Below are 122,643 nucleotides of genomic sequence, written 5' to 3'. Positions count from 1 at the left end.
TGCCCCAAGAAAGGAGGTATACCGATCTTGCAGGAAAAGGGGGTTTTGTGGAAAAAGAAAATGTCCACACTGCTTGTTTTTGCTCAAAAACTCCAGCACAAAAATGGATTGGCAGAAAATATGCAAATGAGATCTTGACTCATGCAAATGAGACCCTCGTTAGCACATATTTTGCTGAGAAAACTCATAGTGTAGAGGTAACCCTAGTCTTTCATCTTTCAATGCGTCTTAACTTTTAATAGGTAAGTCTCTACTTTCAGGGAGGCATATACTATATGTGGATTTTGATTTTGATAATAGCAGCTTTCATGCTTGGCTTGTTCAGATGAGACTCCCACTTTGAAAGGATACTCTACTTGTTCAAGAGATGCATAAGAAATTGAACATTCATGGTTCCCCCATGAGCTAATAGTGCATATGGTATTGCTTACGGATTTTCATCCTCCTCATTTCTGCATTTCTGTTCTAGAGGCTTAAAAGTCCATCCTTCAAAATTTGGGTTGCACGCTCTTCCCTCGTTGCTTTCCCTGAGAATAGATATTTAACAGAGATATGTGTCATTTTTGTGACATCCCCACAATGTACTCCCAGTGCTGGAATGCCCAAACAAGTGCTAGGACTTCTTTCTTACATTGAGAAAAACTATTTTACTAAGCACTTTAGATGCAATGCTATTGGTCTAAGCCCATTTCATGTGTTTTGCAGCAACACTGCTCTCAATCCTTTGTGTTGGCCGGCTACAGGTAGAAAAGTTTACGTGGTTGCAGAAAGGTCAAGGCAAATGCTTTTATTGAAGCTTGTTTCAACTTGCAAAATGCTGTCTCTTGGTCCTTGTCCTATGCCCACCCTTGATTTTTATTCAGGAAATCATACAAAGGCCAGGCCATTCCCAAATATCTTTTAATAAATTCTCTGGAAGAACCTGACAGTGCTGAAAATGATCAAAGTGAAAAGATATCTTGGGGAGTAGATAATTTACAAATTAACTCAATTCTGTTGACATCGGGGCATCGACCAGATTTACCTACCTTCACTCTTAAATAAGTGACTCAGTGCAAGGACCATCTGTGTTTTGGGCTGATAATAAAACCAGTTTCTTGACTCTTCTTTAGTACCATGTCCAGAGTCTTTAGGTTTTCTTCCTCAGTCTTGGTGGCTATCAGGATATCATCAATTTAGCTGATCATGGGGGTTTTTTTTCTTCAGATCATCCCACATTCTGGTAACATATTTATTGCATATTGATGGAGTGCTCGAGTAAACATCATTTGGCAATTGTCAAAATTAAAAGCAAACTTATAGCAGGAATGAGATGGACAAAAAAGAATTTGCCCCAATATGAAGGAGAAAGCTTGCTATATATGAAGGAGAAGCTTTCTCAGTAGCTCATTAATTGGTAGTTGGTCTATTTTGGTCTCTTATTTCCTACCATGCTAGACAACTTCGCACAGACAACTTCACAACATGGATCTAAATCCCTTTGGTTTATTAACATTTTTACCAGAGATTCACAACAATTGTTGTTACAGCCAGGCTTTCTTCCTTTTTGGCTTTTATACCCAACGTCCATTAACTTTATTGCAGAAATCGTCTTTCCTTTACAAAGTGGGAGGGGACCTTCCCTTTGCAGTTCAATGGCTTCTTTCAGTCTCTCTTTATTTTAATTACAGCAAACTGGCATTAATTGATACCCAGGCTATCTTTAAGGTAGGAGTAAGTCCTTGAAGTCCATAGTATCACAGGTGGCAATTCCTTTTATCACTGGTGACAAACTGGACAGTCAATACCAAAACTTTTTGGTACTTGAGAATCTCTCAGGTCCTTCTCCAGCTCTGCTTGTCAGAGTATTACCTTCTGATGAGGTTGTCACTGGACTGATAGAATCTGAAGACAGCTTTTGTAGATCTCTGTGATGTCTCCAGTATTAGACAGCTCTACTTCTCCAGGCAGGGCATAGTATTCCTCATCACTCATGTGTTCTCCCAACAGGGCAGTGGTGTTCTCTTTGCTGACATTAAACATACTGTTCAACCTAGAAAGCCAACCTAATATACTTTTTCTGTTCAAAGGAACTAAGGGTATGTCTACACTACCACCCTAGTTCCAACTAGGGTGGTAATGTAGTCATTCGAAGTTGCAAATGAAGCCCGGGATTTAAATATCCCGGGCATCATTTGCAACTTCAAATGACTACATTAACCACCCTAGTTCGAACTACGGTGGTAGTGTAGAGATACCCTGAGATCTTAACTATAGTATTATCTTGTTCAGAATCACAAGACTGTTTCATACTGGCCTACCAGGACCATAATTCACCACTCTAATAGTGATTGGAGTCATGAGAGAGTGCCTCTTCCTCTGCTCCCTGAGACACATGCTCTGGAGACCTGAGAGGTCTCCAGAGCAAAATGCTGCTTTCTTTCCTGTGCATTCTGCTTTCTTTCCTGTGCATTCTGCTCACTATATGCTTCATCTGAATCACAGGTGGAACCAGATCCTTCTGATTCAGAGTCCTTTAATGGATCTAATTCTATAGCCGAAATATTTCATTTACTCCTCTTTTAGCATCTGGATTTTACTATTACATTTAGCATGGCTTAAAGTAAACTTAGCATCTTTCCTAACTTCCTTAAGCAGCTCTCTAGTGGCCACCTGGGACTCCTCTAATCTCTTAGTTAACATACAAGTCTCTTTCTGTTTTTTTATTAAACTCTGTGCTTACTACTTGAAGCTGCTACTCCAGTTGACTAACCTGCATAGAGTGAGTTAACAACTGTGCTGACAAAACCCGTTTTTTCAGCCGTCAGTTTCTCATGATCATTTCTCTGCTGCCCTACTTGGCAGTTACTGTCCCAGATGCTAACCCAAAGGAGGGCAAAAAGGGAAAATGAAAAAAGAATAGAGACAGATCCTTCAAGGGTTGTGTCAAAGCTCCTAATCACTGGTGGATAGAAATTTGGAGACAGCTCCTAAGGTACAAGGCAAAAGAGAAAATAGATCGGCTTTCCACTTCTTAATTATTAAAGATGGCTGAGTGCAAAGGGAAACCCCCAAGTACAGCATTACTGCTGCCACCACTTCCTACTCTATAGGAAGGCTGGGTGCCCTCATCTCCTCGCCAATAAGAGTTTACTCACCTGTGCAGTAACTGACATTCTTTGAGACAAGAGTCTCTGTGGACACTCCGCTCTGGTCAAGGTGCACTCCAGAGCCTTTGATGGGAGATTTTGCAGGTAGGACCCCTACCACCTCCCAGCCACTCATGCACTTTGCTGGCCTCACAAGCTATCACTGTATAAATAGTGCCTGTACGGCCTGGGGTCTTCAGTTCCTTTTCTACAATGGTGAGTCTAAGACCTGAAGTACACTTATTTATTAGGGGGTTTGGTCCTCTTTGGGGCATTGTTTCTGGGTGCTGGCAATGATCTTATTCAGCTGGTTCAGTGTCTGTGTTGCTCTATTGTGTTACCCCAGATCTGTGCCTTGGCTGGGGGAGACCAGAGCTTTTGGTCCAGCAGGACAGGGTTGTGCGGTGTGCCAAAGGGCAGGTAGGTGGGCTCAGTGGCATGACCAGCACACTGAGTGACAATCCGAAAAGGGCCTTTGTGCTCAAACTCATCACACTCCCCATCCTCTGATACCTCTGTGACAAATAAGGCAATCTTGTGTATAAAGCTACTGAAATAAGTCTAATATCTGTGCTGTCTATTGTGTTAAAGATGCAATTGTGTTTGTGTTGCTCTATGTACATTCTCTAGGAAACATGGCTAATGTTAACTCTGGGAAGTGATAAGATTTATAAAGGACTTTTTGAAACCCTTAAAATTAAGAGTGTTTCCTAGGAAATCTCTAGCACAGTGGTCCCCAAACTGTGGGGTATGCCCCAACAAGGGAGTGCAAAGGAACATTCGGGTGGCATGGCAGGGCTCTGGACCAGCCCCCATGGGGGGGCTGAAAGGGAGCACCACCCAACCCCACTCCCGCCCTGCCCTGGTTCCCAGCCACAGCTGCAGCCCTGCTCCCAACTACAGCTCCCCTCTTCCAGCTCAGCCATGGCCCCTGACCCCAGCTGCAGCTCTGGCCCCAGCCCTGGACCACAGCCAGGCCCCTGGCTCTGCTCTCATCCCCAGACACAGTTCCAGCCCCAACTGCAGCTCCCAGGGGACACAGGCAAGTTATATTAAAGGTAAGTGGGGGCATGACTTAAAAAGTTTGGAGGGTCATTGCTCTAAGATGAGGTAGTCTGCTAATACAGCCCCTCTTGTCAGTCAAGAATTCAACTGTTTGGGTACAGGAAGAGGACCCTTTGTGTGGCTGATTACTTAATCATGATTTCATCAAAGACCTCAAACTGGATGAAGGATTCACAGATTCATGGGGATTCTTGTTCTTATCAAATGCTGTTATGAACTTGAAACCGCAGGAAAACCTCTGGGTAGCTTATTGAAGGACTTTTCACCTGCCAGGCCTCATGTCAGAGTGGGTAAACTTGTAAATATGCTTGTAAGTTCTTTTATTGTTTTTAATATATTTTGCCTATTTTGCTTTTAATCTTAAAACAGAGCATACATGCTTAGAAAGAACTGTGTGGTAGATTAACTGTGATAATTACACTATCAACCATCTCTGAAGAAGCCTGCGTAGGCAGCCTGTCTGCTGCTGCAGATGTCAGTGTAGCTAGGGATTGTATGGCCTGGAAATACCCCAGCTGAAAGGGAGAGAGATGCATGCCTCCCCCCACGGGAAGAAATAGCTGGGGAGCTGGAAGCCTAGAGGGGGTGCCCTGGATGGACCACAGAGGGGATAATACAGGTTCAGTTACCCTGAACTCTTTAAATTGTGAGCTTTGAAGAAAAGACTTTTCTTACTTGATGTCTGGAAAGTGTATGGGTCTATCTGTCACAAATGCAGAGGAGGAAAGATATGATGACAGTGAGATGCAGAAAGGAAAGAGGGTGAGAGAGGAGAAAGAAGCAGAGTGGGAGAATGATGAGTTACCAAGAGAGGATCAATTTATTTGCAAGATGAGGTGCTACAATAAAATGTGGTAATACAAAAGGCCTTTGTAGCATGAAAATATCTTGCAGTATTTCCCAGGCATTTGCCTGTCTCAGAGGAAGAAGATTGGTTCCAAAGTTCTTTCCTCTATAAGGATTCACCATCTGGCACTATGTAAACCGTAATTAATATTTGCTCTGAGTCACATGTGTATTGACCCGCAAACTGCTGTAAATCTCATGTATCACTGTCACAAAGTCCATCCTACAAAGAGGCGAAACGCATCCACTCACTAGGTAGCGTGGCCCTACAGACTGAGCACTGAACTGGGATTCGGGGGATATTGGTTTTATTCCCAGCCATGCCACTGTTTTACAGGATGATATTGGGCAAGTCACTTCACTTCTCTGTGTCTCAGTATCCCTATCTGTAAAATGGGTTTAATGATCCAGATCTCCCTTTGTAAAGTACTTTGAAAAGCACTACATGCGTTATTAATATTATTTTACAAAACACTAGTGCTGAAACATCAGATAGAGCCACAATCCAGACAGAAAGTCCGGCTCATCGTCCAACCCCAGACTCATTTTTTTTCAAAGCTTTACACACTCTTCTTATTGACACTCAGTAAATCAGAGCTAGATGTCAAAAAGGAAGTGCCTTCACTATACAATACACATTGACCTTTCCAGGGCTTTGAAGGAATTAGGTGTGGCACAGTTCAGAACAGGGCCGGCCCATAACATTTTGGCACTTGAGGTGGGGTGCTCAGATGACGCCCTCATGCCCCCTCGCTTGGGCCAAAACTTTTCAATTCAATTCTTCCTTCTTCCTGTTCTACTCCTCTCCTGGTAGTGCTTTGCTACCTACATATGCCTCAGCAGCAGACACAATTTTCTACACTCTGGGTCCTAGTGGCACCCCCTCCCCGCCACAGTCTGGCACCTGAGGCGACCGCCTCAGTTCGCCTCATGGTAGGGCCAGCCCTGGTTCAGAAGGAGTTTTGTAGCTTCATATTTTCATGGACGAGTATGATTTTCCTTCATCAGCTGTAAGTCTGACAAATGGACTTTGGAGAAGTCTCCAGACCTTCTCATTTTACCATAGCCTGGACTGTTTGTCTTCTTCTCTTTCCCACCTCCACTGCCTTTTCAAACTCTCATTTCAGGGGCAATATGTTTTTGTCTCTTGAACTGCCAATTAAATTTGTCTCTATACATGAAGAGATTATCCCCATAGGGAGGGAGGGGCAGTTATTTTCACTGATCTTTAAAGGTGTATTTTTTTTCAAATTGCATTCACTAAAAGAACCTCTGGGAACTTGTTCATTTTTTTAAAGCACAGCACAAATCATATGGCATTACATGAATGAACAAACCCACCCCCTTTATCATAAATAAAACAAATACCAGCCTTAGACAGACCTATCCTCCCTGTCAAGCAAAATTCTGAGAGAAGGAATGGGTCTGTCTGTTCGCCTATCTATGGTACTTACATGGCCCCCATCACTGTGGTGTTCATATGCCTTAATATGTGGCATATTTACCCTTACATCACCCCTGTTTCTTAGATGCTAAAAAAATTGTATTATCCTCATTTTAGAGATGGGGAAGCGGGGGCACAAAGACATCAAGGCCCAGATCCACAAAGGAATTTAGCCATTTCATTCCCATTAAAGTATCTGGGCCTAAGTGACTTGTCTAAGGTAACACAGGAAGTCTGTGGAAGAGCCAGTAATTGAAGCTGGGTCTCCCCAGAGGGAACCTTAACCTATGGGCCTAACTTGCTGCCCATCGTGTGCCAACAATCATCAGACTTGGAGGAAGTGAATATCAGAATGAGCCTTCCACTGAAATAGCTGCACTCTCAAGACTGAGCTGAACTGAAACTTTTGTGTTCATCTGCAAATGACAGTGGTGAAGGGGGAGAAAGGCAGTCTCAGATAGCCAGGCATAAGCTTGTCAGAGTTCAGTGCTTTGAATTGTATCTGGAAGTGAAGAGGGAGCTGATGCTATCAACAGAGGACTGATCTAATACATTCCCAAAAGCTAATCCTGCCATGTAAACAGGCAGGGAATAGCAACCCAAGTGACACATCAGTCTCTAGGTAGACTGATGAAGAAGAACCTTGCAGTGATCCTTTCTAAAGCAAATTTCTTGAAGATCTGCTCTACACAGCCAAATGTTATGGGGCTTGATGCTGAGATCACAAGGCTATTGCCCTTGCTATTTGGGGGTGGGGGAGGTCAGACTAGACCAGCATAGTCAATTACTTTTTATCAAGGTTCAAATGTTTTGCTTAAGGCCAAATTTCTTGATCAAGGGATAGTCAAGGTCCAGTCTTCAGAATAACATTGTTTCAAACTGCAATAACAATATGTAAATAAAAAGATGTCATGGTCTCTTCAGCTAAGTCTACACTGCACAGTTATTTCAGAATAAGCTATTCTGGAATAGTTATTCTGAAATAGCTTATTTCGAAACTGCATGTCTACACTGCAGGGAAGCCTCAAAATTAGTCCGAGGCAGGCTTCCCTAATGTAGACGTGCTCTCTTGATATAGATCCCCAGGACAAATAACTTAGAATGGGCCTGGTGAGGGGCTATTTCGAAATAGCAGAACTGGAGCATCTACACACGCCTTATTTCAAAATAGCTATTTTGGAGTAAGCGTTATTCTTCGTGGAATGACGTTTATGGATTTCAGAATAAGCCATCCATTATTTTGAAATTATTTCGAAATAATGGAATTGCTGTGTAGACACTTGCATAGTTATTTCAGAATAATGGCCATTAATTTGAAATAACTTTTCTGTGTAGACACATCCTTCAAAATCATCCAGTGACAGACTCGGCTTGCGGTCCACCTATTGAATGCTCTGGATTAGATTCCCTTCTGGCCTTAAAACCTATGAATGTAAAAGTCACAGAAGCATGGGTAAAGGTGCCAAGGTGCAGATCCAAGGGAAATGGTCATCACTGCTTTACCAGATGAAGATGATTAAAGATGCTTTTGATCAACAAATCCAGCAGAAAACCAGTAGCAGATGGGGAATCCTAGAGCACCCCAAATAGCAACTCTCTAGGACAAAGAAGGGGAAAATATCTTACCGGAGGGTGACACACTATCCTCACACAATGTCCTCACTATGCCAACATCATTTCCTGGGAACTCCATCTCAGTGCAGCTCTGATAATATGAACCACTACTCCAAGCATACACAGAATCACGAGGCCTTATCTAGACCAAGGATTTGCCCTAATTACAGCAATTGATATAGTAATGGCTGTGCCACTGCAAATAGCCATGTTATGCTCCACTGCAGTAAAAAGCTGTTTTGCCTACTTACCCCCTAGGGCTTGTACCAGTGTAACTACCACAATGCCTTTCTTTATTCAGGGAACCTCTCAGACTAGTCTATGCCTTAGTAAGCTTCTATTCAGTAGGTTCATCCCCTCAGACTCAATAGCAGTGGAAATGCACACATGGAAAGATTCAAGTATTTGCCGTAGAACCTACTATACAGGCCATGGGATATCTGTTAGTCAACACGTACAGTATGGTTGCGTTATGATGCAAGTATCCAGAAAGTCTAAGATCAAAGCAGCAAGATAATGCTGGAACATTGCCTCTACTTTGCAGCAAGATCTCTGTCCTGAACGGAAATGACTTTCTGAAGAGAAAAATCTGTTTTGCACTCAGTACTTTTCAAATCCCACCAATATCATACATTTTATTCCTTATGCCCAATAGTTCTTTGAAGGCTGTGGGGAGAAGACAAATAGAAGTTTTGTTGTAAACGGACCTCAGTTAACACTCCAGCCTCCCAGGGAAGTGATCTGTTATTAAGCAATTCTGATGTAACTAATTATTTCAGTTGCTGTTGCCTTATAAGGTGTCCAGAACATGATGTACCATCTGAGCAACATCTCCAGGCATCCCCGCTTTGGCAATAAGCCACCTCTGATCTTGATGCCAGTCCTGCCCTCACTTGGCCAGTTTTAGCCCTATTGTGAATTGAGACCAAGAAATGAATTTGATTAGCACTTGAGAATGATCAGGCTGGCAAGTGATGATTGATAGGGCTGATAGTAATAGTAAGATAATGACAATAAATTGTCCTTCTTTAGTGTTCATTTGAGGATGACAAATATTAATTTGTTAAGGCACACAACAATCCAGCGAGGTTCATGAGGAATATATAAGGATCACTTCATGCACCATTGAAATGTACTCACTGTTGGGGAAATGGAGCAGCTGTTTAACAGCATAATGCAGAACAAATTTAGGTTAAGAACTGCAGAGCACATTAATTAATTCAACCTTTGGGGGAATTTAGGGAGACAGAAAGTAATTACCTGAGTTAAAATTTGTCTAGCACACTGAGAAATAATCCTATTCTTGCAGAAAGTACAATGGCGTCTTTCATCACCATAAATGATTAATTATGAAAATTTTAATTAGTGACAAAAGCACCTCATGTGTTCGGTTGGTGCTTTTTGTATGATTATTATATAGCAACATAAGTAAATGGCCAGGAACTCACTTTTCTTTTCCATTGGAACCATAATGTTGCGTATTTCACACTTATGAGGTAGATCCGTGGATGGTTCAAATCCAGATAGCTCAATTGGCTTCCCAGGGTGAATTCCACCAGCTGAGGCTCTGTCCCATGTATGTTTCCAATTTGCTTATAAAGTCTTAGTGTTATTTTAAAGGACGGACTACTAGTCTCTTGGGTATTTCTACATTGCATTGCTTATTTCAAAATAAGCTATTCTGGAAGAAATACTCCGAAATAGCTTATTTTGAAACAGCACGTCTATGCTACAGGGAAGCCTCAAAATTAGTCCGAGGCAGGCTTCCCTAACGTGGACGTGCTATCTCAATTTAAAGCTCCAGGAGGCACTGGGGAGGAATAACTTAGAATGGCCCTGGTGAGGGACTATTTCAAAATAGCAGCAGTGGAGCATCTACACTTGCCTTATTTCAAAATAGCTATTTCGGAATAGACGTTATTCCTCATAGGTCAATGGATCTGTGAGAGTTTATATGCACTAAGGCACCAGCCCCTGGTTTTGAAAGCACATTTTTTGCATAAGCTATTATTGAAGCATCTGCTAAGAATTGCACAGTATGCATTTCAGGAGCAATTGTGTTAAACCTTGCTGCCTGTGGCTACTAGCACTCAAAAAAAAATACTAGGCTGTGTAGCTATACGATGCTCCATTTACATCTTTAAATTGAGGAAATGAGTCACCAGTGTCTTAAAGTCCAGCCATAAAGAAACACATAAGTAGCTTTAGGAAATATAAAAGAGGGAAAAAAGACAGCTGTGTCCACAGACAAAAGCAGCATTGGATGTCTATGGAGAATGCTGAGATTTGAAATGATCCAGGCTACGTTACTAAGTAAAAGCACCAAGGTAGCCAATATACAGCAGGTGGCAAAGATCACAATGTATCCTACTCCAAGAAGCCCCTACAACACAGCACAGTTACCATGGAAAAAGGAAACTATTTTAGCTTCTAGTGAGGTAGAAAAGCAAATGCTAGGGAAGGGCAGATACAGTAATTCTATTGTGGCTTTTGCAGCTCTAGAAAGTGAGTTCAGGTTTAGACCAGCAAATTTTGCCTCTTAGCTCATAGGCAACATTTCAAGAAGAAAAGTGAGGACATGCTCCTCTTTCATAACAAATGTAAACTAGCTGGATACTGACCTTTAAGGATTCTCATTGGGACAGCTTTCATTCCAATATGTTTTCAGTTAAATGGTGCTGAGCAGCTAGCAGAAACCTATACAACTGATATATATATTTTACTATTGCTGTGGATCCTTCCAATTTATGCTGTTGGTTATTTTCTCTTATGCTTCTTCAGATCCCTATGTTTCTCCCTCCTCTCTGTTCTATTATTTCAAATATCTCTCAGCTATAGTGTTCTCCCACTACATTTCCTGCTCTCATTTTGTCTATAAGACTCCAATACCAATTCCGTCCTCACTGTATAACCAAATTAATGGAAGGGGTTTCCCAAAGGAGGACAGAATTTACTCCAAAGTGTTTCCTAACTTGTGGTTTGCCCACTAGTGCCAGACCCTGGAGCAGACTCAATCAATGAGTGGAATCCCACATTCAAGTGACTAAACTCCCTGGTGTGCATATCATATTTTACCATGGCGAAGTCTCAGTCTAGGACTCCTGTGGTTTATGCCACATAATCCTAAAGGGAAATGTCACATGCTCTTTCTCACACATGCACAGTATTCCTCCAGCTTCATACTTGACATTTCAAAGTTAGCCTGTGGCAGAAGCATGTTCAAATGTTGAGAACACTAGACTCGGATTAAAGAGAGAAGGGATCCTTTCCTGTTTTGTTTGTTTTTTGTTTTTTTACAGACTGCATGGATGACCTTGGACAAGTCACTTAAGCATGTCAGTTCCCTCATTTTGCAAAACAATATAACACTTCACTCACGAATGGGGTTTCTATGAAACGTTATTCTTTAATATTTGTAAAAGTGCTCTGAGATTCCCGACTGGCGGACATTATAGAAAGATGACTTGTAGGTCAGATTATGCCAGGTGTACTCAAGTTGAGAAGCACCTTACCCTGAGAATAGCTCAATTGATCTGAATGATACCATTCAAAGGCATTACTCAAAGGGAAGAAAGGTATCAGAATGTAGCCCTGTATTCCTTTGCTAAAAAGCATAACTTTCATTGTCACCTTCATCAGTTTTCAAAGTCCTTCGACCATGTCATCCTTTGACCTAAGTGACTGTATGTGTGTCAATAACATGGCACCAGGCTGAGAAGGAAGCAAGTGTTTTCCCCTGATACAGTTCTAGCACTCTAAAGCAATATTGCTTTGGCACTAAGTAGCTGAAAGTTTGAAATGTCTGTTCAACCTTCTGTGATTTTTCTCATAGATTACAGTAATTGGTCCCCTGTGAAACAAACGATTTAAAAAGCCATTGTTAATTTGTTCCAAAGTAAATGATTATCTAAAATATACACAGTAGAGGTTCTTAATTAGCCTGTCATCAGCTGGGACTGTAAGTGCCCATGGCAGCAAAAGCCTAATTAATTACTCATATCACCACATTGCAGCTTTTTGTCTAGCCATAGATGCTCTTCATTCCACACGTTCTGTAGTTCTCTATGGAGCAGCTTTGAGACTAGCATATAGTAGGTTGACCCGGTCCTGCCCTGGGCAGGGTTGGCTCACTATAGCTACATGCACTGGAACGAGAGCGCTGTCAGGTTACTGGGCTCTGTTACCAGATTTGCCCAATACTCTGGGGTATGCTCATTTATCAGGGTTACTCTTATGGGACTGGGGGAAGGCTGACAATTCAGTGTGCTGTTTGTGCTTACTTGTGCTCTCATATGGAGCTGAATTCTCCCTGCTGCCAATTCCCCCTCCCACTGGAGCTCTCCTGCAGGAACTAGGTTCCTCAGGATGGGGTTCTTACCACCTTGGCAACACTCACAGACACTCACACCCACTAATCAGAGCACGTCTGAGAGGACTGGGTACTCAGAACTCACAAATTGACCCCCTCATATGTCCCTGGACTCAGCTCGCTGGGTTTCACAGCAATGCCACACTGCACCCTCATGTGCCTTTGGACTCCGTGGGCTGGATTAAACAGCACTTTAAAGTGCCATCCTCATAAGCCCCTAGGTTCAGCACCTCCTATCTCCACTTTCACACCCCAGTCATTCACTGGTAAACCACATGATGAGCAAACCTCACAGGATTTTGGGCACTACAGGGATCTTTTGCTTGGGTACAAGAAGCGTTGTTGCAGAGTGAATGGGGAAGCCAAAACAACACCCCTTAAGGAAGAGTGAGCAAGAGAGAAAGAAAGAGAGAGAAGCAACCAGCTTAACAATGAAAGTTATTTATTTCTGAGTAGTGAATAGATATCAAAAAGTTACAATATTAAATCTAACAATTGCAATATTAAATCTAAACTGAAACTGATTACAAATGTAACCATATAACAGTTTACATAGGGCAGGGTCAGGAGGCTATGCTTATAGAGATAGTTGATGGGAGAGAGAGAGAGAGGGTATGTCTACACTACGTTAATTCGAACTAACTTAGTTTGAATTAGTTAATTCGAACTAAGCTAATTCGAACTAACGGATCCAGACTAAAAAACTAGTTCGAATTAGCGTTTTGCTAATTCGAACTAGCATGTCCACATTAAGTGGACCCTGAACCGGGGTTAAGGATGGCCAGAAGCAGTGCCGGCAGGGCATCAGAGGAGGACTTAGAGCGTGGAGATGCTGTCTCAGGCTAGCCGAGGGCTGTGCTTAAAGGGTCCAGACCCCCACCCTGGACAGACAGTTCTCAGGGGTGCCCCGCTTGCAAAGCAGTCCTGGCTTGGATTGCCCGGAGTACCCACACTGGGCACATCACAGCACTCGGCCATCAGCCCGGCTGCACTTGCCGCAGACTGCCATCTGGGGAGAGGGGGCAATTGGGGGGCTTCAGGAGAGCTTTCACCCCCAGAATCCCACAGAGCCAGCCCAGTCCTCCCCATCGGGGGCTCGTACCCCATTCCTCCCTCACCTCCTTCCACTTAACCTTCCCTAGCCCCTCTTCTTGATGTACAAAATGAAGATAACGTGTCTTCCAAAATGGAATTTGTATTTATTGAACAAAACTGGGGGAGACTGGGAAAAGGAGGTGGGAGAGGGGAGGGCAACTACAATGATCAGAGGTTTGGAAGAGGTCCCATATGAAGAGAGGCTAAAGAGACAGGGACTTTTCAGCTTAGAAAAGAGGAGACGGAGGAGGGACAGGATAGAGGTCTCTAAAAGCAGGAGTTGGGTGGAGAGGGTGCAAACAGAAAAGTTCTTCATTAGTTCCCATAAAGAAGGACTAGAGGACACCAAAGGAAAGGAATGGGTAGTAGGCTTCAAACTAGTAAGAGAAAGTTGTTCTTCTTGACAAAGCAAAGAGTCAACCTGTGGAACTCCTTGCTGCAGGAGGCTGTGAAGGCTACAACTAGAACAGAGTTTAAAGGGAAGTGAGATCAAGTCATGGAGGTTGGGTCCATGGAGTGGTATTAGCCAGGGGGTAGGAGTGGTGTCCCCGCCCAAGGTTTGTGGAAGGCTGGAGAGGGATGGCACGAGACAAATGGCTTGGTCACTGTCTTCAGTCCACCCCTCCAGGGTCCCTAGGGTTGGCCGCTGTCAGCAGACAGGCTACTGGGCTAGATGGACCTTTGGTCTGACCCAGGACGGCCATTGTAAGCTCAGGGCTCAGGGTCGGGGGTCTCAGTGGACCCCCTTGATTCTCTTGCACACCTGCTCCTGGGTGGCCAGGCTGGCAGCTCTCCTGCCCTAGCCGGCCACTTTCCTGTGCCTAGTGCGGAGATCATGGACGAGGTCCACGATGTCTGCACTAGCCTAGGCGGGTGCCCACCTCTTGCGGTCCCGGGCAAGCTCCCAGGAGCCGCCAGCCTGGTCCCGGGAAGAGGAGGAGGGCTGGGGGGCATCAGGTGGGTGGCTCGATCCGTGCCAGGTGCAGGGTCTGCTGGCTGGGTGCTGGCAGGCTTGCACCTGGCACGGGCACCGTAGTCAGCCCGTGCCCCTTTAAGAGGGCCGGGAGGGGGGCAGACGAGTTTCCCTGGTGTTGGCCAGAGTGGCCACCAGGGAAACCTGGGGAGGGCTAGCCTCCCACTAGTTTGAATTAAGGGGCTACACACCCCTTAATTCGAACTAGCTAGTTTGAACTAGGCTTAATCCTCGTAAAATGAGGTTTTCCTAGTTCGAACTAAGCGCTCTGCTAGTTCGAATTAAGTTCGAACTAGCGGAGCGCTAGTGTAGCGCCTATGAAAGTTAGTTCGAACTAACATCTGTTAGTTCGAACTAACTCTGTAGTGTAGACATACCCAGAGAGAGAGAGAGACCTCACCATTCCACGGAGCTTGCACTGATCGGGGTTCCCCGATGATGATGGTAGCCGGGGGTCCAGAGGGCAGGAGAAAAGCAGAACAGAGCCCCCAGCACAATCAGACAGGAGATGAAGAAGTCTCAATGGAACTGATCCAGTTTAAATCTAGGCATCAGAACAGTTTTTCTTGGGGCAAAGATAGGCATTTTTATAGGGGTAGTTCAAAGAGAAAGAGGAGAGACAATGGAGACTGATCACCCCTGGTTATGGGTGATGTTCTTTGAACGAGCTCACAATGCAACTAGGCAGTTTCAATATTTTAGATGTCAATGGGATCGTTACTAGAATTGGTCTGATGACTAATTTGGTTGTGAGCAGGCCTGGATTCATTAGCATCTGGAGCAAGGATTTCCCATCAGGCAGTGCTTCTCTGCTTTGGGTGACCCATAGTTCACTGCGGTTCTTGCTTTGGAAGAGCTGCTCTCCATTCTGTATGCTAATGAGATGTCCCTCTGTTCCATCTTTAATGCAAATGAGGCTGGGGTGTTTCCTTAATTGCATCACCCTTGTCTGAAGCAGTTTAGGTGTGTCTTCCCCAGCCTTTTCATTGCTTTGTCTTTGATTCTAGCAGAGGCCTGAGGGAGGGGGATGGTTTTCCATGAATGTCACTCCCTGGCTCCCCAAAAGCACAAGACTGACAGGTGACCATGTTCTGGTTCCCCAAGAATCACAGAGCTGGTGGGAACAGCTCACAGCAAGGATGAATCCTTCAGTACAAGATGTCCTGATTGTGCCTGTGGAAGGCAACCCTTTGAGCTGGTCTGCTGAGCTTTGTATTTGACAGCTGTTCACTTAGCTGGATGGAAAATAAGAAGGCCTGGGAGGTGGATACTCAGGGTCAGCTTTAAGCACAAACCAACAGACTTCCACTTGCAGTGAATTTCCGCTTGCATATCTAATTGTCTCCTTGTTATTCCCAGGTTTGTTTCCATGCGGTTCTCCAAAGAACCATGCCCAACCCCTACATTCCACGTATATTATCCACATGGAAGGAGGGGGGAAGGAAAGGAAGGACACACATCCTTATACCTTACCAAGAACCACCTCCTAAGGCAAGAGCTGGAAAATATAATGCTTGAGACATTTAAAGCTAGACTAGAACACACATGATTAAATCTCAGCTGGGACAGATCTCTCCAATGATGTAAGTTTAGTTCATTTACTCCAGTGAAGTCATGCCAATACACCAGCTGAGGATCTGGCCTATGGGAAAGAACAATTCTGAGTTGTTTCTCTAGCTCCAGTTTCTATAGGTCAGATCCTGGGTCTTCCTGAATCCATGAAGGCATAGTCAGATTCTAAGAAGGGAACCCATTCTGAATGAGTCAAGGAGTAGTGCACATTCCCCACGTTAGTTTAGGAAGTCTATGCTTAGATTTAATAAACTACGTATCAAATGTAATTTCCTTGGACATAAGAACAGCCTTACCAGAGAATCCCAGACAGTCCCCTTGGGTACTCTGATCCATCTTGCCACCTGGGTAAGCTTGCTTTTGTGATAGATGATTTCCTTCCCCAAAAATCACAGTAATATTCAGATTACTTCCAGTCACAAAAGACCAGCCATTTACTCCAGGTCAAATGCACCCTAGATTTGCCACCATAGAAAATGCTTGTGGCCAATCATCTGATAAACTAAAGTTTTATTAACTAGGAAAAATGAGTTGTTATAAGGTTAAAAGAGGTAAACATACATGCACAAATGAAGTACAGTCTTAAGTTTCAAAAGGTAATAGAAGCTTCTATAATAAGCATGCTCTATATTGTCTTTTAGGCTTAACCCTGGGCAATCACTGGGGAACTCTTGCTTATGCTTAGAAATCTTCACTTTTTAGCATTCAAGCAGCATAGAAAAAAAAACAATTTCTTTACTGGGATTTTTATTCTCTTTCCCCAGAGTTAAAGCTTATAGGACAAGTACTTGTGCATGTCTCCTCTTTATGAATAGGGATTGCAGGAAAGCAATCAACAAGGGTCTTTTGCCCTCTGATATTTCACAAGAGTTCATCAGGTCTCTAAGGACTTCTTCTATGAGCAGGAGATAACACCTCCTGTGGTAAAGTCGTATCATATATATAGTAGCCCAATGTCTGTGCCTCTGTAATGCTGAAATGCTGGCTGTTCCCTCTGGGCGGCGCTGTTGCCTCCCTGGCTGTTCCCTCTGGGCAGCGCTGTTGCCTCCCTGGTTGTTCCCTCTGGGCGGTGCTGTTGCCTGAGTCACGTCCTTTGACTCCCTCCGTGGCGCTCGGCTGATTTCTGCGCTGCTCAGCTGGGCCGCTGCATGGAAGCAAGTGGTGCAAGTGACCGTTTGGGCTCCACGGACCCCCGAGTGAGAGGCAGAAGCGGGAGGAGAAGAGAAAGAGAGAGAGGCAGGAGGCGAAGGAGAGCTGAGAGAGAGAGAGGAGAAGGCAGTAGGAGGAGGAGAGAGAGAGAGAGATGGAGTGAGAGACCGGAGGCTCAGGAGAGAAGACCGACGTAGAGGAGAGACCTGAAAATCCCATCTTATGACGGGCTAATTGGCTAGTTACATAAGAATGGCCATACTGGGTCATACCAATGGTTCATCTAGGCCAGTATCTGACAGTGGCCAATCTCAGAGAAAATGAACAGAACAGGCAATTATCTACTGATCTATCCCCTGTTGTGCACTCCAAGTTTCTGGGAAACATAGTCTAAGGACATTCAGAGCTTGTTGCATCCCTGATGATCGTGGCTATTGACTATTGATGGACCTATCCTCTGTGAGTTTATCTAGTTCTTTTTAAACCCTGTTATGATTTTGGACTTCACAGCATCCTCTGAAAAAGAGTTCCACAGGTTGTGTACCGTGTGAAAAAAATACTTCCTTTTGTTTGTCTTAAACCTGCTGCCTATAAATGTCATTGGATAACTTGCAATTCATGTGCTATGTAAAATAGTAAATAATACTTCCTTATTCATTTTGCCACACGAGTCAAGGTTTTATAGGTCCCCATCATATCCTCCCTTAGTTGTTTCTCTTTTTCCACGCTGAAAAGTCTCAACCTTATTACTTTTTAAATGGAAGTTGTTCTGTACTACTAATCATTGTGTTGCCCTTCTGAGTACCTTTTCCCATTCCAAAATATCTTTCTGAGATGGGGTGACCTGATCTGCACACAGTATTCAAGATATAGTAATATTATAAATGTATACAGAGACATAATATTTTCTGTCTTCTTAACTATCATTTTCCTAATGGTTTCTTACATTGTTAGCTTTTTTGACAGCCACTGCATATTGAGCAGATATTTTCAGAGACCTATCCACAATGACATCAAGATCTCTTTCTTGAGTAGTAATAACTAATTTAGATCCCATCATTTTGTATGTATAGTTGGTCTTGTGTTTCCCAATGTGCATTACTTTGCATTGATCAACATTGAATGTTAGCTGCCATTTTGTTGCCTGGTCATCCAATGTTATGAGATCTCTTTGTCACTTTCACAGTCTGCTTTGAGCTTTAAAAATTCGCATTTGTTAATGTTTCTCTCCTGATTATAAGGGTTTGTAGTTTCACAGCAAGCACTTAAATATTGTTTATTACATGGGGTAGAGATATGGTAAGTGATATTAATGCATGCAGCAATTTACAAGCCTTTCATAAAGTGTAAACACTGAGCACATTCTTAGAACACTAATGTATTTTTAAACTATATTAACCCACAGACAAGTCAGACTGATTCATCTATTCATTTGTCACCGAGGCCTAGGGGTCTTGGCATGAGCTGGCAGCTGGTCTACCAGAATCGAATATATGTGCACAGCATCTGTCCAACCCCACTGGCTACCCCAGGTAGAAGACTATGCACCCCCCATCTGAGGATTCCACAACATCTGTGGGCCTTTGTCATTGGCAATCAATCAGTAGGGGACAATGAGCATGCACGGCTACTGAAGAGCACCAACCAGCTAGTAAGTCTGACTTGAAGCTATCACAAAGGCCCTGTTTCAGGGCAAGGTACTACTCAGAATGAGTAAAGGTGTCAGAATCTGTCCCAATATGACAATCCCTGCAAACGTGTGATTATTTGATATATGAGCAAATATACTTTGCAAATTGCTAGGGCCCTACCATTTGGGTCAATATCATGGTTATGGGATTTTTAAAATATTAATTTCATTATGTCATCTATTTAAACTTGACATTTCATGACATTGGAATTGTAGGAATCCTGACCCAAAAAGGAGTTATGAGGGCGGGGGGGGGGGGGCACAAAATTATGGGGAGGAGGCTGCAATACTGCTACCCTTACTTCTGCACTGCTGCTGGTGACTGCACTGCATTCAGAGCTGGGTAGCCAGAGCACGGCTGCCTAGCTCAGAAGGCCGAGTCACTGCCAGCAGAAGTAAGGATGGCATGATAGTGTATTGTCACCCTTACTTTTACATTGCTGCCTGCATAGGGGGCCTTCAGTTAGGAGCTGCCACTCTCTGGCCACCCAGCCCAAAAGGGAGCACGCAGAAATAATACAGAGACACACCCCCAAAATAATCTTGCAACCTCCCATGCAACTCCCTTTTAATTCAGGAACCCCAATTTGAGAAATGCTGATCTCCCCCATGAAACATGAAGGCTACGTCTAGACTGGCATGATTTTCCGCAAAATGCTTTTAACGGAAAAGTTTTTCCATTAAAAGCATTTGCGGAAAAGAGCGTCTAGATTGGCACGGACGCTTTTGCGCAAAAGCACTTTTTGTGGAAAAGCGTCTGTGCCAATCTAGATGCGGTTTTGTGCAAGAAAACCCCGATCACCATTTTCGCCATGTAGGCTTTTTTGCGCAAAACAGTTTTTAGCTGTCTACACTGGCCCTCTTGTGCAAATACATTTCCACAAGAGGACTTTTTCCCGAACGGGAGCAGCACAGTATTTGCGGAAGAACACTGACAACCTTACATTAGATCGTCAGTGTTCTTGCGCAAATTCAGGCAGCCAGTATAGACAGCTGGTAAGGAGCTTTTGCGGAAAAACTTTCCAGTCTAGATGCAGCCATATAGTATAAGGTAAAAGCACCCAAAAGATCATGTGATGGGTTTTTCATGCCATGAATTTGGTAGGGCCCTACGTATGGTACACTGAGGACATATGCAACCCCATTCTTGGTACTTGGTTCTGCCATGAGGGTAGGGGACTGGACTTGAGGTCCCTTCCAGTTCTAGTACTCCATGATTCTGTGATTCAGTGCTGGCTAGGGAGTAAGGGGGAGGGAAGGTTGCTAGGAAGGAGAAGAAATAATTTGCAAAATAAACAAAGAGGGACTGAGACCCAATGAGTGCTGAAATGAAGAATGGAAGGAAAGAGGGTCAGAAGAAAAGAAGATGGTGAGAAAGAAAGCCAGTGGAGCAGAGAGATGCCCATGTCAGAGACTGAGGAAACAGTCTTTTTGGAGGAGCTAGGGAAAGCCGACAAGATTGAGATCTATTGTTGGAGGAGCAGAGAGGTGCAGTCAGATATAATGGCGGATACTCTCAGAGGTCAGGAGAAAGTGGTATACCTAAAGCCAGAGGAGTTACATGAGATGTGACTGGAAAGTATGGGAACAACAGCTAGAAGGGGTCTGAGAGATGCATTGATAGAACAGACAGCAGCGGAGCTCATGACAGACACACCTAACACAAACCAGATATCCAGACTGGAACAGTAGTGAAGCAGTGCTATGTGGGCAGAGTCAGGCAAGGTATCTCTTTGAAAACAACTTTCAAAATAATTAGAAATATGACCGTTAGTTATGATTATGTCTCAATTGCATCCAATTATCATTCAGAACAAAGTGAGCACTTTTCTCTTTTCAATATGTTCTGTGTTTGCTTTCTTTCCCCCAAACAGACATATATTCATGCCCGGCTGTTGCTCGTCCAGCCACTAATACACACATTATGAGGCTAACCCCCTGCTCCATTCACACCAGTAAGATCTCTGCTCAAATGAACACACACTCTGCTAGTGCCCTTCCCACACACAAAGTACAAAGACGCTCCAGGATCTGCTCTGTCCAACCCCTACTCCACAATTCTCTCACTGACAGCCAGTAATGCAGAAAAGAAAGTTGGCATTTTACTGTTGGCTGTTGCAGACGCCTGAGAGGTGCAAAAACCATGCCTGCAGCTATTCAGACCTTGAGGGTTTGCTTTCAGATCAGTGCAAGTAGTGACATCATTGTTTAAAAAAATGTGATGAATATGAATGACATAAAAAAGAAGAAATCTTTGTAGTTTTAAATGAACAGAATTGTTTACATTAATACAGAATATTAGTCGAAAGTCACTGCTTTTTGTTTTCTGTGTTTAGTGTGCTCTATCAGTTACGTTCAATAATTCTTACCAGCATCTTTGTTTGCTTTATGTTCAATTGGTTTTGGAAGCTTGGATTTCCCAAAGCTTCTAAGTAACATGAGTTATTTAAAAGCTTTAATTCATAATCTTGCATGTTAGCGCTGAATTTCCCTATCAGGCAAGAAGAGAACAAACAATGATCCCACAGTTGCCAGGCTCTGAAGTGATTAGTGATTTGAGATGCCTCCATATCTGGAGACACCATCTTAATATCAGGTCCCTTGAAAGGTGTCTCAAACGTGGGTCTGCAAAATCACTAACCTTTTCTGAAAACTTAGGCCAAAGCATCTTGAGCTCGGCACTCAAACAATGATACACTAAAATTAGTGACCATTTTTGAAAATGGCCTTAGTTTGTAAAACTCTTTGGGGGTGAAATATACTGTGCAAATGTAAGATACCTCTTAATGATTCATTATTATTTTATCATAGATCTTGCATGCTATTTCCATGTAACTACTACATTTTTGTATGAATAATGCTATACAAAAAAAATGCCTTTTCTGTTAAATGCAGTGTATGAAGAGCTGGGTGCAGGCCCACTGGGGGTATGTCTACACTACCCTCCTAGTTCGAACTAGGAGGGTAATGTATGCATACCGCACTTGCTAATGAAGCCCGGGATTTGAATTTCCCGGGCTTCATTAGCATAAGCGGGGAGCCGCCATTTTTAAATCCCCGCTGCTTCGAACCCCGTGTAGCGCGGCTACACGGGGCTCGAACTAGGTAGTTCGGACTAGGGTGCCTATTCCGAACTACCGGTACACCTCGTTTCACGAGGAGTAACGGTAGTTCGGAATAGGACCCTAGTCCGAACTACCTAGTTCGAGCCCCGTGTAGCCGCGCTACACGGGGTTCGAAGCAGCGGGGATTTAAAAATGGCGGCTCCCCGCTTATGCTAATGAAGCCCGGGAAATTCAAATCCCGGGCTTCATTAGCAAGTGCGGTATGCATACATTACCCCGCTAGTTCGAACTAGCGGGGTAGTGTAGACATACCCTGACAGTGGTAGGGAGAGCAAAGGTGCAGTTGCCATGAGGCCCAGCAATTCAAAGGAGCCCTGGGCTCCCAGCTGTTGCTACTGGAGCAGCTGCAGTGGCCAGAGCTCTGAGCATTTTAAATTGCCACTGGAGCACCACACAATGCACTCTGGGTGCCTGTGAAGGCTGGCTGGGGGGCTCCTGATGTTCTCCTGGCGGCACAGAGGACTGGCTGCCAGCCCCACCTCATCTGTATGAGGTCCTGCCCCTTCCAGGCATGAGCCGCTGCCCCCTCCATACCTTGTTCAGCAGGTTTTTGGCTCCCTATGCCCAGGTGCAGCATTTCTGGGGAGAAATCCTGCTCTTATTGAAGTCAATGACAAATGCTCCTTTTAAGTTCAATGCAGGCAGGATTGAGACTGAAAAACCAGTTTAAACTCAGATTCTGACACAATTCATGTGGGTAGTATCTTCTCCACAAATAGTTCCACTAAAATCAACACGTTCACTTGAAGAGTAAAGTATCACTCAGCATTTGAGTGTCAGATTCTGGCTCCAGGAGTGGACAACTGATTATTAAACTTGTTCTGCAGAACCTTAAGCTAAGTAGGATTCAGATGTGTATATTTTATCAGTGGCTTGTTCAAGGATTTTCATCATAGAATCATAGAACACTAGAACTGGAAGGTACCTTGAGAAATCATCAAGTCCAGTCCTCTGCGCTCCATCTAGATCAGGGTTGGCAAAAGGGCCTCCAGGGGCTGGATCCGGCCTGCCATGCAGGTGGATCTGGCCTGTGGAGGCCCTGCTGCTCGCCCGCCCCCCAGGCCAATTAGAGTCTGGGGGCACGGGGAGCGCGCAAAGTTTCCTCCGCCCTACCAGGAGCATGAGGTGCTTAAAAGCGCCAGGCACTCTGGGCATGGTGGGAGGAGGCTTCACATGCTCCCCAGGCCAATCAGGGCCTGGAGGCTGGGAGAGTGAGTGAAGTTTGCTCCACTTTCCCCCCACCCTGCGAACAGCGCGTGGCACTTAGAAGCGTCTCATACTATTGGCAGGGCAGGAGGAGACTTTGCACAGTCTAGAGGTGGGCAACCTGAAGCAGCTCAGCCCCACCCCTTCCGCTCAAGGCCTCGCCCCTGCACTAATTTTTGAAGTGGCCCCCAGCAAAAAATTATTGCCCATCCCTGATCTAGATCATCCCTGATAGATGTCTATCCAAAGTGCTCTTAAATATCTCCAGTGATAGAGATTCCATAACCTCCCTGGGCAATCAGTGTTTAACCACCCCGAAAGTTAGGAAGTTTTTCCTCATGTCAAATCTAAACCTCTCTTGCTGCAATTTAAGCCCATTGCTTCTTGTCCAATCCTCAGAGGCCAAGGAGAACAATTTTTCTCCCTCCTCTTCCTCCGCAACACTTTGTCATGTCCTACCTCAAGGCCACTGTGTCAGCAAACAGAAATCAAGACCAGATGATTTGTGGGGAAGATTGAGAGTGAAGCAAACTATTAAACTATAAAGCCCTTCTCCCAGGTTGAACTTATGAAGTGTCAGAGTCAGATGAAGACTTCGGAGGAATGCCCAGATCTGCTGAAAGAACATAGGTGAAATTGCAGAGCCTCAGAATCAGGCTAGAAGTCATAAACAATGGAGGTATAGGAAATTTCTGTGAGCTGGAATATCAGCTTAATGGGTCACTGCTCTTTCAAATGGAGGAAAAGGCTAACAGACTGAAGAACATAAGGATGGAACATATGTCCTTGTAGTACATTAAGGGACACCAGTGAGCACTTTCCTTTTTTAGCCATGGTTAAGAAACCATGAAATAAGAGTGAATTGGAAGAGGGATACTGCAATCTGCGTTCACCTCCAGGAATGAGATAGAGGCTACGAAGAAAAACTTCTGGGGACAGATCTTCTGCTAGTGTAAATTGTCATAATTCCACTAGCTTCCACTGCTCTGATCCGTGTTTGACAAAATCAACAGCCCACACATCAAAATCCAGGAATAGCTTGCAAACTAAACTTCACAACCCACAGAGAGTGCTGCAAGATCAGCCAACATGTTAAACCTTCTGATTGGATAAAAGCAATAGAATTTTTCCAACACAAGGCCTGTGCACCACTTAAGGGCTTGAAAGAGGAGTTTGCTGGGATAAATTTCAGTCAAACCAAACAGACTGACAAGGCATATCAAACTGCATAGATTTTGCTGACCTCAGCTGGGTACCTTTCGAAGTTGGAAAGGCATATTCAGTGCTGCCCGTGCTAGCTTTGATGAGTGCTGTGGATTTGGCTTCTGGAATCTTGGCACTTGGGTGGGAGCAGTGTAAGATGCTGCAGTTGGACAACTGCCAATTGCAGCAAGTATAGCCTGAAACTTCATCTACTATAACTGTCTCTCATAAGGGACTTGTGGAAACACATTAAGCTGAGTACAGTTGGTTATGGTTTTGCCAAGTCAGCAGTACATGCAGGTTATTAATTTTGTGTTCATAATATCCTAATGAGAGTTGGTAGTAGCTAAAATTGAAATCAGATCTGTGAAATAGAGGTTAGGCTGAGGAAAAGCATGCAGGAGACAGGAAAATGTAAATTAAATCCTTTGCTCAACTGAATACCCCTTTTAACTACATCGGCATTTATAAGGAGAATATTGGTGTCTTCTGTAGATGGCTTTAACCAAATAATTAAGAAGCAATTTGCCATTGGGTGCATCCAGTGCACAAGTTAAAATTGAAATGGTAATGATTTGGGATTGATTTCTCTGTTCAGATCCTCAGTGGTTCAGTAGAGTCATACAGGTTGGACCTCCCGGGTTTGACACCCTTGAGACCTGACCGGTACCAAAGCAGGAAATTTGCTGAACCAGCAGATATTGATGCTGGGCCCTCTGCTGCTTCTGGTCACAGGTCTCCGCTCTGGTGGCAGTGGAGGGACCAGAATTGACAGAGCAGGGACTTAGGGGGTTGGCGCACAGAGGAAGAGTCAGGGTGGCTGCAGAGCCCCGTGGCCAGGAGCGCACCCCTGCAGGTCACCAGCCATGGAGGTCTGCAGCCATACTGCCTCTTTCCCCAAGCATCCCCCCTGTCCCCGCCCCTTTCTTTCCCTCCCTGAGCTGGAGTGCCTCCAATGAGTTATTTGCAGCACTCTGGAAGCTCTGAGAGGTTTGGGGAGAAGCTGCTGAGCAGGGCCTGGCTTCTTCCCAGGAGTGATCCAGCCCAGGAGCACCCATGGGGATGCCAGACCACAGATGTTGCCAGAAGTCTAGATTATATAGGTTGAACTGGTAATTGACCAGAAAATGTACTTCTGATAGCATTTATTTGTTCATTCAACTGGGAACTGCCAGCATTGCACTGTGTATTATAAACAGAGAGCATAGTTCCTGCCTCAAAGACCTTATAATCTATGTTAAAACAAAAAAGAGGCAAATCAAATGCAAATTACTCGGGTCCAGGTTCTTAGTACCTCACAGGACTGGCTTCTAGTAAGATTGAAAAGTCTTTCACATCCTCAGACAGGAGTCCAAAGGCATTTTATTTAAAGTTGGTCAATTTTGGTAGACCTCACAGAAAATATGAATCTTACAGATGGATTCAAATAACTAGAAGACAACCACAGAAGTTATGCATATTCCGGACAAGAATATCCATGAACGAACTATAATAGCCAATGGCCTTTGAATTAGCTACTTGAATTTTTAAATTTAATTTCAGTTTGCCAGCTTCTATGCCATTGCTATAAGAAGTTGTGACTTTTGGCATTTCGAGTGTTGTTCCTCCTGAATGATCCCCAGCAGTTTTACAAAGAAAAACTACTTTGTTCAGCAATAAAGTGTAGTCAACAATGGGGTAAAAGGTAGCAACTGACTATTAGCAACACTATTACAGTATCTTAGAACAGAAAGCAAAGGATTCTGTAAGCAATGCAATCTACCCAGTGAATTTACAGAGGGCAGACCAAAAGTAGTATCCCAGGTTGGAATTTACTCAGAACACAAGAGCTAATATCCCTACCTGAGCAAAACATGTGTGGGGTCTTTAATCTAGAAGCTTTTAATCTAGAACAACTTTCTCCCAATGGCATACTGGGACATTGCTTCACTGAACCACAATACCACTTTTTGCAAACTTTGAGTTTTATTTGGACATCTGACTCCCAAGCTCTTCCAATCCTACTTAGCCTTGAAGGATACTTCTGCACTGCACATTTCTTTCATAATAAGCTTTTCCAGAAAATACCTTCCAGAAAAGCGTATTCGTTTCTACACGCAAAAAGTACAACAAAATAGCCATGTACTATTTTGAAAGACAGCGTCCGTACTCATTGGTCACTATTTCACATTTAAGGCAACCTGGAACCAGTTCAGACAGGGCATTAGGTCAGCAGTTGCTTCCGCTAGCTGCTGCCTAAGGCTATTTGAGATGCTTAAAGGGATCCCCCTGGACAGCCGTTTCTCAAGTTCTTCTGCTTACTTACCTCTGAGGGACAGCAAAGCATTTCCCGTGTGTCCTCTGGTTGCCCTGCATTTGGACACCGCAGCACTCCTTGCCATAGAGCTGGAGACGCCTCTGGGCATGCGATGGCCCCACACTGCTGTGCTGCAATTTCTTCAGGCTGCCTTCGTGGCCCTGCATGAGCTCAACCCCGAACCCATCCTTGAGAATCCCTGCCTGTGTGCGCGAGCAAGGCCCTTGTAACTGCACCCCATGGTGGAGCGATGCTTTTGGAGCTTGGACACTAGTTCTGACTGGTGGGACTGGCTGGTGATGGAGCGGTGGGATGACCAGCAATGGCTCCAAAACTTCCACGTGAGGAAGGAGACATTCTTGTAGCTGTGTGCCTGGCTCACCCCAGCCCTCCAATGACATGACAGCCAGATGCAACCCATCTCCACCCTGGAGAAGCGGGTCTCCATCACCGTCTAGAAGCTCTCCACGCCTGACAGTTACCAGTTTGTGGGCAACCAGTTTGGCGTGGGAAAGTTGACCGTCGAGGCCCTCCTCATGCAAGTATGGTACTTTCGGGCTTCAGTCCCTGGAGTGTAAGGGGGAGTAGTGGAAGGGGGAAGGTGGGGGGCATGAGAGAGGAGAGGTGAGGGTGAGCCCCATTCCAGGGGGTGTTCTGCAGTCCCACTCTCACATAGGAGGTCCCCTCGCCCTTCCCCCCTCCTAAGGGCTCAGGGTTTGATTCTCTGTTTTGTTTCTTTGTTTGTCTCCTTCTGCAGGTGGTGAGGGTCATTAACACCATCCTGCTGCACAGGGTCATCCACCTGGGTGACCTGGACTACATCGCCACCAGATTTGCCACCCTGGGGTTCCCCAACTGTGGGGGGCTATTGATGGAACCCGCATCCCCATCTGTGCCCCCGATCACTGTGCAGCACAGAACATTAATCGCAGGAATACTTTTCTATGTTCTGCAGGCCCTGGTTGACCACCACGGCCAGTTCACGGACATCTTCGTCAGCTGGTCAGAGAAGGTGCACGAGGCCCGCATCTTCCACAACTCCAGCATGTACCACAAGACGGGGGCTGGCACTTTCTTCCCCAAGCACAGCATCAGGGTCGGGGATGTTGAGATGCCATTGTGCATAGTAAGGGCTGTAGCCTACTCCCTAATGCCATGGCTTATGAAGCCCTACACCAGACACCTGGCCGCGAGCAAAGTCCACTTCAATGTGCCTTTGGGTGCTTGAAGGCACAGTTCAGATGCCTCCTGGGCCTGCCTGGCTGTGGGGGAGCATAATGTCCCCCAGGAGATATCAGCATGTTGTGTGCTCCACAACATCATGGAGAGGATGGGGCAGGCCTTCCTTCTGGGGTGGGAGGCAGACAAGAGCACACACATCCATTGGCTGGAAAAGGGGCCTGGAGCAGGCTGGGCTTCCAACAGGGCTGCTCACACACCTGCGCCTTTCAGTGCTGTCCCCAGGAACGGGTGCTGCCTCGAGCATGCAGGCATGCCTGTGTGCCATGTGCGGCACTCCAGAGTCTGTGTGCATGTGTACTCTTGTCCCTAACATCCTTCCAGCAGTGGCTTGTGGTGGGAGGGCATCTCCCCGGGGATCACAGGCCTCCCCAGAGCCTGTGAACAGAAGCCCAGGGGTGCTCTGATGCTGTCTCCTGAGCTGTGCGGTGCAGACCGGCGCTGCATGGGCATCCATGTGGATGGACTTCAGCGCGATGGCCAGGCCAAGCAATGATCACAGCCCCTCAGCACCCGCCACCTCTGCCCTGTGTGTGTGAAAAACTAAAATCACTCACCTGATGATCCCTCCTTGGTCTCAAAGGATGCCTGGGACACGTCCAGGCCATGGGGCATCGGCTCCAAAGTGAGCGTGGTAACAGTGCTGGCTGCGTCCTCCTCCTGGGTTGGGACCTCTGGGCTGGCAACGATGGGCGTTTCCAGTCTGAGTCCACCACCAGGGGTGGGGAAAGAGCTGCACCACCCCCCAGGATGTGGTGCAGGTCATCATAATAGGGGCAAGAGCGGGGTCCTGCTCCAGAGCGTGAGCTATGCTCCCTCGCCCTGGCGTAGGCCTGCTGCAGCTCTTTCACTTTGCTGCAGACCTGCTCCAGGGTCCTGGTACGGCCCTTCATGGCCAGGCTGTCGGCCATCTGGCCATATAGAATCATAAAATACTAGGACTGGAAGGGACCTTGAGAGGTCATCGAGTCCAGTCCCCCGCCCTCATGGCAGGACCAAATACTGTCTAGACCATCCCTGATAGACATTTATCTAACGTACTCGTAAATATCTCCACAGATGGGGATTCCACAACCTCCCTGGGTAATTTATTCCAGTGTTTGACTAACCTGACAGTTAGGAACTTTTTCCTAATGTTCAACCTAAACCTCCCTTGCTGCAGTATAAGCCCATTGCTTCTCGTTCTATCCTCAGAGGCCAAGATGAACAAGTTTTCTCCCTCCTCCTTATGACTCCCTTTTAGATACCTGAAAACTGCTCTCATGTCCCCCCTTAATCTTCTCTTTTCTAAACTAAACAAACCCAATTCCTTCAGTCTTCCTTCATTGGTCATATTCTCTAGATCTTTAATCATTCTTGTTGCTCTTCTCTGGACCCTCTCCAATTTCTCCACATCCTTCTTGAAATGCGGTGCCCAGAACTGGACACAATACGCCAACTGAGGCCTAACCAGAGCAGAGTAGAGCGGAAGAATGGCTTCTCGCGTCTTGCTCACAACTCACCTGTTAATGTCAGTGTTGCACTGTCTGGAGTGGAGATCCTGGATGTTCTCCTCATCACCCCACACCTCCAGGAGGGTCAGGATCTCTGCCCCAGACCAGGACAGTGCGCACCTCTTGCAGCCCTTGGCAGGCTCCTGGGAGCCCTGTGCATGCTCCCTGGGATGGGCAGGGGGCTCTTGTGGGGCTTGTGGCTCGGACATAGTGCCCAGATGTGTGGCACTGGCAGTTGCGCTGGTGCTGGAAGCTGTGAGGGCCTGCTTACTGCCACAAGCCCTGTCCCCTGGGTCTGCTGCTTTTAGAGCTGCTGGGGGACAGGAACTATAGAGTTTAGATGAGTGTGGATGGAGTGGCCAGGAGGGTACCTGTGTTATTTCCCGGAGGCCTCTTTTTTCAACAAAACTCCCTATTTCACATCCACACACACCCTTTTCCAAAAAAGCTTTTGCAGAAAAAGGTTTATTCCTCGTGAAATGAGGTTTCCCGCCATTGAAAAAGCCGTTATTTCAACTTTCTTTCGAAAGAACGCAATTGCAGTGTGGACGTTAGTGTTATTTTTCTGGAATAATGGCCATTATTCAGGAAAAACGGTGCAGTGTAGATGAACCCAAACAGCTGACAAGATCACAGCCTGAAGTATGATCTTTTATTTTGGTAATGTTCCATTTCCTCCTGTGGAGTCTCCTAATAATAAGCAAAATCTGTACTGCAGGATGACAAGTCTCTGGGGGTATGTCTACACTAGAAAGTTAGTTCGAACTAACGGACGTTAGTTCGAACTAACTTTCCTAGGCGCTACACTAGCGCTCCGTTAGTTCGAACTTAATTCGAACTAACGGAGCGCTTAGTTCGAACTAGGTAAACCTCATTTTACGAGGACTAACGCCTAGTTCGAACTAGCTAGTTCGAACTAAGGGCTGTGTAGCCCTTTAGTTCGAACTAGTGGGAGGCTAAGGCTTCCCAGGTTTCCCTGGTGGCCACTCTGGCCAACACCAGGGAAACTCTATTGCCCCCCTCCCGGCCCCGGAGCCCTTAAAGGGCCACGGGCTGGCTACTCACTTTGTGCCAGTTGCAAGGCTGCAAGCACCCGTGCCTGCACAGCCTGCACCTGCCACACCATGAGCCAGCCATCCGAGGGTTCCCAGCCCTCCACTGCTCCCCACGACCAGCCTGGCGGCTCCCGGGAGCCTGCCCGGGGGCGCAAAAGGCGGGCGCCCGCCTGGTCAAGTGCGGAGATCGTGGACCTCATCGAGGTTTGGGGGGAAGCCTCCAATGTCCACGATCTCCGCACTAGCCACCGGAACGCGGCCGTCTATGGATGCATGGCTGCCAGTCTGGCCGCCAGGGGCCACCAGCGCAGCCGGGAGCAGGTGCGCTGCAAAATTAAGGACTTGCGGCAGTCCTACTCCCGGGCCTGCCTGCCAGGGGCTGACCCGGAGGCCTGCCCCCACTTCCATGCCCTGGACCGCATCCTGGGGCCTCATGCCGTCCCTGCCCCCCGGGACGTGATTGACCCCGGGGCAGAGGGACCGCTCCTGGAGACGGAGGAGGAGGAGGAGGGCTCTGAGAGCCAGGAGCCTGCCGCCAGCCTTCCCAGGACCCGGGACCCCCGAGGCACCCCACAGAGCCGCTCGCCTGCATCATCAGAGGCCGGGGAGGCGTCCACCTGTGAGTACCCTCGTGTTCCCCTTATGTGTACGGGGGGCTGGGGCGAGAGGGAGCCCCGGGACCGTGCGCCTGGGCCTTGCCCACCACGGAGCAGCAGCTGGGGATCCTGCAGGGGCCCTGGCCTTGCAGAGGGGAGCTGGGTTTCACACACCTGGGCCCCTGGGGTCATTGACCGCTGGTCTTCTTGCACCACAGCTGCAGCACCGGGGCCTGCAGGGCGCACCACACCGCCTGCAGCAGCCGCCCGCGCCCGGGCAAGCAGGACAGCCAGGAACCAGGAGGACTACCAGAGGCGGCATCTCCGGTTCCTGGACCGACAGCTCCGTCTCCAGGACCACTGGGTCCAGGAGGACCTCAGGCTGCGCCAGAGGAGTCTGGAGGCCCTGGAGGAGCAGGGCCGTGCCCTGCGAGGCCACCTCCAGAGCCTGCTGGACCGCTTTCCATTTCCTCCTCCCCCTGCTCCCCCTCTTTCTCCCCCTCTTGCTCCCCCTGCTCCCCCTCTTTCTCCCCCTCTTGCTCCCCCTGCTCCCCCTGCTTCCGCTCCTGCTTCCGCTCCTGCTTCCTCCACACCCCCTGTCCTCTCTGCCCCCCCCTCCACAACCATTCCCCACCGACGCCCCCGGACCCGCAGTGTGGCGAGACGGGAGAGGCAGCCGGACTCCCACCCCTGAGCTTTCCTTTCCCTTCCTCCCTTCCCTCCCCTCCCCTTCCAGCTCCCTCGTCCCAGGTTTCCCCCTCCCTTCTCCCACCTTCATTCCTCCCTCCCCCCACCCCAGTTCTGTGAAATAAACAGACGTTTTTGTTTGAAAAACAGGTGTCTTTATTTGACAGTAGGTAGGGAGGGAAAAGGGGAAGGGGAGGGTAGGGTGGAAGAAGGCCCCGGTGGGGCATGCAGGGAGAGGTCAGTCCTCCTCCTCCTCCACCTGGAAGCTCTCCCGCAGGGCTTCCCGGATCCGGATGGCCCCCCGCTGGGCTTCCCGGACAGCGGCGGTGCGGGGCTGACCGTAGTGTCCAGCCATGCGGTCAGCCTCAGCCATCCAGGCTGGCAAGAAAGCCTCCCCCTTCCGCTCACACAAATTGTGGAGCACACAACATGCCGCCACCACGGGAGGGATGTTGTGCTCGGCCAGGTCCAGACGGGTGAGGAGGCATCGAAAGCGGGCTTTCAGTCGCCCGAAGGCCCCCTCCACCACGATGCGGGCCCTGCTCAGCCTGTTATTGAAGGCCTGGCGGGAGGGATTGAGGTGCCCCGTGTAGGGCTTCATGAGCCACGGCTGCAGTGGGTAGGCGGCATCCCCCACCAGGCACACGGGCATGTCCACGTCCCCGACCCTGATGTGGCGGTCGGGGAAGAAGGTCCCGTCCTGCAGCCGCTGGCACACGGAGGAGTTGCGGTACACCCGTGCGTCGTGTGCTTTGCCGGACCAGCCCACATTTATGTCCGTGAACTGTCCCCGGTGGTCACACACGGCCTGCAGGATGACGGAGAAGTACCCCTTGCGGTTCACGTACCGGGACGCCTGGTGTTCCGGGGCACGGATGGGGATGTGCGTTCCATCGATGGCCCCCCCGCAGTTGGGGAAGCCGAGGGCGCCGAATCCCCGGATGACGGCGTCCGGGTCGGCGAGGCGGACCACCCTGCGGAGCAGCACCCGGTTGATGGCCTTGACCACCTGCGGAGAGAGACACAGCAAAGCGTCAATCAGTGGGGCGCCCGGGTGGCTGGGAGCGTGCGTGCCCTGGCAGTGCCCCGCGCCCCACTCCCGGAAGCAACCCCCCTGGCGGCGTGTAGTACGGCCGGGACAGCCCGACCCCTCCGGTGCGGGGAGCCTTCGCCTCCTCCCGCCCCCCCCTTTGTCCCTGGGGCGGCCCATCCCCTCCTCGCAGCCCCCCTCCCCCCCGGCTCGGTGGCCGACGAGCGCCGTACCTGCATGAGCACTGCTCCGACAGTGGATCTCCCCACGCCGAACTGGTTCCCGACGGATCGGTAGCTGTCCGGCGTGGAGAGCTTCCAGAGGGCGATGGCCACCCGCTTCTGGAGGGGGATGGCGGGCCTCATGCGAGTGTCCCTTCTTTGCAGGGCAGGGGCGAGCCACTCGCAGAGCTCCAGGAAGGTGTCCCTCCTCATCCTAAAGTTCTGGGTCCACTGTCGGTCGTCCCAGTGCTCCAGGACGATGCGGTCCCACCAGTCGCTGCTGGTGTCCAGACGCCAGATGCGGCGGGGCACGCCGGTGCCGGGGCGCCGCCGCAGCTCCTCCACGGCCCCCAGGGCGGCCAGGCGGAGAGGCAGGGGGCTGACGTTCCCCAGGTGGTGCCAGGCAGCCTCGAGCCATTGGTGGCAGGCTTGCAGCAGCAAGTCCAGAACGTGCACCAGAAGGTGCAGGGCGAGCTGTGGCTCCATGTTGCCACCTGCGGCGGTCCCCCCCGAAGGGAAGCACCGACACAGACGGGCACAGAGACCGACGCTTTGCTGTCCCTCGGCGAGGTTGGCAAGCAAGCAGGAAAAGCTGAGAACCGGCTGTCCAGGGGGGTCCCTTTAAGCACGAGCCTCAGATAGCCTCAGACAGCAGCCACACAAAGCAACTGCTGACCTGATGCCCTGCCAGAACCGGTTTCAGCTGCCCTTAAATGCCCCCCTGCGTCCAATCAGTGTGGACGCGCTAGTTCGAACTAGCAAAACGCTAGTTCGAACTAGTTTTTAGTTCTAGATGCGCTAGTTCGAACTAGCTTAGTTCGAATTAACTAATTCGAACTAAGTTAGTTCGAACTAGCGCTGTAGTGTAGACGTACCCTATAATGGCATGGGAGCCCCATATGCCAGGAGCTGCACAAACACCAAACAAAAAGACAGTGCCCCATGCAAAGAGCTTACTTTTATTCTTTGGTGTGACCCAGAGACTCATTTAATGATCTCAGTTGCTGTCATTTGTGTGAGACTCAATGAGGTCCCACCCCCCAATTTTTAGGTTACAAATTCGTGGATACATTTTAGCAATTTGATCAGGGGTGGTTTCTGAACAATCTTTTGGGTCTCCCTCTCTACCCTGTCTGGGAAGTGTATGGTTTTTATGCTGTTGTCCCTTCTTTGAACTGTTTCCTGAATTAAATGTGTCCTGCTTAGTCCCACCTTTATTCTGACACTTTCTATCAGCATTTTTTCTGCTAAAAGCATCCCAGTCATCTAAAGTGGCTATTCTCTTTTCCATCTCAGTAAGCCTGTCCCTTACATTTGAAGGGTCAACTTTGTTTGTTTTATCTTCTGACATCCTCCGCAGTTCTTGAAGTATTCTGATAACATTTTTTTGCTGAGATCATTAATAGTGTAATGCCTTCTACTCCTTTGATGCAGTTATTCAGTTTCCCGTTTTTAAGAATCTCAGTGAAGTTCAGAATCTTAAGATAAGATTATGGTCAAGCTGTCATTCACAGAGATTTCTATTTTCGTTTGTTTTAGTATTTTCTATATTAGATTCTTTCAGCTGTGGTGACTAAGTAACTGTGAAATCTTAACAAGCTATTCAATAAATATATCGTACATAATACTGGGCCACATCCCCAGACTGTACAAGGGTATTGCATAAGGTATTGGTTTCATAGAATCATAGAGCTGAAAGAGATCTCAGGAGGTCATCAAGTCCAGCCCAAGGCAGAACCAATGCCAACTAAATCAACCCAGCCAGGGCTTCAAGTCAATGGAACTGCTTACATGCTAAAAAGTAAGCAGTGCTTGGGTTTTTTTATGTGTCTATTGGTTCTAATAATGCAGTAAAAGTTCTGCGTAAGAATACTATTGGATACAAACAAGTAACAAATATGTGCTTCACAAAAATGTATGTGACAGGGTTGGGATCCTATTTACAGTGCCAGAAGTTCAAATCCTGGTAGCAGAAGTGAAACTTACCTTGGTACATGGTGGATTCCTCGTCATTTGAAGTTGATGAATGAAGACTGATGTGTTCTTAAAAGATATGTTTTAGCTCAGCCAGAAGTTACTAGTCAGCTGGAAGAACTGCTTGAGTGAGGTTCCATACTCTGTGCTATGCAGGTCAGACTAGATGTTCATAATGTCCATTCTGGACTTACAACCTATGAAAAACAAAGTCCTGGATCACTGTATGAGTTTACCACTGCCATGCCTTCTTAGAGATCTCATGAACTTCTCACTTGCACATGTTTCCTTTAGATAAGAGAACATTTCTTCTTGTGTCACTTGAAATGCTGCTGCTGCATCAACTTTATGCAGAAAATATTCCCATGAAGCAATGGCTGTGATACCAATAAATTCGTCTTTTTAAAAGGGACACACACAAGCTTTCCCACCTCCTAAGGACTCTTTGCACAGGCCATGACAAATTGAAGTCTATTTTTAAAAAGATTTTGTAGTTCCATGTACTGAAGAAAAACCATATAGCAATATAGTCCTGGCTCAGCTGGTAGCTTATGAGTCAGTCCATGATCATTTTATAACATTTGACCCAGAACTTCCAACACTAAGACATTGCCAAACAATATGCACTGAATTCCTACCCTTATTCCCATTCTGTCAGCACACATCAGTCTCAAGTGAGCACAGAAAATTATTCTTAGAGTCCTGGAAATCCACGGATATCTGCTTTATATCCATGGGCATCTGCACCTGCAGATATGAATTCAGATATCCACAGCTCCTTTTTGCAGATACGGACGTGGGTGCACATACAGATTTTGTATCTAGAACCCTTCAAATGTGTGGATCTGCACATGTGGATATCTGCAGATCATTTTTGCAGATGTGGGTACAGATTACAATTATGTATCCATTCAAAATTATTATTATTATTTGAACTCATTAGAGAACCCCTTCTCTCCGCCTGCCCAGCCATGATTTCAAGATTCTTCCTCTGTTAATTTAGGTAGTCATCCTACTTTGGATCTTTTTTCACACACCAACAAAATCTAGGATCACATTTTTCGGTGCTGGATTTGTTGAGAGCTATGGTTGCTTGGCCTACTCGCATTGAAGTGTACAGGAATGATCCCAGTTAGTTGAATAAGACTTTGATTGGGCCCCGATGAAGTCAGGTATGATAATGGACTATTGTGATGAGTGCAAACCACTTGTGAGAATTTTGTAATTTATGTATATTTCACACAACATATTATTTCAGTTTTGTCTACACTATATCCAGATAGAGTTCAAATTTTGCCTCTTCATGCACAATATTTCCAAGATTTTTCCTTTCTGCTCTAGCCAAACTGCATAAGTTCTAAACATCTTACACTATGAATACCTAGTGATAGAAATGTAGCCGTGTTAGTCTGGGGTAGCTGAAGCAAAATGCAGGACAACGTAGCACTTTAAAGACTAACAAGATGGTTTATTAGATGATGAGCTTTCGTGGGCCAGACCCACTTCCTCAGATCAAATAGTGGAAGAAAATAGTCACAACCATATATACCAAAGGATACAATTAAAAAAATGAACACATATGAAAAGAACAAATCACATTTCAGAACAGGAGGAGGATGCGGGGGGGGGGGGGGGGGGAGGGAGAGGAAGGAAGGTAAGTGTCTGTGAATTGATGATATTAGAGGTGGGGAGAGTGGGATGTTTGTGAGTTAATTGTATTAGAGGTGAGAATTGGGGAAACTATCTTGGTAATGGGTAAGATAGCTTGAGTGTTTGTTCATTCCTTTTTGGAAAGTGTCAAATTTTAACATGAATGACAGTTCAGAGGATTCCCTTTCAAGTGCAGATGTAAAAGGTCTTTGTAGCAGAATGCAGGTGGTTAAGTCATTGAGAGAGTGTCCTTTCTGGTTAAAATGGCAAGAAACTGTTTTTTCTTTGTGATCTTGTCTGATATCTGTTTTGTGGGCATTAATCCTTTGGCGAAGTGTCTGAGATGTTTGTCCAATGTACATAGCAGACGGACACTTTCGGCACATGATAGCATAGATTATATTTCTGGATGCGCAGGAATATGTGTTCTTGATCTTATAACTCACTAGGTTAGGTCCAATAATGGTATCAGCAGAATGAATATGTGGACAAAGCTGGCAACGGGGTTTGTTGCAAGGGAAGGTACCAGGGTTGGTATTAGTGTGGTATGTCCTGGATATCCTCCTGCACAACCTCAATACCTGAAAAGATGTCCTCATCAATTCCATTCAACATGCTGCTGCTACTGTCATCTTCCACTCTTGCTATGTTAACCCCTCTTCAAGTCTTTTCACTGACTCCCCCTCTTTTAGTGCATCACACATGAACTTCTTGTCCTAGCCTTCAAAGACCAGTGAAGTCCCACAGTGTAGGCCTGTCCTATCCATCCTATTGCTTTAGCACTGCCAGTCTTTGTTCTGCCTGTGATACTGGCCCAATCTCACATTTCTCACAAGCACTTTCACATTTCCTCCCATGCTGTCCCTTCTGCACCAGACACACTCCTAGCCATTTCTCTCAAACCTGCTACTTCCATTATGGCCCTCCTTAAACCTTAGCCATGCCACAGTACATAGAGAAAACTGCTATAGGTTAATGGATGATTTGCTGGGCAGGTGGTGAGTTGCAATTTTTACTACAGCCTGGCTAAAAACACCAGTCACAAATGTATTTTTAGCTCAGGCCAAAACAGCCTTTTACCTGCTTTTATCCTGTCCTATCATCCCCCCGCCCCCCCTGACCTGCTTGTGTCTCATTCACCTATGATATCTTGCTTTTAAAGAGAAGAGTCTCCGAGGAACACTCTGTCATCTACAAGTTTGTGCAGCACCTAGCACAACAAGACCCAGAGGCTGTGTCTACACTGCACCCCTTTTCTGGAAAAGGGATGCAGATGAGACAAGTCGGAATTGCAAATGAAGCGGGGGATATAAATATCCCCCGCTTTATTTGTATAAACATGGCTGCCACTTTTTTCCGGCTCGGGGCTTTGCAGGAGAAAAGTGCCAGTCTAGACGGGGATCTTTCAGAAAATAAAGCCTTTTCCGAAAGGTCCCTTAGTCCTGATTTTAAGAGGAATAAGGGACCTTTCGGAAAAGGCTTTATTTTCCAAAAGATCCCCGTCTAGACTGGCGCTTTTCTCCGGAAAAGCCCCGAGCCGGAAAAAAGCGGCAGCCATGTTTATACAAATGAAGCGAGGGATATTGAAATCCCCCGCTTCATTTGCAATTCCGACTTGTCTCATCTGCATCCCTTTTCCGGAAAAGGGGTGCAGTGTAGACACGGCCAGATTCTGTTGAAGTCTCTAGGTGTCACTGTCACAAAAAAGTTAAATAATCCTAATTCTGTGTGGGCTTTTCAAAGGCCTTCAGCCTTGACCCAGTATCTGCTCCCATTGAAGTTCATGGCATGAATCCTATTGACTATAATAGGATCAGTGTTCAGCCAAAGCTGTGTGCTTTTGCACAATCACACACCATAGCTTGGTTGTGTTCCAATGTTACATTCAGTTGGGCACCACCGTGCCAATAGCATCTTTAGGGTGGTTCTGTTGTGTGAGAGAAGGAGAGGGTATATGCAGGGAAGGAGTATTGTCCAGCCAGCAAGGGAGGTTGTGACTTAGCAGACCATATGTCAAAGCCCCAGGCCTCCCCTGAATACCGACAAATGGGTAACAGAAAACTAGTCCAACTCCCCTATGTGTTAGTCTAGTTAAAATAGGTATTAGATTTATAAAATGTGTTTAGTGTTCAGACTTTATGTAAGACTTGTAATTGCTGATTGCATTACTCTCACATAATATATCTGTATCCCATGTTATAAGGTGATATTAATTAAATGTTCTCATTGTAAGCCTCTGTAACTCAGCAACTTTCAGGAAAGAAGCTATGACAGGATGCATGCTCTGCACTGGCTCTTTAAGAGCATAAACCCCAGCCTGGAGCCGGGCTGGAAGCAAAGACCCAGCTGAGGCAGGTTGGGCTAATGAGGGCCCAGCTGGGGGCTATATAAAGGAGAGTAGTTCCTCACTGGAGGGGGCCCGTGGCTGGCTCCCAGGAGCACTGAGGTGGCAAGGCAGGGCCTGGGGAAGCTCCCAGGTTGTAGGGCCTAGAGCGTGGACCAGGGCTAGGAGGGCTGTAGAGGGACAGCTGTGGTAAGCGGGAGTAGCAGGTCCACACCCCTTCGCCGGTGATGAGTGGCCCTTACAGACTGCAGTTTGCCCCGAGATGGGGGCTAGATGAAGACTGGCAGAGGGTCACTGAGGCAGGGTGGTGAGTCCACTCCCCCACAGAAGCATTGTCAAATGTGAAATACTAGTTTTACCATAAGAGGTGTTATCTCCTACCCAACAAAAGAAGGCCTATAGATGCTGGACTAAACATAGTACAACATCAGATAACAAAAGATTTTGATGACAGCTTACCCCATGCCCATGAATAGGAATAATCCATGAGGACTCACCTAAACAACTCAAATTCTGGGGGAGGGAATGAAAGTCTTTGACAAGATGAAACTATCTTTAAGATGCTTGGATGCTGACAGGCAAGGATTACTAAGTATAAGTGTAACCGTTCTGCCGGGTAGGCCTGGCAGTAACTAGGGCTGGGTTCAATATCTTGGGGTCCATCTCACACAGAACCGGCTCGAGCCCCCACCCAGTAATCTGGGAAATTCTCACACCCCTGGGTGCCTCTGAGAGGCAATGCTTCCCCACTCGCAAGCACTGAGTCTGAGTGTAGGAAAGAAACATTTAATGAGACAGAGAGAGAAGTCAAACAGTATTAACTTGGGGAAACCATCACAACCAGAGTGCATAACCTAAACATGAGCTAAGTCCCCCACCCCAGCCAAGAATCACCTGAAGTCCAAAGAGTCCGACACCCCAAAAGTCTCTGTCCCTGGTCTGTGCCACCCAGAGTCCCAAAGTTCACCTGCAGGGTTTCACCTCCCAACCTGGGTAGAAATGGGGGTGGGAGGATGGAAGGGGGCACCTTATGACACTCCGCCACACTCCACCAACTGTCTCGTCCCGTGTCACCGGATGCTCCGCTGGTCACCTGCCTCTGCTCCTCGCCTGCTGCCGCTCCACACCACGCTGCTGGTCACCGTGCCATGCCGCTGGTCGCTGCTCTTTGCCTGCCGCTGCTCCATGCCATGCCGCTGGTCACTGCTCCTCACCTGCCGCTGCTCCACGTCACGCCGCCGCTCCTACCAGCCATGTTACACCACCAGCCAGTGATTCCCACCAGCCACTCTGCTGGCCGCTGCCGCTTCACTGGCTGCCATGGGTCTGGCTCTCAGCTAAACCAGTGATTTCAGTTCTCAGTGATTTCAACTCTTTAGCCACCGTCTGGACTGGCAAAGGAATCCAGCTTCCACTAGACTAGCAAAAGAAAAGACTCCTCAGGGAGTCTGCTTTAGGTCTGTCCTTAAAACAAAGGGGGTGGGGGGAAGGGCAGGTTGGGCCAATCTTACAGCTCACACCTGGCAGGTGTGAAGCAGGCTGACTCAAGCCCTTTCACCTTTCCCCCCCAGCTCTGTTCACTCAACTCTGGAAGGGAGGAGGCTTGTTCCTCTGAGATCTCTTGCCATGTTGGTGGTGTCTCTCCTGCAAGCACTGGTGGCATGTTTTACGGTTCTCACATTTAGGGGTAGCATGATTAGTGACCCCCCACAACAGTCCCAAATTATTTACAAATCTCCACATTCCATTCCAACACTGACCCTTCATCAGCCCTGGCTGAATGGGATTTACATAGCCGCACCTCGGATTCTCTCCAGAGCTGTATTTACATATCAACAGTTAACAGTTAATTTCCTTGCAAAGCTAAACAATTGTAGCGGGTACACCCACCCCTCCTTTTAGCTGGCTGATAGCAAGCAGCAGTTCAGCCCCTGCTTACATAAGCAAAAGATCCTTGACCTTCTCCTCACAAACAGGGAGGAACTAATAGGGGACGTAGAGGTGGGTGACAACCTGGGAAGCAGTGATCATGAGTTGGTAGATTTCAGGATCCTGACCAAAGGAAGGAAAGAGAGTAGTAAAATAAACACCTTGGACTTCAAAAAAGCAGATTTTGACTCCCTCAGAGATCTGATGGAAAGAATCCCCTGGGATGTTAACATGAAGGGGAAAGGAGTCCAGGACAGCTGGCAGTATTTTAAAGAAGCCTTATTGAAGGCACAGAAAGAAACCATCCCGACACGTAGCAAGAGAGGCAAACATGGTAGGAGACCGGATTGGCTTACAGGGGAAATCCTTGGTGTACTTAAGCACAAAAAGGAAGCTTACAGAAAGTGGAAACTTGGACAAATGACTAGGGAGGAGCTTAAATGTATAGTTCGAGAATGCCGGGGGGTTATCAGGAAGGCGAAAGCGCAAATGGAGTTGCGACTGGCTAAGGATGTGAAGGATAACAAGAAAGGTTTCTACAGGCATGTCAACAAAAAGAAGGTGATCAGAGAGGGTGTGCAGTCCCTAATGGATGAAGGAGGTAACCTAGTGACAGAGGATGTAGGGAAAGCTGAAGTACTCAATGCTTTCTTTGCCTCTGTATTCACGGACAAGGTCAGCTCCTGGACTTCTGTGCTAAGCGACGCAAGATGGGAAGAAGATGGACAGCCCTTGGTGGGTAAAGAACAGGTTAGGAACTATTTAGAAAAACTAAACGTACACAAATCCATGGGTCCAGACTTAATGCACCCAAGGGTACTGAAGGAGTTGGCAAATGTCATTGAGGAGCCTTTGGCCATTATCTTTGAAAAGTCGTGGAGATCGGGCGAAATCCCGGATGATTGGAAAAGGGCAAATGTAGTGCCCATCTTTAAAAAAGGGAAGAAGGACGATCCAGGGAACTATAGGCCGGTCAGTCTTACCTCGGTTCCTGGAAAAATCATGGAAGGGATCCTAAAGGAATCCATTTTGAGACACTTGAATGAGAGGAAAGTGATCAGGAATAGTCAGCATGGATTCACAAAGGGCAAGTCGTGCTTGACCAATCTGATTGGCTTCTATGATGAGGTAACTGGCTCAGTGGACATGGGAAAGTCAGTGGATGTTGTGTACCTTGACTTTAGCAAGGCTTTTGATACGGTCTCCCACGATATTCTTGCCAGCAAGTTAAGGGAATGCGGATTGGATAAATGGACGGTAAGATGGATAGACAGATGGCTAGAAGGCCGGGCCCAGCGGGTAGTGATCAACGGTTCGATGTCAGGATGGCGGTCGGTTTCTAGTGGAGTGCCCCAAGGTTCTGTTCTAGGACCGGTTTTGTTCAATATCTTTATTAATGACCTGGATGAGGGGATAGATTGCACCCTCAGCAAGTTTGCAGATGACACTAAGCTAGGGGGAGAGGTAGATACGCTTAAGGGCAGAGATAGGGTCCAGAGTGACTTAGACAAATTGGAGGATTGGGCCACTAGAAATCTCATGAGATTCAACAAAGACAAGTGTAGAGTCCTGCACTTGGGACGGAAGAATCCCAAGCATAGTTACAGGCTGGGGACCAACCAGTTAAGTAGTAGTTCTGCAGAAAAGGACCTGGGGGTTACAGTGGATGAGAAGCTAGATATGAGTCAACAGTGTGCCCTTGTAGCCAAGAAGGCTAATGGCATATTAGGATGCATTAAGAGGAGCATTGCCAGCAGATCCAGAGATGTCATTATCCCCCTTTATTCGGCTTTGGTGAGGCCACATCTGGAGTACTGTGTCCAGTTCTGGGCCCCCCACTACAAAAAGGATGCGGACGCATTGGAGAGGGTCCAGCGGAGGGCAACCAAAATGATTAGGGGTCTGGAGCATATGACCTACGAGGAGAGGCTGAGGGACTTGGGTCTGTTTAGTCTGCAGAAGCGAAGAGTGAGGGGGGACTTGATAGCAGCCTTCAACTTCCTGAAGGGAGGTTCCAAAGAGGATGGAGAGAGGCTGTTCTCAGTAGTGACAGATGGCAGAACAAGGAGCAATGGTCTCAAGTTGTGGTGGGAGAGGTCCAGATTGGATATTAGGAAAAACTATTTTACTAGGAGGGTAGTGAAGCATTGGAATGGGTTACCTAGGGAAGTAGTGGAGTCTCCATCCCTAGAGGTGTTTAAGTCTCGGCTTGACAAAGCCCTGGCCGGGTTGATTTAGATGGGATTGGTCCTGCCTAGAGCGGAGGGCTGGACTTGACGACCTTCTGAGGTCTCTTCCAGTTCTGATTCTATAAGGGGATGGTTGGATGAAATAACATGATCTTGGTAACTAATTGACCATTCATTTCCAGTTGGAAATAGGTCAATGGAGGGATGATAGGAGTTGCTATAGGGAACTTTCTGGGTGTCTGGCTGGTGAGTCTTGCCCACATGCTCAGGGTTTAGCTGATCGCCATATTTGGGGTCAGGAAGGAATTTTCCTCCAGGGTAGATTGGCAGAGGCCCTGGAGGTTTTTCGCCTTCCTCTGTAGCATTGGGCACAGATCACAGCTGAAGGACTCTCTGCATGTTGGGGCCTTCAAAGTATTGGAAGGCTTCAATATCTGAGACATAGGTGAGAGGATTATTCTAAGAGGGGTGGGCGAGATTCTGTGGCCTGCACTGTGCAGGGGGTCAGACTAGATGATCATAATGGTCCCTTCTGACCTTAAAGTCTATGAGTCTATGAGTCTATGAGATCCCCAGTGTTTGGTCTGAGTTAGCCCTAAAGGACATGTTTACCTTGCTTATTACTGCATCTTTTATGACCTTTGGGAACTTCAGACTGTAACTTGTGTGTGCATGTTTACCTGCTTTAACCTTGTAAATCACTCATTTTTTTCCAAATTAATAAATCTTTATTATAGGATTGGCTACCAGCATTGTCTTTGTGCAAGGTGAAAGTAACCTGGGACAAGTAGCCAGTCCTTTGGAACTGATTGTCACCTCAATATTCTTGTGATTTTGGGTGTAAGGAACCATGTTGCACAAAGGCAGACTTACTTGGGTGACAAGGTATGTCGAAGTACTAAAGGGAACTGTCTGTGACTCATTGCTTTGCCTGTTGTCGACCTGACTCCATGGCTGTGTCTAGATTGGCCATTTTTTCCGGAAAATCAGCCACTTTTCTGCAAAAACTTGCCAGCTGTCTACACTGGCCACTTGAATTTCCACAAAAGCACTGACTTCTTACTGTAAGAAATCAGTGCTTTTTGCGGAAATACTGTTCTGCTCCCGTTCAGGCAAAAGTCCCTTTTGCGCAAAGCTTTTGCGCAAAAGGGCCAGTGTAGACAGCTCAGATTTGTTTTCCGCAAAAAAGCCCCGATTGCGAAAATGGCGATCGGGGCTTTTTTGCGGAAAAGCACGTCTAGATTGGCACGGATGCTTTTCTGCAAAAAGTGCTTTTGCGGAAAAGCATCAGTGCCAATCTAGATGTTCTGTTCCGAAAATGCTTTTAATGGAAAACTTTTCCGTTAAAAGTGTTTCCGGAAAATCATGCCAATCTAGACGCAGCCCTCGTGTGATATTTGGTTGGTGAAAGCTAAGCACAGAACTCACAGCCAATTTGGGAAGTGTGCCCTGCCCCTTAACAGGCCCTGCCCTGTGATTGATACTCATGCTTCCAAGCCATTCTAGACAACCTGACATATGTACACCCAGGTGGGGGAAGGGTAGCATGCCCACTAGCATTGTGGTACTAGCCTGGAAGCTGAGATGGTGTCCCTATCCAGCTAGGTTAGGCTGGCCTATGAGGGGGGTTACCAATCAAACAATATTAATGCCAATAGTCTAGCGGCGTAAGACGGCACAATGGTTGCCAAGGCCAGGGAGGTGCAACTAAAGACTCCATGACTGGACCCCACCAGCCCCATGAATTCCTCACAGGGCTCCCTTGACACCAGTGGGCCAGCCTGGGAGGGAGGGGGGACCCCCACAGCAGGCTGTTTTGGGAGCTAATTGGGGCCACTTGCTCAGCGTGTGGGCAGCTCCCCCTGACCCCACCTGGCAGTTCTGCAGAGCCCTGACACTGGGCCACCCAGCAACGCAGGTGGGACCCAGCCCCCCACAGGCAGGTGAACGCACCCAGGGGAAGTGACCAAGAGTAGGGATCAGTGAGACCCTTGCCTGTGCAGAGGGGAGAGCGGGCAGCCCTGAAGAGCTCTGTGGGGCTGAAACCCCACCCATGGCAAATGGTGCCCGGGGGGAAGGGTGTGGGGAGGGCCACCCCAGTTAGCCCTTAGAATTCCGGCAGAGGCACAGGGGGCGGTGCCCTCCCCACTATCAGTCACCTGCCCCCCCCCTTGTGTGTCTCACACCTTCCGCAGGTCAGGGAGGCACCAGCTGATCACGTGTGGGGCAGGCGCCCTTCCCCATTTTGCCGGTGGGGGTCACGCGGCAGAGGAGCCCGAGGGGAATGCAAGGAGGGGCGCAGCCTCCACCCCCCCTCCAGCGGCCGGGCCCGGGAGCCCCCCGAAGGCAGCCTGAGCGGCAGTGGCCCGGAGGGGGCGCCCTGGGCCGGGCTGGGGGGACAACCACGGGCCTGATCCTGACACGTGCTCTGGGGGTCCCGCGGCGGCTGCCCCCGGCCCTGGCCTGTGTCCCGCCTTGGGCTGCCCCGCTGGAGGGACTCCCCGGCTGCACCTCGGCTCCCGGGCCACTGAGCCCAGCCAGCCCCGCGGGGCGAGGCTGCGGGCGGCGCTGGCTGCTCCCGGGCCGGCACGTGCGGGATCCCAGCCGGGCGGGACAAACAGGCGGGGCGGGGGGCTGCGTCCGTCCCCAGGCGAGACTCGAAAGAGCCCAGCGGGGATTTGCAGGGGCAAGCCCCAGCCACGGTGCGCGGCTCCTGGCTGGCTGCACCGCCCCTCCCTTGCGCCCTCCTTCCGCACCCCACCGCGCCAGGGACCCCCCCGCTTCCCTTGCCGCCCAGCACCTGCCTCTGCCGGGGCAACTCCGCGCCCCGCCCACCCCTCCCTCCGCCCTGTGCTGGAAGCTCCCGAGACGCTCCCTGACCCACTTCCCGCAGCCCTGGGCTCCGCTCCCCTCGCCTGTAACACTAGACGCCTGCAGTCTGCCTCTTGCCCGGCTCCACGTCCACCCCTGCCTCGGCTATGCACGCCCATGCCCGGGCGGTAGCTCCCTGCCTCGGGGTGCCTGCTCTGCTGCTGCTGCTGCGTTCGCGGCTCCCCTCCGCCGGGCTGGCCTAGGAGCCCCCCGGGACTGGCCGTGTGAGGTCACAGCGACCGGCCCCCGCAGCCGGGGGCAGCATCCTCGCCCTTGGGGGCAGCTAACCCCGCCTGGCAGCAGCGCAGGGGCGCTCCCGGGGACCTGCAGGGGGTTGCTCCTTGACCCCTTCTCCCGGGAAGGCAGTGGCCAGAGAAGCAGGATCGGCGCTGGCTTTTTTTCCCCCTGGAAACTTTTTTGCGGGTGCGCTCACTACAGCTAGGGACGCGCTCCCAGGCAGGCTCCGAAAGCCCAGGGACGAGGAGCGGTCGGATGGTCTGCCCGGTGAGGAGCCATGAGACCCGACGACATTAACCCTCGGACGGGACTGGTGGTGGCTTTGGTCAGCGTCTTCCTGGTCTTTGGCTTCATGTTCACCGTTTCTGGGATGAAAGGGGAGACCCTGGGGGACATCCCCCTCCTGGCCATAGGGCCCGCGATTTGCTTGCCGGGCATCGCTGCCATTGCACTCACGAGGAAAACGGACGGCTGCACCAAATGGCCCGAGAACACGCGTCCCTGCTGCAAGAAGGGGAAAGACAAGGAAGTAATGGAGCTGCTGCGGACGCCCTCGGATCTGGAGTCGGGCAAGGGTAGCTGCGATGAGCTGGCCAGACAGGCACACCTGCCGGGCAGGAGAGTGCCGAAGGGAGAGGACTCTGTGTCCATCTGCACCACCACCACCACCACCACGGGAGAGTGCAAAAGCCTGATCAAAAGGGTGGACCAGGAGGAGATGCTGAGATACCTGGAGACCTGTTATCCGGAGATGCCGGGGAACGTGTTCGTGGGAGAGGGTCCCACTTTCAGTGCCTTGGAGAAGACGAGCTCTTCTCCTCCCTGGGACAGAGTTGCCTGCCCTGACACAGAGGACAACATTTTTGTGGCTCCAAAAGACAGTATCATTGTCTGTTCCTACAAGGAGAATAACCCTTACGACAGATACTGTTGTTATATAAACCCTACTGGAGTCAGCTCGGACCACGAGACTATAGTTTGAATGATGCACCTTTTTCTATTTCTCTATGTATTTCTACAGACTACATCGTTCAGCTCTTATATGAAAAAGTAGCTGATTGCACTGCATGGAAAAACTCATACTGTTACAAATTTAATCTGGTATGTGACTGATGCTCAAACCTTTTGTGCCTGAAATACTTTCTGTAAGTAAATAAGCATGTTTAAGGCTAAGAACTCCTTCTTCTTTGTGGAAATCAATTTTAATTATTTTTTAAAATGTCAGTGCTGAATATTTTGTCCAGACACCTCTCTTTTCTCACACTCTAGCGCCTAGACAAGCTGGCAAGAGGAAAGCATTGACTGTCAGCTAAAATCAAGGCAAGAGTCAAAAGTCTGGAGCTTGCGGTGTAAACCAACATGCAATATGGATGAGTGACTCTTACAAATAGTGTCACTTCCTTTATTTCTGAAGGAATTGATAGAGGTCAACTTGCAGTTAAATTAGTTGGCTGCCTGATGTCTAGCTATTAGAAAATCTTTTCAGTTTAACCACCCTTAGACTCAAGTGAGGAAAACCAGGGAGCCAAAGTCTGAATTCAGTGTTCTGTTCTTACTAGATTTTACATGACCATGTTTTAAGAAATCAAAAAGCAGCATTGTACACTATTGTATTGCAAGCCTCCTGAGTTCAGGAAGGGGAATAGGATAGAGAGAATTTTCAAAGGCAAATCTATCAACAGTCATATCAGAGGTGCAAATGTTAGGCACTTTGGTTCATTGTCATTTGTTAATGAATCCACCAAGGTCTTTCTAATATGTTTGACACTTACAGCTGTATTTAACAACATGATAGCAATTAAATAATTGAAGAGACTTAGCAACAGCAATCACTGACTGCATTTAGGATTGTAAAAATATATGCAAGAACCTCTAAAATCACTTGGAGATTTTGGGCCTGATCCAGCTTCCAGTAAAGTCAACAGACAGACTTCTATTGGCTGTAATAGAAGCTGGATTAGGTTCTTAGGGAAATGTCATCTTCACATACCTTTTCAACAACTCCAGATGTTTATCCATAATGACATTTTATTCAATATTATGAAAATCATTTTAAGGTGGGGAAAACCAGAGAAATGTGGTTGGCTAGAGTTTTTCACAACTATGCTGTATGTTTTGTTAACTAGTTCACTGATCACAGATGCATAGTACTGGAACCATGACCTGAAAGATGCAGTTAACATAGTGGTTAAGCCTTCAGAGCCTGCAGACTGCCCACCTATATATAACACAATTACATTCACATTCTACAGCGTACACATAACCTAACGTGACAGTATAGATGCAGTGTAATATAAATGTAATCTATACAGCCAGTCTGAGGGTTAAACTGTTAAAAATGTTTGCTCAAGCATAAAATAATTTGTTAGCATTTCACAGACGAAGCCTTGATTTCCGTAACTAAACGGTTATCATAGCTCTGAAAAGCCTTTCTGTGTTGGAAGTCTTAATAACAGTTCGAGCTTTAGTTATTTGTAATAAACCATAATTTGTACCAGACAGATTTATTGAACTACCAGTGGGAAAAGAATCCACCCCTGGCTAACAGAAGCCTGGGAATATTCTGCAGAAACTGCTGTGGAATTTTCCACTGACAGATTGTAAGCGGAGCAACTCCTCATTATGTCTGTGCAATTATTTGGAAAATAAAGGGAAACCTCAGGCATCCTCAGGGTCCATCCATTTGGAAACTGCTCTCAAATCGTTACAGACAAGCAGCTCAAAGGAGATTGCCAAAGGGAGGGTTGGGAAGATTTCCCAGCATGGGCATTCTCTGCTTCTCTTTGGTGCACTAAATGTAACATTGTTTATTTTATTTATGCATTTATGTACTGATTTTCCACACTCTGCTCACTTCTGTGGCATCAGGGTGCAGTTCAAACAAATAAAGAAAATGCAGGTTTGTCTCAGTCAGAGACAGCCAGTTATTAATATACCACAGCTCTTGCTGCTGTGGTGTGCAGTTCAGGGACTTGTATTTGCAAAACTCAAGCTTTTGTGGGCCATATGAGTAAATGAGTCCCACAGAGAGAGACCCTCACTGAAAAGGTTCAACTTCCAGCCCTGGAAAAAACACTCCAGGGATGGTCACCAGAAATAGATCAAGAGATCGTAATCATCATAAAAGAACATATGGCCTGATCCTGAAAGGTGTTGAGCACCTCCTGAATGCTGCTGAAAACCAAATCCTGCTCCTATTGAAGTCAACAGCTAAAATTCAACTGACTCCCATGGTGCAGAATAAGGCCTTTTGAGTGCCTTCAGCCCTTATACGTAGATGTCGAGGATGTTTAATATAGTGCAAGAGGAGCTTAACACCACTGGAATCAGGTGCATGGTCAGAAAAGCAACCTCTTAGGTATTGGAGTCCAGAATCAATCAGGGTTGTAGAGACTGCCATGAAAACAGCCCCTTGCATTGTGTTTGGTAGCAAGTAAGTTTCCCTTGCAGAGATCAGGGCAGTTCTGCACATATGTATGAAAATAGGATTGGATGTTTCTTTGCTTAGGCTGAACAGCTGCCAAACCACACATTTTAAAAGTAGTAGAAAGGTCTCTTATAAGTCAAGGCAATAAATTCTAGTGGTAAATGGCATGACAAAGATATAATACGCAATGCAATCAAGCAATTCTGAGTCATGCCCTATATTCCATTCTTACTGTTTGATTTTAGGATTTTGCTTTTTAAAAAAATGAAAGCAGATTTTATGGTAGTGAAAATGGCACACAGTTTCTAAAAATGAATGTTAAAAATAGTGAAGATTATGGATAAAATCCTGTCTCCATTGAAGGCAATGGGTCCACAATTTTACATTTTAAGATGTCATATACTTAGGAGTCATTATAGGTAAATTAACATAAGCACAAATAGAAATCTGAAGCCAGAGGAATATGGATACATTTTCTCTGAAATATCTTTACCTGAGAATCTTTGCTTTTCCCATGTTCAGTATTACTCTTAATTAACAGGACAGAGTGAAACCAGGGATGAATTGGGCCATTAAAAATAAAAGTGGCTCTAGGGTCTGCTCCAAAGCCCTTTGGATAGACAAGGTCTTGTCTAGACTGCAGCGCTTTTCCGGGATACCAGAGGTTTTGCTTTTCCAGACGTATCCCGGAAAATCAATGCCGCATTCAAGGAATGCGTCCACTTCTCCAAAAAAAATTTCGGAATAGCAGATGTGCTCCTTTGCCACCCCGTAAACCTCGTTCTACGAGGCATAAGGGATGTGTTGAAAGAGCAGGTTTTTCCAAAATTTAGCACCGTGTAGACGCGCCAAATTTCAGAAAAGCCTCTTTTGAAAGAACATCAGAAAAAGATACGCAATTTGCATACCACAAATTGTGTATCTTTTTCCGATTTAACTCTGCAGTCTAGACGTAGGAGACTCTTTCCACTGACTTTTGTGAGCTTTGGTTCCGGCCCTTAATGTCTATGAAAAGTGCTAAACTGGAGATAAAATCCTGTTTACACACAACACAAGCAGAGCATAGACAGCAACAAAACTAACAATGAGCCTCAACCCTGACCTTCATGTTTAATTTCTATGGCCATTCAGTTCTTGGCCTCTATTGAGTCTGTCAGCACAGTTTTGCTGGTGAGTGTTTTTAAACCTAGACATTTATCTCCCAAGCAGCCATATTATGGTCACAATTTGTATGATTAGATTTGAATTTGGCATAAGGAGGAGTAATTCTATTGATTTTATAGAAATTGTTCCCACTCATCACAGGGCTGAATTCGATTAATGAAAACTACCAACCTGGGTGTGACTCAAACTCATGACTTGAAGGTGAATCTCTTTATGTCATTGCCAGCTCAATAAATCCTCAAGCTTCCCTAGGTTAAAATTCCATTTTCATCCTTGATTTTTTAAAGTCCCAAAGCAGTGACCATCACTGCCATGTTCTTCGCCTCTTAAAGCTTAATCCTGCATCTAGTGATGTCAGCAACAAATCTTCCATTGATTCAATGCTGCAAGATCAGGATTTTAAATTGTCTTTATAGAGATCAGTAGAGCCCTATGCAGATACAAAATTGGTATCCACGTCTGAATCCTTATCCACAAAAATGAGCCACAGATATCCTCATCCACATCCATGGATACAGATACCCGCAAATATAAAGAGGATATCTGCACATTTGCAAGGTTGTAGATACAAAATTTGTATCCACAGTGATATCCACAAAAGTGAGCCATGAATATCCAGAGCCACATCTGCAGCTGCAGATCCCTCAGATATAAAGCCGATATCTGTGGATTTGCAGGGCTCTAATAATGATCAGATCAGATGATAAAGCACTTAGGATAGATTTCTAAGCCTTGTAAAATATAATTTTTACTGTTGTATTTGCCATAAATGTCAGTACTGAAGGATATGATTTTTCTGAACTTATGTAAAAGTGATGCAGAAATCAACCATCTTTACCTGGTTTGAAGTTTCATTTTCTTTTATATTTTGTTTGTTAGTAGCATTTTTATCCACACAGCTTGCATTACAAGAAAGAACCCATGTGGTTTCTTTAAAAGAAAATCAGGAACTGTTTTCAGCAACAGCCATGGTCCTCTATTATAATTTTCTGATCTCTGCTCAAGTGAAACTGCATTCACCTCATCACTGTCTAGAAAACAAACAGGAAATAAAAACACAATGTGGGACCCGATCCTGGGAAGTGCTGAGCATTCTCCATTTCTAGTTGACATCAGTGGTGACAATGTTAAGTTCTGCTTTGGACCAGATCCACACAACTGAGCTGGGTTTTTTAGAAATACGATGCTATTCCTTTCCCCTTGTGGTTTTTGTTTTTGCTTGTTACTGTAATTTCTTCTCCTTTCCTCATCCCATGCTTTTGTTTTGAGCAGTCTAATTTGGCTTATTTACACGAAGGGCCACTTTCTGACATGTTTCTCATGTCGAGAGGCATTGTACTCTGTGAACAGTCCCATTGATTTCTTGATGACGCTCATAGAATATGAGACAACTCAATTTCAAGGTGGCAGAATCTGTCCCTGCATCATCAGCCTAATCCAGATGGTGATATTACATCATCCCTCTGGTTTAGATTGTCACATATTGGAGCACAGGTTTTGTATTTTACTTTTGTATGGAGCATCATTCGCAGCAATGCTCCTACAGACATTTTAACCACTAATAACAACTAACAATCAAAACAGATAAACAGTGACCAGTAATTAAGTCACTTTGGGTCTGATTTTACATTGGTTATAATCAAGTCTCTTTAGGGGCCTGATTGTCTGAGGTACTGCTACTGAGGACCATTTGTTCTGTGTTGAGCATTTTCAGTAATAATTGCAGCCACCTCCACACCTTGTTGCTAAGCTTGAGCTACGTCCTGTTGGTAGACAGTATCTAACCAATGGATTCTACCCCCCACCCCAGTTTTAAAGGGTTTCCGCAAGTTGTTAACATCAGTACTATTAAAAGAAATGTTTTCTAGCCAATGTAACTGGTCTCTTTATAGAAAACATTGCCTCAGCTCTCTTTGTGGGGCTTTAGCGGCATGCCTCACATTTCTAATCTGATTCTAATCTGCATGAAGCTCCCATGGAGACAACTACATGTTGTGTTGACATTTGTTACTTGCCTTCCCCATGGGATTATGGATGTGGAAGATCTTGCATTCTGCATCCTTTTCAATGAGTGCACAAATCCAGTCCAGGATTCTTTTACCATAGTCAAAGGCAATGTTTTTTCTAGTGATGCCTGGGGTTACCCTGTCAGTTCCCTAGATCACAAAGGAGACAGAATGACATTTTCTTTGCCAGTCAAGTGGATTCTAGCTCCCTTTGTTTTTAAAATGCATGGAAGGTAACACACTAAGGAGAATGCTCTGTGAAAGTTATGAGTGTTGGCCCAGAATCTACTATCAGATGCATTCATAGACCTTTATGCTCACGAGGAGTCCCTTTGACTTTAGGGATGTGCCATATAAGCATAGGCATGTACTTTGGTGCATCTGTTTGTAAGACCAGGGTCATACAATGCATCACAGTGACATATTCATTAGAGACAGGCTCAGGAAACACCATCACATCCTGAGGTCTGAACTCCCCGCAAGATTTGAGGAAGTTGAAATTCACAACCCAACCAAGCCTTGCAGCTTAGGTTTATCTCAACACTCCCGATGCTTTAAAATCCCATCTGTTATTTAGGAAAGGAGAATCCCCTTGTAGGAATTCAAATGTGGCTGAACAGCTTGTGCCTTGTCAGGCAGAATCTCTCCCTCAGGACGTGTGGAACTTAAAGGCCGCAGGACAGTTCTGTTATAACCAGCAGATAAATACTGGCCTCACAGAAGTCATGGCCAGGCTCTTGCTTTCTTCCATGGGGCTAAGATTTCACCTAAGATTGCTAAAGTGCTTAGCACTCAGCATCTCCCCTGAAAAACAAACCTCTTACTGACCCCCAGAGAACCCTGGGAGCTGCTGAAAGATTTGGGAACCTGGCCACTTGATTTAGGGCTTTTAATGTACTGTCTAAGTGGGACAAAACCTCGGGCAAGGAGGAGTTGTGGGCAACATCCTTCCATTAACTGAAAGGAGAGAAAGGAGTACATCCTTTCATCATTTTTTCAGTTTTCATTGTGTCAGTTTCATGGCGCTCCAGTCCTGTTCATGTGTTCTTGGGTATAAGTTCTATCTCTTTGCCATATTTGGCCGCCTTCGTATGCCCTTCTGGGATGAGGCAAAGCCTTTCTTCCTGCTGTTAGGTAGAATGGGATAAGACAGGCCCCCCTTTTCATCTAGTCCCAGGATGACAGCGCTAATCCATCACAGATTCAATGTCAAGTATGGATCTGATCGGTAGAGAGTGTGTCTCTTCCTTCCTCTCATTTAAGTAAGCTGAAATTGAGAACACTCAGCACCTCTCAAGATCAGGCTCTAAGTCAGAGGTGGGCAACCGTTTTTGGGTTGGGAGCTGCTGACCCACAGACAAATCAGACGGGATCACACAAAAGCGAGAAGAAAAAAACTGAGTTGGTCTCCAACTGAGAAGGAGAAAAACACTAAGACACTCCCCACATTCCCTTCGCACACTAGAGCCTAGAGGAGCCTAGGCTAGTAGATTGTGTGTGCCCCCCCCAGGCTCTTGGGTGGGGCCAAATCTGAGGGGTTCAGTGTGTGGGAGGGGCCTGCCAGGAAGCAGGTTTCAGGTGTGGGGTCTGAGTGGGAGAGAGAGCACATGAGCAGGCTGGGAGGGGAATCCTGAGCCTTGCTGGCCAGATCCAGAGAAGTCGGGGGCTGCATCCAGCCCCCTGATCCTTAGGTTCTCCACCTCTGCTCTAAGTCAACAATTGGTGCATCATTCTTCACCAGATGCAGTAATACATGAGAAACAAAATTCCTTTTAAAATTCAGGGATGAAGATACTTCGTTTTCCAGAATTCATAAATACAGCAAATGGCACCCTATCTTGTACTTCAATGTTAAGATGCAATCATCTGTAAACAACAACAACAATAACCCCTTGTTAAATGTATGCAACAGGCTGCACTGCATACTCCTAATATAGCCTTGTGGCTTGACAAAGGACTTTGCTGCTCATGGCTTTTAAGGCAACAGCTTCTACAACCTGTGGCCCAGGGCTGTTCCATATGCAGCTCACTCACTGGGGGGCGCTGTGCCTGCCTATTTTTTCAGAGTACCATGAATCGTCTGATTCGTGCCCCACTCCTGCGCCTCCCCCTTCCTCCCAGAGCTGATTCGTGGCATTCAAGCTCTGAGAGGGAGGGGGAAGAGTAGGGACAGGGCTTAAATCAGCTGATTCGTGGCACACCAGAAGAGCTGGGAGGGCGGGAGAGGAGCAGGGATGGGACGCTTTTGGAAGAGGAGGTGGGGAAGAGGCTGGCCAAGGATGTGATATTGTAAAGTAAGTGTCATTGTTTCTTTTTTATTATTTGAACTTGATGACAGTTCTATTCATATATGAATGATTAAAGCACTTCTGCTCCTTTTGGAATATGCAGCATGCCCTGTATTAATGTATGTAATCTTGTTTTGGGGTCACGGTTAGTGCACATGAGTGACTTCAACCTTGCGACACACTGAAATGAAGGAGGGACACTCATGCAGCCCCCTCACTAGCCTTGGTTGCCCATCGCTGCTCTCCAAACACCAAACCCACACCGCGGTTTCAAATTTGAAAAGGGTTAATTTATAACTCTGAGGAGAAAAAGTGCATTTGAATATTTGATTAAAAGCTGGGGAACAAAGCTCACACTGGGGTGTCAGTACGGGCAGTATGGGCCAGTTGCTCCGGAAGGAAAAAGGGAAAAGTCTGAGGCAAGGACTAGTAGTGATCAGGAAGTTATTGGGGAGGGAGTAATCTGACTAACCCAACAAGTCTGACCTTACGGCTGTCCATGCATGGAAAGCCCACTGACTCCTGCCTCAGGAGTTGTTCACACAGAAATGGGGATCCATCCTGCATGACTGCAACCAATGGGCATGTGACCATTGGATTGTATGGGAGGAGGTTCAGACTTCTGCTGCATAATCAGGTTCGGTCTGTTTCTGTTTCCCCAAATGGTTGGGAAGCTCTCAACACCAGGTCCTTTCCTCCTGAGCAGCTGCCTTATCCTCCTGCTTTGAAGAGGTGCAGATCTGTTGTGGAGGTCTGCTAGTCTAGGTCTATTTACATATCCCACAAGTTTGGGGTTTACCGTACCTACAGAAAATATCAACACAACATTAAACATTAGGTAGTTTCTCCCTAGTCTTTGGTCAGAGCTAAGTGCTCTGTTTCAAGAAAGAAAGAACATTTTGCCAATGTTAACAGTTTGACTGAATAACCTCTGGGAGTGTCTAACCTTGGAAAACTGACTTCCCAAACTTTTGCAACATTGCTGATTTTTTTATAATTGGATTTTCATCTACTCTTCAACATTCAGAGGGTTTAGTTAAATATTAAATAATTTTGTAATTCTTTTTCTGCTTTGTATCACGCTATTTATTTCCAATGCCTGTGTGTATCATTACCTGTATTAAGACTGTATTGAAATGGAATTGTAATAAATACTAATCAGACTAGATATATGTATACACACATACTTCATAAAAACAGAGTGGTATTGTTCTTATCCACATGTGCTGTTTTCCTATGTCTGCAAACAGTGAGGGTCCAGTCCTGTGAAGGGCAAAGACCTTCCCAGTAGCAATGTAGCATTTCACCTCCCACGTGGGAGAGGATGTTGAAGGTGCTCAGCACCTTGCAGAAGGTACTTGCACGCCTCTCAGGATCGGCCCCTTTCCCTGGAAATGCTCAACTTTCAAATGTAAACATGGATTAGATATTTTTAAGGAAAAGGAGGAAAATATCACCAATCTATAGGCATGTAACATCAATGACATCCCCCTTCTACACAGACTTCTGTACCAGCTGACTGTTCATAGATATCTGTCATAGAAGAGCACTTAGCCCCTCAGAGATTACACAGTGTCTCACATCAGGGCACTTAGTTGGTAATTTGAGTTCTGAGTGGTCACTCTGGAAACGTGGACCCTGATACAACAGATTGTTACAGATTGTTTGAAGGGGTATGTCTAGATTACATGCCTCTGCTGACAGAGGCATGTAAAATAGGATACCCGACATAGTCAATGAAGTGGGGATTTAAATATCCCTGGCTTCATTAAAATAAAAATGGCCACCGCGCTGTGCCGGCTCAGCTGATTGTCGGCACAGCGCGCGAGTTAAGATGCGGATCAGTCGACAGGGGAAGACTGTCGACCGCTCCCTTATGCCTCATGAAACGAGGTTTACAGGAGCGGTTGACAAAAGCTTCCCTTGTGGACCAATCTGCATCTTGACTCGCACACTGTACCTACGATCCGCTGAGCCGGCACAGAGCAGCGGCCATTTTTATTTTAATGAAGCCGGGGATATTTAAATCTCCGCTTCATTGACTATGTCGGGTATCCTATTTTACATGCCTCTGTTGGCAGAAGTATGTAATCTAGACATACCCAAGGTCTCCATGAGCTTGGAGTCTGTTACAATTGTCCTCCTTTTGTTCCCCACTCATCTTGAACTACTACAGCCAATGGGACAGCTGTTGATTTCTTTGGCAGCTAGATCAAGCCCTATGCAGGACTGACTTTAGGCCGATTCACCTGATTCCCCTGAATTGGGCCCCACGCCCTAAAGCCAGAGGGCCCCGTGCCCTAAACCTGGAAGTGTGCTGGGCATGCTGCAGGAGGGGGCGTCGGCCCCGGAGGAGGAGCGCGGCGGCTTCTGTGCGCTGCGAGAGGGGGAGTCAGCCCAGGGGTTTGGCTGGAAGGTGGGATTCTGCCCTGTAGCTGGAGATTTAAAGGGGGCTGCGAGTTGTTTGTTAGTGTGTTGGGTTGTGGGTTTTTTTTGCTCAACCAAAATTTGGTTCGAAGTGGGCCCCGCACTTCCTGAAGTTGGCTCTGGCCCCATGGCTTTACTTTCTGGTGGGGTGAATCATTTTGTACAGGAGATGTTGTCAGGATTATCTATTTGATGAAAGAGAATTACCCTGAGGTTTTTTTGCAGTAACTTTATTCCTGTGAACAGCTCCATTTCATTCAATGAAAACTGAGCTAGGTTTGTGTGGTTTGCAATGAAAAAAGTGACTTTTTCAGCAATACAGAAACTTTTCTTTTTGTTTACATTTTTGGGGAAATTTTTCACTGTTCCAGCCAATCCTGAATAGAACTACTTCATTTGTGTGTGGCTCTACCCAAGCTTATAAGCGTTTGCAGGACCTGGGCCCTGTGACTTTAAAGTAAGATGTTCAGCAATTTTGTAAAATGCAGAATGCAACATTTTCAATCAGATCATCTCAGACCAAGACAGATCCCATAAGGCATCATGCTACTACCTAAGCCATTTTTAATTGGCTTGAGTCTCAGCAGCTCTAGGAACCAAGATTCAGGATGCTGGAAGATTAACAGGAGACAAAGTGGAGCTCAGAATCACAAGTTAGTAATCAGAGACAGGAGGCTCAGGGTATCAAGGGTTCAGAGGTCAGGATTCAGAACCACAAATACAGCTGGGTTGGGATGCCAGGAAATCAAGCAGCAGGCACAGGAAGTGGGGCGGGGGGGGGGGGGGGGGAGGCAAGCCCAGTTGTTCAGATAGCTGCTTGTTCCTACTGCTGCTTTAAGTAGGCCAAATCAACTTCCTTGGGACTCCACCAATTGGGCCTCAGGGGCAGAACCTTACACTGGGGTTAGGCTTCATGGGTCCCCAGGTAAATCATTGCTAGCAGGATACTTTGTGAATGTGGGATTGAGACCTCTATCTCATGATAATAATACAGACCTATTTTGGGAGACTAGGAGCTAGGTGGCAATGCAATTTTGGCCAAATCCATTAAATATTCTTATCAAGGTGTATCAGTAAATCCTATATCTCTGCCAAATCATCTGGGAACACTGTCACTTGGTATTTCACATCTTCTGTACATCTGTTTCCCAGGAGACAAGTGTCCACAGCACAAAAGCTGTTTGCATAAATGACATTAATCACAATGCAGTCAGCGCAAGTGACACTAATCAAAACCTTCGCACCAGACATTCTGTGAGTTATGGAAACCTATCCCTGCAGAGGTGGTCCATCGAAGACAGGGTTGAAAGCCAGTGACAAAGCAACAGAGGGATGCTTACAGTGGTGTTGTCCATTATGTTCTTCTGCAAGTAAACCGTCCAATCCAAAGCTCTCTGACATCATCAGGAGTGTTTCCATTAATTTCATGAGGCTTTGGACCAAACTCTCAAATATACTCTCAGTAGCTACATGTGTCAGTCCAGCAATTTTCCTAAGCACTGTCACACAAACATTTTACAAAACCAAAATGCTCACACCACTGACTTATATTTAGAATAACCTGCACTCGAAAAATGTTCATTATAATGTCTTTTAATCCTACCAGTGTACATTAGTATACCATAGATCAGTAACAGTCACAACTTTTCTAAAAAAGAATACGCAATATGATACAGTGAATGGTAACAAATTCACATTTCTTGACAGGCCTGTGATCTATCCCTTTCTATAATTTCTAATACCAATTTTTAACATATTTGAAAAATGACTGTTCAGTCAATGGAAGCGTAGTGCCAAATACATAATGCATGATGCAATGATGTAGATCAAAATGTTTTAGGAACATTCAGGCTACGTCTACACTGGCCCCTTTTCCGGAAGGGGCATGTAAATTTCACGAGTCGTCGTAGGGAAATCCGCGGGGGATTTAAATATCCCCCGCGGCATTTAAATAAAAATGTCCGCCGCTTTTTTCCGGCTTTTAAAAAAGCCGGAAAAGAGCGTCTAGACTGGCCCCGATCCTCCGGAAAAAGTGCCCTTTTCCGGAGGCTCTTATTCTTACTTCAAAGTAGGAATAAGAGCCTCCGGAAAAGGGCACTTTTTCCGGAGGATCGGGGCCAGTCTAGACGCTCTTTTCCGGCTTTTTTAAAAGCCGGAAAAAAGCGGCGGACATTTTTATTTAAATGCCGCGGGGGATATTTAAATCCCCCGCGGATTTCCCTACGACGACTCGTGAAATTTACATGCCCCTTCCGGAAAAGGGGCCAGTGTAGACGTAGCCTCATTGTATTCAGATCAGTGGGATTTGGCTGAACCGAGGAAGAACTGAATGTGTTAAAGGATGTTACAATGATGTAGTTGACTTGGACTTTTGTTTACTGGTGGTTATATTTTACAGTTTGGAACATATACAAATTTAACATTTAAAGTTTAGATAAATGCAAACATTTACTTTAAAACAAGAATGGTCAGAATGTATATTGGAATCTCACTCAATAAAGTCAGTTGCTATTACTATTGCATGTGCTTTCTAATTAAATAAGAAATGTCAGTATCAGCAATACCTTTTAATTTTATTTTCAGTGATCACACAGTACATATTTAATATAAAATATGCTAATTACATGGGGCTTGACCCCATAAATTACCCAGTTAATCTAAACTGAGATTATATTGGTTTAAGCACACTTAATTTAGGGTTTTGCATTGGTGTATCTAGATTGATTTGGAATAAATTTAGTTATATCAGTGAAGCTTTTCTAAGATAGACTAGCCGTGACCTAGAGAAAATGTAGTGACATTTAAAAAAAATCTGTGGTCTGGAAAAAAAAAGAAAAACTGCAGAGTCCCACACAGCCTATAGTGCACATTGTACAGCATACTTTGCATTCAGAGCAAATAATCCATGACAGAGTTGGTGAGACACCATTCACAAAAACCCATCTCAATCAGCAAATCATGCAGATTTATAGAGAGCGTTTTCTTTTTGGGCTTGTCTACAGTTACAGAGCTGTAGGGATGCAACGGTGCCACTGTAGCACTTAGTAAAGACACTGCCTATGACAATGGGAAAGCTTTCTCCACTGGCTTAGATACTCTACCTCCCTGAGAGGCAGTAGCTATGTTGCGATGTCGTGGGAGTGCCGTCCACTTGTGTGGCCCTGGATCCACTCTGATTTTGCATTCACTGGTTTCTGTGTTGTGCTGTGTGTGATCCCTATTGCCCTATGCTGCTCTGTAGTGATGCTGTGTGTGGGTGTGTGCGTGCCTCAGTTTCCCCAGGCCCTGCAGTAGTAGCTGCATGAGGAGGGGGAGGCTGGGTGTGACTCACTGGGGAAGTATGTTCAGTCTCTCACATCATGAGGTCCAGGTGACAGCACGTAGCACCTTGGGCCTGGAAGGAGGACAATGGAGAAAGCGGGGCTGCATGGGGCGAGTGAGCAGTGGATGGGGGGTTGAATTAGTCTCAGCTGGGCAGGATGAAGACAGCAGACTAGGAGCAGGAAAGGGGGGTTCAGGGCCTGTGAGCCCTTCCCCCAAGAGGAATAAGTCTGCCTACCCTGGCACCTGTGCTAACATCTATCCCAAGCTACGCTGAGTCTCTGTGAACCAATAAACCTTCTGTTCTACCTTCCGGCTGAGAGGCACATTTGGCTGTGGTTGGGGGTGCAGAGTTGGGGGCTCCCTGACACGCCATCACATATGTTGACAGGAGAAGCCTTTCTCTTAATGTAGCACAGTCTACACCGGAGGTTAGGTGGGTACAGGTTGAACCTCTCTAGTCTGGCACCCTCAGGACCTGACTGGTTCTGAACCAGAGAATTTTCCAGATCAGAGGAGGTCAATATTGTCTAGCAGCATTACCAACACTCCCACTGCTTACTGGGTTGTGAGAAGACATATAGGGGTAAATTAGAGCTAAATAACAGCACAGAACACTGAGAGCCAGGACTGGTGGCTGCAAACAAACTGTATGGGACTGTGAGAAGTTTGGCCACACCCATGAAAAGTGGACATCCAGCAAACTAAAATCGTTCTGGGCAATGGATATTTCTGGACCAGAGAGTTCTGGACTAGAGAGGTTCAACCTATATAATTATGTCACTTGGGGTGTGGATTTTGAGTGTCAAACCATCATTCCAAAAACAGAGCTCTTACAGCAGTCCTAAGACATGAAGGCTGTGTCTAGACTGGCAAGTTTTTCCACAAAACTTGTGGAAAAACTTGCCAGTTGTCTACACTGGCCACTTGAATTTCCGCAAAAGCACTGACGATCTCATGTAAGATTGTCAGTGCTTTTGCGGAAATACTATGCTGCTCCCGTTTGGGCAAAAGTCTTTTTCCGAAAAACTTTTGCATAAAAGGGCCAGTATAGACAGCAGAGATTTGTTTTCTGCAAAAAAGCCCAGATGGTGAAAATGGCAATCGGGGCTTTTTTGCAGAAAAGCGCGTCTATATTGGCCACGGACGCTTTTCCGCAAAAAGTGCTTTTCTGGAAAAGCGTCCTGCCAATCTAGACGCATTTTTCCGAAAATGCTTTTAACAGAAAACTTTTCCGTTAAAAGCATTTCCGGAAAATCATAGCCGAACTGTTTAAACATTCTTTCTTCTGTTTAATAATCCTGAGTTCTTTTCATCCCTAGATCTCAAAGCACAGGACAAAGGAAGTTAGTATCATCTGCATTTTATGGATGGACACTTGAGGCACAGGTGAACTGACTTGCCAAAAGTCACTCAAATGGCTAATAAACCAAATCCTCCCCTCCCCCCCAAGTTCTTTTCATCCAATGCTTTGCCACTAGGCTAGATTGTTCTCTCCTACTTCACCTGGCCTTTAGTTCCAGCAAAGTCCACATTTCAGTCCCACCTTTCAAAACATTAAGCAAAGTAATCCCATGCGGCTTATCACCACCATGGCACAAAATAGCACGGCCTCCCCGTCTCACCACGAGAGAAGCTAATACGCTGGCATCTCCAGCCTGCTGCTCATGCCAAGTCTGAGACTGAGGGGCCATTTGCAGGGCTTTCTCCCTAAAAACCTATGCAGCAGCTGCACAGGTCTCACCCCCCTCTCTGGATAGCTGGTGACACAGAAGAATCCATTTAATTCCTTATGTAGCTGCACATTTGTCATCGCCAGTGATTTGTTTTACTTCTTTATTTTTGTCCCCGTTGGAGTAAGGGAGAGAGCTATGATTAATGACTGTCTATACATCTCGGTAGGCTGAGGGGGAGCGGCAGGGATTTTCTTGCTTTGCCTCTAGATGTGGCACGACAATAGAAGCTTTCAAATACCTCTGCCTTTCTGGATTACATGGGAAGGATGCCAAGGAGGTCTAAAAGACTGAAAACAAGGAGAAACAGAAACAACTAAACATCCTCCCCCCCCCCATGCCCTTTAAGCTGAACGCGAAAGAGGATCGTTGGGCAAAACTCCTGGAATTAAACTAAAAGTAGTTCCATCAGGGTCTTGAGAGGTTGTAGTAGGGATGGGTGCTTGCTTCTGGATGGCTGTATCCTTCTTTCCTTCTAGCCAGTATGTTACCATGTCTCCTTTCCCCTAAGGCGAAAAGTAAGTTGAGGTGTAACAATAATACCATCTAGCTGTTTTACAGCACTTTTCCTCAGTAGATCTAAAAATGCTCTATAAAGAAGCTCAGTATCACTATCCCGTTCTACAGAAAGGGAAACTGAGGCATGCAATGACAAAGTGACCTGCCAAGATCACCCAGCAGAGCTAGAAATAGAACTCAGATCTTCTGAGTCCCGGTCCCGTGCACTAGGCACTACTATATTCTTACTATTATTTACAGCATCCATTAAAAAACCTCACTTCCTCTTCGGGAAAGTGTCACTCATTTTAAATATGGGTCTGTTAACATTACAAACTCAAATACAGATCAGTCGAGAGTGCCATGATCACAGCTTTCCTCCTGACTCACTTCAGTGACAATCTAACTGTATTTTACCATATCCCATTCCTGAGGTCAGAGCCGTAAGTAAAGATCTGAGGCCAGACCTGTATGCTGGTTGAGAGACATGGTTACAACTTGGTTAGGTCCTTCCCACACTGCAAAGTGTAACTGTGCTCAGTGGAAAATTGTGTAGTGACTGGGTCTTGGGATTCACTTGTACATGTGGGGAGACAGTCATGGGACTGTTTTAGAGGGAGGCCAGGGGAATGATTTGCGTTTGCAGAGCCAAACTGTGGGACACTTCATCATTTACCTGCCTGCTTCATCTGGCAGGATATTTAGCCAGATAGATATGAACTCAAAATTTAAAAAATGGGTTCTAGATTTCACCCCCTTCAAAGTCCAGGGCCAGGGATTTTACAGAGCAAGAGATACTGCCAGCAACTTCTAGTTTTGTAGGTAACTACAGATTCCTCCCAACCATTGTGATTACTCTTGCCCATTTTCACCACAAAGCGAAAATCCCACTGCGATTGAAATTGCTTCTCAGAATGTGGGCCACTAGGATTAACAAATTCCAAAGGCAAAGTTTGTGTTCATGTATTGTTCATCACCATTTTCAATTCTCAAGTTTGATTTTCAGTAGTCAGGCTAGGCACTTGCCAAGCAGTGAATCCGAGTGTGGATTCCATGTTTGTACCCTGGCTCCCAGGGTTGGCTGGATTTAGGAGCAGCTTGTGTCACCTTTCAGCAAGCTCCTCTGAGTCAACTTCCCATGGAAAGCCATCCTGTCCTCTCAGCTGGTGGCATGCGTCAGACTCAACCAGTCCATTTTCTGAGAGAAGACGGCCTGAAGCGTTAAAACCCCAACATTCCAGAAGACAGCTCACACTTTTCCCCTCTGAAAAGCTGAGCACAAATTCTGCATATTTACCTTGACTTGCAGATTCCCACGACACACTAATATGTACTCTCCAATCTGCTCCAACAGCTGGTATGTATTTGAACTGCACTGTATTTTAAGAGCTGGAAGGGGAGAAATTGCCATATTATTGCAACCATTTACCCACTCAAAACAACGAATACCAACTAAACTTCCATCTGCCCCCCAGGCTGTGTCATTATTATTGAATGACACCCTAGCTCTTTTCGTTTCTTGGCTGTCACTACTATGTTATTTGAAATGCTCACAGATGAACCAAAAGGTCTCTGGTCTCTTTGTAAGTCATCTCAGGACACATATGTGACTGTCAACAAACTCTTCGCATCACATCCTGTATCCGATATTATTTTTCTGCTCTTTATAGCTGCCTGGCTGGAGTTGCTTGACAAGTGACCCTTTCATCTCCCAGGGAAGAAATCCATATGGAGTGTTAGCCTGTGGCCATTGAACATCCACTGCCTTCTCTGGGTACTCACTTTTGAACAAAGACTAAATCTAAGAGAAATTTCCACCCACCCACTGTCTCCAGGCCTATAAATAAATAAAAAGAAGGGGAAGGTGCCATTTCCTGTAACTGTATAAGTACTTCTACTGAGTTATTCTGGCAACATGATCTTTTCTTTAATCAAGGAAGGAATTATCCTCATACAAAATGCTTATTGTCTCATCCAACGCCGGAGACTGGGATTATATTTCCACTTCTACCATTAATTCTCTGCACGACATGGGACAAGATACTTAATTTCTCAATTTGCCTATTTGTAAAAAGGGGGATGATTTGTCAGCTGGGTGGAATTAATTTTCTGAAATAATTTTCTGACAAAAAAAGCAGTTTCAAATTTTTCTACAGCATTTTGATTCAGAAATCTCAGTTCATTTAGACTGAAAAATGCTGAAATAAAATGTTTCTGTAATTTCCAACTGAAAACTTTTCTGAACTCTTTTTGGTTCCACAAAATGTTTGGATTGATTTGGGACAGAAACAAATGTTATGTCTATATAGGGTGGACATTCTGGATTTCACTGAAGTTAATGCTTCTAACTTATCACTGTGATATCTTCTGGGCTAGTTCCTGAAAGAGTGCAAAGCTATTTGAAATCCTCAGATGAATATTCTGAAAGAAGCAAGGAAAGAGGCAAGGATTAAGGTTATGAGATGATAAGCTTGTCTTGGCATACTGTTTAGAAGTGCTGATAAGCCATCCACAAGGAGAGGTGACAGATAGGCATATACATGACTGAAGAAAAGATGAAATGTGAGGGATGGAAGAAAAGATTTGGGAGTCATCAGCATAAAAGTGGTAACTGAGGCTATGATATCAAATGAGTTCACTCAAAGGAGAGTGTAAAGGGAGAAGAGGAAGGGAGCAGACTGAGAGACTGACAGAAGGCTAATGCGGCTGCACACACAACTGAGAGCATGAGTTGAAGACAATGGTGGTAAACAGGTATCACTGAGGGCATAATTTGTTCTGCAGAGTCTTCATACTAGTGATGATGAGTGAAAGGAAAGAACCCAGCTTGACTTTCAGATCCACAGACAGAGTCTGCAAAATCAGCAGTGAGGCGGGCAGAAAGACACGTGTTCAGTTTGTAAACTGGGCAAACTTGATGTATAATCAATAAGGCACAATGATAAATGCCATCATGACAATTTTGAGAATCACTATTTGAAGCAGAACAGCTCTTTAAAATATATTGAAAAATTGCTCTGTTTTAATATATTTGAAAAGCATTGTACCCCCACCCTACAAAACTATGCAACCTTCTTTCTCTCATGGAGTAGAGGAACAAACACAAGTCTAATTAAAAGCCCAGTTTGGCTTATTCGTCCTTTTCTGGCCCCTGGAGCTAGGATCAAATCAGATTTCAGATCCTGGGCCTTTGATTTTCAGCTCAGCTAAAGATAAAGCTTGCTAACCAAATTCAGGACTCTTTCAGACCCCGGGAGGAGCTGAAGAAGAAGAACTCACTTGGAAGATTTTCTCATGGAGATCTCTCCCTAATCCTTCTGCTGGGTGGTAGGGTTTTCTTCCCCATGCAACAGAGTGCTCTGCCTGTCCTCCCCCCTCTGCCCCACTGACTGGGGATGTAACCCCAAAGTAGCCAGGCTGTCAAACCTTCTACAGTCACTAGCCATCTCCCAGACTCCCCATTTAAGGGAAAGTTGCACTGAGGAGGGTAGGTCATAGAAAATATAACAGTTCAGCTAGGAGTGCTATTGAGTGCCAGGAAGGAGGGGAATCAATGAACATTCGCTGCTAATCCTATGCCTCTCCAAGGCCTGATCATAGCCTGCCCTATTTCCTGCAAGGAACTCTGGACCCTTGGAAACCCCTCTCATGGGCCCTAAAGAAGTGGAGAGGTTCTCAGAGGTGGTGGAGCTCCTTTTTTCACAAGAAGGGAAAGCCATGCATGAAAGTTTTCCTCTGTGAGTGGATCTTGAGAGCACAATCAAGCTCTCACAGCAAAAGTCTCCTGAGTTTGGGAGTTGCTCCCACTTAAGCCAGGGCTTGTGTCAGCTCAGCCCTTTGTTTCTCCACAGCTCACTAAAATGTGCTAAGCCTTGCCCAGGCACTTGGCTTTTTTTTACCCTCGCTGGTGGACTCCATCCTGGAAGCAGTGTTGACAGTGTCTCCAAACAAGCAGTACCGGGGCATTTTGGTTCCAACGACTCCTGCTACAACTGGCCCTATTGAAGGAAAGAAAGCTAAGTATTCTGGGAGATATTTTTAACTCACACTGAGAGTGGGCCTCAGGCTTATGCAGCCTCAGTGGCTAGCACCACACACAGCTCTGGTCCAGTGTCCTAAGTTCCCCGTCCCGTGATAAGGTATAAATGTCAATGCTGCCCTATTCATCCTCTGGATTTAACAAGTTGTGCTTCAGCTCCACCACTGATTTCCAGGACCATGTAGGTGGGTTACCAGAAACCCAAGAGCCTCATAAGCAAGGGAGGGCTCAGTTGGAGGGATCAGAGGCAGGAAGTGATGCTATGGGTTCATGGAAGGGTGTGGGAAAGAGGGCCTGGTCATAGGTGGGCAGAGAGCTAGATGGGTCTATAATGGGGTGGCATGTAAGGGGCTAAAAGAGGTCTAATAAGTCTGTGAGGAAAAGCGATCATATAAAAGAAGTATTGCAAGGCAGAGCAGGGTGAGTAATTACCTGGAGCTCCAGGAGGGAAAATTGTGCTCCTAGCTATATGAAGGAGTGCTAGTACCTTGGACAGAGCAATGCCTGAAAAGCCTGAGGTGAGGGCAAAGCAGTTGCTGAGGGCCAGGGGAAGAGAACCAGGGATGCATAGAAGTAGTAAGGGGAATTAAGGAAAGGCAGCATATCGCTGCTATCCATAGGCTTCTGGCCTATGACTCGGAGTAGGGGGTGGGCTTGTATCCCCCTCAGTCATCACTGGGGAAGTGGCTGGACTACTGACATAGATATTCTCCTCCCTAGAAGGGAGAAACATGGATGGTGGCATGGCTGAATGGCCAAGTTATGGAGAGGACACCACAGTACTCAGACTGAGATGGGTCTGCAGGCTGAGACAATGATGGGAGAGACACTACCAGGAGACGGCATACTGATTGGTGGAGCTAATGCCTGTGACGAGTGGTAAGTGGATCCATGGTCTCCACAGGGGCTGTTCACACAAAACTGCACACACTAAGCATCTAGAAAAGCAAGAACTGGAGCCACGCTTGTATATTGCTGACAATAGCAGAAGAGCTTTCAATTTCTAGTTATCTCCATTGGCTCGTACTCTGGGTGTGGTAATATCAACCCATTCTGCTTTAAAATGAGAAGGGTTTGCTCTGTTGTTGATTATTAACTCTAATAGTCTTAAGGAAGGCACACTCCACAGCGCTGAACATCACAGCACGTGTACTGGTCTAATCCAGACTCTGTATTGCCAACCAGTGGGAAAATCAGATGGTGGCCTAGATCAGAGAGCAGCAAAAGTGTGAGCGTGGGGACTGAGACAGGGATGTGAGAAAAGGTTTCTTTGTGAGTAAATACATGGGACCAACAATGGCAACAAATTACTATCCCCTAGCCCCAGTCTCTATTAGCATTAGCTTTCTCTCTCCTTCTGTCAGACACAAGTGGGTTCTGCTGCTCCCAAGTTGGCTGCTGGGGTGTTCTTTGTAAAAGCATCTGTCAGACGGATGATGGGGGCCATTTAAAACTCAGCAGTAATGGCCTTTGTGATTGATGGGAAGGATACTACCCTTTCTAGACATCCCATCCATTCAATTAACTAAATTGCCTGTAAAGGGTTAAACCTAGTGGTAGTGGGTATCCAGGAAGTATTGGCAGGGACCCAGGACAGTCAATAGGAAGAGAATGAGAGATTTGAATTGAAAGCTTTGAACTGAAAAAAGTGTTCTGCCTGCTTCAGTTCTTGGTATGAGTTCAGAGTAGGTGCAGGGAGGAGATGGGCTGAGGCAGGAACAAAGCATGGAATTTTCAGCAATATCCATGTCTAGAAAGAACTGAACCTTGGAACAACTGCTATGTAAGTGAACAGGAAATGTGCAGTTAGATGCAATCAGATTATTTTCTTTATTTTTTGGTTTGTGGGACTTCTCTGTGGTGATTTAACCCTCTCCCCACTGTACATTGTAACTGAAACTGAATCCCAGGGAAGCAATTCTCTATGCTTTGAATCTGTTTTCTTCAATTGCTCTGTAACACCAAGCAACCAAGTTTTCTTTACCAAGTATATCTTCTTGTGTTGTTAATAAAATCAACTTTTTAAGACTATGATCTGATTCCAGTGTCCTAGAAGGCAGGAGTGTCTGTGTACCTGTGCCTGATTCTGCAGATCAGTTATATGGAAATTAATTTGTTTTTCAAGCTCTCTCCAGAGGAAGGGTTAAAGAGCTTGGGGTTACCCCAAAGAAAAAGTTCCTAAGTGTGTCTTCCTGGGATTCAAAGGGGTTTTGAACTGGGTGGTGGCACGATAACATGCAAGATTGGGGAATCTGTGACCTTAGAGAGTTTTAAGCAGAACTCTTTAGTGGGAGGGTATTTTTAAAGTGTATATCAGGCCCCCACTTTCTGCAGCCAGAGTGGGGAACAGCCTTGACAGCTTTGTCACAGGATCTTGGTTTCTAAGGCTACGGTGATACCTGGGGTTATGAACCTGAAATAGGATGCTCAGCCCTTGGCTGAAAAATCTAGCTTACTCTTTACATAGACAAGATGCCATTACAAACATTTGCCAGATGGCAGCTTACCCACATACCTGAGTGGATTCCTGCTCGTATCTTTAGTTGGGTGTTGGCTTTGTGTGGAATCCTAAATGTCTTGCACACAGCCACCAGGTCTAGAGCCATGCTTGCTATTTCACTGGCATGACGAATACCGTTCTCCTTGGGTACCCCCGACACTACCATGTCTCAAAACAAAAATCCAGCCTCATCAGCTTTCAATATAATCCACTTAAAAAATATTTACTAGAAGGATGTTTGCCTTGTCTAAAAAAGCCATTTGTCTTTCGCTTACTGGGGTAGCTCTGTGAGTTTAGGGCAAAAACATCCAGAAACATACCGAGAAAAGGAAACACAGCACAATAATTCAAGTGATTAATTTCTAGACCCATGCAAAACTTTGGGCTTCCCTTTTGCCCTCCCCTATATGCAAGAACCCTGGAGAAGGTGCAAGAGGCCTTATGAAAGGTATTCATTCTTTTATCTCTGGGTTGGTGTTACCAAGAAATGGCAAGTAACCCCAAATACCTCAGGAATCCTCTCCCACTCCTTCTGAAGCTGGCTCCTACACTGAGCATCCACAGCCGAGATAATCTATAGATTTGCTCTGTGGTTAGGGGAATCATGTGAGGACTCTAGAAACCAAATGATAGCTAAGATGCTTGGTATCTCGAATGTGTGCAGCCTTGCTGTTCAGTGTAACAGTTGCTGCAACAAGAGGTGTTTCATCACCACCATTAAAACTTGAAGGGTGTAGAGTCCATTGCCCCCAAAGACCCTGAAGGATCTGGTGCAAAAATGGTCTTTAATTGATGGCCACACCCTGTAAACCTATAAAAAAGAATGTGTGGTATCCCCTTTCAGGAACCCAGAGAGAGAGAGAGAGAGCCTCCAGCTTCCAGTTGGAAAGGAGACAAGGCTACCCCACATGTGAAGATTTGGGAGAGGGAGTCTTGGTCAGAAAGTGTGGGGTGGAGATGGGTTGTTGGTTCTGGTTCATTTTGGAGTCACACATTTCTGTAAAGCAATAGCCACCAAGCACACCAGCTGCCATTGGTCTGGATCTGACAGGATCTGGCAGGCCACAGAAATCAAACACAGAAGAGTTTTTTCATCTCCACCCACTTCTCTCCTTTCATCAGGTTCAATGGAATACTGTGGACAAATGGGGGTGGGGGGAGGGAGAAACTGCACCTGTAGAGCTGTGGGACTCTCCTCTCTCAAAATGTAATTACTTTTGGTCCTTAATGCAGCAACGAGCTTTTCAGATCACCAGGACTGGTTATTCTTGTCATGCTCTGATCCCTTCTTTTCCTAAGCTTCCCCCTGGTCCACAGCACAGAGAACTTACAAGCATCTCCTATCGTCTCCACCTTGTAAACATCGTAGTTATCTATGATTTCATCAAAGGTAGTGTACAGCTTGTTTAAGAAGTCCACCACTTGGTAAGGTGTGCTGCTGCTGGACAGCTGAGTGAAGCCAACAATGTCACTGGCAAGGCACAAGAAAACAGATACAGTCCAGCCAGCTGTTTGGCATGTTCTGGTAAAACATGAGCATAAAGGCACATTTACCCATGCAGCACTATTTTCTCAGCTGGAAGCTTTGACCCCTCCACTCCCTGTACCTGAATTTTATTTTGTTTTTATTTCAAAACTTCGCTTTCTACCTAGGGACGTTCCTCTTTAAAACATTTGCTTAGACTGAGAAGAAATCCCTTCACAACCAAAGACTGTGGATAAAAGATCCTTGGTTTTGAACTATTCACACAAGAAAAAGTGGACATAATATCCTCCCTCTGTCATGGACTGAGTAGCTGGCTCTTAAAAATATTTTCGTTTAACTGCTAGAGATGAGATATTCTGGATATGCAGCTATGTGATTGTCTCACTTTCTGCTTCATTAATTTTAACATACAAATGGCAGTTTTGTGATCATTCACAGAAACTCACACATTTGCCCTGAGGAAAATGTTGCCATTTTCCCACCAGTGATCACAGTTTTTGATAGAAATTATGTAAGTGCCTGGAACATAGGTTTCAGCCATTGCCTTTTAACAGCCCTTCTTCTTAGGGGGAAATTTGCAATTCTCCATTATGTATTATGGTAAAAAGTTTAATGCTTGTCTTTTATGGACATTATTTGCCTCCTCTCTAAAAATGACTTGACCACAGATTTTGTGCAGGTTAATTAAAGTTCTAAATCTACCCATTCCCACTTACCTGAAAAAGATGGTGGCAATTACATAACTTTGGGCTCGTGAAGGTTTCCCTTGCCTCAGATCATCTGCTACTTGCTTTGGTAACATACCTATTTCAGAGCACAAAGTGAGATGTCAGCTATTGGGGGGGGGAATGCATGAAAAGGAGAATAAAAGAACGTTAACCTCACTTTTCCCCCATTCAGATATAGAAAACAAAAGAAATGTTTATGATTTAAAAATGTGCTGAGATTGGAAAAAAATTAAGGACAAAATCTTCACTCACTACCTGGTAAATCCCAAATAACTGGAAATCTCTGATGTTACACTGGTGTCAAACTGCTGTAACTGAGATCAGGACTTGCCCCTATATGCTGCTTGTTATGCATTCTAATTATTATTGCAACTAGTGTTACTATTACAGATAGGTCTGAATCTCACATTCTATCTGGATTCTAATCTAAGCTCCCAGCTGGCTCATGGGCCAGGAGAAATCATAGGAGGTAACTATTCCAAAGCCATAGGAAGTCCAGAAGTAATTGAACCCATCACTGATTCTATCTTTTTTTACTTCATTTCTGTTTGTTCTCTCATTCCAATCCTCTTAATGGAATTCGACAGTGTGCTATCTACGAAGCAACCCAACCCCTCTAAGAGCTCCCCCCAGGACACTTCCGCTGGCCTACCACTGCACTAGAATACATTCTCTGCAAAAGAAGAGGGTCTCAGAACACTGAGGAAGCTGGAATATTAACTAGTCAATGGAAAAATATTTATTTTTTGTGCGGAGGGGCATGATGAAGAAATGATAAATATCTATTGCACCTTGCATGGAGAAACTATATTAATGGATGACCTATAGATGCTAAAAAACAACACTTAAGCTCATGACACCAACTACATGTTTTGTTAATCTATAAAGTGCTACCAGACCATTTGTTGTTTTTTCCTGTACAGACTAAGTTGGCTACCCCCTGAAACTATAGAAGCTAGTTACTTCCATTTTTTTTGCCATGAAGAAAGTTAAATTTCAGTTACTACTGCTCAGAATACCTTATATTTTCTGTAACATGATTGACTTACTATATAATAAGCGATCAGTCTTCTGCTTTTCAAGCATTAAGTCCTGGGTCCGTTCTGCAACGACCACTTCCAGGTGTTTGCTGTATTTCTCCATCTGAGCAGGACAAACAGATTCTATAGGATAATCCATTCACTAAGGTGTTCATGCCAATAAATGGCAGGGAGCTCAGCATTTGCCTGGTTCTGGTTTGGTACCATTTAGATGGGCTCTGGTTAAAAGTTGATGTAGATTATTTTTTTTCCTTACAAACTCCCTAGATCAAATTCTGTCCTTAGGCACGTTCGTGGCTTCCACAGGAAACCAGTAAGAGCTCATGCTTCTGAGAAAGAATTTGCCTCCATTGCTTTAAATTCTACATAATCATTGGGAACCAAGTCCTGGATATCAGTACAGGGATCATATAAGTATTTAAGCCTCAGGCCCCCACCAGCTGATTACAGAGATGCGCTAGGCCATGCTGTGGCACATGAACCCCCTAAACTCTGTTTGCCAGAAAGGGGAATGGATCACTTGGGCCAGTATGGCTATTCTTATGTGCTTATGTACTCTGTGAGTGGCAGTAAATGGTGGCGCCACTAGCCCCAATCCCACCACCAAAGCTTTGTAGAATCATACTCAACATGCCTCTGGAGAATTGTACTTTTTATATACAGTAAACTGGGCTTCTGCTGCGGCATCAGGGGAGCCGTGCAGGTGAGAAGGAAGGACAGGAGCTACCCCATCTGCATTTTGCTGTCACATAATTTTTTTAAACATATTTGAGAAAGTTACGACCTGAAGGAACGGGGCTAGAATGGAACCTGGAACTCAAAGTTAACTTGAGGTTCCACAATAGCTCATGCTTCAGCTAATTCTACTAGAGGTCATGTGGGATTGCTGTTCTCCTGGGTAAACTATGGTGTGACAAGATCACTCCAAGCGATAAGAAGGGAGAGCTGGCAGCAGTTTTGGGTGGGTGTTTTAAATCCTGTTTGGGTTGTGTTCTGGTTTGATTAAGAATCTATTAAGCTCACCAGAGTCATCATCATGTCGACCGGACTAACTTTGTTAGGATTCATCTTGTACAACAGCTTCTTGACCTGCTCAAATGTAGGCCTTTGCGATGGGTTGGTTTTCCTGCACCTCCTAATTAGCTGAAACAGGAAAAAGGCTTAAATCTCCACCCCCAAACTACCAAAGTTTTGCATAGCAAGTGGTATTGTAGACAGCACATTGTTTGCAGGAGCACTCTACTGCTGACAAAGCCAACACCACTCATAAGGAGTGAAAAAATTTGTCAGCAAAAGCGACAGCCAATAGCGTTTACATTAAAGCATTTACATTAAAGGTCAGGGGAGCCTGACCTTTAATGACATGTCTGTGTCACTAAAAGCAGTGTAGCATAGACAAAGCATAAGATAAAGAACATTTTATTGTGCCTTGCTTAAGAAGTTCATCCTTAACTCTGCATTTCCTGGGTTTCCAACTTAAAAGTAAGGTTTACATTCCTCAGAGGAATATTGCATTAAAACCATTCTCATGCGCTGTAATCACCTTAATAAAGATTTTTGTGAGAGAGACTATATAACTGCATTTACCTCCACATAGTCTGTCGGGCACGGGCAGGAATTCTCTGACTTTCCTGAAATTAATTCTGTTAGAGGTAGGCATGAGGAATGTTCCGCTGAATGAGAATCATCCTTCTCAAGAACAACGTTGGAAGAAGAGAACAGGAAGGGGAACAGTAGTGGAAAAAAATCAATAATAGTGATGTAAAGCACTGAATACACTAATCAATGAGAGAACAGTTGGTAGGTTCCTCATGCCCTGTGTTGAAAACACACCCCTATTGTAATGCGTTTGGGGCATATTCTTGCCTATCACTTTCTGTACAGAAGCCTCCCTTTTTCCTCTCCAGTGGAAATGTTCCAGACCAGAGCTTTCATGTCTGTACTGAAGAGTCCTACATATCTCTGTCAGGCACAGATGGCTGTCTGCAAGCTCTCACTCAGCTGACGAGATCTGAGCTCTGCCTAGATTGAAGGAGAGCAGCTCTTGGAATGATTGAAAACATCAGACATTGCACGATCCACTGCTCCTTATGAATAGGATTGCCATTTTACCACCCCTACTCCACCTCTCCTCTGAGGCCCTGCCCCATCCCTACTCCAAGGCTCCACCCTGCTCATTCAATTCCCTCTCCCTCTGTCACCCCCCTCCCCACACGTTCGTTTTCATCGGGTTGGCTCAAGGGTTGGGGTATGGGAGTGGGTGAAAGCTCTGTCTGGGGTGTGAGGTCCAGGGTGAGACCAGAAAAGAAAAGTTCAAGGTGCAAGGGGAGGCCTCCAGGCTGAGGCAGTAGGTTGGGATGCAAGATGGGGTGAAGGCTCTAGCTGCGGGGTAGGGCCACGGCTCAGGGATTGCAGTGTAGGAGGGGGCTGTGGGATGAGGGATGGAGCTAAGGGGTTAATAGTATGGGAGGCGGCTGAGGCAGAGGGTTGGTGTGTGGGGAAGGGTACAGGTTCTAGGCTGGGGGTGCAGGTTCTGGGGTGGGGGCAAAAATCAGGGTGCAGGAGGGAGCTTTGGGGTGGGACGAGGGGTTGGTGTTGTGGGGCTGCTCTGGCTGGTGGTGCAGTCTCTGGGGTGGGGCTGGCAAAGAGGAGTCTGGGGTGTAGGAGGGTGCTCTGGATTGGGACTTTAGGATTTGGAGGGTGGGTGGGGGATCAGAGCTGGTGCAGGGCATTGGGAGTGGGGGGTGAGGCTTGGCTGGGAGTGCAGGATCTGGGGAGGGGCTGAGCAGGAGAGATTTGGGGTGTAAGAAAGTGCTCCAGGCTGGGATTGAAAGGTCCAGAGGATGGGAGAGGGATCATCCCTGGGTCAGGGTGCTGGGGCACGGGAGGTTGCTCAGGAGTGCAGACTCCGGGTGGTACTTACCTCAAGCAGCTGGCAGAAGCAGCGGCGTGTTCCCCTCTGGCTCTGACATGGAGATGTGGCTAGATGGCTCTACGCACTGCCCTGTCCACAGGGGATGCCCCTGCAGCACCCGGGGCCAAGGTTCCCAGCCAGTGGGAGCTACAGAGCTGGCACCTGCGTGGGGCAGTGTGAGGATCCACTTGGCTTCCCTGACATGTAGGAGCCAGAAGGGGGGACATGCTGGGGCTTCCAGGAGCTGCCCGGAGCCATGGCAGGTAAGGAACCTGCCTTAGCCTTGCTGCACTGCTGACCGGACTTCTAACAGCCCAGTTGGTGGTGCTGACAGGAGCTGCCAGACACCTGGCAAAGCTCCTAATGAAGCTGGAAGGACCATGCTGGGCCACTGTCATGAACAGTTACAAGTAGGAGAACTGTAATCATAAAGGCAGGTCACCAGAGTTATTTTTAAGCAAAATCGTTTTATGGAGCCAGAATCATTAAACTGTTGGTTTTTTTCAGGGACTCTTACATTGATTTTGATGCACAGTTTGCCATAGATCATTTGCCCTGAGATCCATGTCCAGGCAACATCCTCCCCATGGATAGGGGTTCAGCAGCTATGCCAGCACTGTCCTCACAGCTTCGGACTGGAGGAGGACTAGAAACTGCAGGAGGACTAGAAACTGAGCAGGCAAAGCAGGGCTGGGCAGGTGCAGGGAAAGCCTAGGAGTGACATACCTCATCCTCAGTCCAGCCCCACAGAGCGTACCCAGGAAAAAGAACAGAGTGGAAGCTGTAGTAAATTTTTCCACTGCATTTCTCTTGGGGTATGTCTACACTACCACCCTAGTTCAAACTAGGGTGGTAATGTAGTCAACCGGAGTTGCAAATGAAGCCCGGGATTTGAATTTCCCATGGAACGAGGAGTACAGGTAGTTCGGAATAGGAAGTCTAGTCCGAACTACCTAGTCCGTGCCGCGTGTAGCCACGGGGCATGGAGTCCGAACTAGCAGACATTTAAAAATGGCGGCACCCGGCAACATGCAAATGAAGCCCGGGAAATTCAAATCCCGGGCTTCATTTGCAACTCCGGTTGACTACATTACCACCCTAGTTCGAACTAGGGTGGTAGTGTAGACATACCCTTGGGGATTCCAGGGGCTGGTTTCACTAGGAGGGATCTAACATTGGTGGCCTTGCTCCACTGGAACTGATTTTACACCAAAAGTAATCAAAATAAAGGTCCAACCCTGAGTAAGCACTGAAGACTTTGGCCCTTGACCGGAATATACACCATTGTGAATACAGTACTTTGAGCCCAATCCTGCTCCTGCTGAAGTCAGTTGGGGTTTTGAGAATATCTTCAATGGCACCAGGATCACAATTATGAGGAACTTCACAAATAGCTCTTCAGCTCTTACCGGCACAGGGTCATTCCTTGTGGCAATCTCCAATAAAATGATGGAATAACTGCAATATTACAGACAAATAACTAGTGAATATGTGAATATACTGTACACAGAGCCATTTGAAGAAATGAATGGCATTTTTACACATTGTCTCCCTCATTCTTGATTGATTGATTGATTGCAGTCTCTGCTCCATCCTTATTTAGGCCAAAAGCTCACAAAAATCAGTGGACCTTTTGGATGTCTAAGGACAGCAGGATTGAGCCATGGTGTTTTGGTGGGTTAGCACCTGCTCCAATGTCAAACACAAATTTTATTACATGAGAGATGCCAAGCACTCGTGAACCTGGATTAGAGGACAGCTCTTGCAATACTACAGGTGACATCTCTTTTGCAGGGACTTTCTCTCTGGACTGCTTGGGCACACTGGTGCTAATTGCCTCACTCTGATTTCACCACTGGCTAGTTATTGGCCAAGTAGGGTTATCCACAGTGTAGCAAAGACAGACTTCCTAGGCACTCGGGGATGACAGGTTGTCCTGTAACAAGATACCTCTGTAACCAGCTAAGTTCCCTGGAGTGCTCAGTTGCCTAAGACATGAACCAAGGGAAGGTCTGGTCAAGATGTGGCTCCAAGACACAAGCTCCGCCACAAATTTAAGGCAGGGTCGCCTACAACAGGGCACATTGCCCCTGCAGGGAGCAGCAAGCTGAATGCATGTCAAACAATCTCAGCATTCTTGGCACACTGCATGTGAGGCAGTGACTAAACAAGGTGAGTGAGACACTCCTGATGGTGTGGAGCACCGTAAGGCCAAGAAGAATAAAAGCTCAAGTGCATAATCCCTCAGTAGTTGGGCCTAGCACAGAAACACAGGGCCGCCCAGAGGATTCAGGGGACCTGGGGCAAAGCAATTTCAGGGGCCCTTTCCTGGCACTCCCTGTCTCAGACCTCAGACATTCTCGTGGGGGACCCTGTGGGGCCCGGGGCCTGGGACAAATTGCCCCACTTCCCCCCTCCGCTACCCCTCCCCCCCCCCCCCCCCCGAGTGGCCCTGCAGAAACAGAACAGTATAACTCAGCCACTGGAAGGCCAAGCCTAAAGGTAAAGGTATTTAGGCACCTTAAAATGCAGAGAGGCACCTCGTGGGATTCTCTAAAGCACCCAGGTGCCTAACTCCCACTGAGGTAAAAAATGTGACGTGAAATAGCTAAAGGCCTTTAGCATAGTCCTAACAGGTCTCAGCATAATGGGCTGCTGATGCTGCGTAAAACAGGAATATGCCGGAATCCAAGACATACAAACTTGCAAGCTCCTGTGCAGGCCATTCCCTTTTTTCTGGGAGGTTAGTGATAACAGGGGAAAGAATTAATTGAAATCATTTTACGTTAGCATGATGTGGGATAGGCTTCCCCACACTGGCCCTGCAAGACCTGAGTTAGGCCTGGTAGGTCTGGTCAGCTAATTAGGATGCAAAGAGGGGAGCTCGAGCTAGTGGCAGCTAATTAGAGAGACCTTCACCTGTGAGGAAGAGGCAGGGCTTTGACCAAACACAGGAAGGAGAGGAGACAGCAGGGAGGAGCCTGTAATTACTCTCTAGGGCTTCGTCTTAACGGCCAGTTCTTCTGGCAGAAAATATGCTAATGAGGGGCTAATTAGCATAAGTTGAGATCTCATTAGCATATTTTCTGCTGTTTCTTTTTGAGCAAGGGGTTTTTGTGCAAAAAGAAGCAGTGTGGACAGGGCTTTTTTGCGCAAAACCCCCATTTTGCTCATGATCCTTATGCCTGTCTGAGAGAGGCGTAAGGATCTTGCGTAAAAAAATCCCGTCCACACTGCTTCTTTTTATGCGAAAAGAAACAGCGGAAAATATGCTAATGAGATTGCAACTTATGCTAATGAGTCCCTCATTAGCATATTTTCTTCTGTGAAGACGTAGCCTGGGAGAAGAGTTGGGGCCCTGAGACAAGTTACCTAAAATTACTCCCTGGGAGTGGAAAGACTGGCAGCCCCAGAAGAGGGGAAGGCCAGGAGAGATGGAAGTGAGGCAGGGAACAGACCTCAGCTGCTGTGTGGAGGGTGGGCCCAAGATCGCTTGCCAGCTGCTGAGAGAAGCACTGTGAAGCAGAAGACTGTTGGAGAGTCTTGATGCACATCCCCATCCCCGCCCTAGAATGGGACACCACAACAGTGTCCTGGTCGGAGGGCTGCATAATGAAAAGGATGCCACGGTGCCTGTCGCGAGAGAGCAGCTGCAGAGAAGAAGCTGACTGGGTGTAACAGCTGGACGGGCTGCCTGCCTGACCAGCTCACCCCCCGCACCACCAAGAGGCAGTGCCATTCCACGGTGAGCAGAGCACACCTGTCAGAGTTGGCAACTAATTCATTAAAAGGCCCTCAATCAGCCACCAGAAGGTTACAGTCTTTGGGCGGGACCAGCCTGGGCTAGACTACAACTGTACCCTAGAGGTGAACGGTTGTTTTAGAAATGCCTGTCTCTTTAAATACAGGGATTTAGTTGCTTAGTAGCATGGCTAGATTTCTTCCATGGACAGAGTGTGTTGGTCCTTGTTGCTCAAACGCGCTGGCTGGGTCAGAAGAGATGGAAATACAAAAGCAGATCCCTGCATACCAAAGATAGACACCACCACCTTTATTCCTTCACTAGCCCTAATTATTTATTATTTGTGTTCTAGTAGCACCTAAAACCCCCAGCCTAGGTCAGGGCTCCATTGTGCGAAGCATTTCATAAAGACTCGGAAAGAGTGTCGTCCACAAAGATCTCACAGTCCAAAAATAGGCTAAATATTAATGTCCCAAAGTAGGAGGAGGAGGGAATAATCTGCTCAAGATTACACGGGGATTCGGTAATAGAACAAGGTAGCAAACCAGATCCCTCAGCCACAGGACTATTCTTGTCTCTTGCAGCCCTCCTAGTAAATCCACGTATGTGTTTGAATAGGAAGCCGGGAAGGCTAGAACCTGGCATGACAGAATCCTCTGGGTAGATAAGTGATTGCAAAGTACTGCCCTCTGGGTTCACTGAGAAAGAAAGGCACAGTGTCACTCAAGAGTGCCTTCTTTTCCTTGGTGTGGCTAGGTTTTTTTTCTCCATGCAAAATATAGCCATCCAGTGTATTCAGCAAAAATATGCTGTTCCCACCACATATGGAAATATATTATGGATGAGTTTTGCTGACACATTGGAAAATTGCTCCTATTTTAACTCTTAGTACATTGCCATTAGCTAAGTAAATTTTTTTTCAAAAGGAAAAACTCAAGGGAGGCAGTGATTTTTTTAAAAAAAATCATAGACTCAGAGCTAGTTGTTTATCTCATTTACACTGATGCAAAACCAGAGTAGCTCCATTAACAACAAATGGAGTTGCTCTGAATTTACAAGAGCATTTACTGAGTAGAGAATTTGGCTTCCTTTCTTGGAAGGACAAATCTCGCGTCTAAATTATTCTCTAAATAAGAATCAATCAATTTTTAATCACAATCCATCAAATTTATCCTCGTATAGTTTTGGAATCTAGCCAGATTATGACGGAAGGTTGTTTGATCACAGAGACAGAAAGAGAAAAATGTATCACCTGTACACGTCTGCCACAGAAGTGGGGACAAAATCCAGCAATGAGTGGGCCTCAGGAGCCAAGTAAATCTGCATCAAATGCTTCTTATATGCGCTAGTCCCCTCGCACAAATCCTCTTTTCTGTAGGCCTGTAATCCGTAGTCTTTCATGAATGGAAGAAGGGAACAGGTACTCAGTAAGAGTTGTTTTCTCCTGAAACTCTTCTATTATTATTAAGTACTGTGGTAATATTAGTGCTTTAAAAGTGTTTGCTCTGTATGGGGGGGGATGAGGCTTGGTTTAAAAATAACATTACATATTGCTCTGATTTATATTCCTATATGGTTGTGAATACTGGAACTGCAGCTGGAATATTGGGTGAGATTGTGTGGTGGGGTATGGCTGCTTCTTGCTACCCCTGCTGTGGTTTCTGGACCAGTGTATCCAGCCATAGTAGATTCATTGCAGTGCAACAAAGTGCTAGCATGTGCACTTCTTTTCTGTACCATCCACTTCCCTGTTGCTAGGGTAGAGGTGCACCTAGAGAAAAGACTCCTCCAGCAGACACTGGGTCCTAGCCCTACATATAGCACATAGTACTGGGGGAAGTAAAGGGGAAATTTCCATCAGCTTTCCCCCCATCTTCCAACCTGCATGATAAGAAGCTAGTCGGGACCTTGGGATCTGACCCAGCATCTGGATGCTGAGCTATGTTCAGAGAACATTGTGATATAATTTCTGACCTCTATGTCCTACATCCAGACATGACTGAAATTTGGTGTGGGAGGCAACGGTTCAGGTTCAGGGTTTTGGTTCTGACCAGTCTCTACTGGTGAAACTCCAAGGATCCTATTCTTTAGACTGGAAGCCCAGCTTTTCACCCAGGGTTATTGTCTGAAAGGAGGATTTGCCTTGTCAGAGAATTGCATCAGGCGGAAAAAAACATCACAGAGAATGGCATAGCTACTGCTAGGTCTGATGACTGACTCCATTATTTGTGTCGCACGATTGGTGCAATCCTGACACATGTAAATTGGAAACCAGACAGGATAATGTAATGGGACGTTTGCTCTAACATAGTTTGCTTTTAATGAAGGCTGCTGCACTTAGCATTTCCACCTACAATGTTGGCGCTCAGTCCTGCAGGAGCAGTGAATGGCAGGGAATGAGCCTGCATTAGTTGGCCATGTTTCAGATTTTCATCTCTCTTCATTACCTGAAACTTTACAGACCCAGCGATCATCTATCACACAATTATTTGACTTTAAGCGTCCATGATAGATTTTATGCTGGTGAAGATAAGCCATTCCTTGGGCAATGTCTCCAGCAAAGGAAAATCTGAAAGGCACAAGACCATTAACAAGTCAGTATTCCATTGAACCAGACATGCGGGAAGGGATTGATTCAAAGACGGTTGGAAGCACTGGAAAGAGTCCTGCTGATTTAAATAGATCAGTGCCTAGGGAGCCAATCCCTGAAAGTGCTGAGGACTTCTGTGAGGACCTCATTCCCATGCAGTTGAATGGGAATTGAGGGTTCTGGGCCACCTGTAGGAACTCAGTTTCTTGCGGGAGTTCCCAGCAGTTTGCTGGATTGAATCATGTGCACAGATATTTATTGGATGTGCAAAGGACTCCTCCTTCTTAGTTTGTGTGGCATGTCAACTCAGACCACTTTTTTTCTTTTCAGTTGCCTAGAAGCAAGGCAAACATAAAAGAAATAGAACAGATAAGGGAATGTCACAATTATACATGAAGAAGTATTTCATATGGGAGTTCCTTTGAAATCCTGAGCCCGTTTTATATACATTTGTTTGTATAGATAGTGCTAATGATGCATTTTTTATTGTATTAATCTGTTCATTATTGAATGATCATGAATTTGGCTATGCTTCATTCTTACTTATCTTGAATCAGGACATCAAAGTACAGACTACAGCTGTGAAATAAAAATGATTATATGGGAACCCAGGTTTAAAAAGGTGTGGCAGCATACTGGAGATGGGGTAAAAAGGTCTGGTTGTGACATTAGAAATACTAAATTCAGGGGTCCCCGTATATGCCCCGAACAGGTCAAATCAGAAACTTGGATGTCTCTCATCCAATGGGTCTCTCTCTCCTTGCTTTCATAAGCATGCTATTCTCTATATCACAGCAATGTCACATTTACCATATTTAATATCCCTCTTCAACCTAAGCATCACCTGGTGGTGCTAGGTGTATCTCTTACTTCATCTGTTTTTTACCTGAAGCCCCAGTTGAGAGGAATGTCTTCATTAAGCAACACATCACTCAGGCTACCTTTTGGACAGTATTCTGTCACGATGGCAACATTTGGCACCTCTGTACAACCACCGATGAATTTGCAGAGATTGGGATGATCAAGTTCTCTGTGAAAATGAAGAGGAATCATACCCTTTCCAGTTCCAAAGGCATACAGGGGAGACTTAGAAAGTCAAGTATTGCTATTAGGTGTAGGGGAAAAGCTAAATATGCATAGGAACATGTTCAACCAGGTTCAAAGTAATGTGTTTTCAACACTGTTTGAGAGAGAAAAGCATGAACACAAATAACACTGGGGCAGGTTCTGATCTCCATTACACTGGTGTAAATGTAGAATGGCATATAATGTGCAGGTTTTAATGTTTACCTCACTTGTTTTACTTCCTTGCGTATAGATTTAGACAGGGTGAATGTCTTCTTCCTTATTTTCTTGATTGCGACTGTTCTACCATCACTGCAACAAGATAAAGACTTTTCTAAGCTCTGGAATACCACATGGTGCATATGCAATATTCTCTATTTAGGGGCTTTAATGTTCTGGGGAGGCTGCATAAATATAGATTTTGTCAAAATCTGGATGGGAATGTGGGTCTGAATTTCCTGATTAGGGCCTCTTTCTGTAATAGGCTGAGCAAGAGTTCTGCGGTAAAGCACCTTGAAGCTGTGGGTATGCGTGCAATAAAAACGCATAGATCATTACAAATTTTGTAACTCAGGTCAACTTTACTGCTGTCAAGCAATTGAAAAAATAATTGTGATTAATTCTGATTTTTAATCACACAATTAATCACACTTTTAAACAATAATAGAATACCATTTTAAATATTTGTGGATATTTTCTACATTTTCAAATATACTGATTTCAGTTACAACACAGAATACAAGGTGTTCAGTGCTCACTTTATATTTTTATTACAAATTTGCACTGTAAAAAACAAATGTAGCATTCAATTCATCTAATTCAAGTACTGAAGTACAATCTCTTTATCATGGAAGTTGAACTTACATATATAGAATTTATGTACAAAACCCCCTGCATTCAAAAATAAAACAATGCAAAACTCTATTGCCAACAAGTCCATTCAGTCCGATTTCTTGTTCAGCCAATTGCTCAGACAAATAAGTTTTATATTTGCAGGAAATAATGCTGCCTGCTTCTTGATTACAATTATACCTGAAAGTGAGACTAGATGTTCACATAGCATTGTTGTAGCTGGCATTGCAAGATAGTTACATGCCAGATGCACTAAAGAATCATACGTTCCTTCATGCTTCAATCACCATTCCAGAAAATATGCATCTCTGCTGATCTTGGGTTCTGCTTGATAATGATGCAAAGGAGTGTGGACTAATGCATATTCATTTTCATCCTCTGAGTCAGATACCACCAGCAGAAGGTTGATTTTCTTTTTTGGTGGTTTAGGTTCTATAGTTTCCTCATTGGAGTGTTGCTCTTTTAAATCTTCTGAAAGCATGTTCCATACCTCGATCCTCTTCGATTTTTGGATGGCACTTCAGTTTCTTAAACTTTGGATCAAGCACTGTAGCTATTTTTAGAAATCTCACATTGGTATCGTTTTTGTGTTTTATCAGATCTGCTGAAGACTGTTCTCAAAACGAGCGTATGCTGGGTCATCATCCAAGACTGCTATAATAAGAAATATGTGGCTGAATGCAGGTAAAACAGAACAGGAGAGAATTCTCCTTCAAAGAGTTCAGTCACAAATTTTATTAATGAATAACTTTTTTAAAGAGAATCATCAGCATGGAAGTATGTCCCCTGAAATGGCGGCTTACGCATATTTAACTCCGTGGCAGTAAACACCTTGCAACATCAGTTCCAAAAGTGCTATTTGAACATCAGTTCTTACTTGCTGGTGTCACTGTAAGTAAGAAGCAGGCAGTGCTATTTCCTGTAAATGTAAACAACTTTGTCTTAGCAATTGGCAGAGCAAGAAGTAGGATTGAGTAGACTGTAGGCTTTTGGGGGGTTGAGTGCAGTTTACACTTTCGGCAATCAAAAGAAACCTCAAATCCCACATTTGTATGTTACAGGTGGATTGCACTTCAGTACTTGTATGAAATGAATTGAAAAATACTTTTTTGTTTATCATTTTTACAGTGCATACATTTGTAGTGAAAGAATATAAAGTGGACGCAGCACACTTTGTATTGTATAACTGAAATCAACATTAAAGAGGTAGAAAAAAATCCACATGTTTAAATTTCAGTTGGTATTCTAATGTTTAACAGTGTGACTAATCACAATTAATTTTAGTTAACTGCAACTAATCAGCAACTCTACTCAATTTATCTCTGTGTATTAGAATGTTTCCCAATCAAAGACGTGAAGTCTTCTCTTATCTGCAGGGAGCATCTGACAACTATGTAATAGATGGGAGTGGTGTGGGGCAGAGAAAAGAACCAGTGGGTGGGCACAGAAAACTGCATCTCCCCAATAAAAGGGGACTAAGCAGCAGGGGCAAAGCAGCAGGCGATTGCTTGAAAGCTGCCCACTCTCTCCTTCCCTCCCAGCTGCAGCAACTTCAAATGCAGTCAGCTGGGGAGTAGCTCCTGTGTACAGGGCTGCAGTTTTAGGCAGCAGCCTGCCAGCCCAATCTCTCTTCTGTGCTTCCATGTGGCACTCAGCTCAGTTGCACAAATGCCACACAAAGCCATTGGTGGATTCTTGCCCCCCTGCAGGGCACAGCCTTCCAGTGTGTCAGAGTACCAGGGAAGGGAAACCCCTGGGGAAGGAGGCTGACCCACCTAGGTAGGAGAAGCACAAAACAGAAAGGAAAGTAAAAGGAAATAAAGAGAGAACACAAAGGACGAAGGGGTGGGGTGAGAAAATGAAACTGCTGGACAAAGGAGAGAGCAGCAACTTTACTGGGAGGTGAGGGGATTTTGTAGAGAGGATTGCAGGGTGTGGAAGGAAGGTGCTTCTGCAAAAGAAGTTTAGTAGCCACGGATACACCTTCTGGGTCTGGGTAGGAGCCCACCAACCAGGGGTGGATTCCAGACCAGTGATCCAGAGAGGAAGTGTGCTGTTACCAGTCTTGTGAGATGATTTAAGGGGATGGATTATAATGGGCATAGGACATCACTTCCTATGGCAAAGCACTTTCTTGTGTTTCACTTGACTATTGGAGATGGGCCTGACTCAAAACCCTACCTCCAAAGAAACTCGAGCGCCATGGATGTTCAGAAGCAGAGCCAAGTTTACAGCCCAGTCCCACAGGCATTGACATCTCAGCAAGGGAAGGAAAAGGGGCATCCAAAAATAGAAAACATCGAAGTGTCTGAGAATATCCTGCAGCTGGCATGTGATAGGAAGGCCAGGCTTGTCCCTGCTGTTCCTGTTCCTAGCCCTGGCCCTGGCCCTGGCCCAAGCAGAGGAAAACTAACCCTCCCACTTATTTCCAGGGGATAACATAGCCAGGGTTCCCCCTTGCACAGGTGTAACTACAATACACAACATAACGCACAGACTGACGGATAGATAAGCCTACTATAGCCCTGTCTGGGTGAAGTGCTGTTTCCTGGACGTGTTGACAGCTGTTGTGCAAGAGCTCAGGGCGGTGAGACAGCTGGCGTTGGAATCGCTGGGTGCATGGGCCACACTAATGGTGCTGCCCATTGTTGTCCGTAGCCTGTGATCTAAATTTAAAAAAAAAACATTGAGATGCATGGCATAGGCAGGGTATGTGCATATAACCCCAGGAAGCTCTGCTGCCACTGGCACCAGAGGGCAGGCTCACTTATGCTTTGCTTTAGGGTTCAGCCGTCAGTTAGCGCTGACTGTGGCTGACAGCCATATGCATTGGCCACTCCCACTCGCATCAATCGGCTCCTCTGCCTTCAAACCTATCAGCTCTCAATGGAACAGTTTCAAACTCCGCGAGTGTCACTGCATGCAGGGGACAAAGCCAATAAAGGAGGAGAGAGTACAAAAAAAGCCCAAACTCCAAAATCTGAGGTTACAAATCTATTTGGATCTCTCTGAAGAATTTAACGTAATTCTCATGGGAAGTGATTCTGACACTAAAGGGAATTCAAAGCAGAACAACACTCCAGATGGCTGAAAAACTGAAGTATCCACATTTTCACATGTCTTTTTGGGGGGTTATAAAAGGGGATACTTTGTGTTCAGCTCAATGCAACAAAACTACATAGGGGGCCAATTAGAGTGACTCGTGAAAGAAGGCACACAGGGTAGATACTATGCTGAAGAGAGCTGGAGAGATTGTCATAGGAATTATAAATAAATATGAATTCTGCCCTACAATACCTGTTAGATTTTCAGTGTTCTGCTGTGCACCTTTACTAGCATTCTGTCACGTTTCATTTTAAATGTATCCACGAGAGAGGTGCCTGATAGATCTGTCACAAAGTTTTTCCTGCTATTCAACCTAACTATTCCCTTCCTTGATTTCATTCCATTGCAGTATCAAACTGTAACATTTTCTTGTCTTGATGTTTGCACTCTTCAAATATGTCGGTCAACTACATGATCTTACTTAAATGCCATTCAGCCCTTCACTTAACATTCCCAAGAAAGTCAGTCTACCCTGCCACCTTGTCACTTTTGTTTACTTTTCCTCAACTCTGTCTCGTGCTAATCTTTCCGGTAAAGGGTGACACAGAAATAAACTCTGTATCCCTGCTGAGGTCCCCTCAGAGCTAGAGACGGACATTATTATGAATAGGCATAATGCAATGGAACAAACAGGGGCATAGCCACTCAGAACTGCATTGCCACTTTGTGGCTATTGTTGCCAGATCCGGCTGCAAACTCAGGCTTTCTCATTTTAATTTGCTATCCATTATTAGCTTGAGAATTATTTCCCTCCAGATTTCCCCTCTCCCACGGACTAGATGTGTTCCATTTTGGCATTCTTCCAAGCAGAGACTCATTTTGTTGTTTGCTGCCCATGCTTCTAATCAGTCTGTCCCTTTGCATTGTTTCTCTGCCCTCTGGAGTTCACAACTCCTCCCAGTTTAGTATCAGCTGTGAATTTCATTGATATGCTTTTTGGGGACACTCGATTTAAAATATCAGTTCTTTGCACACTTAATGTTTGTCGCAGGAAGGTTTCATTTTGTTTTTCTTCTCCCCTACATGCTCTTGGCTACTTTGTGTGCTCCAACCCCACAGAGGGATAGCGGGGGGTGCTGGAATGCCAGCACAGGCTTCCCAATGCCGGGGGGGGGGGGGGGGGGGAGGAGCCGCAAACCTCAGAGACTGGATCCAGGCAAGATGGGGACCGCATTTGGCCTCTGGGCCATAGGTTCCCCACCCTTGATCTGACTCATATATTTTTCCAGAATATGATAGCTAACGTACATGCTTTACAGTAATGCTCCTATGTTATAAAATGTCCAAGTGGAAAACAAATATAATTAATGTTTTACACATTAGATACATTGAAGAAAACTCAAGTCATGATGAATTACTTCAGCTCCAGGTAACACACAGTGGGACAAATTAAGCTCTTGCTTACATCTGTGCAAATCCAAAGTAACTCCACTGAAGTCATTTATAAAAAAGCATGTAGATCATAAAAGGACTAAGGCCATCTGTTGTGCCCATTTTCACATATTTCCACAGAGAATTTCTGTATTTTGATCCATTCCTTTGTCTTTTATTTGTAAATCACTATAAATTACTGGGCAAAAGCCCCAAAACCTATTTTAAAAACACCTGTCATTTAGGCTATTTCTATACTACTACCTATGTTGGTATAATTTATATCACTCAGGGGTGTGAATAAACTACCTCCATGAGTGAGATAAATTACACCACTTACCTGTCAGCGTGGACAGTGCTCTCTCCTATTGGTTTGGAGCTACACTAGAACTACTCAAGGAGTTGGTGCAACTGTACCAACTGCAAGCTCTCTAATGTAGTGATACTAAAATAACTGATCAGCTCCCAGATGCTGCGATGACCAGCACCATAGATCCTCTTCCTTCAGGAATATGGTCCTATCTCTACGTGTGGTTCATTTACCCTACAGGATATATGTACACTACTGAGAAGAGCATCAAAGTGACAGTACTTACAAACCTTGTTTGATGCAGGAGAAGTCTATAATCCAGCTCTCATCCCAAAACATCTTCTGCTTCTGATACTGAAACCACTGCAAAAAGCACAACAGACTAAACTCATTCCTGGGCAACTCCATTGGCTTCAGTGGAGTTACAGCAGGGATGAATAGCGCCAAAAACTGATTAGTTACAAGGGTATTTTCAGGTATAAAATCTCCAGGTATCTGAACAAGAATCAGCATTTTAGCCCCCATTCTATCTCAATCTTTTCCTGACTGACTTCGAAGTAACAAATCTGGATCTAACCCCAAAATGCAAACATCAATAATACTGAAGAGTAAAGAACATGCCATTTCCTAGTGAATAGTCTAATAGGTTCAGTTCATGTTTGCACGTTTATGCACTGCACTTAGAACCCAATTCCTACCCAGGCTGTGTCCAGACTCAGGGGTTTTTTCGAAAAAAGTAGCCTTTTTTCGAAAAAACCTCACCTGCGTCCAGACTCAAGTCGCGTTCTTTCGAAATTAAATCGAAAGAACGCGGCTTTTCTTTCGATGGCGGTAAACCTCATTTCACGAGGAAGAACGCCTTCTTTCGAAAGTTCCTCTTTCGAAAGAAGGCGTTCTTCAATGTAAATAGGGCTTCTCCGAAAGAGAGCATCCAGACTCACTGGATGCTTTCTTTCGAAAAAGCAAGCCGCTTTTTCGAAAGTTCAACGTGCAGTCTAGACGCTCTCTTTCGAAAGAGGCTCTTTCGAAAGTATCTTTCGAAAGAGCGTCTTTCGAAAGAGGCTTGCAGTCTAGACATAGCCCCAGTGATGCAGTCAACATCGTTTCACATTTTGGAAACATCCAATGTTGTGTAAAAAAGCAAACAAACCCATTTTCCCCAAGACAGGCATCAGTGACTGGTGACAGGCCCTGGAGCAGCAAATGTAGATGGTTCATTGCTACACAAAGTACTGTGGGATGTATAACATTGGGTGGGACACTGTCTGTTTTGTAAATAAGATGCAAGTCTAATAACAAAAGTTGTCAAGTACAATCAATCCATTTTATATAAGCACATGCTTGTTTGTAGGTCAGAGTTGCAGATTAACTGTAATAAAATAACACGGCTGTTTAAATACAAATTTTAGATGCTCAGCATTTTGCTGTACATCTAATATTACTTCCAGCAGCACACATTAGATAAGTAACAAAGACTCAATTCACACAAGAATTCTTGTGACATCTTGGAAAGTGCTGGCAGCATTTTGGGAAATCTCAAGGCCAGATGCCAGTCCCAGAAGATCAACGGGAATCTTTCTACTGATTTCCGCCTATGCTTCCAGAAAAAGATGTATTTAGTGTGCAAGAACCATGATCAAAGGAAGAATATGGGACTGATTCAATAACCCCGGAATGAAATGGGATCCTGTCATTGAGTGGAGTGGTGGCTGGATCAGACCATATGAGAGAGAGGGTCACTGGAGTGTATTGATCTTGCTGTAAATTGGATGAAAGTGACCTTCCCAGTTCTATTTGTAAAAACAAGTTTATATTTTGGCTAAGCAGCAAGCAGAGAGAATGCTAAGAATTAAGCATCTATCTACAGAAGCTAAGTAGATGATACTTAGTAGGCAATTCAGCAAAAGAGGAAAAACAATGCAGTAGCAGCAAAACAAAGACCATCTGAAACAATAAGTAAATTTGGTCTGGAGGATTCATAGCTAATACATGCATAAGTGAGAAGAGGGCTAGCTGTTTCCCTAACTAGCACGATGACTTTAAAATTATCCACTGAAATCTGGTTGCAGGAGCTTGATTGAACTCCAGCCTGTCTTGCAAAGTAGGAAATGGAGGTGCAAATGGCCTGACATGAATTATGTTGCAAGATCCTCAATAAAAAATGTTTGTGTAATAAACTGACAATGAATCAACAGCTGGGGTTAGATTCTTCAGCTGGCTGAGCTATGTCAATTTCTGCCCCAGGAATTTGGCTTAGGAAATCTCAAGGGCTGTGTCTAGACTACATGGCTCCATCGATGGAGCCATGTAGATTAGACAGATAGGCAAAGGCAAATGAAGCTGCGATTTAAATGATCGCGGCTTCATTTAAATTTACATGGCTGCCGCGCTGAGCCGACAAACAGCTGATCAGCTGTTTGTCCGCTCAGCGCGCTAGTCTGGACGCTCCCCTGCCGACATCAAAGCCCTTTGTCGGCAGCCCCGTTATTCCTCGTGGGATGAGGTTTACCGGGGCTGCCGACAAAGGGCTTTGATGTCGGCAGGGGAGTGTCCAGACTAGCGCACTGAGCCGACAAACAGTTTGTCGGCTCAGCGTGGCAGCCATGTAAATTTAAATGAAGCTGCGATTATTTAAATCACGGCTTCATTTGCCTTTGCCAAAAAAACAAATCTACATGGCTCCGTTGACGGAGCCATGTAGTTTAGACGTACCCCTGATGTTCATCTAGCTACAATAGTTCAAAGGTCCAATCCTGCACTCCACATACAGACCCTCTGATGGGGATAAGAGTTTTGTCCAAGAAAGACAGGCAGGATCGAGTCTCTATTAAAACATTGGATATTGGAACATATTATGAATTTTAACAGCTGTCCAACTGATACTTTTCTATTTAATTCATTATAACGGAGTGTTTTCTCTTAGAAAGTGAAATATTCAGCTACCAAAAGACTCTGGATACATTTATATGGAACAGCAATTTCCTTCCATGAAAATATTCTTCAGAAAAGGAGTGATAACTTCCCAGTTCCCACTCAGTCTCTCAACACGCTTCCCAGCAATTCCTTTCTTGCCCCAGACAAAGCTGGCAAGAACAAAAAGGCCTTGCATTGTAACCTGAAAGGTAAGAGTTCTGTGCTGTGGCCATCTGACACAGGAAGCCAATGCCACAGGTTTTTTACTAATTATATGGCCTTCAGCAGGGTAGTGTCTCCCAGGGCTGTGATTTTAGATTTATCCTCACAAGAGCTCTGTGAAGGAGGCACCTTCTGTCCTTATTTTATGTAGGGAACTGAGGCACACAGAGACCGTGACTTGCCCAAATTTTCCTAGGAATGAGGAACTCCACCCTCAGTTCCCTAACCATAAGACCAACCCAGTTCCCTAACCATAAGACCAACCTTCTTAAGGAGCATCCTGCTGTCATTGCTTTGCAGTTAACCGCGGGGGAGGTAGATTGAGCACTCGCGATGTCTCAACTGCAGCTGTGTGACACCAGGAAGCAGGGGAGCCAACTGGATCACTGAGGCCATGTGGGTGAGGCCTGGCTCCATGATCCCTTGAGCCTGCAGTACAGCGCTCTAAAGGGCCTGGAGCTCCGGCTGCTGCCAGAGTAGCAGCAGAGGTAGCTGAGAGCCCCAGGCCCCTTGGAATCTGCAGACCCTGGGGCAGCTGGCTCCTTTGTACCCAACCCCCATGATCAATGGGCCCGTCAGGAGAGAAACGATCCCTGCCGTAACAAAGAGCCAATGCACTTACAAGCTTATAGGCTAAAACCAAACACGTTATCCATTATGTACACAATCAATAGCTGGACTATACATCTGAAAATATTTCCCTGGCAACAGCTTTCCAAAAAGTTCAGAAATTACAGAGTCTATATGAATGCAAACAATAGAAGGGCTTATTCTCAAGAAATATAGCAAAAGTAACAATAATACATCATCTTATATTTATCCAGCAATTTTTATCCCAAAGGATCACAAAGCATTTTCCTTATTGATCTATCATTTTCCTTTCTCTCTGTCTCTCACTCCTTTCTGTGACCTCCTGTGAGTCTATTAAAATAATTAATAGTTACTACTAAACCCCAGGATTTGGAAATTGACTGGCTCTCCGAAGTTGAGGAGAGACCCCAGATGGTGCTAGGATGCCCAGCCAGACAATCGGGATGGGGAAGGGGTGATCCCAACTGTCAGACAGTCTCTCACGGCTATTCTCCAGCAACATGGGGCTGTTCTAATCTAATCTGCCAGGCATGGTGTAGAACTGGCCCCAGAATCAAGCAGCAATTTTTCCTCCTATTTCTCTTCTTCCCCCTTGGAACTACCCAGGGGATGCTCGGTGTAGCTGAGAACCTGTTCTTATGCTTGTGAAGAGCCATGTTGTGAACAATAAAACAATCAAGGAACCACAATGGAAATAAAAGAAGAGGAAGGAGATTTCATTTGATACTCACCACTATTGTCAGAATGAAGCCAACAGAGACTACACATACGGGTAAGGCAATCGCCATCCTGGCATCGGCTGTCAGTGGGCATTCCCCACAGTCAGCGGGACATGTGGAGCAGCCTTCGTCTTCTTCACAAACCCCATCTCCGCAGACTGGGCAAAAAGAGATGTAGAGAGCAAATACTTGAAAATAGCTCTAGCCACACATAGGGCTCAGTTCAGTAACAAATACATAAGGCTAGTAAGCCATGTGAGGGCACAGAATATCTGAATGAACAGGTTTTGAGGAACTCTGAGATTTTTATTCTACATTTGAAAGATGTTGATTTTAATCTAGACACTCTTAAATCACACTGACCTGAGTCTAATGGTGGACAACAGTGCTTTTGATTTGTTGCTTAGCTTGCCTGTTTAAGCAGGAAGTCAGGCAAAGCAAAATAGACTGTCTCTTAGGGTACATCTAGACTACAGGGTTTTGTCGACAGAAGTTCTGTCGACAAAGAGCATCTAGACACATTCAGTTCTGTCGACAAAGCAAGCTGCTTTGTCGACAAAACCCTGTAGTCTAGACGCAACCCTACAGGCAATAACACCTTCTGTCGACAGAACTCTGTCGACAGAAGGTGTTATGCCTCGTAAAATGAGGTTTACCAGCGTTGACAAAACTGCTGAGTTCTGTCGACGTTATGTTGACAGAACTCAGCGGTAGTGTAGACGCAGGTATAGTTTTGTCAACAAAACTCTGTAGTCTAGACACACCCTTACTCTGTGCACTCAGCTGGGAGAGCCTTGAGTTAGGAGAATAGAAAGCCATCTTTGCCCCCTTTCCTTTCAATCAGCAGGGCTGGCATTGGCTATCTGTCCATTTGTGAGTCCCTAAATGGACCACCACATTTGGTACGGAGTTTCCTCTTATCATAACTTAAAGCAAGGCAAGGGTTTGGTTGTGCCAGGACAATGGGACGTACCTGGAATTCGACTGTTTCTCATAAAATGGAAAGGGGGAGGGGTCTGATAGAAGTAAGTTATAATTTAGAATGACCACGGGGGATGGGCAGCAAGGGGCCAGAGATGGGAACTGGGACAGCTAGAACCCCATTGGGCCAGCAAGGGGCAGGTGTGGAGAAAGGAACAGCTATCTACTATATATTTCAGAGTTTGTCTGTTTGTGCCTCTGTGTGTCTGTCTGTCACCCTGCCATGAGACATGCACCTTCCCAGGGCTGTGCCCACTGCAGCAGCTATGGACAGGCGCTTCTCATTTGACCCCATGCTGCAGCAGAGAGAGAAAGCTGAGCTTGTCCTCTCTTCCCAGGACAGCCTAAATACTGAACTCCTCATCCCAGCCCGCTCTCCCAAACAATGATTTAAATCAGGGGTTCCCAATCTTTTTCGGTCCCCGTACCTCCTTGGCTTTTAGTAAACCTTCCCGTTCCCCCCCATTCAATATGAAAGAAAATAAATTCTAGACTCTAGAATCCACAAGTTTTTTCACTAAACACTACTACTTTTGGAATATTTCAATTAGGATAATCTAGTTATTTACCACATATTCCCTGGACCCCCTTAACAACCTTCTCGTACCCGCTGGGGGTACACGTACCCCAGGTTGGGAACCCCTGATTTAAATGAAGAAAAAAACTGTATTTGTGTTAGGAACTCAAGCAGCATTGAGTAAATCTTCTAGTTATGAATAACCTGAGGCAAAATGAATGCACCAACTCATGCAGGGAGCATGAAAGCCCATGAAACATAGCACAAATGTATATCAGATGTAATGCAATTGACATGAAAGTTTCTCTTTTGAGAATCCCAGCATCAGCAATGATCAAAAAGTTGAAAGTATCCTTGAAAGACATGAATTTTATGTACGAGATGTTCAAAGACATGAAAGACGGGTAATAGCTGGAAAAAGTGAATAAGGGAAAGTTATGTACTTATTCCCACAATATAAGAACTAGGGGTTGCCAAATGAAATTAATAGGCAACAGATTTAAAACAAACAAAAGGAAGTTTTTCTTCACTCAGAACACAGTCAACCTGTGGAACTCCTTGCCAGAGGATGTGGTGAATGCTTGGACTTTAACAGGGTTAAAAAAAGAGCTACATAGATTCATGGAGGTTAGGTCCATCAATGGCTATTAGCCAGGATGGGTAGGAATGGTGTCCCTAGCTTCTGTTTCTCTGGAGGTGGCTGACAGGGAAGGGACCACGTGAGGATTACTTGTTGTGTTCCCTCCCTCTGGGGCATCTGGTGTTGGCCACTGTTGGCAGATACTAAACTAGATTGACCATTGGTCTGACCCAGTATGGCCATTCTTATATTCTTGTTTTGTAGGCAATGAGGCAAATACCGAACAGTAACTCACTAAATAATCACTATTTTCTCATCTCATTTACTAAAACATAATCCCAGTGGGAATTTCTTTTGATACTTGAGGGTATGTCTACACTACCACCCTAGTTCGAACTAAGGTGGTTAATGTAGTCATTCGAAGTTGCAAATGAAGCCCGGGATTTAAATATCCCGGGCTTCATTTGCATCTTGCCGGGCGCCACCATTTTTAAATCCCCGTTAGTGCGGACTCCGTGCCCACTGCTACACGAGGCATGGAGTAGGTAGTTTGAATTAGGCTTTCTAATTCGAACTACCGGTACACCTCGTTCCACGAGGAGTAACGGTAGTTCGAATTAGAAAGCCTAATTCAAACTACCTACTCCGTGCCGCGTGTAGCCGCGGGCACGGAGTCCGCACTAACGGGGATTTAAAAATGGCGGCGCCCGGCAAGATGCAAATGAAGCCCGGGATATTTAAATCCTGGGCTTCATTTGCAACTTCGAATGACTACATTAACCATCCTAGTTCGAACTAGGGTGGTAGTGTAGACATACCCTTAGAGTGAAAGTCAATGGCAAAACTCCCATTGTTTCCAATGTGAGCTGTCTTTCATTTACAGCTCTTCACTGTGAGAGTGCTATATTTCAGAGTCAGCTTAGTATCGCTGAGCTGAATGAAAGCACAGATCTCCTATTGATCTAAAATGGTTTGGAAAAAAATTGATGATAATTCTGCCTTGGTAATAATTCTGTAGGTCTTTGAGGGTGCATCTACACAGCACCGTAAGTAGAAATAAGGGTATGTCTACACTAGTTCGAACTGGGGTGACTAATGTAGTCATTCAAACTTGCAAATGAAGGAGTAACAGTAGTTCGAATTAGGGGCTTTAGTTCGAACTACCTAGCCCATGCTGTGTGTAGCCGTGGACAGGGAGTCCAAACTACCGGGCATTTAAAAATGGCGGTGCCTGGGAACATGCAAATAAAGCCCGGGATATTTTAATCCCAGGCTTCATTTGCAAGTTCGAATGACTACATTAGCCACCCTAGTTTAAACTAGGGTGGCTAGTGTATACATTCCCTAAGATTCATAATTTGAGCTATGCATATTGCATATCTTTTTTCAATGCTATTTTGAATAGTTTATTTTGTCATTTGGCTCTGTCTACAGAGCACCAAATTTCAAAATAAAGCACTATTCCAAAATGTCCCTTACTCCTCGTAGAATGAGGTTTACAGAGATGTCATAAGATCAAGCCCAAAATAATGGGCTTGCTGTGAAGACATGGAGTAGCTATTTTGGGATACTCCAGTATCCCGAAATAGCATTGTAGTTTAGACGTACCCTGTATGCCTAACATGAACATGAATACTAGAACATTGCATTGGGCAGTGTTTCTGAGGTTTATATGAACAGAAGTGTCAAGCTCAAGGATCATTTGTCTTTGAACGTTTGCTGTCATACCTTAGGCTAGTCTGATGATGAATGTCCATATGATGGAAAGAGACCACAAGGTAGAACGGTTTCACATCCCTATAGTATCACAACAAGCCTTGTAATGCCTGAAGCTGCTGGTTCTGATATTTGGTTTCAGCTGTTTGACCAAGTACAGCCTTTTACAGATCTCACGTCCTACATGGGCAAAGAGAAACTGGAAATATTGCAGAGATTTCAAGTAACTTGAAAAAGAATTGTGGAAATACTTGACGGGATACATTTTCTTGCAAAGAGGCTATGAGTGCTTTTGTTGGTCTAGTCTATCACTATACCAAGAAGGGCTAGCTAATTCCTATTTAAAGTAAGAGATGTATTTATTTCATATCATACCTACTGCTGGTAGCACAGTGGTTTTCGCTTCCAGAGCAACTTGCATTTTCCCAACTCTGATGTGTGCGATGAGAGACGTCACACCCACATGAACCAAAACCACCTGCCGAACAAACAGCCATTGCTTTAAATGTTCATACATTGGGCTTTTTCAGTACCCATAATCTAATCTCCTTTCTCCTAGATTTATTATTTCACTTTCTTCCTATTTCCAGTTGATGAAGGTCTCATAATCTTACCATCATCCCTTGAGGCAGTATGATCAATTATAGCTAAACCTCATTAGACACTGCTACAAGAATGGGTACTAAATGGCCACTCAAGATATCTGTCTCTCCATGAGGGAGTCTGCAACTCCACCCAACACTGCTGCTGTGCCTTTGTGAGAGGCAAAGTTAGGATTCTTCCAAGGCTCGTGGGGTGCAGATAGCTTCAGTGATTTCCATAAATATTTTTGGTACATGTTGGTAACCCTCATGAAGTGAGAGGAACAGAAGCCTCCAGAGGACTGGCTTCTCCAAGTTTCTAGGTACATTCAATTCCCCGTAAAGGCAGGTGGGAGCTGAAAACATTCAGCACCTTAGTCCACCTGCAGCCTTTATACCAGGGGCAGGCAATAACATGGCGGTGGTTTGCCAGGATTAGCCCTTGGTGTGCCACTATAGCAATAGGTACTAGTGATCGCAGTTTCCATTGGCTGTGGATCACTGTTCCTGGCCAATGGAAGTGGTAGGAAGTGGCGTGTACTAGGACACCACCTCCCACAGCTCCCATTGGCCAGGACGGCAATCCACAGCCAATGGGAGCTGAGATCACTGGTACCTGTCATAGTGCAAGTAAATATAGTGATGGGGGCCTGCCAGGAGCTTACCTTGGCAGATCAGATATGGTAATTTGCCCACCCCTGCTTTATATGCACATAACTCTGAATGAAATGTGAGGATTGCTAGTAAAAAGATCTAGAGCATAGTATACTATACATGTATTATACCTTGGCAGTCCAATTTGTCTGACTCATTTTGCCAGCTGTAGATAAGGTGTGAGTAAATATTTGGCCATCATCTGGAATCCACGGACCGCATATTCCACCTTTCCCCTTTATCAAACAGATCAGTTATTTCAATAGATAATAAGACAAGGAAAATTCCAAGCCTCAGTACTCTTAAATTTAGTACTCTTGTGGGGCCTTGTGCTTTATTCCAGTAAGTAGCAAAGTATTATTCATTATGACAATTCCCACAGTGTGATGCTCAGCCACAAATTACACTTTTGTGTGCTCAAATAAAGCACGAGCAAATGGAAGGGAGCACATAGACTGAGAGTCCAGTTTAAAATTCCACAAAACTCTCTCTCACTTAGGGTGTGTCTACACTGCACCCTTAGCTTGAAATAAGCTATGCAATTTGAGCCATGCAAATTGCATAACTTATTTCAAGTTAATTTTGAAATAGTTTATTTTGTAATTTGGCGATGTGCCAAATTTCAAAATAAACCATTATTGAGATTTACAGGGATGTTGGAATAGTGAGCCCGTTATATTTCAAAATAACGGGCTTGCTTAAAAGATGCGGAATAGCTATTTTGGGATATCAGAAGTATCCTGATATAGCACCACAGTGTAGACATATCCTTAGAGTCCTTGAGCCATATTCTGTCCTCATCTCATTAAGGCACCCAAACCTGGAGTGACTCTATTGAAGCTAATGAAGTTATTATGTATTTACTTCACTGTGACTAAAAGAATTTTGCTCACAATGTTGTATTTGGGAATCACTGCAGCTCTACTTGATATGTGGGAACTCTGTTTTCTTTCATGAAAGTGCCTATTTTCAGAGCATTTCTCAATAAGATTACATAGACTTTAATTTCCCAGCAGCTGCAGCCATGAAGGATTATAATGGTTGTCTGAAGATCATGGATTTTAAAATGGCTTAGTCCTCATTGCTAAATTTCAGATATTTATTCAGGCATTTCTCTTAATGCACTTTAGAATACGGTGCACAAAAAAGAAATGGGTTGCTCATGCTAGCTGAGGTCAAATCTATCCAAAAAGATAACACCATATTGACAGTTCCTGCTGTATGGAAAGCGCTTTCTTTGTAACTCTCCATTCATTATATCAAACCCACTTTCCTGCAGCACTTCTGCTATATGGGGGCTAGTTTAAAGAGGCTTGCCTTGCTCAAAAGTATTTCCAACTTTTAAAAGAAAGAGGCAGATGGTGCCTTTGTGCCAGTATCACTCCCAGATTTCTGGCTGCCCACAAGGATTTTGGGGCAGAAACCCTCCACACCAGTGTATCCTCTCTGTCCCCATGGAGGGTGGCATGTGTGGACATTGGAGTGAACTGGAGGGAGGTGTCAGCCAGTGGGCACACTGAGGGAGCAGAAGGCATGCCAGCGGGATGCATATTGTGCTTGGCAGTGCCAGTGGAGATCCCAGCCAAAAGGTTACATAGTTACAGCCTAGATGATATTTCTGTAGTTCCCTTCCTTCCAGGGGAAATTCTGAGGTCAGCTGTAGCCTGGGGAATCCCTAGCAGAGTGGTTCCAATAGAGCTATACTGGCAAGGGGCTGGGCCACAGCTGCTGTAGAGGCATAGGGACGTGGATGCAGCCAGGTGAAATGAGCATGATTTATGGGCTAGACATGTGCTTTCCTCTGTGAAGCATTCTCTCCCGTTGAAAGAATACATGAAAAAACTCAGCGAGGGGAATCTTGTAGACCTTCCTGTCTAATCTGCTCTTAGGAGTACAAATTGGCCCTCTGTAAACACTCCTGGATGAAACTGTCCTAAAATTCTGGAGTCGCAGTTTTAATTTATGTGCTCAAAATACAGAACAGATCCTCTACAATTTAGCATGAAGAGGCCCATTGACCTCAGTGAAGTAGGATTTTCCTCTAAGAGAGTCCAGAAGAAAGGGATTAGATGCTGCTTGCCACGTAAAGTCTGGCCTTTGAACGTTCTTTCTACCTAGATCAAATATGATAAAACCAGTTCATATAGAGCCCAATCCAGCAGGGTCACTGAGAAACCTTCTGGATTCTCAGAATTTCTTTTGTTTTGGTCTCAATGAGCCAACTGCAAAGCCTGCTAAAATCCGTCATAGTCCTTTATTGGCTTCCATGAACTTTGGATCATGCCTTAATATGGATTTAGAGCCCTAATTTTACACACCCACTTTTCAGTATCTTGACCCTGTCTATTACAGTGTCTCCTCTGGCACACAGAACAGCCGCACCCCTGGTACTAACCATAAAGGCCAAAGGGCAGGAGTGGATGTTGGCGTGATGGACACAGCAGTTCTCTCCATTTGCATCTTTCCAGTTGGAAGGGCACTCTTGGTCTTCGCAGAACTTCTTTGCTGCAGCAGCATTACTAGCCATTTTTTTAAATACAAAGAGATGATTTTATATTCATTTCTCATTTCAAATTTGTTTTAACGGGCATAGAATGGTATAGACAGCAGAAAAATGCTCTGCTATTTCTTTTATATTGTTTTACTGTGTGTGGAAGTAGTCCCTCAGGGATGAATCATAGTTGTCAACTGGGCCATCATCTGATCCCTAGCAGGAAAGGTCGGGCAGCTCTTACTCCTCCAGCAGCTACCAGCAACCTGGCCCTTCACCCTCACAGTATCACCTGATAGGGGATCCTGGCTGCATAATAACATGCAATTTCTCATACACCTTCTGATGATGAAATGAGTGTGACTACATCCCTGGCTACTTCCATCTTCATCTTATTGTATCTACATTGATACAGGTATAAAATGTGCATGTTTACTTGTGGTCACTCAGACCCCTTCTGTCTTTGCTCCACCAACCAAATTAGCCAAGGATAACTGCTGTGGCATGTGTGTGTAACATTTCTAATGTGTGAAATTGTGATATCAAGTCATTTTGAACTAGAAGTGGACTTTGAAAACTGATCTGGGAACTGATTTGGAACACTTTTTGAGACATATAAAAGTTTCAAAAAACACATACAAAAAAGAAATACTTATAAAAAACATTTTCCTCGTCTCATTTGCCCATCTCTACTCACAGTCAGTGCTCCATCACAAATGAATGATTATCTCTGAACTGGACACTCCACTTTAAACATTCTTTACTTCAAAATAATTTAACATGTTTTTCTTTCAAATGTGGCTTACTCTGTTGACACGACTGAGACTTAAAATCTAAAAACTAGTGCACTAATACTAAATTCAAAGCTCTAGGAAAAACAGTTTTTATCTTATTGCAAAATGTATTGACTGACAAGTAAGTTGTAGTATAATAAAAGGAGAATACATTTTAAGAGTGGTAGAAATGTAGCCGTGTTAGTCTGGTGTAGCTGAAACAAAAAACAGGACTGTGTAGCACTTTAAAGACTAACAAGATGGTTTAATAGGTGATGAGCTTTCGGCCCACGAAAGCTCATCACCTATTAAACCATCTTGTTAGTCTTTAAAGTGCTACACAGTCCTGTTTTTTGTTACATTTTAAAGGGAGAGGGTTAAGGTTGACCTAGAGTGAATTTTTCAAGAGTGCCTTCCGGACAGATTTAAAAAGGAGTTTAGGCACCTAAAGATGCAAATAGGTGGCCAGTGGGATTTTTAAAAGTGCCTAAGCAGGAGAGGCCCCTAACTCACCTTGACTTATAGGTAACCTAACTTGGAGTTAGACACCAGACCTGCTTAGGCACTTTTAAAAATCCCACTGGCCACCTATTTGCATCTTCAGGAACCTAAATATCTATGAAAATCTGGCCCTTGGGCATTTTTTTAACATATTACCCCTGAACACTAAGATCTTCCTTCAGCAAAAGCACGCAAGTATGTGCCTCATTCTGGAACCAATCTAAAGACCTGGGAAGTAGATTGAATGGCTCCTGTCAATTACAATGGACATGGGATTAGGCACTTTAAACAAGGCAGCATTCCACTGAAGCTACTGGAACTTAGGGTATGTCTACACTAGCTCATTAGTGTGAGCTAGGTAGGCAAATGAGGGCAACCAGAGTTGCGAATGAAGCCCGGGATTTAAATATCCCAGGCTTCATTTCCATGTTCTCGGGCGCCGCCATTTTTAAATCCCCCTTAGTCTGAACTAACTGCCTGCGGCTAGACGCGGCAGTTAAACGTTAATTCGAACTAACTCTTTAGTTCAAATTAACTGTTACTCCTCATTCCACAAGGTGTAACAGTTAATTTGAACTAAGGACTTAGTTTGAATTAACATTTAACTGCTGTGTCTAGCCGCGGGCAGTTACTTCGGACTAAGGGGGATTTAAAAATGGCAGCGCCGGGGAACATGGAAATGAAGCCTGGGATATTTAAATCCCGGGCTTCATTTGCAACTCCAGTTGCCTTCATTTGCCTACCTAGCTTGAACTAACGAGCTAGCGTAGACATACCCTAAAAGGCTATGTCTAGGCTGCATTGCTTTTTCGGAATACTGCCAGTATCCCGAAATAGCAACACCACGTCCACTTTTTAAAAAAAAGTCGAAAGAACAGACATGCCCTTTTGCCATCTCTGTAAACCTCATTCTACAAGGAATAAGGGATGGCTCAAAAGAGCTTTTTCTTTTGCAATTTGGCACCTTATAGATGCACCAAATTTTGAAAGATCCTCTTTCAAAAGTAAATCAAAAAAAGATATGCAAGTTGCATACCACAAATTGCGTTTCTTTTTCTAATTTAACAGTGCAGTCTAGACGTAGTCAGAGAGGCACATATTTAAGCATCTTGTTGGACTGGGGCCTTAGAGTCCTCCCTTGCGTGTTTGATCTCTATGTGTATTACCAATGCATTCTGGGGTAGATTCTCAAGCATTCTAAATCATTTACAAATGAGGGAAATATAACTTAGATGGGGCTACTATACGGTGGGAGCATAGCTGATTGAATAACCATTCTCAGAGAGTAGTTACCAATAGATCATAGTTCTGTTGGAAGAGCATAACAAGTGGGACCCGCAGGGAGCAGTTCTGGGTCGGGTTCTGTTCAATATCTTCATCAATGATTTAGATAATGGCATAGAGAGTACGCTTACATCATTTGGGGACAATGCCAAACTGGGTTTGCATCCGAGTTGCAAGTGCCTTGGATGATAGCATTATAATTCAAAGTTATCTGGACAAACAATCTGAAGTAAATAGGGGGAAATTCAATATGTACTAATGCCAAATACTATACTTAGGAAGGAGCAATCAATTTCACACATACAAAATGGGAAGTGACTACCTATAAAGGAGTACTATGGAAAGGGATCTGGGGATCATAGTGGACCACAATCTAAGTATGTGTCTGTTGCAAAATCTCATTGTGATTCTGTTGCAAAAACCCCAAACATTCTGGGATGTATGAGCAGGAGTATTGTATGTAAGACAAAAAGTAATTCTTTTGTTTTATGCTGTGTAGGCCTCAGTGGGAGTATTGTGCCCAATTCTGGATGCCACAATTCAGGAAAAATTTGGAGAAGGTCCAGAGAAGAGCAACAGAAATGACTGTCTAGAAAAACATGATCTATGAGGAAAGATAGAAAAAAATTAGGTGTATGTAGTCTGGAAAAGAGAAGAATAAGGCAGAATATAACAGTTTCAAGTACAGGAAGGCGTTTCAAGGACGAGGGAGAAAAATTGTTCTTCTTAACCTCTGAGTATAGGACAAGAGGCAATGGGCATAAATTGCAGCAAGGGAGGTTTAGTTTCGCCATTAGGAAAAACTTCCTGTCAGGGTGATTAAGCACTAGAATAAATTGTCTAGGAAGATTGTGGAATCTCCATCTCTGGAGATTTTTAAGAGCAAGTTCAACAAACTTGCCAGGGATGTGGTAGGCCACACCATGAGTGCAGGATGCAGGACTACATGGCCTCTCAAGGTGCTCTCCAGTTCTGATTCAAGGGAACAAGTTCCACTGGAAAGACAGTAGCAATAATTTTACTGCTAGCTATTGAAGAAAGTTTATTTTATGGCTGTCATCACAACGCTATAAACTATTGCTATGGCACTGTTGCTATATATATTTTGGGGAAAATGTAAGAAAAGTTTTGCCATTACTATTACAAACCATCACTAAAGTCTTTGAGACATCATTTGAGGACTTCAGTAACTCAGCCAGAGGTCATGGGTCTAACACAGGAGTGGGTAGGTGAAGTTCAATGGCCTGCAATGAAGTCAGACTAGATGATCATGATGGTCCTTTCTGATCTTAAAGTCTGAGTTCATGAGACTTAAAAATATGTGTTGTAGCAATGTCCTGTTTAATGGGGCAATTGCTAAAGAGCTCCTAGAGCCTGTGCCTGTCGTCAAACTGAAAATACCTGCATATAAAGGAATACACAGCGCACAACATTGCACTGAGAACTGGGAAAGCCTCCAGCAGAGGCAGTACCTGTGAGAGAGGATCCCGTTTTGCACAGCATAGTGGTAAAAGTGATCTGAAGCAAAGACTGCATAGGTTACATTGAAGAACTCCCCACTCACAGCCTTTTCTGGAGGTCTCTGGATCCATGCCATCTCAAGACCTGGAAATAAAGCACAGTTATGGCTTGACATGTTTGGCTTAACCTATTATAGGTGTGTGCCACTGGACAAATTGTTCTGGACAGAAAAATGATTGAAATGGAAATGTTTTCACAAATATTGTTACTGCTGGCCAAACCACTTCACTAGGTACTGGGTAGTTCCAAAATAACATCTAATGGAGAGGAAGCATTTTTAGATATTTTTTCCCCTAAGTGTTCAAGCTCACTGATCAGAGTACAGGCAGTCCCCGGGTTACGTACAAGATAGGGACTATAGGTTTGTTCTTAAGTTGAATTTGTATGTAAGTTGGAACTGGCTCCAGATTCAGCTGCTGCCACTGAAACTGACCAGGGGCTGACTACAGGAAGCCAGAGGCAGAGTTGCTCTGCCCCCAGCTTCCTGGAATCAGCCTGATCAGTTTCAACAGCTGCTGAATCTGGAGCCTGGGACAGAACAGCTGGGGCGCTGCCCGGTAGGTTCCCACAGGACCAACCCGGCAGCACCCCAGCTGCTCCACCCGAGGCGTCCCGCAACAAAAGCCTGGTCTGCTGGGGGGGGGGGGTTAGGGACTCCCACCACCTGGGCAGCTTTGCTCGGGTGTCCCTGGTCTGCTGGGGGGGTCCAGCGGCTTTGCTGGACCCCCCCAGCACACCAGGGAGACCCGAGCAAAGCCACATAGGCGGAGGGACCCCGCCGCCCGTGTGGCTTTGCTCCTGTCTCCCTGATCTGCTGGGGGGGGGGGGTCCAGCAAAGCCGCTGTACCCCCTCCCAGCAGACCAGGGACACCCGAGCAAAGCCACCCAGGTGGCGGGAGTCCCGCTGCCTGGGTGGCTTTGCTCGTTTGCCCCGGAGCAAAGCCGCCCAGGCAGCGGGACTCCCCCCGCCTGGGTGGCTTTGCTCCTGTCCCCCGGTCTGCTGGGGGGGTCCAGAAAAGCCGCTGGACCCCCCCAGCAGACCAGGGACACCCGAGCAAAGCTGCCCAGGTGGCGGGAGTCCCGCTGCCTGGGCGGCTTTGCTCGTTTGCCCCGGAGCAAAGCCGCCCAGGCAGCGGGACTCCCCCCCGCCTGGGTGGCTTTGCTCCTGTCCCCCTGGTCTGCTGGTAGGGTCCAGTGGCTTTGCTGGACCCCCCCAGCAGACCAGGGAGACCGGGAGAAGCTTTTCTCACCCCAGAGGACACGGGTGGCGATCCGCCGCCCGTGAGCCCCGGGCGAGAAAAGCCCCGTTCGTAAGTGCGGATCCGACATAAGTCGGATCCGCGTAGGTCGGGGACTGCCTGTACTTGGAAATGTAGGACCAAAGAATAAACTTTCTTTATTCAGGGGGAGTAGAGCTAATCCTAATCTATCTTGTATCGATTTCACTCCAGTGTAAGGCAGCTGACTTCAATGCAATTGTTCCTGCTTTACACTACTTGCCTGCTAGTAATAGTTATTTACATGCACCCATAAATAAAGCCCTTCTTTCTCAGAAGGTTTCACTTAACAAAGTAGTGGGGATCATTAGTACTCACAAAGCAAATTCCTAAAAGCCCATAATCACAGGAGTAGTCCTTTCTTCAACACGTAGTCCTTTTACACAGGATTACTCATGTGAGTAAGGTTACTATTCTGTACAGGGGCAGATGAGAGTTTTGTGGGGCCCAGGGTGCAGGGCCTATTGAAGCATGGGGCCCAGAGCAGCACAATTTCGCGCATGTGCCACAGTCACAGCGACAGGTAGTAGCGCGTGCGGGGGCCTATTGAAGCGCCGGGCCCAGGGCAGCCACCCTGCTTGCCCTGCCCTATATCCACCACTGATTCTGTAGTGATTTTCTTTTCCTTGTAATTATAACTTCTTTCCTATTACACTGGAGTTTCCTTTTATTAGAATATTCTTCACTTGCATACTGTTGGTGATCTAACCTATTAGTTTCTGCACATATTGTAATTTCCTTTTTAGATATAAAAGGGGGTAGTTATAAAAGAAACAATCCTTTTGAGCCTATAGCATTAGCAGAACAATCATAACAAACAATTAATAATGTATATGACAGAAGCGACAAAAGAAAACTCCACTTTATATAGTATTTTAGCCAGATTTTTACAAATTATTAAAAGGTGAAATAATTGCTTAGTTTGAGAACATTTCATGGGTGAGAGGTACAAAAAATTTTCTTAGAGCAACTGGCTTTATTTCCTTGAAAAGACAGCAGCAATCCTCTTTATTTAATTTTATTCACACATAAATACATTTGCACACCAAAAATTTGTTTGTTCGTGATTTATAGCAACAAGAGCCATAACACTCTGTCTTGAGCTCAGTTTTCATCTGCATCTAAAAGCCTTTAATGGCATTTTACTGTACAAAACGTAAAGATTATTCTAAAATTGGTTATTAGTATAATAGCTTTATCCGCAATTGTAGGAGGAAACAAAACTCTTAACTCTCCCCTCTCTCTCCTATTCTTTGTTTCCTTTTACATTCATTTTGCATTTTGGTTCACTGGCTTCAAAAAATTCAAATGCATTACCATTGTTTTAGTCATGAATGACAGAAGTGAAATACAACGGGGTAGAGATCATACAGCTGATAGTCAATCTTCTTTGAATGTTACCATTGGTTCTGAACTTTGAGGCAATGTTAACACAATCATGTAACATTCTGAGCTTGGGCATACAATTGTTATGCAGACTTAAATGGGAGTTTTCCCAGTGTACAGCTGGTAGGATTGGGTCCTCTATTCCTCTTCATAGCAGAACATCGGAAGTTGTTGCATTTCATCCTAACCTTTTCCAACATGTATATAACTGTTTATTTGCATTAATTATTTAGTTTCTTACTACGTCTAAACTCTTTAAAAACACTTTGAGTTTCAGATATCAAACAAATAGCCTTTACATTTCTGATTCTTTTACACTGGAAACTCTTATTTCAAAGCGTTAGTGTGTAAAGATCTGAGATTCTTTGTTTGTGTCTACTGAATAGAAGTTGGGGGAAATAGCATCAAAGCATGAAAATGCATTGGTTTTGTATTTAAATGAATCCCTCATCCAATCTGGAAGTGGTATAGCAAAACTGAAACAAGTTCTGAATACAATCTGGCTGCAAAGAGGGGCTGTTTGCTTTGTTTTGATTGGGCTGCTTTAGTTTTTTTCTAATGCCATGTAAAATTCCTCGCTTGCGGACAATGCTTTCATCTTTTTTAATCATCTTAATTATGGTCTCTTTGGAACAGATGAGCTCCAGACAAATATTTATTCTGAAGTGTATGTGTGCTGGCCACATCCCTTGACTTAATTCATCTGGAAAGAGAGGTTGCTGCTGACTTAAATACTTTCTGCTAGGTTTGAGACTGGAGATGTATTAGGAATTATTTTGATTACTTGACTCTTCAAGTTCTTATCTGTTTCCCTAGCAGGCAGAGATGATCTTCCCTGAGCAGCTTTGAAACCCACTTACCTCCACAGTCCAGCATGTTATACTCATCTGGTTTTTCCAGGGGCCAGCAGTCATAGTCACTGTTATCCAGATCGTGCCACCCCTCCACTAATATCACCTGCCATGGAAAAAAAAATCCCAACAACCCTATAACACACATGAGGGGTTGTCTACAAATTCTGTTCTCTTAAAACAAAACCAGATGTACTTTCCCTTATATCTCCAACTTTCTGGAACAAAAATCACAGCTGGGAATAACCTAAATGCTCAGAAACTAGATCACAGGTTCATTATACTCCCACATAGCTCCCCTCCCCTGAAATTATTTCCAAAACAATAAGAAAAACTCGACTAATCCAGCTGTGCTTTCTGTGCTTCTTAAATGTCACTCTCCATCCATATCCTCTCTTCCTTTCCTTTTAATTTTTAACCCATTTTTTAAAAAACTTTTTTTTTCCTTAAGGGAATTTTTATACAAAAATACAGTATACATTTTATATATTATAAAATATATTTAAATATAAATTGTATTCATGCATACTATCTATCATTATTGAAAACAGACTAATCACAATTAACAGGACACAAACCATATAACAGAAATAACAGCAGGTTACATTATAAAATATATTTTATATAGTAGAATAGATTAGAGTAATATGTTCTGCTTTTTTCTAGGTATTAGAAAAGGAATATGATAGAACATGTTCCTCTAATATATTCGGTTGTTTATATATTGAAGTACTGAATGAAATAAAATTATAAATTCCTCTCATGTATTCTCTTATATTAGACATATTCGTAAAACAGTGAATAGAACATTGTCTTCTAATGCATTCTTTAATTAGTGTTCCATACTTTTAGTAGAATAGAATGCAACATATCCTCCTAATTTTCCTATATATTAGCAGAATAAAACACTTTCTTCTAACAGATTCTACCATTAGTCTCATGCATACAAGTGGAGGAGAGTAGAACCAATTGTTACTATTCTCTATACTAGTGAAATAGAATAGGTTAGGAACAATCCGTAATTAAGAAGCAACAGCACTGCAATACAATATTGCTAATTTCTTGACTATGTACTAACTATAGGAGCAGGATCTATGCAGTTTACCTACCAGTAAACTGAGGAGGCTTCGGAACCCAGGGGACGCTCCCATGGTCCCAAATAGTCATCAAGCCCAGTTAGCCTCAGGGCTGATGCTGCTAGAGCTCAGCTGGGTTCTCCCCTCCCCACTGGTTTCCAGCCAGCCAGACGTTTATCACAGGTCTAGCTGCTGCAGTTTATTTGTCCTCCCTCCCCCTTCACTTTGTGGGGTGGGAATCTCCCCCTCCCCCCTTGGCAAAGTGCCTTTGAGAAGGCAACAGACTGTCACCTCAGCCTCTTGGCAGCTCCCTTCCAAATGCACAGGCACTGAGGGAAGGGTTTTTCCTTCCCTCAACACTGGATGGGAATAGGAGTGTGAGGACTTTAACCCTCACCCCTGTTGCTCCTAATTGTCAGGTCTTCTCTGTTCCCTGCTGGGAAATTTCCTTGGAGGGCAGATAAGACAACTACAGCAAAATGCAGGCTGGGTCTGCGTAAGATGGGTTTGTAGGTTGTAAGCACAAAATGGACTATTCTGATCTAGTCGGCACAAGCAATGGAATTCCACCCAGTTACCCTGGCCTTCAGCTCAGTAATGTGTTTGATTGGTAGCACACTGCCTCTGCACATGCAGAAGCAAAATGCAGGACAATGTAGCACTTTAAAGACTAACAAGATGGTTTATTAGATGATGAGCTTTCGTGGGCCAGACCCACTTCCTCAGATCAAATAGTGGAAGAAAATAGTCACAACCATATATACTATTTTCTTCCACTATTTGATCTGAGGAAGTGGGTCTGGCCCACGAAAGCTCATCATCTAATAAACCATCTTGTTAGTCTTTAAAGTGCTACATTGTCCTGCATTTTGCTTCAGCTACCCCAGACTAACACGGCTACATTTCTATCGCTATTCTGCGCATGCAGTCTGTGGTCTATTGGTTTGGTAGGCCTAGGGCTATATCAAAGCTCATGCCCACTGCACTCAGTTTCACTCTGCCTTTCACTGTAAATTCTGCTTGCAAGCCCAATAGGTCATCTAAGTGTTGGAAATTGCCCCTCACCTCCCCCCCTCACACACTCTCGTAAGAATCTCAGAATTCAAATTCATGCTTGATGGTGAAAAGAAAAAAGAGCCTTGAAAGAAATCTCAACAACCTTTTTTTAATAGAGAGACTTTATTACAGTAGAATTGTTTGTCCAATGCATTTTGTTCCTTATTCAGGTTGTAAATCTGTAGACAGTCTGATTCGTAATTAGCTCGTTTAAGTTGTCATTCAAAGCTGCTTGATTATCACTACCAGAACGAACCATTGACTTCATTAGTGACACAGATCACTAAAATACTGTAATATAGACATTCAGCTTGGTCCCAGTTTAAAGGGACCTTTGAATGATTCAATAGTAAAATAAACTCAAGTGACTTCAATGGAATTTCATCCATTCATACCAACTGGCTTGTATGCTGACATATTTATGTCCATGGGTGGTTTGCAAACTGCTTGCTGTGTCTTTGGGTATTAACTACTCATTATTTGTGGTGTGCAGCTGGCCGCCTGAGTCACATGGCATTGTTTCAGTTTCCTAACTGGATGGCTAACTTTTAGAATCAAGCATAGGGTAATTAAAGAGATTTCAAGACTGATGTATGAGGAAGTCCAATGTAAGTCTTTATGTAGGTACATTCACATTTGTATTCAGGAGATTCTGACTATACTTGTGAAAAAACAACATGCATACTGTCGTTCCGTCAGTGTCGTTCTCTGTCAGGATTCAGGGTTTGTCCCGATCGGTTCCTGACAGGTCCTCTACTGACTATTCTTGTGAGAGAAAACCAACATGCATACAAATATTTGAAAAAAAAAAAAAACCAAAAGGGTTATAAATATTGGTGCAGTAAGTTTATTTTTTTTATTCAAAGAAATGTTTGTAAATACTTGACAGTGTTTTCCCACCCAAACTAAAATTCCTGATATCATTCCTCAATTCTAAATTTTGAGGATGTTCAGACTGACATAATGGCATCCTAGATGATTCTAGTGTTGATAATGAGCTGAAATTAAATAAGAGCTCATCCACATTTTGAATTTTAGATGAAAATTTTTCATTTAAAAATTGATTTGTCAACACAAAGAACAAAAATTGGGGGGATAGGGTTGATCACATACAGGACAGGTTGAAATATTCTGAATATTAGGATTCCATCAACAAATTAATATTAGATTTCCAACACTGATAACAAAGAGCCAACTTTCAGGGCTTTCAAATGTATATGGACATTAAAAACATTTGGAGGCAGATCTGAGCTTCATAGTAGCTCATCCCCATTTCTGATAATGCAAATGTTTTAGTAATTCAAAGAATGAAGATTTGTTTTTAAAAGTTTAGCCTTTGTGAATATCAAAAAAGAGGGCCTTTCATGCTTACTTTGAGGATTTAAAGCATATGTAACCATCTGGTGAAGACAGATGGCTCATGAAACCAGTACCTGGCAATTGGAGCTTCTTTTTCCAGAGTCATACATAGGATGGTCAATAGTAATTTTTAATGTATGAGAAAATGAATTTCTAGATTTACTAACAAAGTAAGCACCATTAAGAACCCCAAGAGAAGGTGTAAAATGCTGATGTAGACTCTGTCTCTGTTAGTCATATTCTAGTAGGCCCTGTGACAGGGTATATAAACCCTGCTCTAGCATGAATGCGGTCAAGGAGCTACTTTTGGGTGGATTTGCACCTGCAAATCCAACCAGGACTAGAGGAGGAGTTAAAAGGAGCCTCCCTCCCCCAAGATGGGAGCAAACCCGGAAAAGGAACAGACTGTTGAGCTTCTCCAGCCCTGAAGAGAAGGTTGACAGCCAATATTGCTTCTGCCATTGCAGAGTCTGGGGTAGCTCTCCTGAGTTAAAAGAGGGAGAGAGGCTGAGACTCACAATGCAGCCATTCATCTGATGAAGTGGCTTGTACACATGGAAGCTCGTGATATTTGTTAGTCTCTGAGATGCCATGGGTCTTCTTGGTGTTTTGAATGAAGCCCTAGGGTCCTCTGAAGGAAGAGAGGCGCATAACTTGGAAAGAACTGCCCACCTACAGGTTCCCTCCCGCTCCCATTTAATTTTTTCATTTAACCTTGTTTGCTAACCCCTGGCTGTTCCGTTGTATAACCGAAGACCCTGTGAGGGAACAGAACAGCCAGTCTGTAGAAAGACAGACCCCGTGCATGTGCACCCATGCAGCTGCTATTGAGAGTGCTCCACCACAGCCACATTTAGGATAAGCTGCCACCCAACCTTGCTTATGCGGCCTACAAAACAGTAAAATGCTGCTCTCTGGGTTCAAAACTATTTAGAAAGTGTGGAAATGGCCACAACTAATTTCTCATCCCAAACCTAGCACTAGGCAGGATGAAGTCCCTAGATAAAGGACAGCTAATATAAGATGAAGGTGGAGATGAAATGAACCTATTGTGACAAAACAATGAAAAAATTAAAAGGACTGAATGAACATAGAGGAGCAGTTCAGAGGGGGAAAAGACAGGAATAGGGAAAGTGGTACCCACTTAAGCAAAAGGATTAACTGCTTGTATTTTAACACACACATTGTGCTTCCTTAGAAGATTTATCTTGGAAGATTTAGTTAAAATAAGACATGCTATACCAGTACATTCAAATTCTGGAGTATTTTTATGTCTGGAAATATCAATATATAGTCTGCAGCTTGCCATGTTTCAGTTGCAGGTTAATAAAAAAAGCAATTAGCAATGTTTGGATTGTTCTGTTACTCCCATCTAGTGGCTTTAGACCAGAACAGCACACAGAACAGCAGTTTGACTTGGGCACAGATTAGGGCTTCCTGCTTTTGCAAACGGAGCTGCAAATGGAATTAGAATTTCAGCTGTAAGTGAAAAGAGCCATGCAGTGGCTTGCCTGCTGAGTAACTCTGGGGGTGTGTCTAGATTATAGGATTTTGTAGACAAAAGTGGACTTTTGTCATCAAAACTACACTGTCGCTGAGTTCTGTCGACATAACGTTGACAGAACTCAGAAGTTTTGTCAACGGCTGTAAACCTCATTCTACGAGGAATAACGCCTTTTGTCGACAGAGTTCTGTTGACAGAAGGCGTTATTGCATCTACACTGTCCTTTGAGTCTACACTGTCATGTCAACAAAGCTGCTTGCTTTGCTGACAGAACTGGATGTAGTCTAGATGCTCTTTGTCGACAAAAGCTTTGTCAACAGTATCTGTCGACAAAACTTCTGTTGACAAAAGCCTGTAGTCTAGACGTACCCAGGAAGGCTGCTTTTAGGGGCTTCACGGCATACATTGTAAAGAGGCAGTATGGTCTAATGCAGAGGGCACTGGTCTGATATTTTCAAGACAAGGTAATATTTTCAGCCACCCAAGTAATTTAGGAACCTACAGTCTGTTTTCCAGAGAGATTTAAGAGCCCATTTCATTGAAAGTCAGTAGAACTTAGGATCCTAGGTGTTCAAGTTCCTTTTGAAAATGGGATTGAGAATCTTAAATAATACTTTGAAAATTTTTGCCCCAGGACTCTATTTCTGGCTCAGCTGCATACCTTGGCAAGTCCATCCAGCTCTTTTTGCCTCTCTTTTCCCTCCTACCCTTTATCTTCCTGTTGATTTCAATTGCAAACTGCTCAGGAATTTCTCTCACTCTGGACAATGCCTGGTACAACAGCATTCTTGGCTGGAACCTCTAGATACTGTTGAAACAAAAATAAACACGAAAGCTACATTAATAAATGTGATTAGATTTCTTACAGGTTTCTTGGTAGACACAATTTTAGAAGACTTTCTAGATTGAGGCAAATTTCATACTAAGTGGATAAATCAGGTCTCAATCCTCCAAAGTATTAAGTGACGTCAGCCTGCAAGAGGCATGAACATCTCCCAGGATTAAGTACCAACAGCACTGGAGGACAGCAGGCATGCTCAGAAACCTCATAAAAAGTACTTGGACCCAGAGCCACAAAAGGACGTTAATTGCCCTTCAGGTCCTGCTAAGATCATCAAGACACCTGTTCTGTTGTCAGCTCACTCTGGTGGCACCTGCATTTTGCCATAAATTCCGCCTCAGTATCTGTATTTCTGTTGTGTGGCAAGTAGGGTTGCCGGGTGTCCGGTATTGACCCAGAAAGTCCAGTATTTTCACCTCCTGCCTGGTAAAAAACTTCAGAAAATACCGGACACCTGAAATGTCTGTTATTTTCTGATTTTTTTCCCGGCCAGGAGGTGAAAATACTGAACATCTGGCAACCCTATGACACACTCAGCAACTGGGCCCACCCCCTGTCTTCCTCCCTCCCCGGGCCCCTAATGCCCCCAGAACCTGGACCCTCTACTTACTTGGTTCTGCAGGGAAATTGCACTCTGGCTTGATCAAGGAAACAAAATGGCCACTGGCAAAAAGCCTAAAGACCAAGGGGAAGCAATGCCTTCCCTGGGTCTTAGCGCTCAACCTCTCCCCTGTTCCTATCCCTATTCTGACTCTGCATGCACTGAAAGGGCCATGCTGTTTTAATGCTGTTTTAAACAGCATGGGAGGGCAGGGGTGTTTGGTATTTTTGGTTAAACCATCAGGCAACCCTAGTGGCAAGCACACTACACCTCAGTCCTGGCACCAGGGCCTGTCTTCACCTGGCTTGAGGAACACATTGCTCCATCTATCTCGCATGTGGGGCCTGACTCAAAACATGCCAAACTCCACATAAAGCAGCAGGAGGAGCCCCCCTTATAAATTTTAGCCCACTCATCCTGGATGTGGGAAACCCTGACTCAATTCTTCTCTCTTCCATATGAGGAGGAGGGCTCCAAACACAGGTTTTCCACCTCTGAGGTGAGCACCCTAGCCACTGCACTACAAAGACATGCTCATGCTCTTTGCCCCACTCCATGTTATTTCAGTATTTATAGACACTAGGACAGCTTCAGCGCATGAGATTACAAGAGGCCTACATCAGAAAAATCCCAGAGCAGAGTGGTAAGGCTTTCACCTCAGAGGTAAAAAACTGATGCTCAAATACCTTCCTTTTACATAGAGGAGAGAAATTAACTGGGTTTTCCCACATCCCTGGTGACTATCCTAACTTTTAGACTAAAGTCATAAGCAAGAAGGAAGCATCTGTCACTACCTCTCCGCCTACCATCTTAGTTTTGTGAGCTGACACCACTTAAGCAAGAAACTGTCTGATTCTAGGATAGCATTTCCAGCTTTGGATCCCAGCCAGAGACAGGGGCTTCCCTCTAGCCTGAACTCAAGTGCCTAACTTCCTGAGAGAGGTAAGGCTTAGGAGACACAGCTCTCATCAACACCTGCTGTGGACTAGGCCAAGGGTCAGCAACCTGTGGTTCTGAAGCCACATGTGGGTCTTCGGCTCCCTCCTTGTGGCTCTCTGGCTACTCCCTGGTAGGCAGCCATTTTTTTAAAAATTGACTTTATTTGCTTCTTTACACTCTGGACCTCTGCCAATGGATTGCAATTTCTGGGCTGCTAAAAAGCCCAGCGGTGCAGCAGGACTTAGGCAAGCTACTTGCATGCCATGGCTCCAAGCTGCTCCTGGAAGTGGCCAGCTGCTGGCAAGTCCCTGATGAGGAAGAAGGAGGCTCCACACACTGCATCTGCCCCCAGCATCATCCTCACACTCCCATTGGCTGGAAACCAGCCAATGGGAGCTTTGGGGGTGGTGCTTGTTGGCATGGGCAGCACACAAAGACCTGTTTCTCCCCCCACTCCTATGGGTCATGCAGAGACTTGTATGCCACCAGCCAGCTGCTTCTGGGAGTGGTGTGGGGCCACGGTATGCAGGCAGCCTGCCTGAGCCCTGCTGCACTTGCTGGCCAGGAGCTGCCTGTGGTGCCTCCCGGCCATAGCTTGCTTCTGACACCCGCTCCAGTATCCAAACCTCCTGCCCCAGATCAGAAACCTCTCCTGCACCCAAACTCCCTTCCAGACCTCACATCCCAGCCTACACCCCCATTCTCTGATCCAACCTGGAGCCCCCTGCTGCACCAAACTCCAGGTCGTCTGCTGCATACCTGCTATCTTTGTGTATGTGTACATGTAACTTTGCATATGATGTGGCTCTCGAAACATTTTGGTCAAAGGGAAAATAAAATAAATGGCTCTTCTTCTCTGAGGTTACGTCTATACTAGCCCCCTAGTTCGAACTAGGGAGGCTAAGGAGAGCGACTGAAGTTGCTAATCAAGTGCGGGATTTAAATATCCTGAAAAGTTGCCAAGCCCTGGGCTAGGCTTCAACAGCTCCCAATGCAGCAAGTGACTTTAGTGGATCCCATTTTTTGGCCCCTGTTTCTCTCCATTCATTTAATCCTGAGGGAATTCTGCAATTTTAACTATTAGTCCAAATGCAACAATTGCAGAATTCCCCCAGGACTAAAGCATTGTTAGGGAGTGTGGGCACCTAACAAAGTGTAGGCTTTGTGTGTTCCACAGAGTGGCTGGGTACTTAATAGTTAGGCATTGTGATACTCTACTCACAACACCTAGGTCCCTGTGTGGATTTGGGCCTTGAACAATTAAACTTGCAGCTTATTTATTTCTTGCTCTCACGTGTGTGGGGGGAGGTGCTCTGGGGAAGTGTAAGGAAAGCCACAACCACAGCCACAGAATTAAAAATAAAAACAAACCCACTAAGGCTCCCAGTTGTTCCAAGAGATCTGAAATCTCCGTTTGAGTTGATTAATGTTTGGTGACAGTTTAACTCAACTGTAGCAGAAGGAAATGAGTACTTAATCAAGCTTGCAAATAGTACATGTTCTACACACAGGAATAAAGCTGACAGGCAGTAAGCCAGCATGACAGCTCCGAAAAGGGGTTTGTGAAGAGATAATTAAGGAAGTTCAAGATTGTAGAAAACCTGAATTAAGCAAAACAGCGCAAGATGGTAAATATACAGTGCTGGCACCCAGGATATCATTTATGTATATATCATGTAGGGTAATAGACTTCAGAACCTTTCAGACTTGGATCAGCATTGATATGCTACACCAACAATTAACAACAGCAACAATAATGATAATTAATAAATAATATGTACCTCTGATCCAACGTTTTTGTCCATTGATCGTGAAATGCTTTACAAAGGTGATAAACATTATTATCCCCATTTTACAGATGGAGAACTGAGACACAGGGAGGTGAAATATTTTGCCCACGGTTGCCCAGAAATCCAGTGGCAGAGCTAGTCCTAACTGAGATCAGTGCCCCATTGTGCTAGGCACTGTACAGCATCTGGTTAGCAATAGTCCCAGCCCTGAAAAGTGTACCGTCGAAGTACACAAGAGAAACTAAAGGGTAGGAGAATAAGATCCCATAGATCTGAGACAGAGCCATAAATGGAGCTTGGATCTTCCAAAACCCCCTCAAGTGTCATAACCACAAGATTATTCTTCCTCTTCAAAAGGTAGATCAAATTCCATCCTAGGTGCTGGTGGATCTTTGGTCATGTACATGAAATAAATGTTCGGCCTAAATTTATTTCCTCACTTACATCACAAAATTGTGACCACAGATGATAATATCTAGCAATCTTGTAGGCAGTCTTACCCTGGCCCTGACTTTGCCTAGGATATTGAACTACCCTCTCATTCTTTCAGCTGGTTTCTCATGTTAGTGAGGCATTGTGTAGAAGTTTGTCCTGCTACTACAGTAGAGGACTTCAGTCTCCAGGGTGATCTAGCCACTCTTTTGACATAACATTTAATTCACTAACAAAATTAGAAAAAAAACCCCACCAAACTCTGAATATTAATGTATTGTGATATTGAGATGCTAAGTATCTTCCCTACATGTTCTAGGAAAAAGGAGAATCCTGAGGATGGAACTTCTTCTGGAGGAAACACTCAGTATTGGAATTCTTTGCACATTAGAGTTTACCAGACTAATCTCTGGCATGGAAGGAATGGATTCCAGAATTGTTATGGTTTAGCAAGAAATATTTTTGTCATTTTGGGGAGCTGTACCTATTGGTTGTTGGAGTGATAGTAACCATTCACCTAATCTCACTGAGAATACGGACAGCCTAACACCTGGAGCGGGCAAATATCAGCCCACATGCCAGATCTGGCTCAGCAGGGTTAACCCGAGCGGACCCCCACCGCTATATTTTCCTGCATGACCACAGGCTTCAGAGATCACAGCTCCTGTTGGACACAGATCACCATTCCTGGCCAATGGGAGCTGCGAGATGTAGTATCAGTCTGTGCTGCTTCCTGCCATTCCCATTGGCCAGGAACAGGGATCTGTGGCCAATGAGAGCTCTGATCGATGGTACCTGCAGCCACGCAGATAAACATAGCAGCAGCCATCGTGTTATTGCCCACCCCAGGCTAATAGGAAACAAGACCTCTCATAATCAGGGCTGGAAGTGTGGCAGAAGGCTCAGGGTGGCATGAAAAGGGCATTGTTCTTACTGATCTGGTTTAAGATGTGTCTGCCCCATGGGGTTGAGGCAGCGAAGAACGAGGCAGAAAAGTTAGGTGACTACTTCACCAGGGCCCTGTACTAGGATGAGCTGGTGAGGACTTTCAGCTTCCATTGAGGCCTTTTACTTCAAAGGGAGCAGAGTGAGGGCTTTTGGAAATCTTTCATGGCTCTAGTACATTCCTGCGGAAACTCAGTGTTGATTTTAAATCCACCTGCTTATCCAAATCCCTGATTTAAGAAAAGCATCAGGGACCAACTATGTAACAAATAATCATTGGTTCAATGGCTGTTGCTGGGAATTGTGTAGCATATGAACAATTCCCATTAGAAAAATCAACAATCCTTTGAATTAAAAATTGGAACCCAGACCTCCAGCAAAACTCGCCGTTAAACAATTAGCATTCTTTCTAGGTCTGTTTGTACTAGCAATAACTATCTACATGATTAAACATGATTAGAAAGGTCACACTGGACTCATTTTCAGAGCCCATATGTGAAATACATCTAACCAGTACTTCATAAGTAAGGCAAATCAAGAGTTCATGGGGGGAAAGATCAACAACATCACCAGTGGCTTGAAAAAGCTATTTCTATAAAGTTCAGATCTCTATCCAAACACCCCCAAAGGTTGGCTGGTGATGGGTGCAAGATTTTAGTTCAAATGTACCTATTTATAGGTTTAAATTAAGAAAAGGAGTTCTCTCATTCCTCTGAAATTTGGGTAAGAAATATACAACCTCAGTCTTCAAATCCCTGCACTCTTTTAAATGGCTTGTAGTCTTGTCTAAAATCCATTACATGGATCTCAGCAGAATTGGCAATTTCTGCTGATGGTTCTACAGTCTTCATGTCTTGTTATGACTTCTTTGGCGTTGAGAAGGATGTGAAGCAGAAAAAGATGAACATTGAGGGTTATTCATGGATATGAATTAAGTTTCTAAACTAGCGAAGTGTCCAAACCAAAACCTCAAAATCAGTTACAAAATACATGCCCATCTAATGGAAAAAAAAACAAACTCCAAGTTCCAAACTCTCAAATTAGGAGGCAGGCATCTGCATGAAACTGTGAGTATTCCCTATAACCAGGGTACAGGCAGTCCCCAGGTTACATGGATCCGACTTACATCGGATCCCTACTTACAAACGGGGTGAGGCAACCCCGCACTAGCTGCTTCCCCCCAGCAGACCAGGGAGACGCGAAGCTAGCGCCCTCCCCCCCCCCCAGCAGACCAGGGAGACGCGGAGCGGCTTTTCTCAGCAGACACCTCAGCTTGAGAATAAAGGACTGAGGGAAGTGAGGTGTGGGAGAATAAAACTGAGCTCTGGAGAAATGTTTGGCTAGAGTTTCCCCTACAATATGTACCAGTTCCGACTTACATACAAATTCAACTTAAGAACAAACCTACCCTATCTTGTACATAATCCGGGGACTGCCTGTATTTATATTTGATTCAGTTGAGAGAGAATTTCCATACTTGGACCTGGAACCTGGATGGTTCTGGCTCATCTTTAAAGTTGTAATAATAATAATAATAATAATTAATTATTATTATTATTATTTGTCTGATGCCCCAAAGGCACCTCATGGAGAAAACAAAAGGCACAATGCTTATGCTAAAGAACGCATATCATGTAAAAATGGACAGGAAATGGCAGAAAAAGATCAGGGAGTAAGGAAATGGGAGGACAATATTACATATTTAGCTTGGTAAGATGTGTAAGTTGCCTAGTCACTGAATAATTCTAATGATAAGTTGTTTAATTTTGTTAATGGAGGACAATAGATAAAAGATCAAGGGAAATGGAGAAAAGAGGGAAGGAGTGAGAACACAGCAGTGGAAGGTGCTGAAGGGAAGATGAAGGGAAAATGGGGGGGATGTGTGAGGAAGGAGAGGCAAGATCAAAGAAGGAAAGAGGAGGAAGGACAGAGGTGAATTATGGGGTAGTGGAAAGGTAGTGAACAGCAACATATAAGTAACATACAAGGGTTTGTTAAAGCCTTGCAATTAAATAGCTGTTAACAAAGACAAAGAATAAACTAGCGAGCCACATCCTCAGTGGAAGTAAATCAGCATAGTTCCTCTGAAGTCCGTGGAACACCACCCATTGATACTAGGTGCAGTTCTGGCTAGTAACACCGAAGGAGAAGAAAACCAATTAGAAAGTAGCTCTTGCAGGAACTTAGGACAGATGAAGAGCAAAATCATCTGAGGCGCTCCCTGTGAACAACTGTCCAAATCTACATAACCATTGTAGATATGCCAGTGATGGGTGCTAAAGGAATAGTAAAAAGAGACCAATTATAGAGAAAAGAGAAATAAGAAGACAGTAGACATCTTTCAAACCTGCAGTCAACACAGTATAGTTTATAAGTTTCAGTGGCATATTATAAAAAGGAACTGTCAAGAGTCCAGATCATCAGCTGGTGTTAATGGGCGTACCTCCACACAGGAAAATGGAGGGACACCCATTTACACCCGCTGTTTCCAGCTCTCTCACTTCAGTGCATGTACAATGAAGGCTCTGTACCTTCAAGTGGCTCTGCCTGGATGGGCATCCACACTTGTGAAGAGGCCCATTCATTTCAAGGCCGTAAGAGTCTGTCTGCACAGAGTAGTGTGTAGGATCACGCCCTAATCCTGCTCCCATGGCAAACAAAAGGCACAATATGGCGGCAGAGGGGATGGGGAGGAAAAGGATGAGAAAACAATTGATTTGACACTGAACTGTTAATGTGTAGGTAGGTGCAATAAAGTCTCCATAAAATAGAAGCTGCTGGTAGGATTTAGCTAGCAGATCAGGCCAGCTGGTTGTTTCAGCTTTTAAACTGTCAACAAGAAACATTGTTCATTTAAGAAACTTACCGCTACTTACGCTGTCAGGGTGTGACCCAGTCCTGCTTAGGGATCATTTCTGTATCTGCATGGTACTCTCCTGTTGAATGCTAGTAAATCAGAACTGTACAACTTTGCAGGTAAAGGTGTTTCCTATTTATTCAGAATGAAATGCAAGTTTCTCTTAGAGTTACCAGGTGTTTGGTTTTCCACCTTGACTGGGCCATCAAAAGTCCATTCAGCAGTGCTGTGAGGCTGAGGCAGGCTAGTGCCTACCTGTCCTGGCTCCATGCTGCGTCCCAGAAGCAGCTGGGATGTCTGGCTCCTATGTGGGGGGAGGGAGAGCAAATGGCTCCACATGCTGCCCCTGTCCCAAGCACTGGCTCTGTACTCCCATTGGGTGAGAACTGCAGCCAATAGAAGCTGTGAGGGTGGTGCCTGCAGGAGAGGGCAGTACGCAGAGCTTCCTTGCACCTCCTGCTTCTGAGCCGGAACAGCTGGCTGCTTCCAGGGTGCAGCACAGAAGTAGGACTAGGGATGTTAAATATCGGTTAATTGAACAATCAAATAACCTCAAGAATTTTTATCAGTTAGTTGACTATTCTATAGTCCCAGGCAGGGCCGGCTCGAGCCATTCCTGAGCCCTGCACAGAGGGCGCACAATGCATGCGCAGGTCGGCCCTCGGGCACATGGCGCATGCGCGTCCCCACCCCATGGCACACCACACACCTTACAGCTGCAATCGGATGAGTGGCGCCTGATTGCAGCTCTAAGGAGCGCCGCATGACCCCCAGCCCCAGGCATGCAGT

General features: G+C 45.1%; 2 protein-coding genes across 2 annotated transcripts; one reads left to right on the top strand and one right to left on the bottom strand.

Moving 5' to 3' along the window:
- The first annotated feature begins 46,064 nt into the window (after window positions 1-46,064).
- Window positions 46,065-56,248, top strand: TMEM215 (transmembrane protein 215). The gene has a single exon (XM_075931446.2). The coding sequence runs from the start codon at window positions 46,568-46,570 to the stop codon at window positions 47,270-47,272; it is 705 nt and encodes a 234-aa protein (XP_075787561.1). The 5' UTR covers window positions 46,065-46,567; the 3' UTR covers window positions 47,273-56,248.
- A 3,641-nt stretch (window positions 56,249-59,889) lies between these two features.
- LOC102445409 (atrial natriuretic peptide receptor 1-like) lies at window positions 59,890-109,605 on the bottom strand. The gene is made up of 23 exons (XM_089779466.1): window positions 109,564-109,605; window positions 108,464-108,560; window positions 104,892-105,024; window positions 100,766-100,889; window positions 98,502-98,606; window positions 97,511-97,613; window positions 93,354-93,499; window positions 89,187-89,259; window positions 86,629-86,776; window positions 83,484-83,570; window positions 83,080-83,223; window positions 82,051-82,172; window positions 80,856-80,997; window positions 77,271-77,319; window positions 74,535-74,639; window positions 73,971-74,090; window positions 72,957-73,050; window positions 71,896-71,983; window positions 71,025-71,164; window positions 69,709-69,861; window positions 67,054-67,152; window positions 64,452-64,543; window positions 59,890-63,162 (listed from the first exon to the last, which is right to left on the bottom strand). The coding sequence occupies exons 1-23, from the start codon at window positions 109,603-109,605 to the stop codon at window positions 63,001-63,003; spliced, it is 2,568 nt and encodes an 855-aa protein (XP_089635592.1). The 3' UTR covers window positions 59,890-63,000.
- Between the last annotated feature and the right edge of the window lie 13,038 nt (window positions 109,606-122,643).

The sequence above is a fragment of the Pelodiscus sinensis genome, chromosome 6 (assembly GCF_052426305.1).
Source record: "Pelodiscus sinensis isolate ZL-2025 chromosome 6, ASM5242630v1, whole genome shotgun sequence".
In the NCBI taxonomy this organism is placed as follows: Eukaryota; Metazoa; Chordata; order Testudines; family Trionychidae; genus Pelodiscus; species Pelodiscus sinensis.
This window is presented reverse-complemented; position numbering and strand designations above follow the sequence as displayed.

Excerpts from the sequence above, each read along its gene's own strand:
- TMEM215 (XM_075931446.2), top strand. The coding sequence starts at position 46,568 with ATGAGACCCGACGACATTAACCCTCGGACGGGACTGGTGGTGGCTTTG.
- LOC102445409 (XM_089779466.1), bottom strand. The coding sequence starts at position 109,605 with ATGGGAGCGTCCCCTGGGTTCCGAAGCCTCCTCAGTTTACTG. Across the intron at positions 100,890-104,891 it reads AACGGGATCCTCTCTCACAG|TAATGCTGCTGCAGCAAAGA; the intron begins GTACTGCCTCTG and ends AAAAATGGCTAG. Across the intron at positions 93,500-97,510 it reads CACTGTGCTACCAGCAGTAG|TCTGCGGAGATGGGGTTTGT; the intron begins GTATGATATGAA and ends CTTTTTGCCCAG.